Source organism: Caloenas nicobarica, chromosome 1, assembly GCF_036013445.1.
Source record: "Caloenas nicobarica isolate bCalNic1 chromosome 1, bCalNic1.hap1, whole genome shotgun sequence".
NCBI classification, from domain to species: Eukaryota; Metazoa; Chordata; class Aves; order Columbiformes; family Columbidae; genus Caloenas; species Caloenas nicobarica.
In genome coordinates, this window is record NC_088245.1 from 24,279,095 (window position 1) to 24,420,045 (window position 140,951).

The window sequence follows — 140,951 nt, forward strand, 5'->3', positions numbered from 1 at the left end:
GTGATATAAATTACAGGACTGTGGAAATTCACAGAAACATTTATCCCCAAAAACAGTGATAAATACCCACGTCACTCTAGCTCTTTCTTTGTCCTGCACTCATTACCATGTGCAATCTAAGTGCCTTTCTGTAACTCATTTACTAGGGGACGATCATCTGCCAAATGTAGTTCATTCTCTCTCTCCTGCTCTCGAGGACTGTAATCTTTAGTCAGAGTTTTCTTCTACGTTTGTGTGATCTTACATGTCACTATTTGCAGCCAGCACTCTCAGGAACAAATTGAATACAAATAGGCAAGAAGTCTTTCTCTTGTCATGTACATCCTATCACAGAAGTAGTGTGCACTTTTCACAGGAAAAATCTAGCAGAAGTAGGACTAGCTGGAGTCCATGGGTTATCAGATTGCCTTCAGGACAAACCTAGCACTTGTTGTACAACCACAACATAAATACATGGATAGATTTTCGCACCCTTCCAAAATTATCTGAACTTTTAGAAAGAGGAACTAATGTACTTCTAGGATGGCACCCGCATGGCAGAGTTTGAGATTAAAGCTTGGCAGATGGGAATTGAATAATTAAACTGCCTGGTCTGCATAAAAGCGTTTCAGCGCTGAAACTTCGGAAAGCAGAAACTGTGCTGGGAAAGAAAGTAATACACACATCTGGAAAACCTCCACTATTACCTTCTGTGGTGTAGTCAAAGGGAAAAGTGGAACTGAGAAACTTCTAGAAACTTCAAATTACATTTAAGATAGACTGGAGTGAACCATAACCACTGCAGTTACCATTAAGAAATAATGGAATTATATTTGTGTCTGTGGTTTCAAAGTTAACAATAACACAGCACTGCATGCAAACTGTTGACCTCTACCAAGAATAAAGGATGTATTTCCCTCATTAGCTGATGGCAAACATGGTAAACAAAATATACACTCTGACATAAGGGCTTATTTAAATACAACAAGCCAGTGTTAATGATATTATTCTCATCTGCAGTTTGTGAACTAGCTATGGACTTGCTTTACAAAATATTTCTAATATTCAGAATTAGGGCTTGTCTACCAGATGAAAATATGGAGAGAAAAAGGCAACAGAAAATAATATTAACTGAGGTGCCTCATGTAATCTCTTCACACTGAATAGTACACAGTAGCTTCATCCAAATAAACAGCTGGCTTTTACTGCAGTTCATAGCTTCTTCATTAGAAGAATTAATCAATAAGTTAGGATTTGGGGCAGATATCTCCATTCCTCTGGGTCTTATACATTCCAGAAGTGTTCCACTGTGAAATAGGGCACACATCCTACTTCAGAGGGTCCCCAAGCCTGATTATGGTTAGAGCAATATCTTCTGATGCTTATTTGGCTGGAAAAACGTTGCCACTTATTCAGAAACACGGACAAAGAAGTCCTGCCTTCCAATGTGAGAGCTTTCCTGGAGCATAATATGCACCTTAAATTGTGTTTTATACACACTCTACATTTGTTTTGCCATTAATGAATTACAGGCATATTTTAAGTTAAAACAGCTCTTTGCTACAAGGTAGTTTTATTACTAGGTTTGTACTGACAAAAGTGACTTGTTAGAGCTTTCATTGATACAAAAATGTGGTTTGCTGAGATCTTCACTGAAGGAAATTTTTAAAAATATTTTAAAAAAACTTCCTAAAATTTATCTGGACAATGCCTACTTTGCTGAAATTTGTTACTGTGGACAAATGCCTTACTAAAACTCATACTGACTAAAAATGACATGCATTGAAAAAGTGAATTATTTTTTTATATGATCAAAGCCATTGAATTCTCCACTGTCCATAAATTCAACTCCATTTTTTCAATTAGCCAGACAGAGAAAGAGTGCAATCACACAGCATGGGATTGGACAGGGCACAGACAACCAGTGTTAGGGTGGAACAGTCCAGCCAGCAAAGAAGTCGGCTATGACAGAATAATCATTTTGAGAACAGAGTTCCATTGCTTTGATATCTGATTTGCAAAAGTTTTGAAATGTGTTTGGAACGGTGATAATGCCTCTAGAGCTTTTCATGTCCTTTTACAACAGGAGACGGTATAAAACTACATGAACTGAGAAATCCTTAAATATTTTTGGAGTCCTCCACTACTCTGTTTTTTCTCCCAGTTTTTGGAAACCACCATCCCAGTGCTACAGCAGCATTGGTGAAAAGGTTGTGTTGGTGGAAAACACCGTGGTCTTGCATGTTCTGTTGAGTTTAACAAGGCATTTATGCTTCCTTTGCTGTAAATAAACCGCCCATGGTTACATTGGTGAACTCTTCTCTGAGAGGAGAGAATGACCGATTAAGTCAACATTTTATATTCTGTTAATAAAAATAAGATGAAAGGTGAAGAAGGTGCTGCTGAAGTTGTGAGAGTTTCTGTGTGGTTTATATTGGCACAAAATTCACTTCAAGCATGCAAAATGATGTTGTAGGTGCTCTGTACCCAGTAACCCACATGGCCCCATCAAACTTCTGGTCCTGTAGATGACAGACCTCTTAGACATCAGGGACCATCAATGAGCTGGTCGCCCACTTCATGCAGAGAAAGAAGCATTTTTAAAGTGAATCATTTGATCTAAGGAGGAGACCTACTTCTGAGATTAATTTCACCATAAAATGTGGAGAAAAGGTCTATATCGGAATTTTTTATAATTAGCTTAGTTATGGACAGATACGTTGTCTATATTTTGTTGAGATGAATCCCAAATTTTTGTCCAAGTGCATAAAAATAAGAACAGTAGAAGCTATTATACTTCTGCCCCCGTCCATGCCCATTTTTCCTGCTGAGCAACCTCTATTTCCCTTCAACACAGGGATGACCAGTATAAAAATAAGTAACAGAAGGATTTATTTCAAAAGCATCAGGTAATGCTTTCTTGCCTGTCTCTAAGACTTCCCAGAGTCAAAGGTGTTGACACCATCTACATTCATTTGATGTACACCAGAAGTTTTACTGACAAAAAATTCAGGGTCTTTTCCTTAAATCACTATTGCTTTATTACAAATTCACAGAGCAAAAACAGAATGAAGAATGTAGTAAAGGAGATGCACCGAACCTGTACATAAGAGAATAAGCACTCCCAACATAACTTTCCATATTCAAGCCAGCTTACTATGACTTCTTATCCTTATCTTTGCTACACAAGGACTCACCTTTTGTGCCACCATGTGTGTACTTTAGCAGTGCTGGAGCTTCTTTACAACACTGCCTCATCTTTAAAGATAACAGTAATGCAGAGACTGGATCTATCATACATGGTCTTTTTCTAGTGATTGTTTTTATTTTCTTCATCATACTCCTGTAGTACGGCAACAATTGTTTAAAGAAGAAAGGGATTTTTACTATTTTTGAAGACACATTACTGGTTTGTTTCCCTCTCCAAAATTATTCTGAAGGATTTGGGGAAAAATGGTCATTCCCTTGATGAAGCAATTAGTCATGAATAATCTGCCATTTTTAAATAATATCATCATTGCTTTACAATTATTATTATTATTTTTAGAGGAGGAAGAGGATCCTAGGTGTGGCGAAGTGAGAAATTCTTCAATGTATTACTCTAAAGCCATGCAAGTCCCCAAGGCTATAGACAAAGATAAAGACACAAGATAGGACACTGATTAAAGAATACGTGGTCCTGAGGCAATGCAGGGAAAATTACTTAGGTGTGCTGTAGAGAAATTGTCAATGCCTGTAATAGCATAAAGAAGGTCTTAGAGGAATTCGGGATAATACACATCCATGCCAACTGGTTAAAAGTTAGAGGCAGAAACTACCTTGCATGTTAAATGTTAAAATATAGTGAGTTCTGCCCATGGGTGGGAAAGGCCAGTGATGCTGAGCCTGTAGGAAGCTGTGGCCAAATGAAAGCATTAACTTTTGAAACTTTTCCAGAGCATAGTCTTGTTGCTGGCATTTGCTTTTGATGACAGGCTGGGAAGCACAAACAGCAGGGCCTCGTTAACATGCACGCACTGTAATTTAAAAAAAAATAAATATGAAAAATACAGGGAACATCTCTTCAGAGCAAGGATTTAACAGTAAAGCACTGCAGATTGAGATCCTACTTCATCTACCAGTACTTCCTGAGACAAAAATGGTATTGTACAGTTGCCAAGATAAACAACTAGGCATATAACATTCTTGACTTTTACTGTAAGGTCATATACCTGCTAATACAGCAAATTCAATTTCTCATTTAGGGTTCACGCAATTATAGCCGAGCAGTGAGGAATGTATACTGAGCACTGTTAACAACTTCAGAAAGCTCATGCATTCTGTTAACATACCAAATAAAAGACAACCTAGAGGGGTAACCTACTGTCATCCTCTTAATCAAATATGTATTTCTGTTTACTACTGTCTATAGTCAGTTTACAGTGTATCTGCAATGTGATTTTTGCATGCAGAGCTAACAGACGGAATACTCAGGAATTATGAATCTCATCATAACACTAGCAACTGCCTTCTGTAAACTCCTCTTGTGAATCATCCATCACACTGAATCCAAGGAGACTGCTCTCGTAAGAACTATTCTTACAATTATGTGGTTTCAGAATTTGTTGTTGTATGGGAACATAGCGGAAGATTTGGCGAGGAGGTTAGTTAAATGTAAATACGCTCAAAGTGACTTGCACCTGTCTGTAGAAAAAGCACATACACCACACTAATTGTTTCACTGGCCTTGTGTGCTTGATGAGTAGAACCTCTGTGTTAGATAACATAGGCCTGTGAGAAACTCTAGGCACCTTATCACTACGTCTGAGATTCCTGCTTTGTTGGGAGCAAGAGCGGGAGGCTGCGCCTGCCTGAAGACTTGAAATACAGGTGAGCTCAGCAGGCCCAGTGATCTTCCAGCAGGGCTGAACTCACCAGCGCCTGCGTCCCCGCTTGTGTCACCTCTGCCTGGGAGCTCAGGTGCGACTTCGGAGATCCCCCAGTAGAGAGGTAACTAAAATAAAACTTGCTCTTTGCAATGCATTCGTGGCCTCTGGCTCTTCTTGCGATGCGCCTGCGTATGTGTACACAGTTGTAACAGTTTTATAATCTACGCAGCAAATGCATTACTCAGTGTTTTATTTAATATCCATGTAGATTCTCTGTTTCTGTTTTAACATTTAGTGAAATGTTGATTTATTCAGAAGAACAGAAGTCATCTTGACTCAGTACAGGCTTTTAGAAATTGATGACTTCTCTGAAATGGACAATTCATACATTTCATTGATATGAGACATGCAGCCATGAGACATGCAGCCATAATTCATGCAGTATGCTAGTGTGCAAGTGGTCATGGGAGACTTCAAAGGAATGTGTGAAACTTCAAATTATAAAAATGTGAGCTCAGAAGATATTTGTTTTGGTATCAGGTCTGAAATCACAGCAGTCAGTTCAAGAGTGCTCTCGTATTTAGGAACTGTTATTGTTTTTAAAAATGCTGTTTTAAATGAGAAAAATCCTAGGGGGAAAGAGCACAGAGAGACAGAGGCAAAGAGAGCACACTTGTATTTTAACTAAATGTGACTTGTTAGGATTATAATCATGTATGCACTGCATTGGAGAAAACAATGTTATGAGAGTATTTTCACAGCTCAGAAGAGAAAAATAAAAGACTGGAAGGTCAATCTGAATTTACAATAGTTGAAAAAAGACAAACAAAATCTGTTGGTAGCTCACAGCACATCAAGAAGAGAAAGAAGTAGCTTTATGCGTTACTCTTTTCAAGACAATTCCATCTAGAAGTTCTTCACAGAAGAGGCCTCTGGGTTTCCATTTCTGCCTTTGACTTGTCAAAATTCACTTTTTATAATACAGGAAAAAATGCCCTCAAGTACTTTGATTTCAAAGAAACTTTGGATATTTCTGGTTTCTGCCTTAGTTAATGCTTTTTCTGTTTTCTTTCTGCAGCTCCACAGCAACTCAATAACGACCATCTCTTATCTTCCAAGTCAGAGAGAGACGAACGCAGGGCACAGCTAGGCAATATACCTTAAGCAGTCAAGCCCACAGCAAGCAAGAATGTTGTAAACAGCAGAGGGAAGTGCTTTCATGGAGTTTTCATTTAGTATGCAGGGATGTTTCAGATGTTTTTCATTTAGTATGCACAGGGATGTTTCAGAGCTGTGTGTTGTAAATGGGATATGTGCTTTGCAGCTCTACTTTTGAGCACGACTGATGGATAGTTAACCCTCAGCTAAACAGGAGAAGGGATGGCTTTGGCAAAGCCATTTCAAAAGCCTTTCATTATGGCCAAAAGCTTCCAATTCCCTTTCAAAAGCAACTTTTTCTGGGCTTGCATATGCTATATATCCCCAAAAGACTAGCAGATCAATGAGAGGCTTCTCTGTACATTCATATGTCATCTCCTTGTCCTTCAGACCATTCTGTCCATATTTGAACACAAAGCATGGCTAGACATTAATTGCTGCATCCTATCAGCAAGTAATCTTTAAATTCTTCCTGAGAAGAGTATTTCTGTACAGAGCAATTGTATATTCTGTGTTTTTCCTGTCGGTGTGCCATGGTGCATTCCAGAATATTCTTTGGTCTAGGAATCCACAGCAAGCAAAGCTCTATCAGAGCTTTTCTTCCTGAAAGCAATGCCACATGGTGTGTCCCATGCACAGAAATCAACATTTAAAAGCCCCTGCTTCATTATTTTGCTTTATTTCCTGTCCTGATTGAGTGAGAAGGGCAAAGGGCAGGGAGCCTGACAGTATGCGATTATGGGCAGACCCCAGACAGCAGCAATGAGGAAGCTGTTCAGAGGAGGTTGCTAAAGAATGAATATTTATGATTTCTTATCCTGTAACCTATTTCAAAGCATAAAACCCACAGCACAATAACGCTCAGGGCTTGGAAAAACCCATAAAGCAATGAAAAACATTTATTCTGTGAAGGGGGAGACTTCTGTGAAGGTAATTGAAGGGAGATTTTGACCATGTTTTTGATACTGACTCTGACTTAACTCTAAATCTGAAGGCTAAACTATGTCTGCAGCTATCCCTGTACTAAAGAACCAACAGACCTGGGTGGATGTAGATAAGAATAATATCTATCCCATGATGGGTAGTTTGGAAAGGAGATTCACTTCCTAGGAGAAAAACATATAGAAAATCACCTTTATGCTTTCATCAATGCCTTATTCAATTTTAGTTAAGAATATTTTAGTTCAGAATAAAACCTTTTAAAAATTTAAACTACCTTTATTTGAAATGTTTCCGTTTTTTATAAGTCCAAAGTACTTAGATTACAAGGATGCTTTTGTGGCAAAATATTCCATTTCATGCCCAGAGTAACTTGTCATTGAAATGAAGCAGATGAAAATGGGTCATGCATTTCTCCAAGCATATCCAGTCTCGGTTCTCAAGAACACCATCCAGAATTATGTTCAAGGAGTCCTATTCAGAAACAAATCAAAAATGCCTCACATGGGAATTTTGTATCTCAGACACAAGTGTCTAAAGGAGATGTTCAAAATAGTTTCAATGAGTTGCTGTCTGGAAATGACTGTTTCCTGGACCTCTGAAGGAAACCTATAGTGACTGAGACACTGATTTTAGCAGTGTTCACCTCTGCAGGTTTAGAAGTGTCTCAGTATGGGCACAGCTGGGCAGCTGAGCACCTGCCTCAGACTGGGAAGGCAAAATCCAAGTGTCTTTCCACCTGACTCCACTCCACGGTTTATTCCACTCCGATGTTTAAAGGATCTGCAGGGAGTCTTGGTCTCAGCACAGAGCCATGGCTACCATCTTCTTCACAGTCAAGCCAGAGGTGGAGATTCATCATGTGACATGATGACTTTGCAGTATAAAAAGGGAATAGGGAAAGCAACTTCCAGTGTCTTCCTCATTTTGGTGTCACTCCTGGAGCAGGCGATGTGGGCATTAGTCAGTAATTATTCCCAGCAGGCCCTGGCAAGGGGAGGTGTTAAGAATTTCATACCCTGGTTGGTAGCCACCTCCTTCAAGAACACACCCATTTACTTGTTGCTTACTCAGGAAGGTTTTTGTGGATCCTCCTCTGAAACATCAAGCTCTCTCCTTCAACTCTAGTTCAGGACCACAATACCTATGGCCTTTTTGGACTGGCTGCTTAAGTGCTTTACAGCATTCCTCTTTCCTAGGTATAAAAATTATGGGATTGCTCCTTGTCAGCCCAGTGGTAGCACCACAGCAAGGGTCAAAAAGCCAGTCAGGCTTTGTTCACACAGCTCACCTTTGCAGCTTTCTCTCTTTAAATTGCTAATCCATCTCAGGTCCCTTAGAGAGTTTTTAACATAAATCCTGCCCTTGGGGTTGGCTACTTTGTGCTTCTGGGTGCAACAAAAGAAATGGAATTGAGTTGAATTCTTGAAATTTAGCAGAGGAGACCTGGGGGACATGATTCCTCTGAGCAGTCAGAATGACACCTCACATTTGAGTCTTGGCAGCCTGGAGTTTTGCCCCTTGTGCCTGGAGGATACCTTTCACCTGACTTTCATCCAGAAAGGAGAGGAGGGAATGCAGTGACTGGCAAATTTAAGACTGCTAGCAGTTTGTTTTCTCCTCTTTTTCAGATGAATCAGCTTTTATCTCCGCAGTCTTGTGGTGTATGTGTGAGAGAGAGTGTGCATGATTGAAGACTGTGCTTCCAAAACACAGGCAAAATACAGAGCTACAGAGGGAAGAGGGCGACATGGAAACATGGTTTATAAAATTAATTTAACCTATTCAAACTGAATTTGTGCATTTGCATCTGGCAGATGGGGCATAATAACATAACCTATCCTGTCAGCCTGCCTCAACACTCACATGTAAACTCTGTTTAAAAAATGAAAAATAAAATTTAAAAAAGTAAGCAAGCCTATTTTCTGAAATAAAAACAGCTTGCAGATTAATATTCTTTCTCTTCTTCCTTCTCTTACCACAACGCATGACATCACATGCTGTCCTGGCTCTGTTCCTCACCACCCACGAACCAAGAGATTAAATTCATTGACTTCAGTCTCCCCATGAATCTGTATGAGTTATCAGGCAGCTCCAGCTACCCCTTCTGCATTATTTTTCACTGTAGCTTTGGCTTGCTAGAGCAACAGTAAATCTTTAGTTCATTTCTCTCCACATCTCCTCCTTGCTTGCAGGGTCAGACAGAGGGAACCTCCAGCCTCACCAAACAGGAACTGCTCTCAAGATGACAAATGCTCAAGGCATGAGCATCCCCTCCAACTTTCAGGTGTTATATTGTTGTGGTGACTGGATCAGCCAGGATGCCAATAAGACAGTGCAGACTTCTGGCTTGCTCATCCAGGTGAAAAAAAAATAGATGGTTCTAACAAAAAGCCTGCTTTATTGATCTGTGTACATTCCTTGAAGGTAATTAGCTGTGAAATGCCTCAGATTCCTATAATAAAGTCTGTTAATTCTCTTTCAGTAACAGGAAGGCACATCCCTCCCTACATTTCAAGCACCAGCAATTCCAGAACAACAAGGAGGTTTCTATGCAGGTATAAAAAAGCTGTCAATGTATTATTGGGAATGACATTTCAAACAGCAACCTGCTTATATCTAGAGTGAACTGAAAATGGCTCAAAATTAAAATGTCTTGCTCAGATTTTCCCCAGTTCTCAAAGCACTGAGTCCATCCCACCCAAAACCGGGCATCTCAGCTCAGTTTCATTTGTGTGCTGCACCATTCTGAGGCATTCATAAAAATAAGCTTTACTCACAGGTATACCCCTCTAAATGCGATTTCTATGATGCCTCCGTTCAACATCTCAGTCAAAATGAAACAATCTGTGCCAGCTACACTCACCTTAAGAACAACTTTCCATAACGTGCCAAGGCTAAACAACTGTGCGACTTGACAGAGACTTTGTAAAGCTTCTTAGGAAATGAAAATGCTTAACCAAGTCGCTAAATGGAAAGGATAGGCATAAAGTCATTCAGGCACGAATGCTGGTCATAAAAGATCTTTGCATATATATGCATTGCTAAATCTAATTCCTGGCAGCAGCAGGAAGGTCCTTGCATATGGGTGTCCTCATTTGTTCCCAGCAGTGGGTATGACCTCCTTCAGAGGTTACAAGAGCTTTCCCTTCAACACATGCTTACACAGAGAGCATTATTCTACCCCCAGTAGAATATAGCTGTGCTTCAAGGTAGCAGAACTACGGCTAGCAACAAACTATGCTAGGTGTGAAATATTTCACTATAAAGAAAAGTATATCACATACGATCTGTCCTTTATATTGCAATGCTTGGCTCCAATATTGCCTTCTCCCTTTAGAAAACTTTTCTAAACAAAACTAGTCAAGAAACAAAACTGTCCCTGTCTCTGGAGATGTTCTTCCTAGCATTTAATGGACAGAGAAAGCAACTGATATAAAAAAATACTGAAGAGTTCAAGGGGAAGAGCAACCTCTTGTAGCTGCCAATAGCAGTTCCAGAAACACATCCTAAATTTGCAAAGCTCTCTATAGAAACCAGAAAACAAATTTCTACCTGCAATGTCCTTCTTTGGCAACAAAGGTCAAAAGAAAGTCTTATCTAGTGCTGTCTGTATTTTTATTTGACTACTCTCCTGGTGCAGAGAGTGCATATCTTGCAGAATATGTATTTTAGCAGGAAGCAATGGTTATACACCTCAGATTGTTTTGGTTTATGAACCTGCAATAGGATGGCATAAGAGGGCATGAAGATAAAAGCGACTCAGAGTGTCCTTTATAAATTGTTCAATCATGGAGTTTTTGTGAAACAGATGCCTAACAGTATCTACATGCAACACAGATGTTGTAGTACGTAATCTGTGTGTTCACAAATTTGAGTGGTAGAGAATTTCCCTTTAACGCAGCACAATCACAGTTTGACAAATATAACCTTGCCACGTGCTATATTTGCACATGTTGACAGCACATTAAATTGGACCTCATAGCTAAGCATGGGACTATAGCAGAGGTAGAGATGTCCCACTTTCATGCAGCTCTTTTCTGAAGAGTCATTTGCAAGACCAGATGAAGCTAATCCACACCTTTTCCCAGGTGAAAGCTGAGAGTTTCTTGTTCTAGTATGCAAGTGGGTACAAGATGAACCCAGTCAGAAACCTGAGAATTAATCATAACTCATTAGAGTGAATGATGTTTCAGATGAATAAAGTCTACCCAAATTGCATGGGCACTAATGAGGTAAAACAACATGTGTTGGGTTTTAGCTGGTATGGAGAGGGGTCAGTCCTTTGGTAGTAGTGTGAACTTAGATCAACTTAAACTTCTGGTTAAACTTCACCGTGAAGAAAATTAATGGCAAAACTCCACTCCATAAGAGAGTAATTTGGTATAAAATGAATGTTTTCAGATGACTAAGAAAATGTAGGGTTTTTGTTTGATTCATATTTAATTAGTTGAGAGATAAATATGGGATTACATGCTGTTAGAGCTCAATTCCAGGCAATCAGCAATATAAAGTTCAATGTTATTTACATTTGTTTTCTCTTCCTCTCACTCTCAAATGCATTCTGGTCTTCCCACTCATTAAATAGTCATGTACAGAATTGTTCTCAGTTTACTAAAATACAAAGGAAATTTCTTCATCTATTGTTTACACAAACACCTACTAAAATCTTAAGATTTGCCCAACTCAGTATTACAGGATATCCCTCAATATTGTTGTTCATCATCACTGAAGCCTCAAGTTGGCATATCACACCAGTAGCATGAGAGAAAACAGGTAATCTGTCCATCATTATCTCTGAGATGCACAATGCAGCCTCTGCTCCCACTGTAGCAGCCTATTTCAGACGCAAAATACCTAGCATAGATCTAAAATTAATCATTTTGCCCTGGTATGCAGAGTCTAGAGTTAGTCAAAAATCCAAATAGCATTCCAAACCCAAATCATTAATTCCACTCAGGCAAAAGTTCCTTAAGTGGGAATAAAATGATTTCACATTTTATGCCTTCAGGTATATTTTTTACAAGGATATAAAAGAAAGATTGTAAAAACAGTTTCCCCTGGATGAATGCCAGCAGTCTGGCAGACAATCTCTGGGTGTGTTACAGATATGGATAGGAAATCTGTAATATTATTAGAGAAAGAATTATTACCTAGAATTGTTCCATATAGGTCGCTAGTAGAAAGAGCTTGGAAAACATTTTCCTGGGTGTGATAGTTGTCAGATTTCTTCATTACATAGTCACTGAAACAAGAAAAAGGATGCTGTTTAGACTTGATTTTATCAAGTAATAAGACAATTCAGAAGCTGTTGTACAAAATAATCTTGTATTGAGAAGCGATGAGTTATTTCTGTTCAAGTAAAATCAAACAATAAAAACATAGATCTACAGCTAAGACTGTTTTGAATAATCAGTTTGAATAACATTGAAAACAGACTTCATTTCAAAGGAGCTAACATAATGAGGAGCCTGAAATCCCCAATGAATGAAAACCTTGGGCAAAGAGCTATGTGATCCACTGGAAAACTTAGGGAGAAAGAAGTCTGATAATAAGAAGGATACTAAAAATAAGAACTTAATAGAAAAAAAATCTATTCTTTATGTTATAGTTTGTTAAAAGAGTGAATAGGTGAGGTGCAACTCTTAGAAAGAGTAGAGTCTCGTCCCTTCTTTTGGAGTCAAATAGACATGCCTGAAAGTCAGCAGCTTTTAGAGACTGCCAGGAATCACAGCCAAGGAAGGAGAGAGAGAATATACAAGGCTGGGAGCTGGAGCTCAAGCAAAGAAATTCAAATATTTCTGTAAGGATGGGAGAGGACAGGCAGGTCTCAGAGGGGACAGAAAGAGTTCTCAATCAGCCAGAGGTGACTGGGCAATTTGTTGTAACTCAGAAGTCATTGAGCTGAGGGTAAACACAGAAGAAAAGAGCTTTCCACAAGGGCCAAGTAGGCACGAGGAAAATATCAATTAGCCCCTTTTTACTACTCTGTTTTGCCTAGCTACATTGTGTTTTCTCTGTTTTGGAAGTTAATTATTCATATCCTAATTAAAGCTGATTTTTTTTAGTTCAAACTTTCATGACCTTCTTGGGGTAGCTTGCAACAACAAGATCTTGCCTACCTCATTTCAAAGCTGTAGCCGACTCAGGGTCCTGTCACTCCAGGGAAGAGATTGGCATAAATAGTAAAAGAAAACGGGTAGGGCTGAAGGGATGGATAGTTGGGGTGAAAGAGGTAACCAGTGAAGTTCATCAAGAGCCATTAATGACAGTAAAATACTGCAGTCCATGCTCATGAAACCCATCCCTGGCACAACATTGAAAGTAGCATCAAGGCAGAGAACGTTGAAGTATCATACAGAGAGAAATACATTATTAAAGGAGTAGAAAATGCAAAGTAATTAAATAGTGTAAAATTAACTAGCAATAACAACAGTAAGTTGGGAGCTCTTTGTGTAGGAGCAGCAGAGAAAGATGATGTAGTTTTGAACTCATGAGTAACTCTGTCGCCCATGTAATGCGGCCAGAGTTACATAAGTGACTCTACGATGTTTTAGAAGAGAGGTTTCTAGTAGGACAGTAAAACTGCTGATATTTGTCCCATTGTACAAGGCATTACTAAACCCCTGCCCACAATTTCTAGAACTTATCTGATCTCCTACCTTAAAGAAAGATGAGGTCAAACCAGAAGAGACACAGAGGAAGTATATAGGGCTGAGTTTCTCTACTTTGTGAGAAAAATCTAAGTAAGCATGGCAAATTGAAGCCTGAGAGGGTAATTTATTGCTTTCTATGAATATATGAAGCAAGCGAATGATAAGCATTAAAAAAAGCTAAGAAATAAGCACAAGTTAGAAGTAAAAGTTATGTCTAGTGTTCCCATTAACACACTTATGGAAATTAGAAAGTTTCTAACAGTCAGAGTGAAAAAAATGGAACTTGTCTTCTATTAAAATGTTTCAACATCTTCCCTGTCTGACTGTAGGAGATAACATGGAATTATGCAGCAGGTGCTAAATTATATCTACCTGAAAGTCTGAGGAGACCAAAAGTGGTTTGCTTTTTTTTTTACTTTCTTTCCAAAATATCAGCAGTACTGAAGAAAAATGCTGAATGAAAAGACTGCATAGTAACAATGAAAATGATGGTTTGGAAAAGAAATGTAATTAAATTTTCATACCTCACTTTTCTCAGGTGTTTTCCCAGATGTTTTTGCTTTAATGAGAAGCCTAACTTTTTTCAGGCCTAATAGCAAGTGCAGTTAAATTCTATTGTTTTCCACAGATTTCATCCTTGTGTTCTTGACCAGCAGAACTATCATCCTCATGTTCATGTCCTCCAAAGGCAAGGCACGTTCCTCAGCTGGGTTTTGACTGCCATAGACAGTTTGATGTATACTTAAAAAATAAGCTGCTATCAAAAATTGATGCTGATACTGTATGTGTGAAAGGATGAGGAAGAGAATTAACAACATGAAATAGATGGTTGTCATGTTGCTTAATCAATTACTAGAAAGTCCTGAGACACTATGAAGATGGAACTACAAAATAAACTATCCCAAATGGACAAGACTACTATTTAATGTTTAAATAAGAGATTAGTAACTATCTAGGGCACATCTGCGTTTCATCACACTTTAAAATGTCTTGTAAATTCAACTTAAGCATCATAGCCTAACAATATTTGATAAAAAATGGGGCTTTATCATCTTTGGACTGTCATATCTGAATCTGCAACATCAAACAGTACCACAAGCTTCACCTAAATTATGAATTGCAGAATGAACCATGAATGATTCCTTAATTTCCATTTTAATGGCACTACGAATGGCAATATTTACACCCTTTCTGGCATTGCACCTCATTTTGGCACCACAGAGACTGATAAATAGCATTTTATGTCCATTACCAGGAACACAGATTGTTTACAATTTACTTAATCTTGACAGTTTAGATTTACATGAGCTGGATAGAGAATAAATTTATCTAAAATCTAATATTTGTTTTCTTCAGTAGTTCCATCTCCAGAGTTGTACTTCAATCACAAAACTAAATAAAAAGAGGAGAAAAAGTAGATGAAATCTTTTGGGACCAATCCTACTGTTTGCTGCAGCAGAAACAGCACCAAATCCTTCATGAGGAGATAATTATGCAAAGTAGTAGAGTACAGCAATCTTTTATTGTTAATGTATAGTTCTGAATGTTTATTTTTACTACATTGTGGAGACTGAGGATCCAAAACTCTTATGAGGATACAAATAAAAGGACAACACTTCTGATTTTTTTATTAGTGATATTGACTTTGATCTAAGGTTTCAAGTCATCTCTTTTACAAAGTCAGTGAGTAAATGATGTAATACATAAGCCAAATGGATAAAGAGCTGATCAAAATGTGTTCGACTGTACTAATAAATAAAGAAGATTAAACCCATTCTGTTAATCTATTTTTCTTCTGAAGTATTTACTTTTCAAAACTTTCTAGAAGATTCCTCATTTTTGAGATGCCAAGCATACATCAGCATGCCTTTTCATTAATCTGGCCCTGCTGCAATCTATCTAGAATTTTTATGAATGTTTAAAGCTGAATTATTATTACAGAATCAGCCAATTCAAATAATCCCTTACATTACATTATCTTGCAAGTAGATGGCTGGTAAATAAACATTTACTCAGAGGAGTTAGGTTAATCTTATCAGGACTAAGTTAAAACAAGGTTTGTACAGTGTAGTCAGCGGCTGCAGACATGGACGTGTGGATTCAGCTGTGACCTATTAAAAAAAATTCTGACCATTGCCTTAGAAATGCCCTAAGCACAAGTCCTTGGTCCTTGGAGACTCTCTGGAAAAGTATTACTATATGCCTCTCCTGTTCTCTCATTCCTCTCTGGTCGTCTGTTAGCTGTCGTCAGAGGCAGGACACTAAGCAAGATGAACCTTTGCTTAGATTTATCACTGCCACTTTTCTGATATAGTCTTATATTAAAAGCCAAAAGATGCATCAGAGGTTGTTACTGGTGGAAAAGGGAGGATTCAATGGCAGGGACTCTTCCAAGGGTGTTCCTTATTAAACAGAGAACTGAACTTACAACAGCCACCTATGCAATTACAAGAGCTGCTTTAATGTCCCTCTGCTGTAGGCATTAAAGATTAGTAAGCAACTAAACACCGTGCTAAAGATCCCTATTGACATAACAGAAAAAAAAAAGAGATAAAGCCTCTATTTCCTTTTTCTAATCACTTCCATTACTACGAAGATTCAATAGCTTAAGGGCTAATCAAATGGAAATGAAACCTACTAGGTTTAATGTTCTTGCTTTTTTGTCCATTGTGCTTTTCTTAATTAGGTGCCCTAAATGCTGTCCTTAGACTGGTCATCTCTCACTGAAAGACATTTCTCTACGTGACATGAGCTTCACAGTTCATGCCTTTTTGGTTTCTTTATTTCCTTCTTAGAAAAGAAGATCACAAATAACAAACGCTGCTCAAGAGCAATCACTTCCCAGTATTTTCCATAGAAATTAAGAGTAATTTTATACTTTAAAATATCCTTAACTTAAAATCATAATGGAAGAAAGACATTCAAATATTTACTTCTTCATGTAAAGTTTTAATGGGACTCCCTGAAGCCATTAGGGACTTTATGTTTTCAAACAAGGCAGTTCTACTTATATTATGAAAAGCTGTTGCATATCTTTTACTACTGGCCAAATAAATACTTCAGGTTTATTGAATAGTCAGTAACACATAAGATTTTCTATGTTGCTGCATTATCCAGATTTCAGAACACATGGAAGGGAGATAATAAGTAAACAAAAATTAAAATATGCCTCTAACCTGGAACCAGTATACTATACATAAAGCATTCAAAATGGGCAACAGTAATAACTCTTAGCAGGCTTGTACATTGAAAGCACTGCACAGACATTTGTCAATCTTCATAACACCTAGCAGACAAGCGGGCATATACGCTTACTGTCATTTGACAGATAACATGAGAAAAATCAAGTCCCAGCTTGCTGAAGACTGTGCAATGAACAACAGAGAGAGTGAGCCTAGACTAAGGACCAGAAGACCTGTGTGCCTTATTGTGCCCCATAGCAAGCCCATAAAATAGATAATTAGCAATCAGGTTATAATAGCACTGATGGCGAGGGGTTCTACTTATGTTGTAACTGGACTTTCCCATGTTACTTAGCTTCCATAGCATCCTCTGTGGAGACTTTCAAAACAGGCCTTGCCTGGCAAAGTGTTTGGGAATGTCTGCAAGCGGATCTGAAATACTTGAGAGGACACACTGCCCGAAGCCTGCCTTCACCAGATCCATCAAGCCTGTTATTTTCTTGTGCAAAATAAACATGTGCTTTATCAGTAGGGTTGATCAATTCTAAGCAAGTGTGCCATAAAATTTTTACCCATCTACTCAAATCATGGTATGTTACCAAAACTGAGACGACTGGATTAGTGGGCTGCCGAAGGGTACAGCCTGCTAGCACTTGGGCACTGAACTCAACTGCATGTTTTCAGCTATTTGGCTCAATGAATATTGCTTTACCTCTCCTGGCTACTACAGAATTGAGACTTGTACAGCTTTGTATGGAAGAAGATATTGCTGTGCTATGCCTCATTATCACTACCAAGGCATGCCTTTAGAGATTTCTCCCCACTGAATGTTATGAAGTGTAAATTCTTTAAAAAAAAAAAAAAAACAAAACAAAAAGGAGCTTTTCCTCTGTAGAGGGAAAAATTACCAGCTCTCTCAAGTTCATCAATTCAGGAAATAAACAAGTGCGAATAAACAAGTGTGCAGATTTACATGATGCTTTCACAGCCCAGCTCAATTCCTTGTGAAGAACATTTTGCCTTCCTGCCCTGGCTGCCTTGCTGATAGTAAGGGAGAGAGGCAGAGCAAGAGAGAATAAAGCAATAACAACGAAGACAGAGGAATCACCTATTAATTTAGTAATCCTATAAAAGTTGTCACCTTTTCAGTCTCTGTGGACAGATAGGCCTTGGTTTATTATCTCATTTTTATGATTGTTTTTAAAGCTTCACTTGCATCCAGTGTAGGTTTCCCAAACACTTGTTTTGTCTTAATTCATTAAGACAGATAAGGTGCTGTTCTCTGTGTGTTGACATAAATGCACATAAAGTTTGAAGTATCAGTATGAAGCATTTGGCTTTATTGCTTCAGCTTTGCTCAATGTTATTTAAAGACTCTGGAGTGCTGGACCTCTCAGATTTGCCACAATTGTTTATCACTGAAGTACACAACGGTATTTTAAACTTCTTTTCTTTCAGCATATTCACGTTGATGGCATTTGTAAAATACCGTAATTCAACTGAAAATGAGACTTTATTGTTCACAAAAGACAGAATTTACCTCATATGAAGCACAATAATTTTTACAATTCTGTGTCTGATTTTTCTGTGATTTTCTTTTTCTTTTTTTTGATGATCCAAACATTGCTATTGTTAGTGACCAGAGTGAGGAAGTTGTGTGCTGTGCAACACACTTCTTACATGATATATTAGAAATTGTCATGTTTATGCTTCAAAACATTACATTAATCTGTCTTTTCCTGTCTTTAAAAACTAGTAGTGAGTATTAGCATCACGGACTGTCTGTTTCTTGTAATATATAACAGCATGTCATATGCAGAGAGAGCTGTATAACCAGACCTTGAAACCTGGCCGAGTTTCCATACGAAAATGTTGATAGCTGGTCATACTGCAGTCAATAGTTCTCACCCATGACAAATACTCGTCTCCCATTTTGTTCTCTTAAGAAATCCTGAATGAAAAATCAGTATATTATATAAACTGTATAAATATGTATAGTGGTCCAAGCTCTAAGTATTCATCCATTTAAAACTCATCAAAGAGATCAAATATGTTCTGCACTGAGGTGTGGTTGGTATGAAGGGGCAGAGCCCTGCACAGGGAAGATGTCGATGTGACCAACCAGTTTCTCATCCATGGTAGAACACAGAGAGTGAAGAGGGCAGCAGAAGAGAGCCAGACCGGGCTGGTTGGGGCTGAGTGTTTGTCAGTTACTTGGCCAGGCAGCATGTCGCATGGAGCACAGGTGAGGTAAGGCCAAGTGTTGATGGACCTGGGGACAAGCCATGGCCAGACACTTTCACCTCCCTGTCTTTGACCACCCAGCAGGCCAAATGCACACAAAGGTTAAATACTAAATCTATCATGTGCCTGATTTTCAGAAAGGTCTTTCTGGCTAAAGTCAGTGTCACTTTCCCTCTTGAGTCTTCTGACCTTTGTGGAGATCTGAAGTGCAGAAAGGACCCACTCCCTGTTCCTGTAGCCCCACAAGCAGGATCAGTATGTCACTTCACACAGCAACCCACAAGTGGGGTCCTTGCTCCTTTGATAAATATCATCAAGGGTCATATCTTTATTTGGCTCCAGAAGAGCTATTTTCCTTGTTCTTGTTGCGTGCAAACTCTGAGTTTCTACTGCACTGGTCTGCACTGGTGTGCAATTCATGTACAGTCCATTATCTCCACTAGTTTCCACTTAAGACAGTACCCTGAACTACTCAGTATACCTTTGCACCAAATAGTTTGTCTGATGTAAATTCCTTTGGGGACTAATTTTGGGGACTGGAGGCCTTCATATGTTTTCTTTCTGCTTGCAGCTCCCTCCTGAGGGCAGCAGTCCTGCCTGTTTGCTGTGCCGGTGGGACAGACAGATGGCCGACATCTGCAGGCAGTCAGCATGGGGTACAGTGAGAGGAGGGTGGTAGCATTCCTTTCTGCTGTCCTGTGGATCAGGTAGCTGCACAAAGTAACAGAAACAGGATGCAATCCAGATATAAAAAGGAGACAGTAGCATCCAGGATCTCTTACCTGCCAGTGTGAGACTGAAAAGTGTGAAGGAAGGATGTATTTCCCTGTGGATCTAATCAGTAAGGATGTACATGTCTGGTTAAAATCAGTATAAACACATTTTCCTTTTCAGTTTCTTATACTGGCGCTTGTTCCTTAAACAATGAAAATTGTCGTCTTCTACAATTTGAGGAAATACATTACAAAAAGTAACCTGCCTGTTGGAGAAACTATCTGCCATTAATATTTCTTTCTTTGACTGTTAGCAACTAAATCTCAACAAAAATATCAAAAATAAAAACTTCTCTTGATAACTTCAGCAAAAGCATATAGAACATGTACCACTGAACTTTGGACAGACACCCAACACATGCCCTGCTCATTCCATCATTGTCATTAAGTAAATGTGATATGGAAAGTCGGTGGAAATGAGCTTTTCCTGCTTCCAAAGTAATTCCTGTCTTGGTAGCTGGGTTCTCTGCTTCTTCATCAAATAGTGAAGCTCCTGAAGCAACCAGGTAACTCACTTTTTATCTCACATCAGAACAGAGTGAGAGTTCCCACCAGGCTTACCAAACTCTAATTTAAAATGGAAAAGCTCTCTCTTGTTTACCTATAATTTAAATTGTAACATGTGTGACAAAGCTAGAAAATTCCAGAGGGCAATGCCATCTCTCCTGTCAGTTTGGATACAATCTCACAGATCTCGTGAGTCTCTAGGATTTTACAATTATTCTGCATACCCCAAGGCAAACAAAAACAAAAAATAAAAACACAGAGAAATCTCATTGTATCTGTGACTTAAAAACAATCTTATCTCTTTTTTTGATTTTCAGTGACACTATGCAATACGTCAGACTTTGGATGAGCCCTCCTCTGCCCAGCACCAGAAAAGTCCCCTTACCGGAAAATGAGTGATGCTACAGGGGTTTGCATGTGTACCAGAACAAAGAATTAAAATAGTCTCTACTGTCTCCCTTCCACACTTTGGCAGATTAACGGCAATAGAACTAACTCATTAGAATAACAAGTGTGTGGAGTTTCAGATATTCATTTCCCCCCTTCCCTACATAATTTTATGATGAGTGAGACCAAAGTGACAATAATGCAGATAGAAGGGAAAAACTGTCACGGCATGGTTAACAGCAGCACAGTTTCTCTCCTACTGTTTCATCCATATGGTTCAGAGATGAAATGCAGGAACTACTTTCCTAACATAGCTGAGCGTATTCTGCTTTTTTCCTCTGTGTTCAGGTGTCTGGCAAGCCCTGCTGATCAGGTCCTGGTGACAAAGTTTGTCTTACAGGAATCCATCCCCTTGGAAGGAAGTTTGCAGGCCACCAGCAAGATTTAGGTAGCATTCAGGCACAGAAATCTAAAGGATGATGAGGTGAGAGGATCACAGAGCATTTTATCAGAGAAGTATATGTCCCAGGGGTTCTTCACAGGAGAGGAATTGATACTGCACCATTCAATATTTACATTACTGGTCTGAAGTCATACAGAAAATAGTTGCTGATGCAGTGTACTGATGCTGTACAACACTGGGGGAGGGATCTTTAACAGTGACGAAAGGAAGGCTCATATGGAATGATGTGAATCATTTGGCAAGATATGCTCCTGAAACTCAACATTTTTTGAGAAAGAAAATAAAAAATAGAGATACTGTATGCAACTTAGTGTTTCATGTTTGAATTTAAGTTTTATGTGACTAACTTTTGCATTGAAAAAATTCCTTATTTTGCCTAGAAATTCTTCATGAACTTGGTACAATTTCTCCAAATATTTGTAGCCATTTTTGTGTTCGAGGGAATGGCATTACTGCCATTCTTTTTTATCCACTAGCTTAGGCACTAATTCACCGCATGAGAGACCATGAGGGATCAAGCCTTTCTGCCTGAAGGGGTCTGAGCTCACATCTGCCACACACCAATAAAGTACTATCAGTCTGTTAGAGCTGCTGTGCTCAGCGCAAACCATTTAAAATTCATTGAACCATCATGTGAAGGAGTGAATTATTTCACTAGCTGGCTTGATCCACTGGGCACTCCCATAAAATGTGGGACATTTTCATTCCAGTCCCTGCTCCAATAAGTCTTTTAATATTAATATGAAACAGCATATGACCAACAAGACAGAGGAAGGACACCTCACTGTAGAATGATGGTATTTATACCAGCATGGTATGTATTTAGGAAAGCTTCCTGAGATGTATTGGTTCAAAACTGTTGAAGCAAAGTGCAGAAATTAATGTCAGACTTTGGCCTTCCTGAGGATTTTGCTAAACCATAGAAATTGGAGAAAAGAAGATCAATGACTAAACTGTCATTAATTCTAGGTCTTCATTTCATTGCCTGTCCCAAAGTGTGTGAATATCAAATATTCTGCTCATGTTTAATGTAATGCTTCAGTAGATACATGAATATTTTTCACTCTTTTTCTGGTTTGGCAAAGGCAAAACACACCAAAGTATAACATTTGTTTGAATTAAGTGAATTTTCACATATTATTTTATTCAGCTGGTGAAGAGAAAATAACTACTCAGAGATCTTTAATTGCATCCATTTTAAGGGGAAAAGATGCTTAGCACTGTATTCAATTGTCACCGAAAAACTTTATCAAGCCTTTAATGTGCACTAGCTGAAGTCTGAATAATTGCATTGGTGGTGACTGAAAGCTTATTATGTGATTTTAATTACTGAGAGGGCAATCAATCTCCATCCCCTGTAGCTATTACTGTGCAAAGTTCTACTTAGTGCCCATTTTCCCCATCCTCTTTTTTTGGGTAAAGGACAATTGACTGGATTAGGTTTTTCCTCTACTGGTAAAAATATATATATTTCATTTTAGGATTTGATTCTAGTTGCCTTACATAAGCAAGAGGAGCACCGAAGAGCAGTGCATTTCCCAGTATCAGTATAGGGAATAACATTTGTTAATAGCTCTGTATTTGCTTGTTCAAATCTTTGTTTTACACAAGCAGGTTTGCTGGCTGCGTGTCTTATTACACAGTTAATTTTTTTAACTAAGTAGTCTAATATCAAAAAGACATTGCCCAATGTGGCCTACATGGGCAGGGGAGATGGGGAGATAAAATGTTTTCCAGTTTTAGATTCTGGAGAGTTTATCCCCTTTACCATGTAGACCCCTGCAGCTGAAGATGTCAACATGAAAAGGATGGGAAGGCTGGAAGTCCTCAAAAACCTCTCTGGTGAAGTGAAGGCAATGAAGCTGGTGAAGTGTCGAGAGCACAAGTCTTATGAGGAGTGTCTGAGGGAGAAAAGGAGGCTGAGGGGAGACCTTCTCACTCTCCACAACTACCTGAAAGAAGATTGTAGCATGGAGGGTGTTGGTCTCTTTTCCCAGGTAACAAGTGATTGGATGAGAGGAAATGACCTCAAGTTACACCGGGGGAGATTTAGATTGGATATTAGGAAAAATTTCTTCCTGGAAAGGGTTGTCAGGCATTGGAACAGGCTGCCCAGGGAAGTGGTGGAGTCACCATCCCTGGAGGTGTTTAAAAGATGTGTAGATGAGGTTCTTAGGGACATGGTTTAGAGATGGACTTGGCAGTGTTAGGTTAACAGTTAGACTCAATGATCTTAAGGGTCTTTACCAACCAAATGATTCTATGATTCTATGTGTTGTCCAATTCTAAAGCAATTATATCTTGCAAAGTGAAAAAAGTCTTTGATTTTTCTTTCAGTCCTACTTCAAGTCATTCTACTATAAATTAGGCTTAAATGAGAGCCCAAAACTATTCAACCCATTCCCTACCCTATGACATTGTTGTCATTTATTCTGTCACACCCCTATCTGCAACCACTTTCATAAGTACCTAACTGAATTCAGTGTGATCATTCTTGCTTAAATTCCAAACTTCTGTAATCATCAGCTAAACATGGATCAGAGGATCATGCAACTTCTTTTTCAGTATTGTCACATTGTCTTGGAATAACATACACAACTCTTTTGTCTAAGCTGATTTCTGGTAGGCATTTGATATGTCCATTTTTCTTAAGATCATGTAGCATTTGGACCTACCAACTAATTCATTTAATCTGAGCAAGTTTCACTGTTCTCACTGCAGTTAATGAGGGAGAGTAGCAGTTAAAAAGAAAGTATTTCATTTGGACACTTTCTCTTGGCTATGATTATAAAGAGGATCAAGGTGATTTGCTTAGACCTTTAAATAACTAATACTACTTGAGCTGAATTCCATATGGCATTTAAATGAATTAAGCCTATCTCTAATCAGTATTAGGATTTGGAAGCCATTGCTGGTTTTCAGGCTTCATGATCTGGCCATTTTTATACTTCTATATGTTCAAGAAAATATTTCACTAGCACTCGGCATAGCTGCATTTAAATTAATGACATGCTGCATAAACATTTGATTATATGGAGAATAACAATTTAAACAATTCCAAATACCTTAACTTATTCTTTATATCCAGTGGATTACTTCTGCATTAATGAATGAATAAATGATCGAATGAACTCAAGGATGTTTAATTTTTCTGTACTGGGAAATCTCTACTCCCAAATTTATGTCAATGCACCTAAATCAGTTCTTTATAAAATAAACAAATAGAATCTGTTGAAAGATAAAAATAGATCAAAGGTCACTTTGGCTTAGGAGTCTCGGTGACATATAATCAGCTTTGCTTCATCTCACTATAAAGAATACTTCGACAAGCAGGAGACTGCAAAGACCTATTAAAAGTTCTGTGGAGCTTTGAAGTATTATGGTAGTCAGTCCTGGCGTGAACCACAATCACTAAGATTCATTTCTTGTCAGTACTATTTTCCCTTTGCAAGAAATGACTACTTAAAAACCCTTCCACAGCAAAAGTTGCAGTTACTGAGGTTCATTTCTTGTGAGCAGCAAAACAGAAAAAATTATAAAGAACTGAGATAAATGTGCAGAAAACTATTCTGCAGATGCTGATCTTTCTGTATTAATGGACAATCCTTTGAGGATATTATATATACTGTGCTGGTGTATAGTTTTTCGTTTGTACTTTTACCAGCTGTAACTTCACAGTTCTTCCAGTTTCATCTCACAGACTCTTCATTCTCAGCTCTTCCAACTGAGCTTATTTGAGAGCAAGAGAGCAGGAAAGAGAAAAGAAATCTCAGAAAGAAATCAGCCTGCGAGAAAGTGCAAGAACATAACCTGAAAATATTATTCAAACTGTTACCATGATTAATATTTTTGGCCTTCTCTCATCTACTCATCAAGACTCCTTTGGAACCAGCAACACCACTTACTCTTGATTCTACTTTACGTCCAGGTCTTTTATTCTTTTGCTCCATTTTTCTGAAGTTCTGCCTTGCTCTTTTTCACTCTTGTACTGTCTACCTCTCCATTTTCATCATCTGCAGGCCATCTGGGTGAGTTTGTTCACCACTCACCTAAGAGAGAAAGGTGGCTTGGCTTAGCCACTTGCTATCATCAACAACCCTCTGCTCAGCCTAGTGATTATTTCCCTGCTTAAGCACAAAAACTACTCCACCTTCCCCAGATCACATTTCTGCAGAAAGCTTATCCTGAAGGTTTCACCCAACCCTGCATAAATGTAGTCTCATCAACCAAAATGCACTCAAGACTAAACAAAAAGCTGAACAGAGGTTTGGGGGGTTTAAATCTAATATTTATCTAATTAATTCTACTTTGGTACATGAGGAAGATGATAAAGAAAAAAATATTTTGATCAAGTGTAAGTGATTTACAGATCTGGTTTGCACATACAGCACAAAACAGGTTTCAGAAAAATAAAAAAAAATGTTCAGGCCTTCTCTGAGAACAATACAAGAAGACAGAACAGCTTGACTGAAGGAATTTTTCCTAATGCAAATTTTTAATTTTGGTAGGCTGTAACATTTATATTAGAATGATATATCAGAGCTTAGACATCAAGGAATCAGAGATGATTATTGCATTTCAGGTAGGAGAGCGGAGAAATACCATCTTAAGGATTTACTTTTTAAATTTATTAGTTTTCATTATCTTAAGTTATTTCAACATTTAAAGCATGAAACTTATTAATTTGCCAGTCTGTCCTCCCTTTTTAAATGCATCAGCTCTTGTACCCTAATGTTATTTCTAATCAAGCATACTACAGTGCAGCTAAAAATGTGGACAATTAAACAATTTCATCTACTTGCATCCATAGTTATCCAGTTAGGAATTAATCTCATAAAATAATTCAGCCTATAGCTAGATAGAAACATACACCAGAATTCAGTATTACTATGAATGACTACAGTATTTATAAGGGGCTAGGAAAAAAATGGAACAATATACGTAATGGACAGAAATTATGATAAAAATAAACGCTCAGTGCTATGTGCTTCATACAATCAATTTTTGCTTTGTCTCTAAGGGATTTTCTTCTTGATGAATCTGAAGTCTAGCAAGTACTAAGGTTATGTTCGACAGCTAAATCAGCTGTGGCACCAGTTCATCACAACTGCACACATTTGGCAGACTGTTATACAGTTCATATAGTTTATTTGCTTGCTAAAGTAGCTAAAACCCAAGTTTTTTCTTGAAGGGATTATCTACAGATGTTTCCTCTGATAAAAAAAAACTGTATGTGTTTCCAGGAGCTATCTCGTTACTTTAGCAGGGCTGTATCAAAAGTGGTACATTGAAATCTGAGTGCTCAGCACTAGACAGTCAGGTTGCTCTGGTTGGAAAAATCGCTACCAGCTGTGCTGAATAAGGCTGCAACTGAATACTAGCTAGTGAAAGAAAGCAGGAATTGCTTTTTCCTTTTTTGTTTTGGGGTTTTTTTGGTTTGCTAGAAGTCCAGCCAAAATAAGTTTCTCAGCTCTCCCCATAATGTGCTATTTTCCTTATGTTGAGGAAGATATTCTGTTCTGTGAAATCATGACGCAGTTCCTACAATGTATCCGCCTCTCTCCATAATTCTGTGGCTGAGTCAGTACCTCAAACTTAGCATGAGCTGGCATACTCTTACAGGGTGGGACCCAGCAGAAGATGACCCTGTTTTCTGTAGTGCCATTTCTACCTTAGATTTTAAAGTCAGGAAGAAAAAAATAGGGGTAGGATTCCATTTGACTAGTTCATGTCTCAACTTTCAATATGGCTTCATGTTGGCCTGGATGAGGGGAATAAGAGGAGATGTTTTCCAAGTCTTCTCAAATAACTGTCCAAATTCTTGCTCAGTTAATGGAGAAAAACATTTAGCTGCAGAAGGTCCAGTCTACCTTGTAGCCATGCTGGTTAGGGACATGGTATAGTCATGGACTTGGCAGTGTTGTTTACAGTTGGACTCAATGACCTTAAAGGTCTTTTATAACCTAAATGATTCTTTGATTCTATGATTTTATGATTCAGTGGAAAGAACACTCTCCGGGGAGTTACGTACCAAAAAGGACAAGTCCTTTTGCTTAGTTTTGCAAACTACTACGCTCATTGAGAGTACAAGTGACTGCAATGGAAATATAACTTCATCCACCTAGCATCCCATTCGAAGGTCTCTCTTACGTAGAAAACTGGGAAAGAGCAAAGGGGTTGATGGTAGGGTTTGAAAGACACATTGCTTGAAATCTCCCCAGGGAAAGAGTCTCTTTTGGATAAAAAGAGGAAAATCCTCCCTTTGTCTTCCATGCTTATCCTAAATTGAGTATTAAACTCACATTGATTTACCTATTAGCTGACCTTTCTCTTGCCCTGACATTGCCATGGCTTTAGGCATACACAAAAAGATGAGAAAAAGACGTAAGGTGTAGGAGAAAGAAACTTCAGCTTTGCAAAACCTGCCTGGCGGAAACAGCTCTGAGAGAAGCTGAGGAAAAGTTGAAGAGCATCTGTGGCACACCAGGGCTAGGGCAGAGGAAAGCAGTTGTCAATGGTTTGCTCCACACCAGTGCTGGTACCTCTGGCCAACACAGATCTGAAGGGGACCTCTTCTATTTTAGTAGGTTCCCCATCTTTTCACTTTGTGTATGCAGCCGTATGTATTTTGGTTCTAAATGGATGCCCATGTTTTCATTCCTTTGCATTTTCCATTCTAGCCTTCTTGACCAGTTATTTGAGGCCAATATGTTCATGGCTGTAACTCCTGGCAGAAAATTTGCTCTGACACCTAAAATCTTTTAGAATTAGAAAGGGGGAAATGATAGCACTTTACACTTTCTGGCTGAACTACAATTCATGAACACTTTGAGTAGCAATCCTTTAGATATGTGCAAGTATTTAGTGCCCACAATACAGAAGCGAAAACTATTTACATTACAATGGTATTCAGTACTCTCTTTCATTTGGGCAGCTGAAATTATCACCCACTCAGCTTTACTGTTCAGATAAATAATAATCCTAGTATGTACCTTAGCTATTCACTACTAAAATATTAAGGGAGACCTGCAGGCAGATGAAAACTAGAGAAAAACTGTCTTTGTGGAAAGGGAAAAAAAAGAGGCCAAATGGCCTTCAAGAAAACTGAAAAGTATTTATTACACAAGAAGCTTTTGAGCTGCTTTTATTCACCATGACAGGGCAGTAGAGAACTGTAAGTTCCAGCTGCCCTTGAATTACAGACCTTGGCTCTGCTCTCGTGCAAGAAGATGAGGCTGCAACAGGTTGTCTTTTGGCAGTAGGGTTAAAAAAGTTGGTTCAGTCGCTTGTGCCTGAATGATTTCTGATGCACTATTCATAGGCCTAAAATCGTCCAATACTGAATGTTTATCCCCATACTCCTTTGCTTTCTCCTCAGAGGGTAGTTACTTGGAGGAGGGGTGGGGGAAGGAAATTATACAGATATGGTGGCAGCTGAAAAGAAGTACATTTGAGAGTTAGGAAAATAAATCACAGTGGTGTTGTGTCGACATGTCCATTTGTTTTCTAACAGAACCTTACATGATGTTTAAGTAGTAGAGTGAAGCGAATGAATTAAAATTGCACAGAATATGTTAATATTTCAGTCTGAAGATGGCAGAGGCACATGTGAATGCATACCAACTGCAGGTTAAATGACACAGAAAATCAAGTGAAAAGGATATCTCAAGAGCTTCAAAGTTTGAATGCTCACCCAAACTTCCCAAAACTCTTCAGTTCCATACATATTCACTATTGGATGTTGTGAAAAAACAGCCCCTTTGGTGAAGTGGTTTTTCTCTGAGAAGGCTTTGGGATCTGCTCTTCCTTCTCTCTTCATATCATGGAAACACTGGTCATTCCTACCCTGGCAAACCAAATCCAACAGAGTGCCATCACCCCTTCTTGCTTCTTTAATATGATGTTGAAGGGTCCTCATAAAGGTTTCTTCTGCCACTTAGCTTATAGCTTTACTACTATAAGCCAAATCCAGTGATTATGTTGCTATGGACTCATAAAAAAGAACTGTTCTCTAACATCATGCTTCCTTCATGCATCTTCCAATCTGCAAAAGTTTCAATACGCCATACCACTTTCTTAATATCATGCAATAAGTATTCTTAATAGATCTGAGCGACTATTCTTCACTGAATAATATTGAGCAGAAGAGATATTTGAGATAACAAGCTGCCTGTAGCTGCCGCATTCTAGAAGATGCACTTTCAAGTTCCTTCAGGTAAAGAGTTGAATTCCAGTTTGCTCATTGGAAACTACTGCTCCAACCAGTAGCTGAGTGAATCAGCAGCTGAGTAAAAGCAGTTTACCAGTAGCTGAGTAAAATACTAACATTCCCTTAGTAATGATGAATCCAGCTTTGTCTCTATTGCCTATGTGAGAAGTGCTTGGGAACAAAATGGGGCAGGGCGGGGGGTGGGTTGGGGACTGAACAGAGTATTTAACCCAATGTGAATTAGTGGATTACTGAATTTTTTACTACTTTTGCAAGGAAAAGAGAATAAATTCTCATTTACATTCAATTAGAGTTGAAGTCTTCCCTTTCTCTTCTCCATTTAAAAGCAAAAATATTCATACTGATAAGTATTATTGAATGGGATTATATCTTTAATGCAATAGGATTAAAATTAAATTACAGAGGGACCAGAAACACTGGTCAAGCATAGGTCTGGTGGAGTCCAGTACAAGCACATTTGGGGGAATATAGTCTGTGAGGATTTGAAGAAGCTATATGTGACACAGGACTGAGGTGAGGTATTGTAGGATTGTGTGAATTCCTCAGAAACAGCATGGGATCTGAAGCAGCAGCGCTTACCAAAAACAGTACAAATGCAAGGAAGAACTGAGATTAAGATATAAGTATTTTCAATGGACTGAGGACATAATTACATATGTTAATTTATGTTATGTTAGTATAACCTGGTTACCCATTTAATATTTTCAATGTGTATGAAGAAATAATCTTATAACATAAACTTATAGCACTTCAGCTATGACAATTGACTACTTCCCTCATGTTATGCATTGCTATTTGCTTATTTAACACAAAAGGAAGGTTCTTTAATTTTTTAAAACATATACCATTTAAATAATTTATGTTATCATCAATTACAAACTGTAAGTACCTTTTCTGAAGTACTGCGGTTTAATCAGGTACCGTATGTGCTATACTTGCCTATTGACTCTCATGGTACTCCCATGTGAAATTGAGATATTGCTATGAGGCAGATGGTCAAATAGATGACCAGAGTTAGAAAATAATTCTCAGTTCATATTTACCCTCTGAATGCAATTCCTCTTCCTAAGCCTCTTCTGATTTCCTTTCATTCTTCAGCTTTGTCTTTGTCTGACACTTGAGCACTATGATTATGTATATCAATGTACATATTTAAAGCTCAGTGAAGTCATGGGACTCTCTCCTCTAGCTGAAGTGGGCATTGGATCAGGATTCACATAGGTCAGCATAAAAACACCAAGGAATCATTTACTCACATGCAGACTCCTACCTCAGGACATGGCAACAGAGTGAAGAATAGCACTTATGGGGTCGAGCTCTCCCTTCAAAGAAGATTAAATACATCTATTTATTGTTAATGGGAAGGGTACATCTAATTCATCATAAATACCATGGATCAAACATCCTTACAACACCCTTAGTTGTCAATCTTGCCCCTGTTTCAAAGGTTTCTTGATTGTCCATATAACAAAGCAGAACTGGAAAATCACTGAAGTTCTTAATGCTGCTGGAAAGGCTCTGGACCTGACTGGTGGGCTGTCCACCACAATATCTGTGCGCCCAACAGGCCAACCTGCCATAGGCTGACAGCTACGTGAACTGCATCTGATAAGCCCTAAGTGTTTACTGTCTCTTGTTTTCACATGGTTCCTTATTCTCAAGTTTTTGCTTCTGGGAGCACACTGTCAACTATAACATCAGTCAGAACTGCTGCCCTGAAAGAATGGTCAGTCTAAACAAATAAAAGGGAGGTAAAGTGCCGGGACAGAAATCACCCAGAAGGCTGGTCACAGGATCCAGATTCCCTCAATCCTACACCACGGCCCGATACATTATACTATTTCGCCTTTCATCATTAGCGCTCCCAAATCCTCCTGGGTTTAAAAGGAAATGCCATTCATCCAGCAAGTTACCGAAGTGCAGGCTACACAGTCCTTAGTGTCTTTACATACACTTCCCTCTAGTGTTAAAAGGGAGCAACTCAACTGCTTCCTGGAGCAATGAGCTTGCCTTTGATTGTTACTTGTAGGGCGAACCCCAAATTTCTCTTTGCAGTGGAATAACATAAAAATAAATAGTGCCTTAAGTATCACACAGGAAATTAAAAAAAAAAAAAGAATCCTAGCATTTACTGACTTTCCAGAGATGTTGCAACTCATGAGAAGAAACACAAAGTCAAGCTAAAAGATTCAGAGCCATAACACTTTCACTAAATTCTGTCAGGCATTTGTGCACTACAGCTGTGCGTTAATATTGGACCTGACTTTCAATCATCACCTAAGACAGCACTGCTGATATTAGGAGTATTCCTAAAGTATAATAAGTTTGTGTCTTAAGATCAAGAAAGGATGTACTGGCAAGTAATGCCCTTCAACATAATAACCTTGGCAAGCCAAATTTAGAGGACACATTTTGTAAGTCTCTTATTCTCGCCATGGTCAAAGAAGCCACTGAGTTTGTTAAGACATATGCTGGCTTAAAATTTGAAATACTGTAGGATAGCCATTCTAACCTCTAAACATAAAGTGAAAGATTAACCAAAGACTAAACTTAAAGAAATTTAAATATTGTGAACTAAGCACTTGAGCTAAAAGAGCATATATCTGAAAACAGTCAAATCTTCTGGTGGGTTAGGAAAATTCATTCAATAACAAAACCAAAACTTTCTCAGTATTAAAAAAAAAAAAAATCTGTGTGCCTGAAGCAGTGGGTATATGGTTTGGCTGGTCCGTTCCTGAAGCCATTTCTACTTGGGAAACATATTTCCATTAACTAATGCGAATGTGACAAAGCTACTCTAAACACTATCACTATCACTAATACTATCACCTTTGCTACTCTAAACACTATCTTTATGCAGCCTGTTCTATCTTTTTATGCGTTAATTAAAAAGAGTTCTAGTTAAACCTTTAAAAAGTGTTCATGGATGTATTTTGAGCAATATGAAAAATCCTGAAATTTGCCACAGTAAGGTCAATATGAACTTTCCAGCATTCTCCTGCTCCTTTCTTATTAATCTTTTCAGCTCCTATTTGGATTCCCTATTGTTTTGCATCCCTGCAGACAAACATGCTGATGCAAATTAATGCAATCTATTACTCTTCTGATTAGCTAGTTCTTGCTCCACCTACTTCATGTGACAGTAAACATCCAAAGAAAACCAAAAGGACAAGAGATTTAGCTTTGCTGTTCACAGGGCTGTGTTATGATATATTCTGGAACCTGAACACAACATCTGAATAACACGATCACAGAAAAAGTCTTCCAGGATTAATTTAATCAACAAGGCTGTAGTCCTGAAATTCTCCCTGCATGGATGTGCTTGTTGCAGCTTTAAGACTTTGGGAAGCCATATGCATACCATTTATTTGGTTCACAGTTCAAACTAGACAATGAAACATACAGGATCAGGTCCTAAGTTTAGATGATTTACCTCATGTGAAAAGCTGAAATAGACAACTAAATCTAGATCTTGTGAAGAAAAGCTGGGCAACATTTCTTGGACTGATAATTTGTTGAAAAAGAAAAATCAGAGAACCTGAAGCTACTAGGACTGAATTAGCAAATAGCAACCTTCTTGTCTTCCTGTCACTTTTCTGAGCTTTTTTTGGATCACAAAGCCAAAATGTAATCCAGGTTTACAACTTTTTTTCTCTTATGTGGCCTAGACTTCCTCAGTAATTGTTACCTCCAATCAGATAAGCCTGCAGTTTTTCTTTGTGAGAAGAATAAAATACAAAATTATCTTGAATTCTGCAATTATAGAAAGCCGCTTAGAAAAAGAAAGCAGAACTAGAAAGACTTATAAGATATATTTATACTTTTATATGCATATTTATACATGAATGTGGAAGGGAACTATTTGAGTAAGGGACGCAGTGGTATCAGCTGGAGGTAAATGGAGATGTGCCCTTATCAGCCACTTTTATGAATGCTGCCTAAAAATGGTGCCATCATTTCATACTTTTCTCTCCTTATGCAAATTGTGTGGCATTTTACTCCTAGAGTAATTATCTTCAGAGGGGCATCACTTAGAGTAAAGCACTCGGCACTATAACCCAAAGCAAAACTTAGTGACCCACTGCGCATACATATTAACAGTCTGCCAAGAAAACTCCTGATTTCTCCTGCAGAGTCGAAGTCTCTAATTTAAAGTTTAGTAGTTAAGCAAAAAAAAATTGGGTGGGATTCATCCATTCTAACTGAAGTCATTTAGCAGTTACATGTCCAAGCCTTGCTAATCACCCTTGGCTCTGTGTAGTCAATAGAGTGAAAGAGCTTCCAGCAGATGATTCATGTGTCCTCTCTTCCTTATGAGGGCTGGACAAAATGACCTCTGGAGGTTAATATTTCTCTCCACTGAATGTAAAAGGGCCCAAGGGTAAAAAACTCAGATATGCAAGTCTAACCGTTTGGTGCAGATGAATCTTTCTTCTTCTCATCAATGACAGTGAATGTTCTGGCCAGATGAGAGACTTCTCAGAAAGGTAGCATCTCTTCTTTGTGATGCACCACAAGTTGGTGCTATAGTGGTTAGTCTAGCTGGGGAGTTACGTCAAACAGACCTCATAAATCCCAAATAAATTAATAAATAATTAATACAGTCAACTGACAAGGCATTTTTTACTGCTAGAGTTAACTTCTGGAGAAAACTTGCTGGTTTTTACAGCTGGGTTTTAGGGGAAGGGGCTAAACTATTGGGTTTTTAATTATCTAAAAAAAGTTTTAATAGAAACAAAGATAGCAAAGAACTTTCCACAATACTCTGCTTGTGATTTTAATTGGAAAACTTACAATTCAGATTTTTTCTTCTGTTCATGTAAATTGAGGAGCACAGAGCATTGCCCCATTAATGCAATTATTATTCAGATTCATTGCACATCTTCTTTTGCAGTTAATCATAAAAGTTTTGGCCTTCACTGCAAGTACCTGAGTTTTATGTGATGTACTCTGAGTTTATAATTTGTGAACTGTTGCACATAATTGGGATCAACAAAACTCCAAAATATGTTTGATGTATCTCAGAAAAGCTGATTTTTTTATCTTTTATTTTTTTTTAATTGCATTCAGGAGAGGTTCAGAGAAGCTAGATGTCAGTCTGTTTTTTATCAAACTTGTTCAGATCATGTCTGCAGCTGCATTTTGCTTAAGACATTAGTATGCTAAAAGTAAGGGATGCTTCTGGGTAACAGAGTATAAAAGTAGGTCAATATACAAAGACATTCTCTCAGTGACAGTTTTATGACTTAAAGCAATAGAGCACCCCAGGCTACCTGTGTTTTGAATTCTAATATTGAATTTTCAAGTAAAGATATGACATTAATACATGATCCTTCAGCATTTGGAAGTAGTAAGTTCTCTTAATTTAAATCTGTCAGTGGAAATTTCAGTTCTAGGTACTATCTTTCCTAAAAGTTCAAAGTGAGTGGAATCACTGAATTGTCTTATTCCTTCTTTCCTCCTAAGGGAAGTTCTCACACCTTAGCATTTATCTGAATGGTGCTATCTTTAAAATATCAAAGGATTGATAATCATAAGTTTAACTATCTCTGCAAAAATTATCGGAAGTACAATTGCTGGGCAAATGTAAGTTGATATTCATTAACATAAGTTGATATTCATTAATGTGGACTCATATGGGTGCTATAAAAGGAAATATAGTGTCCCTAGTTGTTGAATCTTTTCCTAAAGTCTGCAACAGCTTCAGTATTAAAAATGCTTAAAAACTGGGAACAATGGAGAACCAAATGGTTAACTTACATACTTATTAAAGAATGTTGAGTTTTATTTCACCTTCTATTTTCTGTTTGCTAAAAATTTGCAATGCCATCTCTTCTCAGCACTGATGGCTTATTTGGAAGCATTACTAAGGGACCAGTTTTTGAATTTGTTGTTGAAATTATTCATTTTAATTATGCATTATGCTACCCAAGCCTGTTGGCATTGTTCTTGTTTTCTGCCTGTGACCAAACTTTTTTTCATGTTGAATAATGAATAATGAATGACAGGCACAAGTCCAAGATTTTAATCACTAGCAGAAAAATAACACTGAAATGTTTGAGGGATTCACAGGCATTTGCATACAATAGACTCCAATCACAGTGACATTTATGCACATGACCCCACAAGAAGCCACAAACTTAGGGCAGCACCAGGTATTAAACGAAAACTACAATCTCAGCTACTTCTTAGGGAAAACGTATTTCTTGACATTTATAGGGAGTGTTGCTCTGGTCTTTTTAGATTAGTGAATACTATGAATGAAAATATCAGTAGTAGAATACCATTCTTCCTCCTTCAGAGCTCTCATTTAAGAGGTTTTCTCATACAATAGGAGAAAAATAAGACCTCAAGAAGGAGTTGTTGTCACTTCCATGGTTATTTTTTACGTTGCATCTGGGTCATGCAAATAGCATGATCTATTTTCATTCATTATCTGTAGTACAGTAAGTTTTCAAGGCTTGAAATGGAGCATAATCCCCCTGTGCTAGGCATAGCACAGACACAGAAGACGATTTTTTTCGCTGTAGAACTTACAATATAAAGAGGAATGTAACTGTAAAGAAAAAACACACCAAAGTATGATACAATCAGGCTTGGCAAAATGAAGTAACAAAGACTTTTAGGAGCTCAGGCAGCATAAAGTCGCAGAGACATCAACTTTTGAGTTCTTCTGTGATCTATTGAACAGCAACAGTTTTGATTTTGATTGCCTACTTCAGAAATAAAAAGTCAGTAGTCAGAAATTTCTTCATTAAGAACCTTAAGACCTGACTGCCTGAAACTTTGTTTTTGAAAACAAAACAAAACAAAACCACCAACAACAAACCCCCCACACACACACACTATAGTACATAATGTAGTCCTTAAAAAAAAAAAGCTAAGGTCTCACCTGGAGAACTCTGTTGAGTGTGGGCTGCACCATTCCCGGGCACTAGAAAGCCATAGACCATATAAAGAAAGTCCAGTGATGAGCAGTCAGAGTGAAAAGATGTCTAGAAAATATTTTTGGTAATAGCTGATTGTTTAAATTGACATTGATAATCATTTGTACCATCAAGACATGAGCAACTCCTTTCTGAATTACACACTAGCTAACATATCGTTGCCTCACATAATGACCTCCCCAGACAAAGTACAACAACAAAATGAATGCACAGAAAAGGAGCAAGGAAGGCAGGAAGACAGCTAGGTGTTTCTTTCCAGAAGAGAAGAAATAGGCAAAACATTAGGTCGTGAAATCCTAGTGGCTCAGCTCGCCTGCCTGAGGAATGCAGGAACAGGCTTTGGAGACAAGAAGCCAGAATAAACTTTTATTTAAAATGCATTGAACAGTAATACCTCGAGAGGTGAAAGTGGAAAAAGAGTAAAAATCAAAGGCTAACAGAAAAGAGGTTTTCTTCCATGCTGTCCATTGATGAGAACATACTCTGGTAAACTGAAAGTCTGTGAACTCCAAATGTATTTTTCCTGTAGAATTGTATATGTCATGCTGAATCAGTCAGCAACAACTGATAAATAGTATAATTACAGTAATAAAGCAATTATGTTATTAGCAAAGTCGAGTTTCTTTTGAAAATGGAAGAAGGCATTCAATATGAGCGTATTCTGAACAGTTGAGCATTTGGGCAGTATCATCTGAGGCTGAAAGTCTTCTTACCTGACGTTTTTGCTGAGAATGCTCTTGGGTGAAGAATTACAGAGAACAACACTGGAAGGGACCTTGGGTGGTCCCTTAATTTTCTCTCTCTCATACCCAATAGCAGGGTTCACACGTCTCATTCCTGGTTTAATCTGTTCTTTAAACCCCTCAATAAACCGTGATTTCACAGCACCCTTATACAGTCTATTGAGTTCTTAACTCTCCTCCCTGTTAGAAGATTTTACCCAGTATTGACCCTAAATTTTCTTTGCTCCAGTTTAAGCTTCTCAGACCTTGCCCTGTCTCCAGTGTGTATGATAACAGTTTTTCTTGCCCTTTGAAAAAACATTTTAATATTTTTAGACTATAGTTATGCCTCCAGAGTTAGTCCCTTCTCCATATTAAACAAATCTACTTCTTTCATTCTGTACTCACAAGTTTTGTTTTCCTGATTTTTCTGATGATTTCCTCTGAAATTTGATCTACCTTTTCCATGTCTGTCTTGACCTGCAATACCTCACAAAGATTCAATATTTCAGTTGAGGTGTTATTTAATGCTGACTGTAATGAAAGAAATATTAAATGGGATCTACACTACTTCCTATTTATATATCTTGCCTTTTTTGGTTTTGGTTTTTGGTTTTGGTTTTGGTTTTTTGTCTGGAGGACTGTGATTCTTTTCCTATCTTGATTTTGTGCCATTGCTTATTCCTACATATATGTAATATTTTCCACTTTTCCCTGATGAATATCCTCCTACATTTGAAGACCTTTTTAAGAACACTTTTTGAATTTGTTGAGATAATTTTGAATTCTAGACCTCTCCTCCAAAGTGCCTGTCACCCCTGCCAGTCTGAAGTTATCTGCAGATTTAGCAGCAAACTCTCAATGCCTACATCCAAGACTTTAATGAAAATACTGAATGGACTCAGTTGGACTCAATGATCTTGAGGATTTCTTCAAACTGAAATAATTCTATGATTCTGTGACTCAGGACAAAGATCCATGGAACACTATTCAATATAAAAACTTTCCAGTCTGACAGTTAACTAGTGATAGCTGTTTTCTGATGACCTAAGTAAGTTTATTTTAGACAAATTATTAGAGTCTGACCAGTGTAGGAAGAATTATTGAGTAGATGCTGTGAGGAAGACACCAGCCCAAAATTTTAGAGATATGGGAAGAAAGTTTCGGCAAGGAACAGGAGTTTGTTACTTATAATGTCCTGTAATTCTCATTTTACATCTTTAAGGTGTCTTGTTTGCATTACAGTTAGTAAATAACATTCTGAAACGCAATGTCTGAAATGCCATTTAACCACTTTATTTTTATGCATTTGTACTCTGTATATACGATAGCCAGACCTTTTTGATTAATGACTCTTTCTTTGGTGGGTGCAGCGCTGCTGAGAACAATTGCCGATGTCTCTCCTGTTATTGTCCTCTCTATCAGACTGGTCTCACGTGCCACGGGGTGCAACTCCCACAGGTGATTTAGAAGATTGCAATAAGATTATGCACTAGGAACTGCACTTTTTGGAGGGAGTCATCTGTATGTAGTAACAGTCCTCAGCTGGCTCTCTGACTCATAAGAGAATCTCTCTGCCTCATTATAGTTTGACAAACTGGAAGAAACAAGATGAATGGACACAAAAAATGGTGGACACAAAAAAACTTGACTTCAAGTCATTCAGTATTAGTAGATAACACTCAGCCCCAGAAGGCAAATACTTAGTCTCTAAGTCCCAAAGCTGAGTGCTGGTAGGTATCCCTGTCCTCTCCAATCTAACAGCCTGCTCGGAGTGTCAGAGCTTTGAACTCCAAAGCTTTTATCAAGATGCACAGAAAAGGCCACAGGGAAATGCAAGTCAGACAAGCGATTTTTTTTTTTTTTAGCATGTATTTTTCTTCTGTGAGGTTTTTGTTCCCTCTATGAGAGAGTATGGCTGAACAAATTTGATCAGGACTTGGGCTAATCGAATTACAAGTCCTACTCAGATGTTCCTCCTTTTCATTCATATGGCTTCCTTCGCTACAACATCTGACAAACAGATATCCTTTTTTACCCATCTGACACTCCTCCTCTAAGATAAGACAGTACTGTTGTTCCCACTAACAGATGGGAACTGAGACAGCTATCTGGAGTGGGCTTAGGTGTTGAAATGCTGAAAGCTGCAAGGTTCTTGCAAGGTGCCTGGATCCCGGATGGGAATTTGCTACTCAGAAGTGCCTGAGCAGTGTGTGGGGAAAGTCAAGCATCTCCAAATAGGGTTGACAAGACCCATTATACTGTAATGTATCTTTAGAGCTGCCTAAGGTAGCCGTTAGAAAATGCTAAAGAGAAAGGTTTACCTAAATTCCAACTCTGTCCAACTTTCTCCAGGCTCAGGGCACAGACTCAAAGTCCCTCCAAGCTAAAGTATCTATGTCAGAACAGCATTTTGGATGTGGATCTCTCTTTCAAGAGATGATCTCCTGCAGATAAGAACAGGGAGACATGGATTTGTTGCCCTCCTCAACCAAGGGACCTCAGTGGTTTGGGATAGGCATCTGCCAGAGCAGGACTGTGGGGGCTTGGGAAGCTTAGTACCTGAAATCTGCGCTTCTGAGGGTTTAACTAAAAATTTTGTGGCTCACAGTTTAAAACTAATATTTGGGATTAAAGAACCTTAAATTAGTGCCAGTGGCGTTGATGTAACAGTGTTTCTGGGCATATGTAACTAGCCCAAAGCCGCACAACACAACCTAGAAAGTGTTGAAGTGTTATAAGACAAGAAACAGTCCACCATCCTGATTGACATTACTTAATATCAGATAGGTCCTTCTGGGAACATTGTAAGAGCCGTCAGGCACACAGTGCCTCTCAGGTCAGCAGTGTAGATGCAAGGGACTGACTACAGCCAGACAGGGTCCCGGTCTGTATGGCACCAAGCTTTCCTTCGGAGGTGGAGACAACCGGAGGAATTTCACAGGTCTCGTTTCATACAATCGCTCTCTGTTAACGGTGTTGGTTTGCTTCCAGATGCTTTCCAGTATAAGACTTACTGACTAAATAACAAAATGTACATACATGAAATGATGGTGAATAATATCGGCACAGTTCATGCAGCACCAATTAATGTGAACACAGCATTGGCAACGCATGGATTAATGTTAGCTGCAGATAGGTGCACCTCTGGAAGCTCATACTGGTGATTTATCTTCAGGTAATTCCCCTCCTTAATTACTAATATAAAGTACAGTAAGACATGTATGAAAGTACTTCCCATGTCCAAATACACTCCTGGTGGCTAGATGAAGGTTAAAACTTTTGTTGGCTAATTGCCTCAATTTAATACTGTTAGCAGATGCATTTGCAGCTTTAAAACCCTTTTTATGATGTCTAAGTAATTGCATCAATTTGGCAACCATCTACTTAATTTTAAACAGCTTTAACACAATGCCTACAGTTGAAAACAATTCTTGTAAATGCCACATAAATTGGCTCATTTTAGCTGGGTTTTTTTGTGTGTGAAAGGGGGCAATTTGAACAATTACTCTGCACTGACAACAGCTTTTGTCAGTGCTAAATTGAGTCACTTGAACTGTTATTTACATGTCCTATAAAATTTTATTTACTGTCAAAGGACTTTTCTTACAACTGAATTTTCATTGTGACTCTTAGATTTTGTTTAGAGTGAAATGGTTAATTTATTGCCTTCTATTATACACTCTCAGCTGGCAGCAAAGTGATTAGGAACACTTTTTTTTGATAAAATGAATCTCCACCCAGCACTACTCAGGTAAAAATCATTACCATTATTCACTTCCAGTAGTAAAAGGACATTTCTTGAAAGGTGGGAGAGTCACTGATTGAGTTTTCATCATCTTCCATCTCAAAGTCCAGCTTCCCTCAGCACTTTGTAGCCTTTTCCATTAAACGGCCCTTATATACCAGGGTAACTGTAGACGCAGCTACTAATGCCAGATAAGATGCAAAATATCCACTGCTTATTAGTGACTAGCTAGTCCATGAGAAAAGACAGCCCAGCAGTGCCGACAACAGTTGTGTCACTTATGTCTTACATTTTCACAGATGAATGCAACTGGTTGTCAGAAGTGCCAGCTTGCCAGCTTTGGTGAATAAAGTCTTATTTAACCAGAAAAAGACATGACACAGACTGTTTGCCCTGCTTTGCCTTTTCAGTCTGCACCGTGGATCGATGGAGAGCTTGCATGAGACAATCGGTTTGTCCTCTGACCACTTGCAAGATCCTCTGACAGAAGGAATTGTCTCATGTCAGCCCTGGTTGGGCTGTGCATGTGGGCTTGCCCCCGTTAGGAATGGACATCTGTCTGATGAATAGTTATTTTGCCTGACCTCGGTGCTGGAGTTGCATTGATAATTCACAACATGAGAAGTCTTAATAAAGAGAGGGAGTGCAGTAGCTATTTGACGTTTTAAAACACCAACTAGCCTCCACAGTGATGCAAAACAATCATATCTGGTTGAGTGAAGGAGCAGGGATTTCATGTGGACTTCAGCATCCTTGCACCCACTACAATGAGGACTTTGCTTGTTCTGGAAGACGACAGGAGGAAAGCTTGGTTGTGCCTTGGGCCATTGGGTGGATTTAGTGACCTCTCTAGATCTCCTGCAATCTGATTTTCTCTGATAATTCTTCAGGTTATTCTACCCCCATCCTCTGTAGCATACCCTCTCTCCTGCAACTTTTCCTCACTCCTGGGAGTGTGTTACCTCCTTCACGCAGAACGTGCTGTGAGTCTACCCAGCACACACGTGCTTTGCTTCCTCTGCTTCTGGCTGGCAGTTTCTTGGTTTGTTTCTTGCAGATCCGCATGCTGTTTCATTGATTTTCTGATCACACACACATTCTTTTCAATCATATTATAGGTGCAGCTTGTGGAGGGTATTGGCAAGGTCCTTTGTCCTCATCTTCTTGAGGTTGCTGTCTCAGGGTTTCACTGCAAATTAAGTACAGATCTCTGTTTGTTTTCTTCGATGCTGCAGTATGAATGATTCTCTTGTGCTAATGGCAGAACTGTCACAGGCAGAAGAATCTGTTGTGTTTACTCAACAGCAGCAGTAGCAAATTGCTATTATTCCAGACAGTTTTACATTTCTTTAATGCCATTATCTGTTTTGTTACCAGAATACCAAATGTTTTTCGTCTTGGTTCCAAGACTTCTTTGACCTTCTTTGACTTTTTTTTTTTTTCTGTGTTTTTGCAACTGTGGCAGCAGAAGAGCCAGATGCTGTCTCATCATTTCAGTTTAAATAACTACAATTTTTTCTTCTGCACCTACCCATGCATGCTCACTGTGTGGGAATTCAGAGATAGGTATGCTTGATTTTAAGAAAATAATTACTTACTCTGCACATTTGGGCAATTTCCAGTGAGTCAGGCTGATATAAGGTGGGTTGTTTTTGTTCGTTGGTTTGGTTTTTAATCTCTGTTTACTACCATATCAGAACTCAGTATTAAGCTGCATTATACATTAAAAAAACGTTCACCTCATAGCCACCCACTGAAGCCATGCTACACCAAACAGTGAAGCTAGTTGGCATGGTAAACCAGTACATTAATTCTGACTCCTTAAAATGCTTTGCAGTTCTAGACTTCTTCCTAATTCGCTGAAAACCTGGTACACATTTGGGGAGCCTTCCCATACAACACAAATATGCTGTCTGTTACAGGGCACCAAGTATTCCATCTGCATGTCTGCAGTATACAGACTCACATCATGTACTGTTCAACATGTACTGGTCTCAATCAGAGGCTGATTAACCCCACATCTGGTGTTACAAAGAGGGCCCTCAGCAGAGGTCTCTGGGGGATCATAATCCAGTTTTTAGCTTCTAAAATGTGAAAGGTGGTTTTATTTAATACAAGAATAAAAGAAAATCTTTCAAATATTTTGCTAAAAAGGAAATTGTATTGGTCTATCCCTTGAGATGGAATATGCCAGGCATAGTCATATAGTCATAGCATTGATTCAAAGCTATTTTTGTTTTACCACCTTGATCACTTTCAACCAGGGAGGCCAGGAAATTAAAAGAATTCTCCCATCTCTTCCCCTAATGCCCAAATCACCAAGCGCAGAGTCTCTAAGGAAATTTTTAAATGCACTTCTACACTTCTATGAAACATTTTAGCTTAAATGAAACATACTTTGGATATACTCTAGCAAAAAATGTTCTGGACTGCTCTGCTCACCTGGTACCCCCACGACTAGAGCTCATTCAAGTGGAGAAGCTTACCTTCCTCTTCCAAATGAGCAATATTATCTCTGAAACTCAAGAAACTACCCTAGCTATCCTGGTGTTAGTCATCAGCTCCTCTGTGTCACACTCTCCATTCCTAACCATGCACTCCTAAAAGGTACCAATGCTCCTCTACTCATATCTAATAAATTGCATTTATGTTTGGCCCTATCTGGATGCAGGCAGGGTGAGACACTGAAACAGCTTTGGTAGCATGGGAAGATAATCTGCAGCTGTCTGCAGATATTGTGCAGACATCCCTGTACATCCCCCTGGCCTTCTGCACCATTAATACTATCAGCATGAGGATATCTCTGCCTGGCATGAGAAAGATTAACAGATCCAGGCACCACAGGCCTTTCCAGTGCAGTACATAAAGGTCCTCTAAAAACAGTATATGTTCCCGTGAGCAAAGCCTGAACCACAACATCCCTGAACATCTGGGGGTGTGTAGGTATCCTTGACATGAGCCACTCTGGAGTGCTTGTTTCATACCTTAACACTATGAGAGTATTGTTTTGTCTTGTATGATTAGATCTAATTTGGGTGAAACCCTTGAGGGGTTTTTTTTGTGAGATGCTGTGGTTATTTAAATATCTTTAGTGAAGTGGTGTTTTAGTTTTTGCAGCAGGTACATCAATTTTAATCTTGGCAATTAAGCATGGAGCCCTTGTCAGACTTATGAGGCTGCATTTCAAAAACAGCAGATAGCTGAGAGATGGGAAATGAAAGATTTTGATTATGGAATGGTTTCTCTGTGAGCATTTCCCTTTGTAGCATCTATATTTGAAAGCCACTTTAGTCAAACAGGTAATCTAAGAATATCCTGGAAAATTCAGATAGATGCTGAAAAGCCCAAAGTAAAGGGCAAAGAAGTTACAGGAATAGAAGTCCTCTCTAAGTCCTTGTCACAGCCTCCTTAAATGGTAAATGCTTTTACATCTGCATGAATGGATTTTAATTAAATGTATTCATAAATAGAATATTGAGATGACACATCTTGTTGCAAATACAATCTGTCAGCAAACAGCATCTGGAAGAGATGGTGCTCTGTCAGCTAAAGCAGATAGAGGAAGCCTGAGCCCGTTCCCCTCTGAAGACAAGTGCTATCTCTGTCAACTGAAGATGATCCACGCGGTCTCTTATTTCTCTTAGTTACACCGAAGGACCAAATCTCTGAACTTAGAGCCAGGCTGACTAGATTTCAGTAACAAATTTCTGATATCCCATGTTTGAAAACTACTCCGAGCTACTGTCCATGTATCAGCATCCATCAGCTGAGGTAGGAAGCCTATCTTTCCATCATTGTTTGCCGGAAATATCTTCATGGCAAATAAAAGAAGATGCAGATATATGCCAACAAAAAAATAACATGGACGTCTGTGGTGGGTCTACTTGCATTTTAACGTCATGGGCACCTGTTAAAGAATAGGATCATTCTGAATAATAAATTTGAACAAACGAAAGATGGCACACAAGAAGGATGGGCTGTGTGCCAGTACCATCACTGACTGCCACACTGTGCATGCACAGCCACCTGCCATGTACCATGGGGGTGTTATAAGCTGTGCCAAAAGCATGGCTATTTTCAATATATATTTTTTTTTTACATTCTTTCATACAATAATACTTCTTTGACTGGCTACTTTAAATCATGTCCCATTTAAATCATGTCAGATGTAACACTAACCACTGCAGGTCATTCACTCTTGAGCACAAATACTTCATTGAGATTTTCCCCCTGTTTACATAACTGAGACAAAGTCTGTTCAGATGTTAGCAGGCTATAGGTGTTCACCTTACTACCTGGTGTGGTCTACAGCGCACATTATCACAGCAGGGCTTGCAGGCTGAGGCCTCTGAGCTCTGCTGTCCCATAATAATAGCACTCATCACATCTGCATGGGTATGAGAGAGTGGAAGAAAAGCATAAATCTGGGCCCAGCAGGGATCTGGCATTTTTTTGTGTAAGATACTAAGCAATGAATACACAAGGGTTTTGAAGATTATTTTGGTGATAACACAACAGCAGCTTTTGGTAGGTGCATTTAATTAGCACAAAGTGACACGGGCCGTAGTACATTTTCCAGAAGAGAGCTATTTACTAGGCACATCAACTTTTTCACGTTATACTAAATCTGAGGGGAAGTTGCCTAGACTCAGCATTGCATTCCTGCATTCATTAAGACAAAGCAAGGCCCTTCCTGAAGTCTGATTATCTTTCAGCAGTTCCTTTCTTCCTAAGACAATGAGTTTACTTATCAGCAGTGCTTTCACCTCTTCTTAAAAATAGTCACTCTCTCCTAAACCTTTTTGGACTTTACTCAACTGCCCAGCTTTTTTGAATGTCTTTCTTATTAAAAAAATAATAATAATTTTTGCAAACTCAAATACACCATACGTCCAGAACTTGAAAATCTTACCATGTGATTCAGAAAGCATACACAGATGAAAGCCAAAGCCAAATACATAAGGAAAGGATGGGAGATCCCATTCTGTCATCCGTGTTGGGAGAGAGATAAAACGCAATCCCAGAGACTGTGATGTATTTTAACGAAGAGTGTTTCTTAACAGTTATAATGTTTCATCCTTAGCCGTTTATTAGTCTTTTATTATCCATCTGGAGTGCTGCTAATTACCTGTAACATTACCTTGAGTTTTAAATACTTCCAGCTGATTTGTCTCTGTCTCAGTGCATATTCTTAAACAAAAAGAAGTAGAAAAAAGGCAAAACCAGGAACTCTGAGCATTATTACATGAGTGGGGTTATGTGTGGTTATGTTGTGTTCATCTTTGCAGTGTGGTACAGTGCAACTTAGTGCTGGAATGAAATGCAAGAGCATATGCTGTAACTTTGACAGATGTTACTGCTTGAGCCCTGCATTGCAGAGCTACTGACCACATGAAACTGTTGAATTCAACTATAAATTCATTATTTAAGAAAACTGAGTCACGAAATGTATATTCTTATTCCCAGATATCTAGGCATATCCCTGGAGAACTGGTATCACTTTGTATTCTTTGTTCATCTGGTGAGCTGCCAATTAGGCTTCTGGTTCCTATTAACAATTGCTAAATGGCATATGTGATGTTTCTCGCAGAAGAGATTGCAGCAAATACAGCCTTAATAGAGCAGTTCCTTTCCACAAATTCTACATTTTACATGTAGCCATAGATTTGCATCATATTCCTGTTATGTTTCATTAAAGGCAGGAAAATATGTAGCTGGACAAAAGTACTTTGGACATTAGGATTAACAGAAAGATACAGCTCAGATGAAGTGGGAGTGTGAAGAGGTTCAGCCTCTCAGCCGTAGGCATCAGCATAATCAGAGGCCCATCATTTTCCCTATGTATACAAAAATACACAAATTCCATGCAAGGTGCTGTCAGTTCCATTTCACAGATGGAGAACACAGTGAACATTAACTGGATTGCACCCCACCCCAAGCTTATGTCCAAATCAAGTTCATCTTAAAATCAAGCAACTGTCCTTTTAAATGTAACGCAAGCTGCACAGAAAACATGCCCAACTGCTTTAAATACACAGCAGAGGGAACGAGACAGCTCTGAACACCTCCAGAGAGCAATTTAGACAACCTAAATTAGGAGTTTACATCTCTCAGCTTCTCAGTGTACGAAAGACTCGAAGTGCCACGTGTCCCTGCCCAGCCAAGCAGGCAGGCAGCTAGAGGCCATCAATAGCAAACACTAAGCACAGGCTCTCAGCCCTTCTCTTGCCTTGTTTTTATTGCAGAAGGCAGCAGTGTCCCCGCCTGTGCTCCTGCACGGCAGCCTGCTGTCCAGGGACCCTTGCCAAGCAAAGGCAAGCCCTGAAACCGGGCTGTCCAGAGCCTGGAGGAGTCTCTGCCAGAGCTGCCTAGTCTGGAGAAGGTACCCACGCATTGGAAGATGAAGCATCCATGGTGGGAACACCGATCCATCTCGCCACTCAGTCCAGACCACTATAAAGCTCAGGAACATCAGACTTGGCCTGTGAGAACAACAGCTTGAGAGAGTATGATTTTTACCTAGAGCATTACGCTCTTATTAGAAGACAGCAAAGTCACATGATACTTTGCACTCTTTGAGTTATTTCTGCCTTTGTCCTACAGATGTCAGATGCAGGGCAGGTGTGACTGACCTGCAAGGGAATGCCCGAAGTAACCTTAGGTATCCAATTGCTTCTGCCTGATCACTGGATAACAGGACTTTACTCAACACAAAACATTACTTTGTTGGTTGTATTTCTGCAGTATCCAGGTCTGCGTGTCTAAATAAGATCTTTGATTGTGGTGGTGTAGCAATACCAGTAAGGGCATAATGCCACTATAGAAACTTTGGCTTTGCAAACAACACTAGATGAAGTAAAGGCCGCCTCTTGCATGTCTCTAAATTTTACTATATTAGCAGCTACTATACAACCAGTGGGTGGAGATGCTGTTTTTCCTCTTTCAAATTTTTGGTTCTCCTGCTGAAGGGATTACCCTGATAAAAAGGCACATCAAGGAAACCAACACTTCATTCCTTTTTTCCAGACTACTGTAGCATTGTTTTCTTCCCTTTACCACACAGCAGAGAGCAATTCATCTCATTCAGAGGCTGTATTGGTTTTGTTTTCTTTTTGACACACTGTAGTGCCACAGAAGGACTCCTGTTTTGGCAGAGGATGCTCTCTGTTTCACCTGTAGCTATAATGACTCTTTGCAAATACTTTCTTCATGCAACAGAGTGTTTGACTTGGCTTTGTAGAAGCTCTACTGAAGAGGGAATTGAAGAGAAAGCCACTTAGATAAAGCAAACAGTTACTTTCTTATGATCACTGCTATTAAACAGAATTTTTTATAAAGCGCTGTGATTATTGCTGAGGAGCACAGATGGATAACCAGACATTGCTTAAAAAGTAAAGATGCAAACAAAAACTTCCTGGGTAAACCTTGAACATGAGTTGAAAAGGAATCTGGTTGCTTTTCACAGCAAAGTCAGTATATTTTAACTTAGGAGTTAATATAAATATATATATAAAAAAATATTCTGAAGTCTACAGAATCGCAAAAACTTACCAGAGAGCCTGCCTATCTTCTCTTTTTGTATAAAAAGGTATTGATAACTTAATACTACGTTATTAATGTAATAAGAGTGGAGAAATTATTTTATCCTACGTTATTAATGTAATAAGAGTGGAGAACTTATTTTATCCTTGTAATTCTTTGATGACATTCGTTTACATAATTAATGGCAAAACTGTGAACTTCGGTGCATACATTTTTGAAATGAGATTTGTACTCTCTTGCAACATTAACTTAGTGTTGCTGACTTCTCAGAGAAGGCAGAAAAGTTAATTCCTCACTCACAGGACTTTAAAATAAACACATTCTGTATGTCGGTTCTTCACCGTCAGTTAATCTGGGTGAAAAATAACAATGGTATATACTGTATTTTCTGGTTTGGATCTCTAGCTATTGGAAACCGAGGAAGACTCAAGTCCTATCTGCTAACCTTAATTATTCTATAAAATATTTTGCCACACCATTACATTATAGGAATTAATTCCAAATAGCAGTTTAGATTTTGCTTCAATGCACACAGCTTGATGTACAGATTAATGAAGAAGATGGTTGATGATACTTCCATACAACTCAAAATTTCAGCAGTGTTGCTGGAACTGATAGACTAGCTGATTTTATCTCATAGAGTGATCACTGGATATATCCACCAGAAGAATATTTTTTCCCAGTTAATTAGCTGTAGAAAACAGGAAACATATTTAAAATATATGTGAAAGACTAACTAAAGATGTTTCCCAGATGGAAGCTTCTCAAATTCTCTGATGTCTCTTCGTTATTGGCAACTTGTCCTTTTTCCATTTTAGAACAATTTCACATCTCCCCACCCACAGCAAAGAATTGATCTCATTTTGACACAGATTATTAAATATGTTGTGGATGAAAACCTGGCCTTATTGAAGTCAGCAGGCATTTTGCCAGTGATTTAAGCAGAGTCAGGATATTACCTGGCTGTCTATAATGCCTGGAGCCTTATAGTAAAACTAAAGTTGTTCATTTTTCCCATCAGAGATAAATCTGCTCCCTTACTCAACAGTCCAGGTCTTTGAACCATGCAGTATCTTTTGAGATAAAGCTCTCCATGACAGGAGAGAGGTGTACAGGTTTTTAAGAGCTTTCCCGCAACACACCATTAGTTTATGGAACTCAACCTTACAAGGCTTTGCTGAACTTAAGGAAATTACTGAATAGTTAGAAAGTTGATATGAATAACCGTAATAATTTTAGTTTAATATAAAAGTTTGTGAGAATCTAAGCTTCCAGGCTGTGGATTACAAAGAATGCTGGCAAGGGTTATTTAATCACAGTATAATGCTGCATTTCATCACATCTTCTTGAGAATCTGCACAACCGGGATGATTGTAAGTAATTTGAAAAAGTATTAGAATTTAAATCTGCAATAATTATTCAACTATATCCCTACTGATATTACTTACCCCTTTGAGGTTTAATATCCTTCACTGGTTTCTTGAAACAACACATTGAAAACACACAGATTTGAAAAAAGTACTGATCTCCTGAAACCTGATAATGACACAGTTGCCATTATTATTCCTAATAAAATATTTTTTACTTCTGTTCTGATAAAAACATAAGGAGATGCAAAAGCTCTTGGCTTGTAGGGGAGATCACCAAGTGGAGGCAGTTAGAGAATGGTTAACTAAAGCAACAAAAGAAAATACTCCTAAAACAGCTGACTTCCCTCCCTTTTTCAGTGTCTTAATAATGATCCCCACAAGAAGACTTATAGAAAGAGACACTGAGACCAGGCTCCTATGACCAAGTAATTTTCAAGGCTGTCTGAATATAAGTTAATATTTCCCTCTATACTGTTAATATCTGTGAACTTGGCCCAGGGTCCCTGTTGTGGTAGGCATCATATATGTAGATAACAGAGTGCTGATGTTATCCATCAGTATAGGGCTGAATGCCTGTTCAGGATGGTCACCAGGACAATCAATCAACGTCAGAACAGCTGTTCATCCCACCTAGTATCTTACATGTCTTTCTATGGCCATACTGACTGTGGTGTGTCTCAGAAGCGGCTACTGCACATGAACAGATAAATCACCTCATTTGCTCCATCTGTGCAGGCAGACAATTTTTGCTATGCCATATGTTCAAAGGCTCTGACTGGATTTTACTGAGCATGTCATATAACCATCCTGTGCACATACAGGTTGTCTGTCTGGGATGATGGAGACCCCTCCAGAAGTATTGTGCTCATGGCCTTCAAAATCCTGAATGCAGTATTTACAGCTCTCTGTGGGTAGTAAAAAAAAAACCAAAAAACAAAACCAAACCAAACCAAACTAAACCAAACCAAACAGATGAGACGTTAGGGTAGGAATCTGAAATTTTTAAAAAGCAATGGAATTTAACAGAAAAATTAATCTTTGCCCAACTTGTTTCTGACTTAAGGATGTCAATTTTATCGTGATAAAACAGGCAGAAGGAAGGTTGTTAGCAGGAATGCATTGGTATACAGGTATTCTAAATAAATGATTAACTGCTTTGTCTGAAACAACATGAGCAGAGACAGTATTGATCCATTCCAATTCTGGGGGCTCATTCATCCCATTATGCCTGAAGCACCAACAGGATCTGCCTGGCACCCGCTCTATAACGTCTGTCTCACGATCAATTACATCCCACACCAAACTTGTGTGCCACTGTCACACTGCAAAGTCACCTCTATTGAAAGCTATTCTCTTTCCCTTTCTCTGAGTATTGCATTATCCTAGCTAGTGTTGCAGGACAGGACAACTTGCATTTTATAAAGGTATTTGCTAAAAACCACCATACTAAGATTATGTATATAAAAAGAAATCTAATATTTTCAAGGAACTGTGAAGAACTAACAAAGTCCCTGCTTTCACTGCTTTTATCCAATTCAGTTAAGACAGAATTGACTTTCCATATAGTGCAAAGAGTTAAACCTTTTCCCTGCTTCTCCCATATTTTAAACACCAGACTACGGAGTGCTGATTCCTGTTCTTTTCACTGAAGAAGCAGCCTTTCAGCAAACTTTACTGGTCTGTCCAATAATGGACATAGCATAGAGCCCCAAACCTTACCAGAGATTTATGTTGTTTTAAATAGATTTGTCTTGTTGCAATACCTGAAATTCAGCTCAGGGTCTCTCACAAACACAAAGGCAATGACAAATCTCACTATTAGTCTCAGGGGAGAATGATGAAGGTACATCAGCTGGTGGCAAACAGAGCAAGTGGATGATTCTGGATAGCTTATTTATCTTTCTGCCACTCAACCCTCCTAGGTTGCAAATATATAGTTGTAGTATCCATCCTTAATGCTGACTGCATTATCAAGAGCAGGATGAAGTTTGTTTTGACACCTATATATATCTCTCTCGAAACACCTTAGTATATTTCTCTCCTCCTGAAAGGAAAACAGGGCACACATTGCATTGCTTACTGGTTTTGGTATAGTGCATTTATCAAGACAATCTCTCCAGATTAAATTTTTCATTTTTCAAATATTCAGCTTCTAATAGAAAGAAAAATGGAAAAGAAAAAACAAGTAATAAAGCTAGCAGGCCATTTACTTACAAAGCAAATTTCATTTCTCTGTGACTGCAAAATAATTTCTACTGAATTTTCTTTGATCTGGTGTCTCTATGTGTAACTCCAGTTAGAGCAAATGAGTGGTAAAAAATAACTTGAGTACATAAACCCTTGTTACACCAAGCTATCTATTTCAGCATTATCTAGGCCAGCAGTTTAATAAACACAGCAGGACGCTAATGTGTCTAGGTGCCAATGAAAAGATTCTTCTCCAACTGACAGAAAAGAGTTCTTGGCTATATCAACTCCATGTTATATGTATGTTAAAAGGATCATGACTTGTTGAAAAAGAGACTGAATCAAGGAGATAATACCCGTGGGACTGTCATAACAACCCCAAAGGTACAAATAACAGCTTATGCTGAGTTGCTCAAGCTTCCAAAACCAAATGATTGTTTGATTATAAAAAGCATGTGTATTTTGTGCACGTTTTGATTTTGTAATCTGCAGATTCTGAAGACATAGTAAGATTAATGAATAGGACCTTTTTTTTTTCTGTGGACTGGTAAGTTGGGCTTTTTTGCATCCATTCAGTGTTTAACATAAATCTTTGCAAAGAGAGTGGATGCAAGTCCATGGAATAGTTTGGAGGTCTTTAGTGTAAACCATGGTGACATTTGCTTAAAATATTTTTCATATTCCCAAATCTTTCGTGAACATGGATGAACCCTTGAAGTTTATTCAACAGCACATTTCACAGCCCTTCTCAAACATCTAATAGTGTGATTGCCATAACACCTTGAAAACTCTTGCTCTTTACATGCGTGCCTCACACCCTGCTATAGGTCAGCCAGCTTCCCTGCACTCTGCCGGTCACAGAAGACACATCTACTTCTTGACTCCCACACCAGTAATCTTCAACCTGACCAGCTAATATGAAAACATGTCTATCACTTTAAACACTCTCCAACCTGGAGCAATGCTGGGAGGAATCAAGGAGTTGTTAGGTTTCCCAGTCTCCTACTTCAAAAAGTGGTAATATATGCAGGGAAGGGATGGCTTGACATTTGCAAGTGACCTTAAAAATAGCTTTATCTCATGGCAAGCTAAGGTGAAAGCAAATGAAAACGCTTATTTGCTAAACAGAAAGCAGAAAACACCATTTGCAAAACATAAAGCTACAAATGTGCAGAAATGAAAATACATGAGCGTTTATTTGTTAAGTTATCCCACACTTGAGTAAGGAATTTAGCAAGTTTTCTGATGCTGATGTTTTTCACTACAACAGCTCTTCACACTGCCCTGGGAAAAGCTCAGACTTCAGGCTGAAGCTCATTAATACATTATATCTTATATTTAAATAGAAAGTGCCCTAACTATCATACTATGTATATGTGTGTACGTGTGTGTGTGCACCTGCACATGTATTTTTTACCTGTGTTCTGCTGCTTTAGATTGAGAGCAGATAGGACACTAACCAACCTTTTGGAACAATGTTTGGGGTGAGTTTTTCCTGAACCCTGCCTTTGAGGGAAGAGGGGGCTGTTTTTCCTCAGTTCTTCTCCCTTTCCCTCCCTTCTGCTGTGTTCTTTTCCCAAGCAGACCCAGCTCAATATCATTATTTTCAGAGAAAGCCACCATCCATCTCACTTCATCAAGTAGGCTGCCTGCTGCCAATTGCCTCTCATCCTCAGGAAATAGCTGCTAGTACCATTTCCAGAAGGAAGGAAAAATTTCTAGGACTAATTACTCTCCAGTTACGTGCAGAAAACACAACCCCTGTGATATATTTATAATCTCACAGCATTCAAAAAGGCTAACATCTTGCTGTCTAAATGGAAAGCCAGGGACTCTGTTCTAAGAAGTCTGAATCTCATTTCAGATGGAGCAGAGAGGGAAGGACTATAAGAAGGAAGGTGGAAGTAGAGAAAGGTGATCACACTCCTCAGCAGAGATTTGTGCGCAATGTGGCAGGACAGAAATGAGGTGTGACTCATGTTCTGCTCAAGTGGATCTCTATTCTTTGTAATTATCACAGCAGAATAGAGTCTTGTGGATAATCTAAAGCCAATGTCCTGTTTTCATTAAAAGCAGCAGGAATCCTCCCACTGATATCCACAGACTCTGGCTGAAGCCTCATCAGCCCGGCCCTGCCTCACTCTTTCTGTGGGGTTTAAGGCTGGCAGGCGGAGGCCAGCCAAGTAAAACAGTTCACCCATGGCTCAGACACCTCACAGCCTGGTACATTAACTTAAATTGCCTCCCGTTTCTGTTGAACGCAATACTGAGACTGTGATCTGCAGCAGCTGTAGTGCAGGGCCATCCTATCATCTCTCCTGTGAGGTCAGCTCTGGCACAGGATTAGCATGAAGAAATCGGCAAAAGAGCTTCCTCAGCTGCAACAGCTCAACCACCATCAAAAAAAATCAGTGGGAATCAAGAATGAGAGGCCAGGAAGGTGCAGCCCCGTGTGAGCCTGGCACACAGGAGTGGCATCGGAGGAAGGGCAAGCAGCAGTAAGTGAAGCAGACAAATGAGCATCATTAGGGAACAGCACAAAAAAAGGAAGTCAGATGAAAGGAATGAGGGAAACGGTCACATAAATCTTCAGTCCCTTTGTGTATCATATTAATTTGCATGGTTGTTATTTTTGTGGGGAGACATTTTTTTCCTGAGGAGTAATCTGTCAGTTTTCATTAGCCCCTGGACCAGCAAGCCTCAGCCTTCAATGATGACCTCCAATTCTCCTCCCCGAAAGGTGCCATTCCCGCACTTCAGGTTTTGCACAGCATGTCTCACTGTTTACACTGTCTAATAGACCAGATTGGCTGCACTTAGCACAAAATAAGGGACTTGAGCCTCAAACAGTGTATCTGTGCCTCCAGTGACTTCAGTGGCATTTCACTGATTCATAACAGCTCAGCATCAGGCATTTAATTTTATCGCATTAAAAACTAATGGCAAAGATTTTACCGTGCCCATTAAAAATCTCCTGTTAAAGGCTTAAAAGTACAACAATTAAATGTAATTAAAACTATCCACTACAAATATCAATACATTTTGTTCTGTACAGTGTGAAAATATTTCTTGCTGTTCCCTCATCTTTCATCTCTTGTTTTAAAGACATTGATTTATTAGTTTACAGCTTCAGTAAATCGAGAAAGCCTGATGCTCAGACTTCTTACACGTGACTTCTGAGCCTCATTTCTCAAATGTATGGCACGGTTATTTTGACAGTTATGCTAGATTTCTTTAAGAATCAGCTTTCCATCAGTTCAAATGCTAGAGCAATATTTTGCCAGTGTTTCCTTCTTTTATGCTTAGTTTAACATAGACTGAACTACAACTTTGAACTTTGTTTTGGTACATGTAAGGAAGTGTGACGGTTTTGACTTTATTCTCAATTAAGACCAATTAACACACACCAGGAAGAAAATTCTTAGAAAAACCAAGCCCTTTTGAATGATAATTCCTCTTCTCAGTAAAGTCTTCCTTGTTCCCCAGTTCCTTTAATTTGCCTTTTTCACAGCCACTTTTAAAATATTTCATGACGATCATATAAACATAAAGGCAAAAAGGACTTTAATGACCTTACTATAATTCGACTTTGAAAAAATACTCTAAAGGAAGATTTTAAGCCATGAAGCTGCAAGCATGTATAGGATTAATTGCTAATCTCTTTAAAATATAAAAGTCATAAATGTATTCCATGTTCTCTCTCCGTCCCTGCATTTCTAAAACAAAGTGTTTTCGGAAAGAATGGTTTATTCTAGCACTATAGATCTTTCTGAGTAGTCTTTATTAAATATTGCTTTCTTGAAGCATTAAAGGTACCATTCTACCTCCACTTACAGGCCATTCAGCTCTGAGTTTTGTGTAATTGATGCAAACAAAGCATGTAATAATGTTTTGTCAAATGCATGAAGAACAGCTTTAGGACTTTTTAGTCATAAGAGAAAAGAGAATGAAGAAAATTTAAGAAGTTAAAGAAGGTTAAGAACATCTTAGGTGATTTTCATTCTTCCAATGCACAAAAATACTTACGCCTTGTCTACCTCCAAGCTTGAATTGATATGCTAACCTTAACCTTTCGCAGATAAAATAGCTTAACTTCCTAGATTACCAAACAAACTGAGTATATTAGCAGCTATGTGGATGATATCTATAATAGGTCATGTGAATTTGTTGATGGTTGTGGGTAAAACACGAAGTACGTCTGGGTGTCAGGCACATATTTAAGCATCACTGTATTAACTAAACAGTGTCCGCAAACAGAGATTTTATGTTATACCCATTTGCTTTTCATTTAGCCTTTTTACAAAAGAGGCAGCTGCTAAGCCCTAAGGTTGAAATTCATAATTTGTAATGTTTCAGAAGCTCAGTACTGGTTGGGCCATAAACACTGAGAAAATCTCAGAGTGTAGGAAAAACTCAAAAAAGTCAAATAGGTAGGACCTGAGGTAATAAATAGGTTAAATAAAAAGGCTAAAAAGCTCACTGCCTGGAATATCTGACTTCCTCAAAGCAAAACTAACAAAATCAAGCTCTCAGGTCCCAGAAGACAGCCCTTCTAAGTAGTTCATAATAAAAACATACTTTTTTCCATTTCATTTCATGGCAGACTTGCTTTACAGTGCCAGTAACTCATCGTTCTCACAGATTATGCAGTTTTATATGGCAAGTAAAACTTACTGTTTGACTAAGCCATTTCTCCACTCCTCAGGAGGTCCTCCAGCAAACTAGTGGAGTTTTCTGTACAGCACAAGAGAATAAACTGTCTGATAAACAGATGCACGATAAAACTGTTTTCCTTCAGCCAGTATGGAAGCTGAGGTTGTAGAAACATGAAAGGTATCTTAATATGACAGTCTTCAGATTAACATTCAGGCCCAGGATGCTCAAGGCACCTTCCATCTGCTGCATACCAAGCACCAAGGAAATGGGCAGAGCGATGGTTTGGGAACTGAGCTTTGAAGTGCCGAGGAATGGGACTTTGATCCAGGATGGCACGTACTGAAGGCTATCAGATGTGGAGTGGTATCACAGGCTCTTAATTAATCTGATCTGGAAGCGGAATTTTATGGCACAGTATATAATAAATATTGAAATACACTTGGACCATCTTGACAGGTTCCTTGTGGAGCACTTGCAGACCTCCACACAGCATGAATGCAGCAAAAATACTTACAGTTAATCTGCATTAATCTCTACAAAAGAGAGGGCATGTTGGGCTCTTTCTTCCTTGTGACTGATGACCTCTCCTGACTATTTTTGACCTTATTCAAATAAGCAGGTAGCCAACTAGCCATCTGCATGTACAACTATATGTAAAGTACATAGATGTACAGGTGTACATCCAATCAAAGTAGATGTTTGTGTGTTTGGGGCTGCGTGTGGATCAAGACCTAGTGTGTGGATTTGAGTTAAAGGTTTAAAAATAAAGGTAACGCATAAATTTTAAAAACAAAGTATACACCTCTCTAGGTATTGAAAATGAATGACTGTTCTCCTGAAGGTCTCATTTTAGCTATTTTTTTTAAAAATACACTTTCATATGGTCCAACAGATGTCAAGAAATCATTTTTGTCTATAAGCAATATACATTTTGCCACTTCATGCACTAACATATACCTTCCTATGCTGTCTTCTGAACTGCAGAAGCGCCAGGTCACCTCTTCATTAGTCAGAAAGTCGGCTCTTTATTCATGCCTGGGATTTCTGTGTCCATATGAGAATAGAAAGGTGAAGAAAAGCTGACACAAAGTGACCGTCCGCTAGGCTTTACTACATCTGCTAAAACTAAAGCATAGCTATTTGACTGTTTTAAAACACTCCATTCAAGTCCTACTGCCATAAACTTGGGGGATAAGACAGATGAAGACAGGTACAAGATGCTGCATAAATGGTCTTGGGATCTACTCCAGTCTCTTTTTCAGATTGGAGGACAACCTCTCCACAGCATGCAAGGGGAAGAACCTTGCTCAGGGACTGCTCTCAGCAGTTGCTATCAGCATTAAGGGGGACAGTTTGATTCAAAACATAAAAGCTCTTTTATTCTTTAATCTCTGTAACAAGGTTCTTGGTCCAATATGGCTGTACCATGCAGCCTCCAAATCAAGTGGCACGCTGCAAATTTGCATTCCTTGTCCTTTAATTGGTAAATAACTTTAAACACCAGCAGTGCATGTGCCTGCTTTCACATTGAAGGATGGATTAGGGAAATGTATTAACTTGTTTTCCAATTCAGTGAAAACACTATAGCTGACAATGAGCAAAGAGTCAGGCAATGCTGCTTAACAAACCCACTTACTTTAAGTGCACTTATCTGTAAATACCTTATTCCTGAAAAAGTATACTGCCTACATAGATGTATCATTGTGCTTCAATTTTTGAAACTGGAAGGCAGATGAGATACTCTCCTCGGGGACTATTTCACAAAATTGCGCACACTAGGTGCAATCTGGTCCACTCAGTCAAAAAACAAAAGCATTTTCTAAATGCCTGTCTGTGAGCCCCAGGGATGAGCTGTCTCTGGCAGCAAGGATTAGGTATTCAGAGATGACAGAGGAATTGCCTCCCTTTTTCTTCAACTCATGAGTGTGGAACTTTGACTCCACCATGGGATGTGCTGGACACTGCAGCACAGCCCATGAAAACAGAATCATGAGGGCAGCAGTTCTCAAAGGAGGTCTTAGGTGCCCAAAGAAACATTTGAATTGCTACAAGGCCCCATAACTTGTCCACGCTATCGTGGCCTTGGAGAGACATTGGCAAAGTCAGTATAGAGGTGGCTAACCCTTACGAGTGGTTTTGTTCAACGCAAATTAAAATGCTTCTGCTGACACAGGCCCCTCCATAAGGCCCAAGGCAACAGTCCCACCCAACAGCAGCCGAGCAGAGCCTGTACCACTGGATGCCACAGCGCTGTCCACCCTCCTGAAAGTCAAGCTTCTGCAAAGTCTCTTAGACACAAACAGTGATCCCAGCCCCTTCCCTCACCAGCCTGAGCATGCTCCCGTGCCAGCAACAGGTGTGTGCAAGGAGAATTACCAAACCATGCAACAAAGAGCCTGGTGCCCTGTTCACCCTGGGAGATACTATACAGCAGGGCAATATCCTTCCTCATTCTGCTCCCTCTCTCCCTCTGAAGTGAAGAGCAGAGACCCACAGATGGCTGCTGTGAACTGCACATCTCCTGTCCCTTTGCCCTTCCAAGCCAGAAGGCCTGCAAGGCTCAGCAACCATTGAGCCTTGAAGGGCCAGCTGGCCCCAGTCCTCTTAGCTGCCCTGTGGCTGTGGTGACATCAGCCTTTGTCCCTTTCCACTGACCAGCAGAGAGCTGCTCAGCAGCCATACCTGGACAGGCAAGAGAGGCAGCATTTGCCAGAGTCAAGTGGCACAGAAGACACAATCACACAGGTAGAGAAAAGTCTGAAGAAAAGTGGGAGGTTTGGACACTATGCAGCTCACAGCTGCTGCCGTTGCCTGCTGCTTGGCTTGGCCTGGCTTTCAGTTTGCTCTCCCCACGCTGCTCCCACTATTCTCCTTCAGGCCAAAGTTGCTGACATGCTGGGCACTGGCTACAGAGACCATGACCACGAACAACGCCCACAGAAGTGCTCCATTTCCAGTCCAAGTGCTGACTGCTTCAGACCACATCAGAAACAGAGGGCAGAACAGTTTGGGTTGTCAGGGGTTGGCTTCATGGCCCTTTTAGAGCAACTCAGGAGATAGGAACCAGCATAAGGCACCTCTTCACCTCAAACATTCTGCCTGCTGCCTCACACCTATCTCCCACCCAGCTTATCCATATCCCAAGGCTGATTTATGAGAGTCTTTCCCCATGGAAAGTCTACTTTCCAAGAAACATTTGGCTACTGAGCTTGCAAATGCTCATATTGCATAGATAGCTCTTGGGATATATCTTCTTGCTCAACTGACCATGCTGACCAAGACAAAGGAGACAAAGAAGTGCTCTATATTCAGGCTGAGAACATCCATAATCATCAGTTCATGGGTCAGCTGTGTTCCCCCTGTTTATCCGTTTTGAGATTGCTGTGACAGAACAGTGCTACTAATCCAGTAGTGCTACCTACCCAGCCTTGCAATTCTTCCATGGTAGATGTATCTGCAAAATGCTCATGTCAACAACCTTTCCAGCATAATGCACACGTTCTGGAGGGAGCAAAAATGCTGCAGGCCATGCCATGAGGCACATCAATAGCCTTGGGAGAACTGTGGCTGGTGAAGGGATTATCTCAGATGGTATACCACAAGTTCATTTTTTCTCACATACCCATCCCACAGGGACTGCTTTCCTATTCAGTATCACTTCTTAGTCCAGTTCCAAACTCCTTTTTCTTCTTGGGATCCTGTTTGTGATGCTGTAATGAAGACGGACTGTCCTCAAGAAGTGGGACATGATGTTTTCTTTCAAGGTGACTTTAGCACCTAGAAGACTGTGGACTAAACCCATTTTGCCAGGAAACAGTTGAGTGCAGAGAGAATGGAAACAACATAATAGACTGTTCATTTTGTGCAAAACCCACACAAGAATGAGTACAAGGCCTTTCCAGACCTACCTTGGAACTGACCAAGTCTGAATTTGGCTCTCATACGAGCTGAGCCTTGTGAAACATGCTAGATTCTGATAGTGCTGCAAATAGCTCCTGAACAAGGCTTAAAGCCAGGACAGACATGTATGAGTCACTTGCCTGAGTTGCAAGAGAAGATGGAAGTCTTGGCAGGGAGCCAAATGAGAAAGGCAGAGCTCAGTATTTTTGAGGGCAACACCATTGCTAGTAGGTCACAAGAAATCTGGAAAGGCTTCAATCGAAAGCTGAAAGCAGGAGAGCTTCCAGTCTGTCTAGACTTGAGGGACTGCAGTCTATCGTGGAGTCCATGAGAGACTCAAACTCTCATGAAGACCTTGTGTCTGTGCTGACAGAGCAGTGTGTGACTCCTCACAGATGTCCCATTTCAGTGTCTTCTGCAGTGGAGGAAGAAAGTCGTCCCACTCTGTCCCATACCCTGGTGGCTTTTACATGACTAGGGCTTCTGATAATCTGGAATACTCTTTTATTTTTGTTTATCAGTGTTGGCTGGTCTGTGCCTCTAGCCTGACTGCATGATGACATGAATCATTAGATTTGGACCATAATGCAATACCATCTCTTGCCAGGGATAAAATTTGATCGTATCACATTTGAGGACACATTATGTTGTTCTCATTCATTGCCCCACAGATCTGAAAACCATCCTTCCCCCTAAGTAAGGAGGACGCATCTCTCCTCACACTTCGCTTTCAGTGTCCTGTCCTGCATCACTCTGTGCTCATGACCTCTGGCTCCAGACCAGGTTTGCAGGCACTCCCCGGAAGAGAGAGTGTCAGTGCATTAGGTCCCAAGCACAAAAATGTAACGGAGCAACACCATGGCTCCTGTCAGTGTACCCCAGGATCTTTGAAGGGAAAAGTATAAATGTGTCCTGCTCTTTGAAGGCATTGGAGTAAGACAAATCCTTAGGAAGAAGTGCAGCGCAGACATACTGTATAGAATGCCACATACTGGCTCTAAGGCATGGCTTGGCCTGGAAACCACGGTGCAGAAAACTAATAACCAACAGCCAGTCCTTCACCCATGTCCCATTTCCCTCACGTGCTTTTGAGCCATGACCACATGACCTGAGCCAGGCAGAGTTTGCTTTGCAGGCGCTTGCAGGATCACAGCGTGTTACAGACCAGACTGGGCCACAGCAAGAGGCAGAAGAGCCTTGTCGGAGAGGCTGGCCAAGGGTACAGTCTATTCTGTTTCACACGCTTTAAAATTTTGGGGTCACTATACAACATTATTGTACACGTTCCATTGGCCTGCTCAAAAGTCTTGTGACAGCCGATATGTACACCCTGTCCAAAAGTGCAGAACGGAGGCATTCCATTCAGCATGCTGCTCAGGTGACCAAAGCAGCAGCGTTTTCCGAAATGGCTTATTCAGGAACAAATTATGTATGTGTCACTGCTCTCTGCAATAAATGTAGGAAGTTTTATAGTGCATTTGATAAAAAACTTGACTCCGATTTGGGTTTTTTTATATCATTTAACTAAAATTTTATGTTCATGATTACTTTCTACAATACACAATGCAAATCGAAAAGAAATATGGGGAAAGTTACATCGCTAGCAGGAAAAAATAAAAGTGCTGGAAGTAAAACAGATGGTTGGCACCTGCTGGTTCTGTATCGCCCTGAGTAACAGTTAAGCTGTTCCTAAGCTTGGAGAAGGAAAAAAGGGTAGGGAAACATGTCTGTATTGCTGTTACACTTGTGCTATTTTAGGGCTCTTGACATTGTGGAGTCTGGGGTTACGAGCTGTGCCTAAACTGAAGGTTAGTCCCAAGTTCCTCAACTGTCCACATTCCCCAAGGCTGCTCTTCTCCCAGCCTGGAGGATGCTGTACACATAGGCCAGACTACCACCCTCACACACGCCTGGGGATGAGGCATCACCACCTCGCAGGCAAAGCCAGAGCACGACAGCAGCTCCTGCTGCTCTGTCCTGCAGTCGGCTTCTCAGGAGTGCTGAGAAGCAGACAACAATCACGGAGTGGTCACTCCATGCATCTCCACACCTTCCCTGCTTCTGACACACACCTAATGTGGACCTGTGCAAGGCACTGCACCACATATTGCTGTCTCAGCAATGCGACACTTCCTGCACAGAGGCCACTTTGCAAAGAAAGTTTGTGACCTTTCCAGATAACGTTGCTGCAATACTGTCTTCAGTGGTCCAGACCTCTGCAACACTTCCTGGCCATATGCAGTGTCAGAAACAGGACGTCAGAGTTGTCAGTCAGCTACGATTCATCTTTCCCACAAAGCTATTGAGTATGACAGTAAACACTCATCTTCATCTAAACCCGTTTTGAAAAATTACTTGAAGGCAAGTTGTTGAAAATCAGGCTGTTTGAAATGGGAACAGCAAGGCCAGTGTCTGTGCTGATTTGCCTTAGGTTCTGATACAAGGTCACATAGTAGGAGAAATGAGAAAAAAAATCAACATATGTTGTATAACGGGATAATTTTAATAACAAAATTGCTCATTCTCATCTCTTATTCACAGAGATTCATTCAGCCAACCTGGAACCTAACCTCCTCCTTCCACAGGTTGTCTTTAGGTTGCATTGGTACTTGGTGACATGTACATCACATAGAGGGAGATGATAACTTCTCATCTAGTCATCTCCCAAGGAAATACTGCATTGAACAAAGCAAGGGAAGGACAGGAGTCAGCACTGCTTTTTTCACCAGTGCTGTCTTGGAAAACTGGCTGGTTCCAATCAACCTGCTAAGAGGTTTCTTCCATCCCCACAAACCCCCTGCAGCAACGGGGCAAGAGAGGTCCAGACTAAGAAGTGATGCAGTAAGATTTGATATGGAGCTCCTATGCCAGAAGTAAAACCTTGCATGCCATGATAGTGGGTTGGAAGGATGAGGCACTACCATCAAAAAGCACAACTACCAGAAGGATATTGAGACCACTGGTACAGAAGTGGCTCTTCTCTCACATTCTATGCATGATGACTGCAATTCCAGTGCCTTTTGCAACAGCTCTACTACTTTAGAAGTCCATGAGCAACAACAGTGTTCAAAATTCATCAATTTAGCCATCTAATGCTGTTTTTTCAGCATACAAAATGTCACTGGATGGATTATATTTCAGATTTTGGAAGGTCATTTCCAACATCCCATTTCAGGAACATCCATCATTTACTTATTTACTGAGAACTCAGCACTTAACACATAGTTAAATTATTTTCATCTAACTGTAGAAAAATTAGCCCCCTGGCCAGGCTTCTGCAGGTAATACTGCAAGTATTTATGAACAAGGGCAATAACCCATCATGTTTGTAGTAGCATTCCTGTGACACTCGAGAAAGATTTTATGAAGTCTGTGCAGTATGTTTTATGCAGCTTATCAGAGCCACTAGCCTAAAAGCATCCTCAAACAGTCATGATGCTATTTTTATAGTTCACGTACCTAATTGCAAGAACTGTATAAATGACTTACGACTTTTTTAATACTATAGCAATCAGTCCACTTATCACATCATTAGACCAGCATCCCAGAACTTCTCCCTCCTAGATCTGCAAGGGTCCTTCAAACATTTGGCCACTGAGCACCTACCTTGCAAAAGTTTTAAGTCTATTATTTCTTGACATGGAGTTTCCATATTTCATAGAATTTCCAAACTCACAGAAGAATTCCCATCAGAGTGCTTCTAAGTGTAGCGCTTAGAAGCAGCAGGTGTCTGTAAGATGTTAGCAAAGCATCAAAATTTTAAGAAGTTAATTGCTCTTTTAATCTCTTTCAAGAGAACTAATCCTTCTTCAGAGCCCAGCTATACTAGGCTGCATCCTTGAAAATACTGCAAGGTTCAGGAATGGGAAGAGTAGTCCAGAAGCACTGTGAAAGTTATTTCATTTACAATAAAAATGCTTAGGAAATCCAGGAATTTGGAGGGTAATAATGTCAGAAAAGATGCACATCATCTCACCTGCTCTCCCTCTGTATTTTGCCCTCTGTTTAAGAGAGGAAAACAGGCACTGCAATTCTACACTTTAGATTCCAATCCCAATCAAGGATGACATGACTGTCTAGAATTTGTTTTATTTTTCAGTTCCCAAAGAATATTAATAATTTACATCAGTGACTGGAAAATCTAGATAACTACAAATACACGACCTTGGAAATAAATTCTCACCAGCCAGAGTATCTGAAAGTGTTCTGATTAACAGCATTTTGTTCAAATAAGATGCTTTTAATTATGGTTTTAATTGGTTATTGATACTTAACCACAGGTGCTTGTAGAGAAAACATTCTGTATGAATGATTACATGGTACATTCAAAAAAAAAACACAGTCATATCTGTTTCCACTGTGCAGTTTATTCAGTTTCAAATTAGAAAAAAATTACTAAGGATTTGACAATTCACATGCATGAACTCAAACATTTCTGCCCAAAAAAGTATTGGTTTCTGTCATACTTGTATTAAGGCGTTCAGGAATCTTACCTAGGCAGATAAATATCTGGATTTTTTTAAAAAAGAACAAAAATAGAGAGACAAGCTATAACTCAGTTTTACTTCTGTTAACAAATACGACCAAAGTGAGTCCTGGTAGTACACAGTTGCATTCTTTATCTTTTCAGTTGTGTAAAGCTGATACAAGTCAAAGTGATTGGGAAAGAGTTATCTTCAGCAAAAGTTTTCTTCAACAGTGCCTTGACTTGGAGTGTTGAATAAGCCATTGTAATGTTATGTCTGCCAAGACAGATAAAAGAAAATTAAAATCTCAACAGCCTGCTTGCAGAGTGTAAAAGGACTACAGAACACCAGCAGGCTAACACAAATTAAAAAAAAAAAACAAAATCAAAAAACAAACAAACAAACAAAACCACCCACAAAACCCCACACAAACAAAATCCAAAAAACACAGGCTCTCCTTTACACTTAATTAAAAATTCAGTACTTAAAACTCCTGGTAGGGTTTTTTTCTGTTGTTTTTGTTAGTTTTAAAATTATGTGTATTTTGTGTTCTTGAAAGATGATGACTGACATCAAGTTCTCTAAGCCACAGATGAAGAACTGTTGGAAAAAGCAAAGATTGAAGATGTCCATAAAATGGACTGTAAAATCCAGTAAGAGAACAGAAAAGCAGAAAGGCAGAAATACTCAGCCAGAAGGAAAGAGAAGGGCAAACATCAGACAAGCCATTAAGAAACCATTTAGGTAGGTTGCAAGAGTCCAAGGTCTCTGAAAGACATGCAACACTGGACTAAAATTTGATAGCTGAAATTGGTACCCCTCCTGACACAACCTAATGCATTGGGCTGAAAACTGCAGCAGTTCACAAACTGATTCATGAGCAGATTAGATGTGCTTGCCTCAAGGCAGTAACATCTGTCAGGGAGGTAGGAAGGATGTCAGGGGGCAGCAACAGCTCTAGCCCTCAAATTTAGATTTGTTGCCACATCTGTCCTAAGTTCAAGACAGCACTCCATGAATATCCTGGCAGACCAGCTCAGGCACTGACACCACAGACAAAAGCATTGTGTGGCATCTAAAACAAAGCTAATAACTATATACTTATCTTCTACAGTCTCTCAGAACACAGAAACTGTCAGCCTTACACCTACACCTCCTGATGGGACCAGTTAGCCAGGCTGCAGTTTGCACTGAAAAATGACTCATCTCATTCAACTGCGTTGACATAAATCAAAAATGCAGAGGAAGAAGACAGCTCCCAGTCTGCTCCTTAACAGTCTAGTAGTTTCAGCACTTTAATAAGCTAAATAGATTTTCATTATAGTTTTTCATTATAGTTTTCAGTCCTTTGATCTCCCTAGGTTCTTGCCCAACCTCTTTTCAGTTTCTCAAGGTCTTCCTCAAACATGGCACACACTGCTCCAGTAATGCCTGCACAGTTCTAAACGCACGTGATTTATGCAGTCTGCTCCCAGTCTGCTCCTGTTATTTCTTTGGGCAAATATTCAGGAACCAGTTCAGCCTTTCTAGGCACAATGTTATACTAGAAGATACTTGCCTGATTCTCAGTCAGGATTTGAGTCTTTTTCATCAATACTCCCAGGACTTCCACAAGTAAGTGATTTACATGGTTCCACAGTAGTGATTGTTCTTTTCATGATTTTCCCATTTGCAAACGTTAGTAAGCGTTTTTTGCATACTTTTCTCCTCCAAGCCACTCATATAAGTGAGCCAGGATCAAAATCTATTTTCTCCAGGATCCTTTCAGAAATTAAACTATTTTTATCAGTTTCTAGTCACAATACCACTTTTGAGGTCCTCTGCTGCAGCCTTGCCAATCTGATGAGAATCAAGCACTGCATTTCTAAAACCTCAGCTAGCTTCACTGCCCTTCACCTATGCAGATAATCCTGTTGTCTTCCTCAGTCCTTATACGCCAAAGTCTAATCTTCTCTACTGTAACAGTACATTCTGTGTATTTCCCTTACTCAGAGATAACTGGTGCACGCCAAGCTGCAGCAAACCTGGGTGTGGTCTCCTTCAAACCAATGTCCTCAAATGGTGTACACCATTTCCAAGAGAAGTCCTCACTGCCCAAAGTGTCCCCGCACACACCTGAAATCTCCCGCGGTTTTCTGAAGCCTGGGTGTCACAGTATAGCCTCCTCATGACCTCTACCACCTGGTCCTCTGTGCCTAGGATGGAGATTTCCCCTGCTGCTGAGAGAAACTGGCTTTCCTCCCATTCCCGCTCTCACGGTCTCTCATTCAGCTGAGCCCTGCAGAGCTGCCCAGCTCTTCTAACGAGTCTGGCTTCCTCAAGAAGCAGCTATAAATATCCACCCAGGCTGTATCCTCCCATCCAGCACCACTTAGCAGCGTGCAGGGAAGGGCAGCACAGAGGCAGCATGTCCCCAGGCAACTGCTGCTGCTGGCTCGGCCTGTCCTTCACCCCTTTCTCCTGCCCTGTGGAGCGAAGGGGAGAGCATGACAGAGGAGAGGGACAGGCAAGTGGAAGAAAGTGGGGAGAGGAAAGGTCAAAAAGCAAAGGCAGATGGAAGACAACTTCATGGAGCTTTTACAGGTCCTCACTGACTTCAGGATACGGTCTTGGTGTCTCCAGAAGAACAAAAGCACCAGTCCCTCAGTTTGAGGAACACCACCACTCAGCCACACGTGTAAGGCCTGCTTATAAAGTAAAATCATGGATGGAATAAAACACCAAAATTTTTTAAGAACCACCTAATAATTGGAAGGCCTTCGTATCCAGTTACTATTTTTTCAAAAGTAACAGAGTTTTTGTGAGAGATTCAATTACTTTGGACTTTAAATATGCTTTTCCAAGGCCCCCGTCAAATTCATTTCTTCGTTTCTCATGGAACTAAATAATTCTACAAGTGACTTTTAAATTATGCATAATTCTATGTTAAAACAAATACAATCGTATGCAATATTTGCAACAAAATATTTCCAAGGAAATTGAGATTTTCAGTTATATATTTGAGTTAGGTATTAAAATAGCATTAACATTTTTAACATCTGATCCAAAGTATACACTGATGATGCTGTAAGAAAAAGCAGCTTACCGATGTTATCCTTCTCTTTACAGGAAATAGAATAGCAACAGATTTCTCTGTCTTGAATAGCTGAAAGGTTTCTACAGAAACAAAAATAATAAAATAAGTAGTTTTATCATGCCATTAAAACTGACAACAGAAATCTCCATTAAATTATATGTTTTCTGCTTTTTACTCAGTGGGTTCAATTCTATCCTCAGATATCAAATTTTAAAAATATGCTACTGCACAAAAACCCCCCACATTTCTTAAACTATGAAGATTAAAAGGTTATAAAGTCATTTCACAAAAATTCAAATTTGTCATTAAGTCAGTATAATAGTGAATAATAAAAACACAGAAACCCATGAGCTGAAAATAACACTTTGTAGTGGCAACCAAGTAACATTACCATGTCTTAGCATTCACCTTTCACTCTTTTTCACTTAGAATTCAGAGTTTTTACCTCTAATAACTCTTACATCAAATAACAGTACTCAAATGATCATACCATTAATCTTCTGGATGTTTATTATATCATACTTAATTATATCAGATCTGATTCCTAGTGAAAGGATTCCTCTACATTTAGGAAGAAACTAATTCCTGATTAACTTCTGTTTCTTCCTGCAAATTTCCCTATTGCCCTCAGACTTTCTGAGCACTTTGTTATTTTTTCGTTTATTTATCCTCACACAAGTGACACAGACATGCGGGAAACAGATTATGTTCCTGGAGCAGACATGGAATGGAGGCACCAAGAAGGAAAGAGTCTTGAGATCACACAAGAGACTCTAATAAACAAGAGAACTAAATAGTGACCTCCTTGGACTTCAAGAGAGCAGATTTGGCCTCTTCAGGGATCTGCTTGGAAGAGTCTCACGAGATAAGGTCCCGTAGCAAAGAAGAGCAAAGAAAGCTGGTTAATATTCAAGTATCATCTCCAAGCTCAAGAGCAGTCCATCCTAATAAGCCTGGATAAAAAGCCAGGAAGCATAACTGGGGCAAAACCCAATCACAAAACCAAGTGTACAGTCAGTGGAAGCAGGGACAGGTAACCTGGAGGAATACAGAAACATTGTCCAGGCATGCACAAGACAGCCAAAGCCCAAATGAGGTTTGATTTCCTGAGGAATGTCAAAAGCAACAAGAAAGGCTTCTACAAGTACATAAGTGACAAATGGAAGTCAAGAGAAAATGTGGGCCCACTGCTCAACGAGATTGGGGACCTGGTTATACAGGATATGGAAAAGGCAGAAGTACTGAAGGCCACCTTAGCTGGCAAGATTAGCCCTCAGGAATCCCAGGTGCCAGAGACCAGCAGGAAAGTCTGGAGCAAGGAAGTTGTACCTGTGATGGAAGAGGATCAGGCCAACACAAACTGGACATAGAGATGCCCATGAGCCCTGGTGGGATGCACCTACAAGTCCTGAGGAAACTGGCTGATGTCTTTGTGAAGCCACTCTTGATAACCTTTGAACAATAATGGCAACTAGGAGAGATGCCTGAAGAGTGGAGGAAAGCAAATTTCACTCAGAACTTCAGAAAAAGCAGGAAGGAGGACCCAGGGTACTACATGACAATCAGACTCACCTTGATACCTGAAGGTGATGAAGCAACTAATCCTGCAAACCACTTCCAGGCACATGACAGACAAGAAACTAATCAGGAGCAGTCAGCATGGATTCACAAAGGGGAAATCATGCTTGAACAACTCAATAACCTTCTACAATGAAATCTATAGCTTAGCAGATGAGGAGAGAGCAGTGGATATTGTATACCTTGACTTCAGTAAGGCTTTTGACACTGTCTATTGTAATATCCCCATAGATGAGCTGTAGAAGTATGGGCTGGATGAGCAGACACTGAGGTGGACTGAAAACTCATTGACTAGTCAGGCCCAGAGGGTGGCAATCAGTGGCACCAAGGCTGGTTGGAGGCCAGTAACTAGCAGGTGTACCCCAGGGATCAACACTGGGCCCAATCCTCTTCAACATCTTCATCAGTCATCTGGATCATGGGGCAGAGTACAACCTCGGCAACTTTATTGAAGACACAAAACTGGGCGGAGTGGCCGATACATGTGCTGCCATCCAAAGGGACCTCCACAGGCTGAAGAACTGGGCTGACAGGAACCTCATGCAGATCAACAAGGGGAAGTACAAAGTCCTGCTCTTGGGGGGCAATAACCCCAGGCACGAGTACATGCCAGGGGCCAAATGTCTGTTCTCAGACACATGGTGTGACCTGTGGAATTGTCATATGCAGGGATTGGAGTTGGACTCGATGATACTTGTGGGCCCCTTCCAACTCAGGTCATTCTATGATCCTATAAAAGCGGTTTTGCAGAAAAGGACTTGGGAGTTCTGGTGGACACCGAGTTGAACAAGACCTAGCAATGTGGCAAAAAAAGCTAATTGTATCCTGGGCTGCATTAGGAGAAGTGTTGTCAGGAGGTCAAGGGAGGTGATCCTTCCCCTCTACTCAGCACTGGTAAGGCCATACCTGGAGTTCTAGTCCAGTTCTTGGCTCTCCAGTCCAAGAGGGACATGAAACTCTTGGAGAGAGTCCAGTGAAGTCCCACTAAAATCACTAAGGGACTTGAACATCTCGTATATGGAGAAAGGCTGAGAGAGCTGGGACTGTTTACCCTAGAGAAGAAAAGGCTCAGGGGAGATCTTATTAAGGTGAACAAAGATCTGAAGGCAGGCTGCACAGAAGATGGAGCCCAGTGACAAGAAAAAAGGCAATAAGCACAAACTGAAACAAAGGAAGCCCCCTCTGAACATAAAGAAACGCTTTTTACCTCTGAAGGTGACTGAGCGCTAGCAAGGGTTACCCAGAGAGGTTGCAGAGTCTCCATCTTTGGAGATATTCAAAAGTCGTCTGGTCCAGGGCAATCAGCTCTAGGTGGCTCTGCTTGAGCAAGTGGTGGACAAGATGAGCTCCAGATGTTCCTTCCAACCTCAGCCATCGTGTTTTTCCTAAGTTACAGTTTATTTGCTTATCTTTGGATCATGACTCTATACTGCAACTTCACTTGACTTCCCATTGATTAAAATTATGTGATTTGAGACATAGAATCCTCTTCTGCAAAATTAGTGCTAAACTGGCCATTTTTACAAAATTGTACATTTCCTTTACAATTACCCTTACAATGCACCAATTTAAGTCAGTTTCAGTAATTCATAAGTATATGCTTTGGATACATGCCAAAAATCTCTGAATTGTTTGAGTTTACAGACAGTAGTTTGGAACAGTTCTGTGCTATTGCCATTCAAGCATTAAATTGCCACTACAATGTATTCTGAAAAGTGTGAGCTTATTACTATCTATAGTGGTTGTATCTTCAGTGATGGAAAAACAGGATTATCTGAAACAACCTTATACAACTGAAACAAAAATCAAGAGAGGTTCAAATCTACTGCAGTTATCAGCCTAGATTGCTATTTCAACTGCCAGCAGAGCTCAGAGTATCTGAGAATGTAAAATGGAATCTGTTATAGCTGGTTGTTGCCATAGACTACCAACGATTTTCTCTCACATATCAAATTTCACAGTGTCTCAGCTTTTTACACAGGCCAGCTACTTACAGTTTCTCAATTAACTGCTTTTCATCCAGTGCACCTGGGAGGTCTCTTTTATTTCCAAGGACTAAGACCTGAAATAAATATTCATGATAAATTCAGGAGCAATAAAAGTTTGGTTTTGTCTCTAACCATTTCTTGGCGTTACTTTGAATCTTGCAACTAAGTACTCAGAACACAATAGCAGACATATTCAAAATGACCAATGACTGTGGGAGCGTCATGAAAATCCTGCTCCTAGTCAGGGTCAGATATTGGATGCGCACACTCTGAAAACTGGATCCAACTATTTCTGAGTGTATCAGTATCAGAAGTCTCCTCTGGAAGTGAATCTCTCCATTCTGGATGGCACTATGGGATGGTGTCAGATCGCACGCAAATAAATCTGGAGGAGAACACGTGCCAGGTGCACTCAAGCCACCAATGGACACTCAATTCACAGGTCCAGAATAATGTTAATCAAAAACAGCGCCCCAGCAGTAGAGGCTGAGTCCTCAAGCCTCAGACATGATTCTCTCTATGGTTTTGCTCCCCTGCTTCTTAACACTGACATACTAAACAGCCAGGCATCCAAACCACATGTGACCCAAGGACCAGCCAAATGACTGATTCCTCTCCCTCCATGTTGAGCATCCATTGTAGAAATCAGAAAGGCAGCCATTAGGAATTAAGTCTGAGAAACAGAGAAAATTTACTGACCAGATGCTGGAACTTAAAGAGTTTCTACACAACACTTTAAGCTTCAAGTATAAATTAAGGTCAGATAAATGGGTTGAGCACATTCTAAGATAAAGTAAGCAATGGAAGGTTTTTCTAATTATGGTTGCATTATTGTTTTCCAGATGTGTTACCATTCTGAGTCAAGACTGCCCCATTATTTCCCATGAACCTCGACCACATTAAAACCCATTACTTGCAGTCTCAGATTAATAAAGCTACCTTAAAATCTATAATGCCAAAGCCTGAGTACAATAAATTGAAGGAAGTTCAATACTAGTTAGAACTTATGAAGAAAAAAGTAAGTAAAAAGTACATTACTGCACCTTGGAAATTACTGTGCTGGTCAGGCTGGGCAATTGGAATGTGATATTAAAACATATAAAAGGAAAGCAATTTAATTAAATAATTCTGAAGATATGAGAGATCTGTCATTTCAGGAAGGAAAAGTGAGAAGTAAAACAGGACGTGAAGACAGTACAAAGGGCAGACAATGTCCCTTGACATGAATAGCATGACTAGATTTCTGTGGGATTTGTTCAATAGGTATGGAACATAAAAGAACACAACAATAACAGCAAACCTTATAAAAAAAGATGGAAAGTCACTTGAAAAATTCTCCTTCAAGAATGGATGTGTAAGAACTTTATTCTCACAATGATTTTGTGTTGGCTGACTGTCTACTCATCCTCAGATGACTTTGATCACTTGCACTGCCCAAGTGCCCAAATATTTGCTTACACAAAAGGCACCAAGCAAGAGCCATCAAGTTGTAACTTCTTCCTGATTTGTATGAACACCTGCTTGGTGATGTCAGCATCAAAGATCAGTGCCAACCTGATGGATTACTACTAGGTCTGACTTGGCAGATAACATTTAATTAAATAACATTAGTCTGTACCTCCATAATTCCTCACTAGAATTTCAGCAGAATATACTATTCTTTGACACTTCCTACTGGAGAACAGATGCATATTTGCATTTTTTCCACATAGCTTAGTTTGAAAAACTAAAAAGTCAAGAAAAAGTCAGGACACTTAAATGTCAAGTTCATCCACAATCTCTGGAAGCAGAAGACACTATTTGATGTTGGCATCTGCCAGTCTTCAGAAAGACACATCTTGCATGCCTTAAGATACTGCCAGAAACATATCTGGGTCACTGGTTCAAACCCAGCCAACAAGGGGACTGACTGGAAGTAATGACTGTCTGATAATGCCACACGTGAAAATTAATTTTTTCCAAATGTATTCTGACCTTTAGATGAGAAAACGTGCAAACACACTGCAGCACTGATAAGATGCTGAGTCCTCTGAAAAAATGTCACAACAATTTTTGTAAGAGCACTCAATGTATCAGGGCTGCATCATGTTTAAACCAGTATTTTCAAGAGTCCAGAGGAACCAATTCATGAGGATTTAGGCTACACTGTCTACATTCAGGTAAGAATAATAATCAGAATACTTACTGGAATTCCATGCAATTGTGGCTTATCTATCAAACTGTGTAGCTCATTCCTTGAAGCTTCTACTTTTTCTAAGTCCGCTGCATCCACCATGTAACTGCAATGGGAATATAGTTACTTATGTTATTGTCCATTACTTGCAGCAAGTTGCACTAAAACATCTGAAATGTGAAAAATGTGTTCACATTGACAACAGCATTAGAATGGTCCCAGAGTTGTGTAAGTCCTGCATTTATTAATGCAGGAAGATAAAGAATTAAATACAGCCTGTGGGGGGAAAATGGCCTAGAACATGAAATTACTTATATATCAGGGTTGCTGCTTGTATAAAACACAGTACTTTTATCGTGTTATTGTGTTGGGTCTTCTTATCTGATGGAGGTGGACAAGAAGAAAGGCATATCTATATTAATAATATATATTTTAAAATACATTTTGTATGGGCATACACAAGAAAACTTACACAACGGCATTGACTCCTCTGCAATAACGCTCCCACATACTGCGAAATCTTGGCTGCCCTCCAATGTCCCATACCTGGAAAAGGTAAGAACACCCCAATTCCAAAATGTTTTTGAATCACACAGTACTAACAGAACAGAAGAACACTTACATGCAGCATGCTGGTTGTATTGACAATGCCTAAATGTAGGCAGGTTTTTTTTTTAAGTGACTGTCCTCAAGAGACTGGAGGTCTCAGCCCCTTCCAGTCAATAAAGGGCAACAAGCGTATTCAGGGCAGGTCAGTCCTGTGACATTAACAGCTACAAATATCCATTTGGACAACACTACCCTTTCCCACTCACTGCAAGACAAGTCTTACCCAGACATGAAAGCGAACTCTTGCAAATACACAATCTGAAGTCTAGAAAGAATAGCATCATTGTATGAAAACAGTTACAAAGTCATATTTTTTATGGGGCTAGGGAGACCCGAGTTAAGAACACATCACGCCTTCCACAGGATAAAGGCAGATGTTAAGGAAATAAAGAATTGGCCGGAGAGCAGCCTGATTGCACGTAAAGGCTGATATACGCTAGGGAGCTCCAGTAACTCCCCAGCTCTCCCATTTGTCCATCAAATGTGCTTTAGAAGACACAGGGATTAACTGATAAAAACCAGAATGGACACAGTAGTGTAGGTAGGGTAGGCCTGAAGTGATTAATCAGTGAATCTTAAGGAAACTCAGATTCTGCTTGGGATTTTATAAAGCTCCAATCCTGCAAATACTTATGCATGCTATTACTGTCTGGCAATCCCATTGAATTCCTTATTGTTACATGGCTAGCACAGTATTTTTCTGTACGGGAGTTACTTATTCTGCTTTCCTTGTACCAATTCAGTCTTTTTGGTGGATGACAATAATCTTGTTTCAAAATTTCTTCCAAGATCAAAATACCAGGGAAAGGACCTAAATCATGCAGGCAAGGGCTGTGTGATGACGCAGCTCTTGCAGCTACATCCAAAGACAGCTGTGAGTGATACACCGATTAAAAGTGATGAACACCAAAAAATAAAAGGAATTGATCTGTTCCTATGTCAAAGAGAAGTAATTACTTCTTACTTTAATCAGATTTAACTATCAAATGTATGTACAGTATACCGGACCTAGGAAGCATATCCATTACACCACAAACTAAACTTGGAAGTAACATACACAGAAGCAAAATTTTCTTAAGAGTTGTCTTCATATTTATACTTTATAAATCCAAACATATTAAACCTGCTGGGGCAACACAGACTTGCACAAAACAGTGAGACCTAACAGACCCTTGGGATACAGCCTTTTTCAGCTCATGTGGACTATGTTTTTAATTCCACAATCCATAAATCATATTTATGTATCAATTTCTCTGTCATTTCCCACACCTTATGTTCATATTTTAGAAAGAATTATTTCCCAATTCACCATTAAAATCATTCCCTGATTGATACCTTACCGTTCCTTCTGGCATAAAATTAGTATAGCACCTAAATGTAGACTGCCTTTGATCCCTTTTATAAGATCCATAATTTTACATATGAAAGAGAGTTGAGTGAACTTCTGACCATGAATTTGGTATCAATTACTATCTGCACTGACATTCGACACACTGTTTCAGAAGTCTGAATAAAATAAACTTTTTATTTTAAAAGCTTGAAAGAGATAACTACACAGTTCAGTATTACAGTTAGATGACAAACCTCACACCAACACTAATTATTCCAATAACTCATCAGACCTTGAAACTATCAGTAACCATCTGGCGCACATCTGTGTGTGTGTGTCTGGAAAAAGAAACTAAATTATTTTCTTGGTAGATCCCAGAATAAAGAAGGGGAAAGAGGACAGGGAAGGCCAGTAGTAAGATTAGATTTTTGGAGACTGACAGTGATTATTCCTGGTAGCCACAGAAAATCTACAAGATGATATAGCCTGGACTAATCATAAAATAAATAATACAAGATAAAACAATACTGGTTTTGTGCTTGTTAAATGATATACTATATACTACATTAAATTGCACTGCAGAACAAGCACTATTATCATTAGGAGAAAAAGTCACCTTGAAACAATGGAAAGATAAGTCATTTCCAGTCAGTTTCCCTAATAAGGCTGATAGCTATTCATTAAAGTACATTACATGAGGGATGCAAGACAGAATAAGTGTTTTTAATAGTGTTTGGGAATCAAGTTTGTCAGTATACTAAGTTATAATTATCTGAAATAGGGAAAGAAAGAAAATAAATAAATAAAAATCTTCACCTCTTTGCCTGTGATACTTAACCGGTGCTAGCAGTAACTTTCTTATAGTCTTTACTATTTTGAATAGCCAATGACAGAGTTAACTACTTTATTCAAAACAGAAATCTCTGCCCCAAACCATTCCCACTGTACATGACTGAACAGGCAAAACTGTGAGAATATAAGATGCACCCAGGAAAGAAAGCGGAGAGTTCTTAGTGTTAAAGAAGTTGTCTTGCATGGGTCTTGCATGTTTTGTACATCACTTATTTTTGTATCCCAGTATTTAATGTACAGACAAAAAGTATATTCTGTGTGTGAACTGGGAGAGGCAGAAGACTACAGCTTAACCACAGAATATACAGCTAGCTATAAAAAGATGTTTATTTTGTCTGGGTGTTTTTAAAAAAGACTGGACTTCAAATTGCTCCCATGGCTTTCATTGGTCCTTCAGGAATAAAATTTTAATAATATTTAAGAGATAATTTCATCCCACGCTTGTAGGTATGCACTCTTATAAAATAATGCAATATTTTAATTTGTAAACTAGATGAATCACCATACTTTGGGATCATCATTTACCATAGTGGTTATACTTACCTGTTAAATCAAAGCTTTCTAAAACAGGAACATCTCTGGATATGTGTCGTGTTCAATTTCTCCATGTGGATCTAAGGCTCCTTCTTAAGACTGTAGCTATCAGCTGTGTTTAAGGAGCAAATCCTTTTATCTTGCACAGAGGGTGTATCATGACAGCTGACCAAAAATGCAGCTGGTGAACAGGTTCAGAGGTTTTTGAAAGCTTCCAGTTACAGGAAGGCTCATTAACACTCTTGTTGTGTTTCTTTTAATTAGCTTATATTGTGGCAAGGCTTGAGCGTTAATGAGAAAGTTGCAGGAAGGGCATTTTCTACATGTCACTTTTACATGGCTTTTTTCAGACATGCTGGGTACGATTTTTTTGTGGAGAGAGATGTGTACAATGACACAAGTAACAAGCAATAGGACGACAAGTGGAAACAGCCTCAAGTTGCATCAGGTGAGGCTGACTGGATATTACGAAAAACTTTTCCACTGAAGGGATTGTCAGGCATTGGAAAAGGCTGCTCAGGGAATTAGTTGAGTCGCCATCCCTGGAGGTGTTTAAAAGTCATGTAGATGAGGTTTTTAGGAACATGGTTTAGAGGTGGACTTGGCAGCGTTAGGTTAACAGTTGGACTTGAGGATCTTAACGGTCTTTTCCAACCAAAATGATTCTATGATCTTTATCTCAATGTCAATGCATTGGTTCAGTACCTACAATCTTGAGGTAGTCAGTGAAGCCTAAATATTTATTCAGCTGACCAGATGTAACATCTTCTTTAGGATGACAGAATTACACTCTAGGCTAGATAATACTGGCTAGAGCTCCTCTGGATATTATTAAAGGAGCTTAACCCTCATTGAAGACATAGCTGTTTACATTCAGGCATCCTAATTTGCAAGCTAAATCCAACACTACAAATATTTGAACTGAGAAATATGTTTCTGCTTGGAAGTATTCAGAAAATATCAGCCATAAAACCTAACCTGAACTAACAGATGAGGAAATTCTAAACACAGAAGAGTATTTGGGCAGAATACAGTAGCACCAGCAACATGCAACACCATGTTGTACACAGGCAAGTCCACATATACTGAGATGTGACTAATGAGCTTATGCATACACAGCAAGCAGTCACAGCACTCACAGCCAACTCAATGTGTAATGACAGGGAGTAACTGAAAAGCATGAGATTCATTCCCCTCAACTTCAGCCACCTAAAATGCAGGCATCTAATTCAAGTGACTAAAATTTCTCTGTGGCTACTGAAGAGCTCAGAGGGCACCCCCAGAAGGAGACGTCTGCATCTCTCTTACCCACCTTGCCCACCAGGTGAACCAGCCTTGCAAAGCACCCACTGGTTGCCACCAAGTTTAGACAACTGGCTCAGGCTGGTGTCCTCCCTTTCTCCTGGCTGAGGTCCAGAGAGACAAATCCTAACTAGTCACCTATCCTAGACTGGAATCTTCAACCAGGAATGTTCGGCTTCCCCATCCAATAAACAGGAAGAATAAAAAGAGCTTAATTAAATCACCTTAAAATTTTTAATAAATTGCCCTGTGGATACAAAACTAAAGAGCCTTACTTGTACTACCGGCCATGTAAACTATTATGGAAGTTAGAACACATTATTGTCTTAGAATACTTACTACCCATCTATTATCCTATATTTTGGAAATGCCTTTACAGTTGCTTTTAAAGCTGGTTATGCCACATGGCCACATTTTCTGCAGGCAATACTTCCCAGAACACTATGCTCTTCAAAATCAGTCTTGGTCCTGTAAAGAATGCTGTTGTCACTCCTCACTGGAGATAAAGTCCAACTTTTAAACATTTTCTGCAACTATGTATTTTATTTTAGTTACAAAAAAAAATGCTATATGCAAACTTCACAGTTTATAATTATTTAATTTAATCATAGCACTCACTGAAGAACTGGAAATGGACTTAAGATTTGCAACACAAAACTGCTGAGTACCTTCATCTCCTGAAAACAAGCACAGTCATTTTAATGGGAGGGGGTATTTCTCAATGACTGGGGTATACTCGCCATTTTATCGGAGACACAAGGTACAATGCTGGAAGGATCAACAGGTGTAAACAGGACACAAAAGCTAAGTGTGTTCTCAGAAACTGTTTTCTGAACCTCATGCTGCTTACCTCCACATTGCGTTCTAAGGCAGGAGAGCACCAGGGGACCCAGCTTTAGAGGTAAGACTGTAATCCCCTCCATCAAGACATAACACACCTCTAAATATAAGGCACCAATCCGTCCTAGCCTCAATATTGTGTCCTCCCCAAGTAGAAAGCCCCGGTTCTGCGTGACCACGTTCAGTCCCTTATACCTTATTTTCACATGATCATGAATCAGTCTCTAGACATCAAAATCCAAGAGATTCTGGTGAAAGTAAGCACATTGAAGTTGTAAGTTGTAGGCAGAAATTGCATTAGAAAGACCGAGAGCAAGGAGACCAGAGGCAAGGACACTGCTAGCTCAAAATGGCCAATCGATAACTACTGTAGTGATTATTAATTTTGCTTGTCCTTGAAGAACACATAACCATGAAAGCAAAAATGAGCGTTTGCTCAATAGCGGAGAAAAGCCAGGAGGATGTGCAACAGTGTGTATGCTGGGAAAAGGTAATCTAATATTGGTAGATCAGACAAGAAAAGGACACTCTCCCATGACAGATTTAACCCCACAGAACAGTTCCCTGGCACTCTCCTCATGTGTCCCCCTTGCTCTTTAGCTCTCAAGTCTGAGCAATCCTGAGGTTCCCAGCATTTACCAATGAGGCAAAGCTGCTGAGGACAGAGCTAACCAGGGGCTTGCATTTATGGTTCGCTGGTGCCCCAACAGGATGTTGAAATAGAACACGTTTATGTAAACTACAGATACGGTCAAACTGGCAGTGGATAAAAGGAAAATATCAGAATCCTAAAGTATGTGGACTAACTAGAGGGATGGTCTGAAATAAAGCAGCTGAAATTTAACATACACAAGTTCAAAACGCTACATTTGAGCAGAGGGAACCAAATGCACTAGCACAAAATGGATAATAATGAGGTAGAGGTGCAGGACAAAAAGCTTGAGCATTTCACAAACTACACTTTCAACAGTGTTGCAGATCTTAAATCAGCAGGTACTAGCAGAAGCATCTTACATAAAATTTTGGACGTATGCACTGCCCTGTCCTCGGTACCAGGGAAGCTCTGGTTTTGAGCACCAGTCAAATTTGAAAAAGTCCAGGTGAGAAAAGAAGGAATGAGAAGAGATTTTGAAAATATGAACTATCAAGAGGGGAGGGGGGAGCAAAACCATAATGTTTCCCAGGAAATGGCTGCCAAATACAAAAGAGAAGAAAAAAGCAGGTCATTTTGTGATGATGGCAACTCATGTTAGATATTAGGAAATAAGCTTTCTAACACTTAGAGTGAAAGAACATTGTACAAAACAAGGGATACTGTAGAACCTTCTTCATGGAAGAACAAATTTTAAGAAACAATCACCTAAGATATTTGGGTAAATACCTGATTCATCTCAGAGCACGAGTTTGGTTTAAATGATTCCTTGAAATCAACGCACGGTCCTCATTTTCAGGAGTCCTAACAGTTACTCGGAATGACCGCTGAGACATTCAGCACTGCCTGTCCTGACTCTGGACACTGGCTTCTGGCACCACGTGTTTGTCCAGACCACTGTAGACATTCCTGTCTAACATATGATCCTCCTCACAATCTGCAGTGCATAACTCCCAGCACAGGTACAGTCTCCAACGCTTCTCTTCCCAAACTGTCAGATGGGAAATTGCTTTTATACTTTTCCTTCTTAGTTGATCATTGACTAATTGTAAGTATGCTCCATACTTATTCTCTGAGACACTCTCCAACCTTCATTTATTTCTTTTTCACAGAACCACTGAGGCTAGCAGGGGCCTTTGGAAATTGTACAGTTCATCTCGTCCTGGCCAAAGCAGGGTCAGCTAGAGCAGACTGCTTCAAGGATGGGCACCGCTGAGAAAGGTTTGGCTACATCTTCTGGCTGCATTGATGAGATCTCCCTGAGCCTTCTCTTCTCTAGCTGAACAGTCTCAGATATCTCAGCATCTCCTCATATGATAAATGCTCCAGTCCTTTTATCATTTTCATGGCCCCTCTCTGAACTCTCTCCAGTAGTTCCACAACCCTCTTACACTGGTGAGCCCAGAACTGGACACAGTATTCCAGGTATGGCCTTATTAGGGCTGAGTAAAAGGGAGAAATCACCTCCCTTGACCTGCTGTCAAAGCTCTTCCTAATGCAGTCCAGGATGCTGCTGGTCTCTGCTGCAAAGATACACGGCTCGCCAATCACAGAATACTTTGGGTTGGAAGAGGCCTTTAAACGTCATCAGTGGTCAGCTTGGTGTTCGCTAGGACTCCCAGGTCCCTTTCTGCAAAGCTGCTTTCCAGCCAGTCAGCCTGTAGTGGTGTCTGGGGTGGAAGCTTCTCAGGTGCAGGACTTTGTCCTTCCCTTTCTTTAACTTCATAAGGGTCCTGTCAATCCATTTCTCCAGCCCATCAAGGTCTCTCTGGATGGCAGTGCAACCCTCTGCTGTGTCAGCCACTCCTCTCCGTTTTATATTTTGGCGAACTTGTTGAGGGTGCACTCTGTTCCATCATCCATGTCACTAATGAAGATGCAAAACAATCCTGAGAGCAGATCACTAGATAACTGGATTTCCTGCTGTGGATCACAGCCCTTTTGAATCCAGCAGTGCAGCTTTTCCTTCCGCAGAACTCTCGTAAATGATCGAGATACCCCACAAAAAATTCTTCTTTATAGAAATCATCACTTTGACTTGAAATCAGCTCAGATACAGCACGGCCATTTCAGAGTGACTCAAGCCATACGGAATAGCCAGTACTTGCTGAAACACTGCTGGAGCTATACAGGCAGTACACACAGAGCCTCGTACCACTGTACGACACATGAGACAGTGACAAGACAAGTAAGATGTTTCTTAATTGTTGCTGAACAGCAGGATGAAGCATTACAAAGCAAGAGGACTCTATTCCTTTGAGGATGTTTGGAGACTTGGAAACACTACTATCCAGAGGAAGGAGGAGTGCTGCAACGAAGGGAGCTGCAGGAAGAACACACACAGCCGGGATACTCCTCCTCCTCCTCCCTCTCTGCCACATGAGAGCAAACAGCAAGTAGCAAGGAGCTTGGTTCCCCACTCCAGCAGATCAGCCTGCGCTGGCCCAGACTGCCGCTCCATGGCCGGACACTGGCCTCTAGCGATGACAGCCGGGTGGCCACAGCCCTGTCCCTGCAGACCCTGTCCCCCAGCAGCTGCTCACGGCTCCCTCCCGACCTCCACATCCAGGGTCAGGCAGAAACTGCCAAGTGGTGCTATTTTAAGAAAACAAAGTGCAAGAGCATGGCAAATGAAGCTGCTGGATTCATCGCCTGTGTGTATGCACTTCTCGTATTGTTCTACATCTTGTTTATACACAAGACTATTCTAAGATCATCACTGTAAGAATCAAAGGTTAATTAGTTGGAGCTCCACAAGCATTTAAAATGTTTGTTACATGTGTCTTCTGAGGCTCTTGAAATTTGGTTTAAAGAATTTTCTTAGCTACTGTCTAGCTTGTTAAACAGTAAACCTCACCAAAGCAAAAAGATTACTAATACTAAGGTAATCCAAAAATAGAGAAATTCCATCAAAACCAAATCACTCAGCAAACAACAAAACTTGCTGGGAATTAAAACCCCAAAATTAATTCAGTCATAGGGTTTTTTTATTAGAAAAAAGTGCTACCCGTCAGTTTTGTTATGAATTTCATCCAAAAAGTTTTAACAGATCCCTCAATTGTAGTACATTAAGTATTTTGATGCTGGAAAGCATCCTGTAATTTAACACCTCAACCACGACCTCAAAATCCATAAAGCTTCCTGCTTAGATTTCAAATATTGCCTGGTAAAATCCCTCCTCTTTGTTTCCTCTTCTTTTAGAAATCATAGATGACAGGGTTTATTAAACACATTGACAAGACAAAATTAGACAACTCATGATTAAAGCTGACATATTTCCATTTCTGATCATGCTCAACCTCAATTAAAGACTATACGAAATTGGCATCTTCCTATGAAATGTTGTGGCTTGCATAAATCAGTGTTTTTCTTTCAGTATGGTTCAGATCAATACTCACACACAGAGGCACACCAGTGACCGTACTTTTATACTCTAGGATCAGGGACTAAATACGAGAATAAATCTGTTGGCTTCTGGAAACAACTGCCAAAATCAAAGAAAGAGCACCATGGGCTCCTTAGCTCTTCTTGCCCTCTGGAAATTGTATGGAATCTAGAGATAGAGCTGTAATCAAGAAACCAGGTAGTGACACTGCACTGGGACAGCACATCTTTCACAGTGGCCTACCCCAAAATATGGCAAAAACCACATAAAGGATTAGTTTCACCTACTACTTGGTGTTGCAGCTCTCTTCCAGGGCGATCAGTCTTAGTCTCCTGGAATGCTATTTTTTCATTGGATGACTTCTTGACCCAGATGGTTTCTCGGACTCACTCTTAGAATAAGTTTAATTCATTCTGTATTGCAGTGTCTCCTGAGACCTTTGAAAAAGGTCAGATGCAAGACCTATCTGCTTACCATGTTTGAAGGACTTAACAGGTTTAGTAAAATAGCACTTTACCCAGGAATTTCAATAATAGCTGACAGTTAGATATTATAACGTTCCTATGAGAATGGTAAGCTGTTTTGTTGGGATAAACAGGTTAAAGAAAATTTCACTCTGAATCCTTCTTAACTAGGCTGCAAATAGATCATCAAAGGATTCCAACAAGTGGCATTCCTCTCACCATCCCTCAGTCATCAACTTACCAACAAATGATGTCATCTTTCTCACAGTACAATTATTTTGGAAACTTTATCTAGCAACTAGGCTGTAAGATTTTAACAGCTTACCTAGATAGGGGAATAGTGATGTACAAGTACTTCATCTTGACAGGCTTTTAAGGAAATAAGCTTCTATACCTAAGAGCCATGCTCCCCTACACCTCCTACTTTCATTGTATGCTGTTGTAGCAGAGAGACCATGAAGACTGGTTAATTTTCCAAACCAAGTATCATTTTTGAAACTAATAAACATATTAATAATGTTAGCATTATCCCCTTATTCTTAACAACTCTATTATAACAACTATATCTAACATGACTTTTGAGATCAAAGTGTAAAAAAGGCACAATTCCACAGAAATTCACACACCTCCTCCCTGCATGAACTTGACCTTGCAATATCACCTGTGCAGACTACTCCAGTACAAACTTATTAGTCACTTCCTTCATCTACTTTTAACTATCCTGGCTCAAAAAATACTTTATTTTGAAGACTCCACTTGTATATGACTTTTGTTTCTCTAGTTGAATGAACCATCAACAGTTTTCTCATCTTTTTCCATGTCTGACAATTCTGTAGCAGCATCAGTATAGGACTCTATCTATCCTTATGCTTTCTCTACATAAACTTTAAATCATGGCCTTATTGTTTCTATGAAGAAGACAGAAAACTAAGGAACTGAAATGACATTCCTATTCCTGTGGATTATTTATGAACTATGGTAGAATGCGGTAACTTTTACTGACTGTGGCATTTGTGGACTCCTTCGATCAGTGGCATATCAAGGCAGATGTGATGAAAAGTGTACGAAACTGACATTTAGGAATGAACAGAAAGGGAAGTGGCTGGATGGTCACACTCAAAGAGTTGCAGTCTATGGCTCAATGTCCAAGTGGAGACCAGTGACAAGTGGCAGTTCCTTAGGGGTTGGTATTGGGACCAGTGCTGTTTAACATCTTTATCAGTGCCTTGGATAGTGGGACCGAGTACACCTTCAGCAAGTTTGCCAACTACACCAAGCTGTGTGGTGCAGTCGACACACTGGAGAGAAGGGATGCCATCCAGATGGGACCTTGACAGGTTCGAGAGGTGGGACCATGCGAACCTCATGAAGTTCAACAAGTCCGCACCTGGAGCAGGGCAGTCCCAAACACAAACACATGCTGGGTGAAGAATGGACTGAGAGCAGCCCTGAGGAGAAGGATTTGGGGGTGTAGATTGATGAGAAGCTCGACACAAGCTGGCAATGTGCGCTTGCAGCCCAGAAAGCCAACTGCATCCTGGGCTGCATCAAAATAAGTGTGACCAGCAGGCTGAAGGAGGTTATTGTCCCCCTCTGCTCCACTCTCACAAGACCTCAGCTGCAGTACTGCATCCAGCTCTGGGGCCTCCAACATAAAAAGGGCATGGACCTGTTGAAGCAAGTCCAGAGGAGAGCTGGAGCACCTCTGCTATGAAGAGATGCTGAGGGAGTTGGGGTTGTCCAGCCTGGAGAAGAGAAGGCTCCAGGGAGACCTTAAAGCAGCCTTCCAGTACATAAAGCGGACCTACAAGAAACCTGGAGAGGCACTTTTTACCAGGTTCTGTGGCAAAAGGACAAGAGGTAATGGCTTTAAACTGAAAGAGGGTAGATTTAGATTGGATAGAAGGAAGAAATTATTCACCATGAGGGTGATAAGGCACCAGAAGAGGCTGCCCAGAGACGCTGTGGATGCCTGGAAGTGTTCAAGGCCAGGTTGGACAGGGCTGTGAGCAACCTGGTCTAGTGGAAGGTGTCCCTGACCATGACAGGGGGGTTGGAACTAGATGATCTTTAAGGTCTCTTCCAACCCAAACCATTCTGTGACTCTATGATTCTAATGAAAACAGAATCCTCGGCTGGATGAATTGGGAAGCATTGCTAAAGCTCAAGTGAAAGGTCCTCCTTCAGTACAAGGGTAATCTTATGAAAGAGACGGAAGGCTCAGGCGGGAGGACAAAAAACACCTGTATACCTGAAAAAACAGTGCAAAAAAAAAATCTCCTTGAATAGGTGAAAACTTAAGGCAGTTTGGCCACTTAAACTGAAACAAACAGCTTTTCCTTGTGAGTCTGCATTTTCTGCTTCATATCACAATGTTAATCATAATTTTGCTGCAGGTCCCATTCTCCTACACATCTGCCATTGATGTGTAAGAGCTCAAGAAGACATGGGATAGCCATAGGGTGTATTTGCACTTGTAAGGCAGTACCTCTGATGTTCCTGTTGTAAATACACTATTTGATCTGCTATCATAGCTAGTGTACATGTTGACTTGTGCATAATAAAGCAGAATCTTGGGAAAGAAAATCTATACAATTAGCACATCAGACTGTTCTTCTGATATCAATTCCCATTGACTTATCTGTAATTTTGCTTTCATAACTAATATGAATCATGAATTAATCAGAAGGACTAGAAATCACCATCCAACATTCGTAAGTCCTAACGATATAGCATTAAACATTTATTTTTTGAAAAATTGTCACTGATCCATCTGAATCCACAATCAGTCTATGTATGCATACTGAACACACCATTCTGGCAGCTCTCTAGCAACAGGCTGCCTTAGTTGTACTTAGAAATTTGTATCTACCAGAGTAGAAGGATGAGGGAAAACTTCATTCTTCCTCACCAAATGGAGAGACTGCTATCCTCCTGTTCAGATTCCATGTTCTAAACATGAGGTTTTGCAGCTATCTAAGTCAACCTATTCAGGCTGCCCCCAAAATGCATCATTTTACCTGTTTCTGTATCCTGCTTTCCCACACTGCAGTGGCACCAACAATGACAGGGCTGTTTGGGGAGCATGCTGCTTAGGTAATCTGACTGGGGAGAAACTTGCCTGGGGAGAAACTTGCCTGGGGGCAGGTTTGGTTTGGTTGTTTTTTTTCAGAGGTTGCTTTCATCTAGATAAGCTGACTGATCTGACTTCTGCTTTGCATGTGATGACTGGTGCTGATGGAAAAGGGGTGCAATGGTGCACAGCCAGGCTTAAAGTAGAATATAAAATTTCACATTATGATTTACTTAAGCTGATTGTACAAGCTGACCTTTGATCTCTGCCACCCGCACTAGGCTGGACTGATTCCCTCTTAGGTTTTCCAAAAGGCAGATTCAGTTTGTCCCTAGCATGAGGAACATCATACTGAGGTTTAGAAGTGCTACCATGGGCAGGAAAGTGAGTGTATTTAAAAGGTTATTTCTGAGGTTTTTTTAAAGAAGGGCTGGTTTTATTTCCCTTTACAAAAAAGTTTCTGTTTGAAAAGCAGAATTTGGACCCCAAAGGAAAAAATATTCAGAAGTTCTGATTTTGGTTAAAAAGGCACTCTTTGGAGAGAATATAAATAGGAATGTACCAAACTACCATTAGGCCGAAGTATGTTCTTTATATAGCAGAGCTCAGCTCTTTGCTCAGGAACACATGGATGGTTGTTGAGACACATTCAACAGACAGACTCATGACTAGAACTTCTTTTTCACTGAAAAAATCAGTCCTGGACTAAGTGAGGCCATTGGTTGCTTCGTCTTTAAGGAACAGGAGCAGTATTTTGAGAAATGAGTGGTTTAGGGTTTGGCCTTTGTGTGCATGTACTTATGCAACGGGATGAGGCACAAAGAAACCAGGCCGTGGAAGAGAAGAACACGTTCGATGAAGAGAGGCTAAGAGGCATGAGGAGAGGTGGAGGTAAAATCCATTGCAAGGAGAGGAAACAGCTCTCTGCCCATCAGAATACTTCGTTGTTTTGCAGCATGAATACTGCCCTACTGCAATTAAAGCAGATGTTCCCGTAAATTTAAATTCACCCTTACCAGCCTTACCTTAAATGTAGAGAATGCACTACCATGAGCAGAACTGGCCACAGAGAAATGAACCAGCAGAGGTGAGGGAGAGATTGGATCATTTTGTATATAATGACAACAGAGGTGAAGAAGGGCCAAGACCAGAAGTTAAATCTCATTGTCGATGAAATACTGTGGGTTTTTTGCCAGTTTCAAACACAGTGTTCATAAGAACTAACAGAAAGCATCATGAAATAACAGCCTTCATTTACAAGAAAAAGCTGCATAACTATTACTCAGCAGAATGTGCACCTTGTGTGCTACTTCTGTCTCCTGAAAGACCAGTTCAGTTACTTTTTACTGTTCTGATTCCTGCGTCTCCAAAAGAAACTGAGCATAGAGGGCTGGCTGCAAGATCTGAGAGGCTTTTGATTCTGGTCACCTATATTTTTTCCCAGATAAAATCCAACTGACACAGGCTTACTCATATTGCCATATAAATTCCTCTGTTTTGAGAGAGCTACCCACTGTGTAAAGTAATGCTAATCTTGACTACCTATTCCAGTAGACAAGCTACTAGTAGCAGCTTGAAAGTAGTAGCATCTCCCATGAAAACAATGCTGAAAATTTTGATCTTTGGGAATAAAATGTAAAATGAGAGCCATTGCACACTCACATTTGTAGGTGTTAGTGGTTCAAGCAGCTCTCATCTCACCCCAGAAGAATTCATAAAAAGAAAGAAATCAAGACAAAATTTCTTTCATTGTCTGTGCAGAGGGAGGGTGTTCTCTCAAAATCTTGGAAGTTTCTGCCCTGTAACTCCTGCAGTAAGTGCTTTTCTTGCTACAATATATTTTAATAAAAAATATAATAATAGTATAATAATTTGTATTTATTAAATCATTAAATTGGACATTTTCCCCTACTACCACACAAAAGCTGGTTGTTCAAGGCTACAGAAAGGCATTCCTTACTGAAAAAATTCTGTATTGAAATTTTTGTATTGTGGGAGGACACAATTTTTACTTAAAAGAAGACTTGGCTGTGTTGCATTGAGTATTGCACTGCTCATCATGTGACAGTTTGGGGTTTTTTAAACTCACCACACACATGATCTACACTGAAAAAAAAAGTTTAGGCTATCAGTCATTTTCCTTTCAGGAAATGTGTGAATTAAAAATGCTTATACGGTGCTACTTCGTCTTCTTGCACACTTGCTCTGTGACAAGAGTAAAGGCAGATTCTCTCCCAAAGTGCGCTCTAATAACGTACTTATCATAATGATAAAACACAAACTCACAAAGTTGAGGTTACCATGACAATAATGACTCTCCTCCGCTTTAGTTCTACTCCATTTTACATGTTACTCTATCTTCCTTTTAAGTCTTTTACTATCTTTACTGTGGAGCTAGTTTTAAGATACTCATCATCATTTATTTTCGGCAATCTGCTAAAATTTCCTCGGAAACTAAAATCAGACCAAATCATGGGTAATGTTAAGAGTTTTTATTTCAGCCAAACCTGACATGAATTTCAAGAGGGTATATGGGAAGGAAAGTTGAGGTGATGAGAGGAAATAGGTAACATTAGACTTTCCGTTTCAAAAAGACTGGCTTATTAAGCACCCTAACATACAAGCAGTTTTACAGGAACCTACTGATTATTTTGCAAGATTGTAACACAGAAGTAGATACACAAGTGAAATGTACAGTCCAAGGCCCTACCTCATATGAACTTTCAAAGAAGTATAGCAAGATACTAAGACCAGAAACAGACAGGCAGTAACAGTATCTATACCCCTACGGTCATCTTAGGTTTAGGGTTATTTAGTTCAGCTTTAGCATCTCCCAATCAACAGAAGTAAATTATCCCTTTTATCACGCTTTACCTGCTCACTGTTTAGAAAGAGTGGTTAGACAGTTAGCAACTGCTTATATTCACAATATAGATTGTTTCAGAAAATCCTCCCTAGATTTAGGAGTCATACCAAATCAGAGGCAAAAGAATATCTTTAGAACTGAGGGAGAAAGGAGAGAAAATGAAGGAAAAGGAGGGAAAAGTCAAGGCAAAGGCAAAAGCAAAAGCCTACATTTCCTTCACCTAATTTTAGATAGAAGTTACGAATTTGATCTAGTCTCATTAACCAGGCCCTCTTTATAATCAAATAACACAGTGCACCTTAATGCTACCAGAGCAATTCATCTCTATTTTGAAGCCTATGGCATGAACCACAATCAAACTAGAATAATCTCTACATTTCTCTATAGGCCTAAGAGATGGTTCCCTGACAACTGACTTACATTAGATGTTCTATTTCCACATAGCTGACATTACGTGTGCTAAACTGCACTCTCCACTGGTAAATCAGGAATGAAGTTGCTTCAGATTTCACTTAGAGTTGTGAGGAGGAGGAGAGAGAGAGAAGGGAAGAGGGAGGCACATCTGGGAGTCAACACAGCTCCCTTAGTATCTCAGAATTTATGACCTTTTTAATCCAAAAGAGTGCAGCAAAGCTTCTGCCTGGCATGGGTATCATGAAATCGAACAGATTAATGTAACAAAGAAATATATGACTATATGCTTTTAAAACAGTTATTTTTGAGCTAGAAAAACAGATAAATGATCCTATCATCTTAAAAGGAATTTCCTACACTCTCACATTCCAAGTTCAAATCACTTTGTCTATTATTTATTCACTTTGTATTAATTCAAACATGCACACCTACCTTTATGGTAACGTTTCCTTTTGTTATTTTTCTCATATTGAAGCCTACTGTAGGAATCATATCTTCTGTGAATTGCCCTGACTAGAACACACAAAAAAAAGAAAAAAAAGTACTTATTATAAAATAGTTGATCATTAACAGAGAAGTTTCTCGTTTGCAATCTAAAGTTTTTATTTTACAACACAGTAAAATATCACATTAATTTTCTACAAAAGCACTGGCCAGCACATCAATTAATGCATTGTCACGCCAAGGAAGACTGCTCATTTCAGTCCCTTTAAATGATCTTTTATTCTCCCCAGTGACAAAGATCACCCCAGAAACCACGAGACTTCAAATAATTCCTCATCTGATCCTCGAGCAAACCAGAAAGCAGCACAGTCAAAATACTGAATCATAGAATGGTTTGGCTTGGAAGGAACCTTCAGAGGTCATCTAGTCCAACCCCCAATATGATAAAACTGACTGCACCAGGATTTTTCCCTGTAGTTTCTCACTACCATTGCCAATGGTTTAACTCCAAATGTAATAACGGTGAAAGAGTGCTCACAGAGTACTACATGCAGACTTTTTCCTTCTGAGCAGGTGACAGCAGAGGAGTACCCCCTTGGAAGCTAAGAGAATGCCATTAAGATGGAAAAATACAAGGTACTAAGCACGCCATAAACCCAAAACATAAAAGCAAACTTCTGTCTCCTTCCCCAGTTCAGACAAATATTTTTATAAGACAGACACTTGTCATCATGCCCATGTGAACCTTACACAAATCTATCCCCTACGGCAGACAGCTTTTGAGGAGAAAGGTGAAATCCGCTCTAAGTACATTACTCATTATTCATTCTTCCTTTTCAAAATGTATCATTAATACGGTATTGTGTCTCCCAGGAGAAGCGCATTAAGACATGCAGACGGTTAACAGCCATGCTTACATGAAGGCTCATACACTCTGCAACATACACAGTAGTCCTGGTTTTGTAGTCACCCAGAAAGGAGAGCAGGACTTCCTGGACATGCCACTGCGCTTCCCTATCTATCTGTCCATATTCCTTTCACCTAACTCATCATCCCACGTGCACTGCGGTATTTTTGGGAGAATAAAATATGGTTACGTGAAAAAGGAGAGAAGCAGTCATGCTCCAGCATGGCCCTCCCGAGAGCTGATGATCAGAGCTTCAGAGTGCACTGGAGCAGCTACGTGCCTCACAGTGCACACTTTGCCGCCAGCTACCCCGGGTCTCTGCTTTCTGCAACTTCGCATTGTTTGAGGCAGAGAAAGAATACAGTAGTCCTCCAGTTCGCGTTCACAAATTAAAACTATTTTTAACCTGGGTCTTTGAAAGCTGTATAACCTTTGGCAATTACTTGATCCTCTCACAAGATTTTGGGGTTTGGAATTAAGACTCTTCAGGCAAGAAACAATACTTGTCCAACCTTACCTGTGAGAACCTTCTTGTTAAATTCTGTATTATACCTCGTCCCCATCTTTTATTTTTGAAAGTCTCTTTTTTCCCCCTCTTTCCTTGCTTCAACAACTTGTCAAGAAGCAGAAGGAAAAAACAATGAAGACAAATGCACCCACAGTTTTGTACAGATACACATACCCAGCAGTGACAGAGGTTTTTAATTGGACAAAGTAAGACAAAGCCAAGCAGTAAGTATCTCCTGTAGCAGGTACTGGCCAAATTTGTTAAAATATATAGTACATTTATTTGAGGAGGACAGACATATAACACATACGAACACAGAAACCCTGTGCACTGGAATGCCTGGAAGACCAGCCAACCAACTCAGGAGGCTATTGTTTAAATAAACTCATAGAAACTCAGGATTCCACTTTTGTAAGCAAACTATACACCATGTGTAATATGCTAAACTGGAACACAAAAATAAAAAAAATTTTAAAATCATAAATGCTCTGGTATTAGGGACAGAATGCAAAGAATTAGTGTCCCCATTATTCATCTTTAGTCTTTTCCTCTAAAAATTGTCCATTCTGGTTGAGCGGAATCAGCTAGTATTATGTTTAAGGTTCTTCATTTTCCCATACAACGAAGCAAAGAAAGCTGAATCTTTTCCCCACATTAGTCCAAAAACTCTGATTACTGTGTTTTATTTCAGGTGCTGTAAGCATCATGAAGTAAAAAATCCTTTCCATTTTCTTGCTAAGGAAGTTTTTTACATGTGAATACTCAAGATGTGCAAACAAGTGTACTGTCATATCTCAGTCAAAAAAAGATCACATCCTGACACAGATGAAAAAAACATGCTGAGAAGTTTGCAATGTCCTCTTTAAATGATGCTGACTATTGAACTGACAATGAATACTGCCATTACCCCCACCATATCGACAACCATGGGCCAGATTCTATTTCATTACATCAGTGAACATCCATAATAAAAGGCAACGACGTTATCCAAGGTTTCCGCTGGAAACGGAACTAAATATGGCTCAAGCTCTTCAGTGAGGAGATTGTCTCAAAAGGTGTTTATTTGGTGTTAGCATGGTAGGATCTCTGAATACTATTGCAAAGTGGAAAAAATGGTAATTTCCTACCATTTGTTTTTGTGATCCATTGCAGTTTGCATTTTAAGGAGCCACTAGTTTGTGATGCTTATTTTCATCTCATCACACTCTAGCCACATACACACAAACGCACAGAATTTCCAATCTATTTGCCACCCCCATATCAACTGTATTCAAAAGTAAGCTATTATCCATCGCCTTACTCCTAAATTGTTCAGCCACCCTTCGTCAGTGATTATCATGGCATGTCATCTCCAGATTGGAAGATTCAAAAGCTACAAAACCTGCAATCTCTGACATTCCGCAAGTCAGAAAACATGGATGCCTCATAGAATATTCTTAAGTTACAAGTTTGCTGGCAAAATTAGACCTGCAGTAACAGCAGTGCTCTGAAATTAAAGATATTAGCATAAGAGGAATAAACACATAAAATGCCATTCCACAGGTGGTGTAGTATAAATGCGCGAACAAACATTTACACACACAAAGTCTAATACCACACACTAGTGTTAGAGGTCTCTGAACTGCTGTGCTCTTCTTTGCTCCGTTTATTAAATCAATCGAAGAAACAATATACTTTGTCGTGTCTTTTCCCTCTTCCTCAGCAAAGCCTGCCTTGGGAGATGAACACTTCCAATAGGCATGAGCCAAGCTGGGACCTGTGTTACCAAGACTTCCAGAGTGCCTAACAAACCAACTAAAATACCAGTTCTGTTTATTGATTGCTGATGTCCTCCAATGCATACATTCATTGCTTTTTGTACTTTCCTTTCCCCATTCTTCTTTTCCCTTTTCTCTCCATTTCTTCACTCACACTAATCTCCTAATTTTGCCTGAATCCATAATTGTATATGAAAGCAAACAACAAATACTGTATGCTCATATTCATCATTGCCTCAGTCTCTTTGACTTTAGCCATACGCCTCCCAGTCTGGTTTTGATTCTTGATCCAGTAACTTTTCAGAATAAGGACCAAAGTACCTCTGGAAGCCCGTATCTCATGGCAGGTGATGTTGCAAAACATCTAATAGCAGTAATCACCTTGCAGAAAAGGCTATGCATTGAGAAGTTTCATGGTCAGTATTAGCCATATTTAACATATACATTTGTCTCCATCTTCCAATGGAAAGTAAATCTCTTGGATGGGCCCAAATGCAGAAGGGTGGAGGGCACACCAAATAAAGATGAGGAACATATTTCAGCACAGCAAAATGAATAATGTCATGGCAGGTGTCAATGTCAGAGAGGAACAAGGATGCAAGGCCATCGTCTGTCACTGTGGGAAGGGAATGCCAAATCAGGCTTGAATCCTGGGAAAGAGCTATCAAGGAATTGTGGGAGGCATTAGTATTGATACAACTGATAGAATTCGGTGACAGGGGAGTTGCCGCCTTGCAGGATGCACAATATATTCCGAGTTATTCTGAGATACACCGGCCGCGAAAAGCCACCTCTGAATCACGGGCAAGAGCCCGTGCCCAGGAACCTGCTTTGAGAGGGGCGCGCTTTGCAGTCAGGCACAGGAGACATTTTCTTCTCCCTCTTAAAACGATTTCACGCCCACCTGAGCCGACCGTCAAATTCTCGAGGCTGCAGAGGATGCAAGGGCTGCCTCCCGCCCGCCGCCCCGCTCCCTCCGCCGGATCTCCGGGCCGGAGGCGGCCCCGCCGCAGGCCCTGGACGCCAAGCCCGCACTTGTTGCCGGGGGAAGCGACGCGGAGCGGCCGGCTCGGGGCGGGCGGGCCCGGGGCCCCTCCAGCCCCGCCGGGCCCCTCCAGCCCCGCCGGGGCCCGGGCCGCCGCCCCCCGCCTCAGCGCCCGCGGCGACCCCCCTCCCGCGGGCCGCCGCCCTGAGCGCCCCCCGCTCCGCTCCGCCCCGCCCCTGCGCCGGGCCGGCGGGCGGCCGGGCCGCGGCAGCGTACCGCCAGCACGGTGAGCAGCGTGGTCTTGCCCGAGTACTGCAGCCCCACCAGGGTCAGCTCCATCTCCTCCTTCCAGAACAGCGAGCGCAGCCACTCCAGCAGCCGCGCCACCAGCGCCAGCATTCCGGTCAGCGCCCCCGACCTGCGGCAGGCGCCCAGTCCCAGCGGCACCGCCTCGCTGCTGGGCATGGCAGCGCGGGGCGAGGCGGCGGCGGGGCAGGGGACGCGCCCGGGGGGCGGCGGCGGCGGCGGCGAGGCGGCGCGGGGAGCCGAGCGCCGGGCAGAGCCTCACGGGATGGCGCCGCCGCCCTTCTGCCGCTGCCACTTGCTGCAGACAGGGGAGGGGTTTGGGGCGGCTTGGCTCGGCCAGGGGCGGGGAAGCGGCGGGGGCGCCCTGCGAGGGGCCCGGGCGGCCGAGCGAGCGTGAGTCAGGGCTGGGCGCTGGCCGGGGTGGGCAGGGAGGTGCCCGTCGTGTGAGGTGACGGAGCCGCGTCCGCGGCGGGGGCGGGCGGGGCGGCTCCCACACGACATGGCGGGCGGGGCCGGGCCCGCGGCGGGGGCGGCAGGCGGAGGAGCGTCCCACCGCCCCGAGGAGGCCGCCGGCCCGGGCACCGCGACGGGCACTGGGGGTCCGCGGGGATGGCGTGAGGTGAACAGCTGGTCCCGCCGGGAGTGTGGCGGGACGGGGCCCGGCGCAGACCTGCCGCCATGGGCTGGCTGCCCAGCACCCCCACCCAACAACGGATGCACGGGGCCCGCGTGTGCACCACTGGCTTTTGAGATTTGGAGGGCTTGGTGGGCTTGGTCTCCTTGACACGACGGATTTTAGAGGTCCTTCACCACTAGTGATGGCAGTTCTCACATCCCCAGGGCTTCCACTCTTCCCATGAAACTTTTCTCAAATTGTTCATCATGTAGGCACAGACTTTCAGGTCCAGAGCTTATCATGGCTTTATTTTGGGTCTTCACTGACCCTGGTTTTTGGGGAGTTGCCCTTAGCGCACCTCTTCCCCCAATAAGAGACACTTGTGATGGTGGTTTTCACAGAATCACAGGAAGTTAGGGATTGGAAGGGACCTCAAAAGATCATCTAGTCCAATCCCCCTGCCGGAGCAGGAACACCTAGATGAGGTTACACAGGAAGGCGTCCAGGCAGGTTTTGAATGTCTCCAGAGGAGAATCCACAACCTCCCTGGGCAGCCTGTTCCAGTGTTCTGTCACCCTCAGTGAGAAGAAGTTTCTTCTCAAATTTAAGTGGAACCTCTTGTGTTCCAGCTTGAACCCATTACCCCTTGTCTTACTGTTGGTTGTCACCGAGAAGAGCCTGGCTCCATCCTCCTGACACCCACCCTTTACATATTCATAAACATTAATGAGGTCACCCCTCAGTCTCCTCTTCTCCAAGCTCAAGAGACCCAGCTCCCTCAGGGAGATGCTTTGTATAGTGGGCAATGATGGGACAGGCGGCTTCACCAGGAATCTTCTGCCTGCACTGGCTAAGTGATAATTAATGTATTGTCTTGCTGCACAGCATTAGAGAAAGGCTTGTTCCCCCCTAAATACAGACCTGACATTTAGCCTGGGTCCATCTGCCAGCCTCTGAAGTTGTCACACAGCGTGCTCAAGAAGGTTGCAATGCTGGTGGTGTTGGTTTATGAAGGATTTTCACACAGGTGTAAACAAGGCACTTAAAAAATTGAGTATGGGTGCTTCTACTATTGAAACGTAGCACATTCGTCAAAACGTTTAGAAATTTGTTTTTCATGCCATTTTTACAGACATTATTCAGCATTTTAGAGAATGCAATTTGTGACAAACCTCACTGGTTACGTCAGTCAGACCGCAAAAACTGGAAGCTCTTGTGACATTCATGTCATGAGCAATTGGTTCTGGGCTAGCTGTAAAGATGAAAAAATTTTATGCTTTTTCATGCCCTGCTTGTAGATACAGTAAAAATGACTCATCGTGTAATTTTTTTTTACGGATACTCATTTATTTACCCTTGTAAATTTAATTGAACATTTTCAGAAGGAAATTGGACACTGGAACTGGCCCTGCCACCCAGTGGTAATGTTAGGGAATTATTTTTCATCGCAATATAAAATCTGGCGGAAAGCAGACAGGTTTCAGTGGCAAGTCCCAAACACACAAAAAGAAGTAGGTTTTTCCCCAGTAACATGACGTGCTGCCCTCGATACAGGCAGTCCTTTTGTCCTAACGCTATTCCCTAGCCTTGGTGTTTTGAGTTGAAGTCAGAATTTTGAATGCCACTCTTAAAACTGAAGCATCGGTGGTGCCTTCAGCAGTTTCAGAGCACGGTACCGCTCTCAAAGTTTCTTGAAAATTGGTGGCACAGTGAAAGAGACTTGATCGGGTCCTGCATTGAAGGATCTATAACAGAACTCTGCTGTTTTACTTGCCTCTTGGTAGCAGCCAGATGGCCGTTCAGTACATACTTACATCCTCACCTCAGCCAGTGGTCACAAATTTACTGTTCAGTTACCATTTACTCTAAAAGTAACTGCAGAGATCACTGCAGACAGAGGTGGAAAATTTGACGTTGTAGAAATGGGTTATTCTGGTTAGATGGGTAAAAGGACCTCAGGAAATCATTTATAGGCAAAACACTATTATTTTATTTTTCTGCTATGGATCTTGATATTTTTAAAAACTTGTTTCAGCCAAAGCAATTATCGTATTTTGAGTGAGTAGGTGAAATATTTCTGGCTGCCTTAAAACTGAAATATATAATAATTTCTCCTGTCTCCACATATCACCCAGCTGGCAATGTGTGGTATAAAGACAGCCCATTTGTGAGAGTGGTTTCTGGGAATGAAGTGGTCCTGATTACTCCATGGGGGAAAACTCAAAATTGAGCAGTCACTATTTTTGCAAGGATCTTAAAATTCTGCCATAGTGCTTAAGGTTCATACTGATGGAAGCTTAAAGAAACTATATATTGAAGATACAGTAACATGAAAAAAATACATTTCAGTCATATCCTCATAAAAGGCCAGCAGAACATGGGCAAGTAAATTCTAAAACATAATTCAGCTGTACACTGCCTGGAATCTTCTACAGTATCTAGGGGCTCAAAATATCATATAAGAAAAAGTCTTGGACCATTTGTCCAAGTTCAAAGTTCTGTTATATTGTTCTAAAATCTGTTGTATCTTTTGAGAAACTATGATTATGAAAGGCAATTCTTTATTTTGCAGACTGTTTGGTAATAGAATATTGTATGTAAAAATATTGCTACCTTCCTACAATTAGCAGCTCAGAGGACATTTGTTCTTGCAGCTAAAAGCCAGAGCTGTGGCACAGGAGGCCACAGTTCATTATCCTGTTTGACTGTAGGAAAGCTACTTAATCTTTCTGGGTAACATTTAATGACTGATAAAATATTTCACTTCTGTCTTGCCTATTGAGATTTACGCACTTGAGAACCAGTTCAGCAGCATTATGGAGCTGTGCAGCACCTACCATATTGAGTCTTCCAAGTGTCTGATATGATAGTAAAGCAGCTTACTCCATCACAGAAACTTACTTGTGCTATAAAATTTATAACAGTGGATCTTACGATTCAAATGACGGTGGTGGTGATGCTATAAATATATAGTGAGCAAAACTTGACCTGAACCAACACTGCATATCCAGATATTTCCACATTTGGGTAGAGGCAAGATGTTTGGGACCCACATCTCTAGTTCAGAGTTCTACCAAAGAGATCAGATCACATTATCTGCAGTTTTAGCACAGATTTTAGTGGCAGCTGAAGATCTTAATGAGAAGAAGCTTTCAGCTGAATGAAATAATCATGGAGGAGAGCATGAAAAGAGTCTTACTCAGGTATTTTCAGGTTTGCCCTGATATACCAGATGGAAAAAAAACCCCTGTAGAATAAGCCATACATCTTTTCTGCTAATGAGGCACTGCGTTTGTGAAAGACGAATCGTCTTCTCCATTTGTAAGCCAGAGTCAAGCAGCTGCTTTGCTAAAGAGAACAGAAAGACTGTGTCGACCTTTTCAATGAAAGTATCGTAACGTAACCACCAGTGTCTATGTGCGTCATCCGTGCCCTCTGCTGAATCTTAATAATTTTTCTCATGCTCCAGTAAAGGAAGGAGTGAAAACAGGTTTCTGTAAGGATTGTTACATTGACAGAGTGGGACAGATAAAGGCTTTTAACTCAAGAACTCTCCATTTTGGATACCTAAGTTTGGTATATGCAGCGCAAAAACTGAAGCGTGCGTAGGACTTAAAGACAGTCTAAGTCTGTGTATTATTGGTCCAAGCATTAAGGTACTTCCAGCTTTGTTGTGACATTAACTATATTATTGTAATGGGACTACAGGGTGCCCTTAGCCTGCTTTTGAATGGGAGATCCCTGCCTCAGGAAATCATTACTTGACACTGGGAAGCTATTGTCTTGTCTTGACCTGCAAGTAGCCTGAGGGAGCAGTGTGCTCCAGAAGGCGACTGCCAACATATGGTGTATTTCTTCTGCAGGATCTTAAAGTTCTGTTGAACAAATGTATTTTCGGAGATGAAAACAAAGGCAGAGAAGGGTGACCGCATGTTGTCTGATGTTCACATATATATGCCACTGAACACCATGCTCTGGAATTACATGTACAGAAACAAAATATTGGCTTGAATATATAAAGCAGTGAGTCACATTAATTTTCATACTATCTGGTTTTGTCTGATCACTAATCAATAAATGTCTTAACAGTTATAAACTAAGGGGTATACAAGCATACACTGAAAAATGTCATCTAATTACTGCTGGCCAAGGAGAACGGTGATCAATATGCCATGATGGTGGTAACACATTAGTGAACATAATGAAATCCAGAGTTATTCTCTTGAGGATGTTAATATTGATAGGTGCTCTTTACCTCCTTGTCCTTTATTATACTTTCTCATATGTAGTAAGGAGACAGCAAATGCTGGAAGATTTTGCAGTCCTGAGTACTATTGACAGTGAAAAGTACTCATGGAAGGTTCAGAACACCTACAAAAAATGAACTGTTCTCTGAAGACATCAGTCATTGACTGGTATACACAAAAACTTAGGATGAAAAATTCCATGGTGTGGGGTTAAATTTCAGTGTAGCCTTTCCAGAAAAATAGACTGAAGGGTCTGGGATAGCCATATATTAGGAAACATTTAGAAGGATTAAGGGATGAAGTTAGACCAATAAGCTTTTTGAACCTGTTTCCAGCCACCTATACAATGGTTTCCAGTAGGAGAGGAAAAACTGCCAAGAAGAAACGACAAAAAAGAAATTTCTCTTAGAAAGGTGAAATCATGTTTAGTAAAGCAGGGTGGGGTTTTTGTTGGTTTTTTTGGTTGGTTCATTAGTTTTTGGTTTTGTTTTTGTTGTGTGGTTTTTTTTTTTTAAAGGCATGCAATAAACAGTGTTTTGTATCAATGTTATTCTTTGGAATTAAACTCATGACTCTGTCTTGAAATCTCAGAACCTAATTGTGAATACTGTTTTGCTTGGGCAGCACAGGTATCTGCCGGTGACGGGCTTGCACAAGCACACTGTGAAAAACCTTTCAAGTAAGTTATAAGTGTGTATGCTTGAAGGGGTGGAATTTAGTTGTCTTTTTAAAAAGGTCATCACTGTGCCATAACTGAGTATGTTTCAAAAGTATGTAACTGTCTTTGCTGTCTTGTTGTTTGTATTGAAACGTGATGGATAGGTACATGTACAAATCTAATCTGTGTCTAGGAGTTGTCTGATGCATATTGCACAGGTCTGAAATCTTCCACACAATTCTTTGCTGATATATGTACAAGGTGTCCCAGTGTGATGCAGGGATTAAAGCAAATTTTGCTGGACTCCTTGAGATGCTAGTCACATCCTAGGCTGTCTGCAAAGTGGTCTTTTGCCTGTATCTCAGAATCTCTCTCCATGTTCTTATTGTTAATACAGAGAAGCAAGAAACTGTAGTGCAGGGATTAAACTATGACTTCACTTCTGTTCAGAATCTGCAAGTGCCAATAGGCATCTCTCTTAAAAGTGCTGATATTTTTGGGTTTCCCAGAATAAGCAACACACATTCCAAATTCTTCAGGTAGAGAAGCAGCATTTCTAGACAGTGAAGCACAAACAGCTTTCATTTAGACCGCTTCATCAAGCCCATTTTAGCTTCTCCCTGAGTACGGCCAGCCTGAATTCTGCCTGGATGGCAGAAATATAAAATAATGAATGGCAAAGTGAAATGAATGTTCCACTAGTATTTAATCTTAAGAACATAAAAAAATGAAACTATAAGGTTACAGAGACTACGATTCCAGGAAATACAATGAATGGAAGGTGAATGGGGGGGGCATGCTTTAGGAGAATAAAAGTTTGGCTTTGAATATACAATAATCACCAGCAACGGATGGCATAGCACCCCTTTTCTTTTTTTCCTCCTTCCTTACTCCATGGAGACTTGCTGACTCCATGGTGACTTTTTAGCATAGAATGTAGGCAAGATAAATATAATACAGAGCAAAATAATATATTTGGAATATACTGTAATTTCACACAGAAGGTAGCCTGAATCTCACTGTGACAAGTCTGTAGGAGTTAAAGCATGAATTGCAGATACATGTAGGTAACATAAATATCCCAAATGAACAGTCGAAAGGTGGTTGGTAAAGCACTGTGCATCTGAGCACAAGACATTTATGGATGACGCTTACGAAGACACGTTTCTGTGGGCAGTTTATTGCAATATTCTGCTTTCCTCTCACCTTACTTGTACTTTTCTGGTCCTGACGGCTCTCACCAAAAAAAGAGATGGGATCAGATGCTAACCTATCAGTTATTGTGTTACTTTATCTTTACAATGGGCCTCAGGGAAAGGTTGTTGGTACTAAATAGCAGGTAGATAAAAACTGTTGAGTGGGAAGGGACTGGTCTGTCCACATTCCCTACTGCTTCCCTCTTCACCTACCAGTTCACTTCCTCTGCATCCACTGGGAGGTCCCGGATGCTCTGTCTCAACTCTTCTGTGATTTTAACTTCTCGTTCCTCTTTTTCTGGTGATTTCACATTTTCCTCATCCCAAATGCTCTGCATGCTATTGCTTGGCTGATAGTCAAAATTATTTGTGGCAAGACTTGCAGATTTTGTGAAGCTGCAAGCTCCCTTATCACAAAGTGCTACAGATCCAGTGTCTTTCAGAGCACTAGATACAAACAAGCCTAACCTCAGGAAACTTTCCCAATTTGTGATTTAACAAAGCAGTGCAGTGTTTGAACTCGAATAATGTGTGCCAACATAAAATTTTAACCATGTTAAAGCATTCTGCTGAAAAAAAACACTTCGTATGAGTTATACAAAATACACTGAGACATTACCAGTGACATTTCCAGTTCTTAGAAACGTTCTGATGGTTATCACAAATCCAGTATGAAAGGGCGGGACCTCAGATACAAGTATTATATAGAAGACATAATCATGGCTTTTGTTCACCCAAAATCAAATAACTAAAATCAAAGCTGCATTGAAGAAACAACATATTTAAAAAGGTGATGAAAACCAGCTAGCTTCTTTTGTGCTAGATGGTCTGCTACATATGTACTTTTTATTTATCATTCTACTTGGAACACTGGTGGCAGAAATAGCTTTGACTTGTGGACTCAACACCGTATCTGCGATGAGAAAATTGTCACTTCCTCTTGATAACTTGTTAGCCAAAAATCCATAAAACATTCTTTTTCCTTGTTGAATCTAAAGCCTTTAGCTATTTTTGCGCACATCTGTTATTACTATAAATTCAAAGGCAATGGATATAATATGTGTTTTCTGCTAAATTAAGGTATTAAGTTTTCATAAACAAGTGCTACTATATTGAAATCCCAGGTATTTTCATTATTGAGGCAGGTTATATCTGTAGGAGGTAGTGATTTATTTATGCAGATCATGCCTAGCTCTAGGGAAACTTTTTTAATCTATCCATGCCAGCAGCCACTATTCACCCATCAGAAGTCCAGCCATCTATTAAGCATCTGACATAATAATCTGGAAAGGATATTTTATCAAAGGAATTACAATTAATTTCTTCTAAATGATTAAACTAACTATATATAAATCATAATGAGACTCTTGATATGAATCTGGGATTGGTTTTCTTCTGAGGTATCTCTGCTACTTTTACGTTGCTTTTGGCAATGAAATAATATTAAGCAAATAGTCCTAGTTCTGTTAGCAGACTGGATCAAAAAGGTGGCCCTGAGATTGGGGATCATGGGCACTGAATGGGAAGAAAGGGAGCCCTGGGTTCCCAGCATCACTGCATCTTGCAGCTTCCAATGCCGAGTCTTCGTAAGGAACAAACTGGTTTTCACCAAACACTCAGGCACAGAGAAAGTCCCACACTCACAGGCTTTTGTCCAAATGGCACAGACAGTCCTAACCAGTTGCTAGGGCTGACTGGATGGAGAAACTAGGAGTCGTGAGCAGTGCCGGCCGGGAGTGCAGTGGGAGATCAGAGGAGTTGTGAGTATTGGCCACACAAACGACTGAAAGCCAAGGAGGGGACATCTGCCATAAGGGGGAAGGCTTGGGAAAAGAAGGATAAACCACTACAGCTCAAATTTTAAATAATGAAGCTGTAATATTTGAAGTCAACATTAACGGTAGAACCTTTTGGAGAGTTATGAACATATTTAATTAAAAGAAAAAATCACAGTGTGCCTGTAGATACTGTGAAAAGTGGAGAAACATTACATTAATCAGATAAAATTTATGCTGAAAAGTCCCACAGATCTAAAGCTAAGACAAATATTTTTAAGAGCTAATTATCATATGGAATGGAATTAATTCCTGCATAGAGTGTCAAACCTGTTGACTGCTGAGACTCAATGAAATCCAGGTTGAGATGTATTTAACTAGCTTAACTTGACGTATACAAAACAGCATTATCAAGAAATACAATTTTTTTTCAAATATAACTGTTAAAAATGTAAACTATAAAAAATGTCCCTTATTCTGGATTATCCTGTCATATGATATAATCAGTATCTTTGCAACAAATAATAGTTCATAGAACTAAACTGAAGAAATATACTCAAGCTGAAGTGTGACCTATGGTATAGAAAACGCTACCTGATACAGATAATACCATATGCCTTTCAGGAATGGTTATTTTGTAAATAAAACCTTCAGAATTTAAAACACAGGGAGAAGAATATTCTCACTTTCATGGGTTATTTATGTTAAATTTCTCAAAATTAGAATTAAACAAAACAGATTAAACATCCTTATGTTATAGGATGAAGAACTACTAAAAGTACGAGTATCATTTGCTCCTAAATCATATCTAGTGGCAGCTGCAACACTGTTATTTCTTGCAGCTGTTATATTGAGTAAATTATTTCCAAAGGTATATTGGAAATCTTCTATTTCAGAATGCTTAGATAATGTCACCTTACTCTGAGAGGTAGATGAAAATACAGTTCTGTTAGACAGGATCTTTTCTTCAGAGGCTTCTATATTAGAAACTGAATTTGAAGATATCTGAATGCAAATATCTTCTGAAATGCAAGCATGGAGATAGTGGATGTCATTTATATCAGCTCTAGGTTCACAGCTGTGCCCTGCATAACAGTGGCAATCAAATTTTTCTACGAAAGTTTGCAGATCCTGAAATGTTGGTTGCCCTTGTAGAGTGTATTTTCCATCCTTTGTCATTTGGATGACAATATTCTCAGGGTTCAAGTGAAGATAGTCACTGGAATTCCATTTTTTCCGTGCGCAAGCGCCAGAGTCTTGGCATAACACTTGGCTACAGATTCTGGCTGCCATGGTGACATTGATGAGGTATGGGATCAAAGTCCTCCTAAGGTAGTTGTCCAGAGTTCTACAGGTGTTCTGTGAAAAGTGCATCATATCTGCTTAGTTTAGTACAGAAACCATTAAAATGCTGTCATTCTGATAACAGTACTATAGTGGATATCTATGAATGTTTCTCCTGAGGCTTTGATAATAGTTATAACTGGTTGTTGGAAGCAAGTTTATCTGAGAAGTTGCTGTATAGTTCAAGGATCACAGCAAATTAATGTTGGGTTGTTGCTGGAGATGCTACAAAAAGCACTTATATCAGAAAGCAGACAACTTTAAGCTTTCTTTTTATCCGTATATTTCCTGTAGCATTTTGAATCAGATGCATTTAAAGAAGTTACATGAAGGATCAAAGTTCCTTTTTATGTCTTGAATTGTTTGAAGTGATCTTGGAAAAAACCTCACGTCTTCAACCTGTACAAATAGTTTTTCTATCAAATCATCTCTGTGGGACTCTTCAATTTTCCCCTAACCTGAATAAGTAGGCTGCAAGAGTAGGGAGCCTTCATGGCATTTTTGAAGAGAAAGCATTTTAGAAGGATGGTCAAATTGAAAGTATGCTAAGAGAACTGATTATTCTAATCGATCATGAAGATGGCATATATTCTGTATCTGCTTGTCACAGTTTAATAACCAGAGGCTTTGGGAACTCTTTCTTTATTTCTGACACCATGTCTCCTTAGGGCATTTGCATAGTACCGCATATAGATACAGCTAATATTTACACCTATGGAGGTCACTTTGGTGAATCTGAGGTCTATGAGGTTTTGTAGTTTTCTTTTAGATATATATAAAACCCTGCCTAGAAATTTTGGTTAATGCAATTCTCGCAAAAGTAAGGCTCATAGTAATGTTTCATTGCTGAAAGGCTACTGACTTGTGATAGCTTTGAAAAAAAAAGGTGTGATTAGTGCACAAATACATAGTCTGACTAGGCTGTGGAAAGTTGTATTTGTTCACATGAATCTCAAAATTCAAGCAATACAAGTTGTTCATCTGTGTTCTGGCATTGGGGGAATGGGCAAAAAAGTTTCAGGTGCAATTGATACGCTTTCTCAAAGGCAGGCACATACAAAAAAAGAGTCAAAGTGGGATGCTTGTGGGTCTTTGACCCTTATAGAGCTGTGGAGGTTTATTTGGCCATTCTTTCTGTCACAGGAAGCCCAGCAGTGCTGAAGAGTTTCAGTTTTTTGCTCTTAGAAGACTTCAGAAGAGTCTTCCCATACAGTAGTTTATTGTATCTAGCTTCCCTGGGTATGAATGAGCTAGTTTGAAAGATTTATTTGAACATCCTTATAATGATGTTTCTCAAACTATGTATTTGACCTTCCTAAAACAAATTGGATTTTTTTTTTTGTCTTCTGACTCAGGTCTTCCTTACAATGAAATTAATCAAAGTGCTGCTTACAACATACAGAACAGACTAGAGCTGGAATTTTGCAGACTGACTCTTCCTAGTACTTCAAATATTAAATGCACCACTTTAAAAAGCAGAAGGGTCTTTTAAAAATTGTTCTGGGAAAGCACAAGTAATTTTTCATTTATCTCATGACTGGATTGTAATGAAGATACAGGAATTCTTTCCTTAAATTAACTGTTGATAAACAAATGCTAACTTGCCTACAGTTATTATGGCAGCTTGTCCAGTTACTCAGAGCCAACACTGGTATTCTAAAGATTGAGCTCTTATTCTGTGTAGTCAATGAAAATCTTCATAAGCCTCAAATGTGCTTGTTTTTTAACTAGATAAGACTGCTGGCAATATGGAATCATCATTTTAAAAGTAGAAGATATGATGTAAGTAACCATAATGCTTTATATCCTTCTCACTTTATCACTTTTAAAAAATGTCATATAGTAATTAATCTAGCATACCTTATTTTGTGTTAAATTCATATCACCCCAGATCACAATTCCAGAAGCGCCCAGTGCAGCAGATTCTCCGATGGTATTTACTAGGTCATCCTGAGAGGAAATGTGCAAAAAATCATGCTAGTGTATGTAAGCTATAACATAAGGCCACAGGTATAATGCATAGAGTAAACTACAAATCCAAAATAATTACTTTGAAGACAGCAAAAAATTATACACGATGCAAACATTCTGCTCTCAATTATACTGTTTTATTCTGAGATTCGGTTGCACAGGTGATGCCAGAAAATGTTGCCAACTATATCCACTTTATATATGTCATCTGGTTAGAAAAACAAGCCTGTAAAACTGAGCCAGTGGTTAGGCATGTGACATACAGCAAAATATAAAATTAAAAGGTTGGAGGAGTGTATTGCCTCCTGGCTGTTCAGCGTTAGTAGCAACTGGTTTCAGTAATACTGCCTGTACTGCCTGTAGGTTTTGGGGGGTTTTTGTGGGTTTTTTTTTTTGGTGGCTTTTTTGTTTTGTTTTGTTTTTGTTTGTTTGTGGGTTTGTTTGTTTGTTTTTTGGTGATTTTGGTTTGGTTTTGTTCTTTAGGGGTTTTTTTGGTTTTTGTTGTTGTTGTTGTTTTCTTGTTTTGTTTTGGTTTTTAATTTCATTACAGTTTTTCAGTACTTTCAGTCAGAAAGTACTAAAGCAGAAAAGTAGCAAGAGAAAGAGTTTTCCCCAACAGGAATCTCTTTTCTCCAGAGAATAGTTCTGGCCTTATACAGAGATTGATCTGGGAAATTTGTTTCTGTTCAGTTCTCACTTCAGGATCAGCTATTAGCCCAGCCCTGACAAAATCTTAAAGCCCATCTGGGATGGGAGAGGACTGTGGGCAGAAAAAGAACAAGGCAAAACCAACTTACAACACATGAAAAAGAAGAATGTAAGGATTATAGGATTTAAATTATTAACTAGGGGCCCAGCAGGACCCTGGCAGCACCCCTTGCTCCCTGAAGGTATCCATGGTCTGAGGGCACTGCCTGGTGACACTGTGTCCAGGATGTTCGAGGATACCAGACACCACACAGTCACCAGGACCACAACCTCTAAACTGCCTCATTGCCTGGATGACCAGGAAGAGATTCCCCAGATTGATGGTATCTCTGATGGGGTGGATATATATAAAAATTATGAAGGGAAGAGTGTAACCGGAACGGCAGTAAGATGATTAGATCTCAATCAGAGCCTGACCTTGACTAAACCCATGAGATACCATGTGGAAAGCTACTCAAGTACAACTAAGGACAGAATTTTCTCACTGGCATTTGAACTCTTTTTAAGGAAAAGGAAGACCCCCTTTCATTGCTTTTTCTTGTAACCTAAAAAGCAGACATTAGGCTAGCCCAGTTGTATTAATTCTCTTTGGAAGAGGTTACTCTTTTTTTTCTGACTTAATGTACTAAATATGCTTTCTAGCTTTGTAATATTTTGCTACTTGTGAGAACTACTCAGAGAATAAAACAGTATTTGATGAATATCATGAGGAAGGCTTAAAAACAGACCTTTTACTGTTCCATTTGATCACATTTCTTTGGTAGGTTATTGTTTTTATACAAAATATACCTTTTTTCTGATATAAGTTCGCATATTTGCTAAATAAGTGTAATTTCTTTCCACTTAAATTTAAAATACTGAAGTTCTAGCTCCACTCACCTGGGAGAGGTATTCCTCATAGACATCTGTGAATACTGGACGTGTATATACAATAACTGGAAGGGGATGAGTAGAATTAGAGACATACGAAATTCTAATGGCTTCTTGAACTCTGTTGCGAACAAAGAGTTGGGCATTTCTGGAAGATCTTAATGCTGTCTCTAGATAGACAGATGGATAAAGTGCTGTGCTTTCCTCCCACAACCATTTAAGCTCATTATTTCTTTCTATTTCAATATCTAAACAGGTTCCCGTATAATTATGTGGGTTTTGGTTGTAATCATAATTATAACAATCTGGATAAAGGTAATATCCCCATAGACGATTTGGCCTCATTTCTATGCCCAGCTTTAAAGATTCCAACATTATTGATTTTGCTGCAGCTTCAAATTCCGTTTTAGCTATAGCCCTGGCTTCGGCTTCTGATAGACTGAGGTCTCTCTGCTGAACCAGTTCAATGGATTCCTGTCTATAAATGTCTTTTGATCCCCAGTTCCTTATCCACACAGGTCTCCAGTTTTCCCAGTCAATGACAGCCAATCCAAACTGTTCATCTGAAGGAATATAGAATTGGATGTCCTCTTTGGCTTTTTTTAAATGATTCTCCAGCAGTGAGAGTTGGGGGAGTCCTCCATTGAATGCCTCTCCTGTGACTTCATTTTTGTAAGGATAATATCCAAGCCTGTCTGGGTAGAAGAGAGTGATGTTTTGCCCAATAGATGTCTTCAGCGTGCTTCCAGTGAGAGAAAAAAAAGTCATGTCCAGCTGCACTCCAGCCCTTTCAGTACAGAGTTCTGTAGGAGCATTCCAGATCGAAAGGAAAGGTAAATTAGAAAAAAGTGGACGAGCTCTTATGTTCAGGGATGAGCAGCAAGAAACTAGAAGAGTGGCAAATACCATACTGGATGCTATAGGATACGTACGGGTAACAGGGATATCAAAGCTTTGTCTTGGAGTTTCCATTGCAGCATGTACAGTCACGTTAGGTGCTTCTGATCAGACAAAAATTAAATGCTCTCTGGGTGTTCATAAAATTGGTAGGCTGTCAAAGGCTTTACCTTACAGTATATTTTTTCCAGTTAATACCTATTAAGCAATATTCCTTAGGTGTAAAATAGAGGTGTGCTTTGTACAAGGCTCTCTGTTGTTTCAATCTGCAGGAAACCTTTCAACAACTTCTGAGGCCTAATGCAGAAAAAAGAAACAAATGTAGATAAAGAGATGATAAATATTTCTAACCATTAAACAAATACCATTTGTGATTTTCAATGTATCGTAATCTTTGAATAAACTTCCCCTCTGAAGGAAAAGCACAATGTACAATCATAGAGGAAATAAACTGTATGTATATAAAATTGTATATATATAAAAGGTAGATATAAAACTGACAGTTTAATGGTATCCAGTGAGTAATGGATCAGAATGACTATGCTCAATAGTAATCCTGATTGTGCCAGTGACTGATGTCTGTAAACATGAGCAATCTCACAATGTATTCTCTTAACAGTAATCTATATGTAATAACTCTCACCTATCTCAAAGTAAAGTTCTAGGTCTTAATTCGTTAATTTTACTAGCACTTACAATACAAGGTAACACAAAACTGGAACTTGGATTGTTGTACACATGCAACAAAGCAATCCATGTACACTCATTTAACTCAGTGAGATATCTGAAATATTACAGGCACTCTATCTTCTGCCCAGACCTTTTTTAAACAAGTTCAAAAGCTGTGTATCATCTCGGTATATGGCCATCTATATGTTGCTTGAGGCCATTTGAGATCTACAGATTAAGTGACCCAAAGTCCAAGTCTGCCCAGGAATGTAATTCATTGGGAAAACTGAGATTGTCCGTACACCCACAGTGAGCTGTCGCACTTCATTTTATTCAGTAATTTTATGGTAGTGGTGGTAGTCATCAGCTTTTACTGAGTACCCAGTAGCTAAAACATTCCTCTATGCAGTAACTCACCTGAATCCAATTTCCTTCTGATTTTGAAATGGTTCAAACGTGGATCTGTCACTTTCTACGGAAACCTCATGATGAGGCCATGGAGTAGCTAAGGAGTATACAAGAGTGTGCATAAAAATATAGGAGGCACTGTGAAGTCAGCCACATGGTGCTTGGAAATGTAAAATCTCTGAGGACATTTTTAAAAAAAAAAAAAAAAAGGCAAGCAAGATTTTGGTTTGCATGCACTGAATTCAGCTGGGGCCGAAAACTGCAGATCTCTGGTCCCTACACCTTGAATTATTTTTCTCCCTCTGTTTGTCCTATGACTACTTTGCATAAAATTTATAAGCTGTATGGGCAAAGAATCATACATCTCTCTTCTCTCAACACTGCATACAGACAACAGGTTGCAGTTATTATCCACTTGCATTTTGTTCATCATCCCTCTGGCTACGAGATTATTTTTTAATTTGTTACAATAAAATGGCACCTCCATCCATCAAATTGTTGCATACCCAGAAAAGCTTGACAGTATAAAGAGAGGTGCCTCAAGCCAGATTCACAGCAGAGATTGTCATAGTAATAGTCGTGTGAGATTCCTTGTCTGTTCACTGAGTTTGATCACACCTGAATATACTGAAAACTCCAAATTTTATTTGATTGTGGGAGAAAAGCACATGTGCAGGGAACTATCATTGCAGGGGTGAGGTGGGAAGACAGAGCAGTGTGACTGATAGCACAACAATATAACTTTGCCAGAATGGTGAAATCTAGATATTTGGGGGAAGGTTGTTTGAAGGAACCTATGTCAACAAATGGACTAGGTCCTGCCCCTGGTCACAGACTTCACACTCCCTAGAGATTTTTCTGGGATTCTTCTTCATTTGAGGATAATTTGCCTCTTCTCAGGACTAGGAGAAAATGAAGGACAAATGAAATAGTTGTACTGAAGGCGGAGATCTCTGGGAGTTGAGTTTCCCAGAGGAGGAGTTTTGCATTACAGGGATCTTCAAAAATATAGCAGAACCCAGACACTTGGGTTCCCAGATTAGCAAGTCTGCTTTGCAGACCCCACTTCAGTTCTTCCTCATCCATCACCTCTGATGCCAGCAGGCAGTAGGAATATTTTCTCTTTTATTCTTTTTCTTCCTGGGCATGCTGCCAACTCTCGGTCATCATGTCAGTGGAGAAGCACAGAGCTGCTAGCCATTCCTTTTGCCAAGTCCCCAACCTAGCTGAGGAGGAAACAACAGCCAGTTCCATTTTCTTGGCTTAGAGGTGCCAACACATGTGAATGAAACAAGCTGCCCAAAGACACAAGCACGCACAGCTGAAAGACTGGCAAACAAGCACCAATAGCAAGGATTCTTGGAAGAGTGTTTGGCAGCAAAGGAGGAATTTTTTTTCAAAACAGGAGCTTATAGTCCTGGAGTAGGAAATGCAAGTAGAAGTAGCAGAAAGTACACCCGTGCAGTATCAGACATTCCTTCAGAACTCATCTGCAGGTATATGAAATACAGGTAAGGAAGGGAAGTAAAATGTAGTAGAGGTGGTGAGGTGCAACATAAGTAGAGCTCGAACTGCAACAGCTTCCTCCTGCCAGCCATGACAGCATTTCTGTCTCCTCAGTGGCACTGCCCCTCAGCCTCTAGAGCCCAGTTTCTGACCAAAAGTCAAGGAACTTAAACACACGCGACACTCTCTACCAGGAATGCCATCAGCACCTCTATTCTACAGACTAGCACAAACTTTCCACTAGGATTTTGGCCCTGTCATCCTCATTCCCTCAACATATTACTACAAGTTGCTTTTGCACCACACTTGAGTGTCCACAGTGTTACGCATGTATCTGCAAAGAGTCCTCCGTAGCCTTTCACAAATAGCTGAGTTCTGGTCAAATATAGTTATCCACTTTTTTGGTTGGTTTACTTCCCACCCCTGCCCTTTACAGTGAAGATCTTCACTCTTTCTTCAATGGACAAGTTTTCATCAGCATTTTGGAAGAAATGGAAACCAAGGGTCTGAAGTCTAAATTACCAGTCAGAAAGGCCAAGAGCTGTAAAGTGAAACTGCAGATACCGGAGACCCTAGGATCAAGAGATGTATATGATGACTGCCCACTGCTTTCATATTAATTAAAAAAAAAAGTTGGTTCCTTTTTCATGATCAAGCTCTTTGTCTCTCTTGGGATGATGAGCAAGTAGCAGTAGGCAGGAGTTCTCACAGTTCTGGTTTGGATTCCCTCACCTAGCCTTTGATTGCCTGTTTTACTTCTATCTTATAAAAGCCTTATCAACCACAGGAGGCAAACAAGTTCTCACTAAAAAAGCAGCAGTTGGACTGAAGTCTAAACATCCATACAGTTATTTCACCATTCCAAAGCTGCTGATGTGATAACTAAAGAATCCCTGCCAAGAAGCAGTTTCATAGGCTAGACTTAGATGACAGATCTGATCACCATGAAAGAAGGTATGGCTCTGTTGATTTGAATTGCAACAGGAACAATACCTCATTTGCGTGGCATTTGCTTGATGAGACTTGTAGAGAACAGGGCTTCATGCACTTCCCCCAACTACCCAGAGATGACTAGGAAAAAGCCATCTCTTCTATGAGGTAATCAATCTCAGTTCTCTCAGCCTCTCCTCGTATGACAAATGCTCCAATCCCTTATTTAATTTGCTGGACTTGCTCCAGCATGTCCATTTCTTTCTTGTATTCGGGAGACCGGGGTAGACACAGCACTTCAGGTGTGGTGTGACTAGTGCTAAATAGAGGGGAATAAACACATTCCTTGACCTGTTGGTGACAGGTACTCCTGTTAATCCTATGCAGGAGGCTGTTGGTCTTTGCTGCTGCTAAGACACATCGCTTACTCTAGTCAACTTGATGTCCAACATGACCTCCTAGAGACTTTCTGCAACTGCTTTCCAGCCAGCTGGCCCACAAACCTGTACTGGTGCATGGGGTTATTACTTTTCAGGTGCAGGACTTTGCATTTGCTTTTGTTGAACTTCATAAGGTTCCTGTCAGCCTGTTTCTTCACCCTGTGGAGGTCCCTCTAAATGGCCATGTGATCCTTTGGCATATCAGCCACTCCTCTTGAGCTTGCATGTTTTGCAAGCTTACCAAGGGAGTACTCTATCCCATTGTTCAGATAATTAATCAAGATGTTAAAGAGTATTGAGCCCAGTACGAACCCTTAGCATACATCACTTGGAACAGGCTTCCAGCTGGACTTTGATGGGTCTCCAGCTGGACTTCCTGGCACTGATCACAACCCTTTGAGCCTGACAGCTCAGCTGGTTTTCAGTTTCACTGTCCAGTTATCTAGCTTGTACTTGATCGGTGAGAGTGTTGTGGGAGACAGTGTTGATAGCCTTGCTAAAAATCAAGATCAACAATATCCACTGCACTCCTGTTGTCCATCAGGCCAGTCATCTCATCGCAGAAGGCTGTCAGTTTGGGCAGGCATGATTTCCTCTTTGTAAATCCATGCCGACTACTTCAAATCACATTCTTGTCCTTTATGTTTGGAAGTGTTTTCCAGGAGTATTTTCTCTGTCAGCCTCCCAGGGATGGAGGTGAGACTGGACTAACCAGTGTGTAGTTCTTGAAAAAAAATCCTTTTTTAAGATAGGAATGACATTTGCTTTATTCCAGTCCTCAGAACTTTTCCCCAAATACCATGATCTTTCAAAGATTATCAAGAGTGGCCTTACAATGACATCAGCCAGCTTCTTCAGCTGGCTAGTGGACACACACCATCATGTCCCATAGACTTGTGTATGTCTAGTTTGTTTAAATGTTCCCTAACCTGATCCTCTTCCACTGAGGGCAAGTCTTCCTTCTTCCAGTCTTTCCCATGGGTCTAAGGAGCCTGGGATCCCCAAAGACCAGTCTTTCTGGTAAAGTCAACGGTGGAAAAGCCATTGAGTACCTCTGCCTCTTTGCCACTGGATCTCCTGCCTCATTCAGCACTGGGCCCACACTTTCCTTGGACTTCTGCTGTTGATAGGCCTGTAGAAGCCCTTCATGTTGCTCTTCACATCTTTTGCCAGATTCAGCTCCTGGCAGACTTTGGCTTTCTTAACTCCATCCTTACACTTCAGACAGTGTCTCTGTATTCCCCCCAGTTCACTGATCCCTGCTTCCACCTCACATTTGCTTCTTTTTTATGTCTGAGTTTTGTCAGGAGCTCCTCCTGTCTTTGCTCGATTTCCTGCATGTGGAGATGGACTGGTTTTGAGCTTGGAAAAGGCGATTCTTGAAAATGAACCAGCTCCTGGATGCCTCTTCTCTCCAAGGTTGTCTCCCGTGGGATTTTTCCAAGCTGGTGCCTGAATATGCCAAAGTGTGCACTCCTGAATCAGTGGTTGTGATCCTGCCATTTGCCTTGTTCCCTCTTTTCATGATCCTGAACTCCACCATCTCATAGTCACTGGAGCCAAGACTGCCCCCAGCCTTCAAGCTTCCCTGTTTGTAACTATGAGGTCCAACGGAGCATCTCCCCTTGCTGGCTCCTCCATTATCCAAAGTGACATTTCCTAGGGTGGTACAGACTGAGACTTCAAGGGCAAACTAAAATAATTCTGTACAGGAATTCTGGGGGAAAAATATTTCCCATTTATGCAAATACAGCTTATTAAAATGAAATAAAGTTATCACACATAAAGAGCTGGCACTTGCCAGGACAGTCATCCTTCATGTCATTGGTTTTGTCATAACAAAATATGATCATCTCAGAAAGAAGTTGTGGGAGTAATCCAGCTTTTACTATGCCTCTGTCTCTGGTTATGAAAGATTTCTTGCTCCCAAAGTCAGAAAACTACAAGACACAAATTTTAATCTTTGTTCCTGTAAGCTTTTTTCGTAAGCAGATTTTAGTAATTGACTGATTTGACACAGAGGAAAAGAGGAAAGCATTGTTTTGGATACTATATTTACTTGTTTACCTAGAACTCATTTATTATTGGCTAATCTTGCAAAGTTTGGTTTAGCTGATTGTTGGGAAATGGTTCTCCTCCACATCTTGCTGCTGGGCATAAGTTAATAGATTATTTTATGTGATAGTTTCCAGTTAAAAGGATTGCCTTTGCCCCAGCGTAACAATGACAGCTGTGATGAATGTCACTCTTTTCAGTTTCCTTGAATGTCGGTCTAAGTGAGCTGAGTCATAAAGCTGCCCTTGTCAAAAAGTCAATATCTTTACAATATATTAACACTAATTGCTCTGGGACTACCTGATTAAAAGTACATACTGATAGATCTAAATGCTCTTAGTCAAGGGAAATAGTTACTGCTTTAGATTTTCCCAAATTTGGCATTTGTAAAGGTTAAGTATTAGAGGCAATCATATGAATTTTCTTGGTTTATTAATTTCATTGTTTTTCCACAGCATCAACTGGACTACAGAAACACACACAAACGAAAATGCAAGTGTGCTTCCATATTTTGGTAGCTACACATCTGGGCTGTGCCACATGACTCAGAAAAAACCCTCCCCATTTGGCCAAAGAGAGTTAGAAAATAAAAGGGAGAGGAGTACTGTACATACCTTTGAATTTCACACAATTGTCATGCACCACACAACATTGATTGTATTGTTTAGCTTGTATTCAAGAAGTACCACTAAATGTTAGAAGAATTCATCTTTGAGGTTTTCATGAAAATTAGACATGAGAGTCTACATTTAGCCTTGAAATAAGTAGACATAGCTTAGTCAAGTCAGAGCCAGTAACATTAAAAATAAACATAAGTCAGTATGCACAACCAGTATCTGACATTCTTATATTAATGGTCTTAATCACGCTTTTCAAATTTCATGCAAAGTCCATAAAATCTCACACATTCGCTGTTCTAGCTTGAACAGGGAGAAAGCAGGGGTGGCCTTTATGACTTCCAAGGGAGAAGATGAGTGTTGCTGAGCTGTGATATCTGACTGAACAACAGCATATAAGAACAGTTCTAAGCCCAAGATCATAAATATAATTATTATTTTAGATTATAGAAAGCATAGTTTAAGTGTTTATTAGTTTTTTCTTGCATTGCAAAATAGGTGTGTGTTATTACATATTAAACAGTAATGGAAAATACTGATGAGAAAATCGGTTGGTCTTTTCCCTGTGCTGAGAAAAAGACAGATACAGAAGTTTGACCATGGAACTGTTTGGTTTTTAAGTGGGTTTTTTTGGGGTGGTTTTTGGTTTTTGTTTGTTTGGTTTTGTTGGTTTTTTGTTTGTTTTATGGGGTAGGGGAATGCTTGTCTTTAAATCCCTGTAAAGTTGTGGTGTAAGAAAGATACATGGTCAGATATGCAGATGGGACCAACATATTAAGAATTCAGTCCCCATTCTTTCATTTTCACATAAACAGTGGCTACATTAGTGTCAAAGTAACTCCCAACATTATAGACAAAATATTATGCTAGACATTAGAACTTTAGAAGTGCTTTGGACAGGTTGCTTTGTATCTTCCTTTATCTGAAGGCTATGAAAATATGAAGTTGCAAAAGATGTCTAAAGACTCAACTCCAGCTTCTGTGAAGAGATCAGCACTGATTAAACCCCAAGAAGAAACAGCCATGACTCCTAAGGAGCAGAGGAACAGACTAAGTATAAGTTCAGTTAAGTGTTAACATCCTTAAGTTTGGAACCTGAAGCAGAGTCCAAAACTGCCTTTTTTTTTTTTTAATTTTTTTTAAAACAAAGGTGCACCAGCAATACTGATACAGTCCACAGACTTAAGGTTCTTAGCACAGGATCAAAGCAGCCCGCACTGTTAGCAAAGAGCTGTCCGAGGTCAACATCTGTATTTTTCATGGATCTGTGGAAAATACTTAATGTGTCTGACATGCCTCCCGCTCTGTCCTTGGGTGCCCCAGGTGGTGCAGTTGTGAGAAACGGCCCCATTCTCTTACTGTCCATTCGGGAGGGGTCCTTCTTCAGGATGAGGGGAACAGTATCGCTGCTGGAACTTCAACCTAGGGAGGATTTAAACCCTCCTGCTCCTTTTAGTGCTGCATGTCCTGGGCAAGAGGCTTTTTGTTCATTACAAACAGATGTCAGAGTCAAGAAACAGCCAGAGAAGAAAGGGAAGAATAACCTTGTAGTTACATTGCATTCCCCATGACCGCCTGGATCATTTTGGCATTTTTTAAAGAGATATTCAATTAACACAAACACATACAGGTGTTGGGAGGATAACATTAACACTTGTGAGGAATCGGAGTCTCCTCAGAAAGCAGCTCCACCTCTGGAAGTGTGAACCATCTGTGCTGCACAGCTGATGGCAAGTTTAACCTGATCAAACATTAAGTGTGAGGGATGGTCTTAGCATGATAGGATTTAGCCTCATTGTTATGAATGCATTAAGCTGCACTTGTTTTTAAAGTCAGAATTTGGTAAGCACTTATTTTGACAATGGTTTCTAAAACTCCACCTTCACTTCAGTATAATCTTCTCAGCTGAGCTAGGGCAACTGTTTCTGGGGCCACATAATGAATCATCCAGGTTAAAAATACCTTAGCCAAAAGAAATGAGAGGAAGGTTTTTCTTATAATTAATTACACAAACCAGCAAAACTGGCTAGTTTAGCCAGCACACCTGACCTAAGACATGCTTGTCAAACTACATCCCAGTGCTGTGCCTGTCCTTATTATCAAGAACTGCCAAACCAGCTCTTTCACAATTGCTTACTCCCATTCTCGAGTTCTGTTTCTGAGTGCAGGGCAATGGGTGCATGAGGACCCAAATCCGGGGAAAACCTCCAAACAAATTTCTGTGCTGACATTCCTGACTGAGAGAATTGCTGCCTGTGGAAGAAATCAAATTACAACAATGCCATAAAGGTCAGGCGCTGAGCATCTTAATTGTAGACAGCCTCCCTTGGAAAGGTGTATGCAAATGATTTAGTCAAACTACTGTTCAATTATATTTAAATATGAGTCCATTATCTGTTTTTGCTAATATGTCAAATTATTTTTTATGGTCTTACCATAACTACTGTAGTTTTCCATAACTAATTTCAAATGTTAGGAAAAACTCTTCTTCATTCTCAGTTTTTTCTCTTGCAAGTTCTAATTCTCAAGTTCATAAAAATTCTTAATGTCCTAACAGCCTGTTTATTGATGTTCTAACTTGTTTTTTAGCAAGGTAACCAAATAAACTGTCTGGACATGTTTCCAAGAGTATTTGGAAAATTTCATTTGCTGTATTGTGTGTAATTAGACTTGGCAGAACTCAGATTCTGTAATGACAGTTTCCATTGCAGAAGAATCCAGCACAAGATGAAGAGTCCATCACTTTGCAGAGTATTCCATCTCGCTAAGGTTAGACAACATTTTGCAGAATGTCTGCTGAATCTCTAGTACTTTATGGCAAAATGAGTCCAAACATATTCTTTATAGCAAGATTTGAAAATCATTAAAAATATGCACTACTAGCCAATATCATATAAAAATATAATCAGATATCTACCACTAATATCAATTGGTGTACAGTTGACTAAAGCACAGATCAACCTGGGAGTATATTTCTGTACTACACTATTACTACCCTCATGTAGAGTATTGGGCAAATCACAGCCCAGTTTTTAAAAGCAACTAGTAATTTTGTTTAGCTTGGCTTTAGTCAAATATTTTTTCACTGAATCACACTGATCCCTCTTTAATAATTCTAATTAAAAGCCTTCAAAAAAAAAAAAACCAAACCCAACACAACCACTAACTACTATTTTCTCTGGTTTAGCCTATATGTTCAACTGTTACTTCTTCCAACTACCTGACAAAGTTGTAGGCAAAATTTTCATTGATTATTCTGTGAGGACACAAACTGAGTAAATGAAATAATCTTTGAATGGTTTCATCAAGATAATTCTTTGAAATTCCACCTAAGGTGCCCTGTGGTGGGTTTTTTTGTTGTTTGTTTGCAACAGTGTCTTGTAGTCCAGTACCATTTTAAGCTCTGTGGACCATTTCTACAAAGAGCTGGAGTTGCAGTACAAGAACAGGCTTCATAAGCAGTTTACTAGATCTTCTCAGTGAGCTCTTCCAAACAAGACGATGTTATACCTGCAAGTGTATAGAGAGTATCACAAGGAGCCAATAATGTGATACTATATTCTTTCCTTCTAAGCCTTCACAGAGCACAGAAATAACTGCAATACATTTTTGATCAAAGCAGATGGCATTTCACATCTGTGTTAAAAATGTGGGTTTTTTCCCCTCAGCAAATCATTACGTTGTTCTAGGAATTAACACGATCAAAGTAATCTATACCATACAAAAGTATGTGCTGTGCCTTTGAAAGGAGACTGTTCTAGAGAACGTCTAGGGAAGAGACACAACTGGTTTTTGCTTAATCCTTAGAAGTAAGGCAGTATTAAAATTAACACAACTGTTTCAGTCACAAAATTTTGTTCTCTTATTTTGAAAAAGAGGATCTCTCAAGCAAGATGATGGCAGAATTCCCTTTTAAAAGCAGGGAAGCAGATGTACCCCTGGAGTAACCCAAACTGCACAGATGAAATTGTTCCTGGATTTTCAGTAGCACCACTTCATAGCTAGAGCAACAGCAGGCAGAGGTAGGGATAGTTCCTCAGAGGGAATTATCCTTGGAAATAAATATGTATTATGAACTTCTTCAGTACAAGTTTATATATTAGCATCTATCTTCACAGTATGTGGTTTCAAGTTCTCTTGTGCTATATCTGAATGCTCTCTCTTTTTAAACTTCCTCTCCTGGGACTGTAATTCATTCCATACTTCTTTCTCTGACATGAGCATATACGAATAAATAGAATCTGAGGAAAATATGAAACTGCAGTAAAGAAACGAACCTTCCCTCAAGAATAACTTCTCTTTTCTACTGTTTCCTACTGTGTCCCTGTTCACCTCCTGTTTCTTCAGGATCCACATAGCCTTTTGTTATTTTGATAAACCCACTAATACCGAGGAGCCAGTGTAATTGCCACCCATCCCTGGAGATAAGTGGGAGAGATGGATAAGCAGATGTCAAACTCTCAAAACAAAGGTGAGTACAAAGCTATGCAGAACACTGGTGATTTATAAAGGAGACATTAGTGTTATCAAGCACTGTTTTGGGAAATGGTTATGCAAAGAATTAAGTTTCAGCTGAAGAGAAGAAAGGAGCGCAGTTGGACCCGCCTGAGCAAGCACATTAGCATAACCCTTGGAGAAAGCCTAAGGAAAAGGATTTGCAGAGAGGGAGCTGAAAGCAGAGGCCGGCAGCTCTGAGCAAAGAGCTCGCTCTGGTTGTTTGGACCTGCCACTGCCAGGGAGGCAAAGCTGGTGCGGTCCGCACAAACAGCCAAGATACCTGACATCACCCTGTCTTCTAGCTGAAATAACCTGCACACCCTCACAAATTTTTACTAAACAGTGAAGTTGAGAGACACAATGGAGTCTACTATTTTTAAGGATAAGAGACCTTAACATCTGGCACATTGAGAGGGTGAGTTTGGCCCACTTGCCGTGGGAGCTGGGACTCTATGTGTGCCATTCAGGCCCGGCTCTCATTGCTCACATCCTCACCACCTCAGATTTCTCCTCCTTGGAGGCTGCAGCAGAGACCCAGGACAACCCACCCCTGCACAGGAGCTGCCCAGCGTGCGCTTGGTTCTTCACAGGCAACTCTGACCCAAACCTCTTGCCTGGGATGTATAGTGGGTCATCTGGCCATCTGTGGCTTCATATAAAAAATAACTACTACACAGCAACATACCGTTTACCGGAGTTGAAAGGCTGAAAACATTCACATGTCTTTCATCCCTGGTTAAAAGCATTCGCTAAGGATAAACAACTTCTTATTAAACCTCCCTAAGTCTATGCTTACTCCAGTAAACTCCTAAAGAAACAAAAAAAAAAATCAATATTAGTCTACTCTTATATATGCCCACTCCCTGAGAAAATTTGAACTAAGATTGCTGTAGCAATTTGATTGGTGTGGTGGCATAGGTTTTACTCAATACTTACGACAGCTGTATAGGAAGTGATCTTTTGTGTGTGTAATAGTTCAATGAATCACTTAGAATGAAAAAAAGTTAAAGCATGCTAAGAGAAAAATAGGTAACAGTATTACACATGGTTCATGATAGCGGTTGCTACACCTCGTGATTCCTGACAATCTCTCTGGAAAGTCCTACTGCAATTTGCCTTCCCTCTCTAAGATTTAAATTTCAAAATAGTAAAAATCTAACCAACATCAAAATAAGCAGTAAATACTCACCTACCTGATTCCACAGGCCATGGCTTCCTGGACTGAATGAGCAGGTGAGTGGACAAAATAATTAGTCGTGTCTGGGAGGGCAGGGCTCTGTCCCAGCCAATTGGGATTTGTCATTTGATGGAAACCTTAGCATAATTACAGGGTAGTTGATTAAAGGTATCTCCTGTCACTGCTGATTGCAGTAAGTAGTATAACATGTTGACCTGTCAGAGGTCTTACAGCATATTTTATAGTCAACTGAACATATGCATTGAAAGAGGTTTTTTTTCCTAAAGTAAGAAATATGGTGGTTTTTTAAAAATTTACTTCTTGATGCAGCAGTGGTTTGACCAATTGAGGTAATTTTTTTTCATGGCTATGCAGAAATGGAGTAGGAGGGAGCAAAATTGCATCCTGTTTTGCCAGAGCATGGAGTACCCCTGGGCACTGCATCCCACGCTGGGTGGGAAGGAGGAGATCCTCCATGGTGAGCAGACACTGAGGTTGCTGAGGTTGGAGGTCACTGAACTGAGCACCACGTTTGCCCTTTGCACTGACAGAGACTGGGCAGGACCACTGGAGCATCCCTGGTGGATGCTGATGTAGGGTCTGTTAACACCCACATAAAGGTAATTAAACAACTTTCCACTGTCTGTTGTTAAACGCCCAGCTCTGATGATGCTCGCACAGCCGCTGGGTTGAGAGATTCCCACCGCAATGGGGTGGCAGGTGGTGCCACAGCTTACAGCCTTTTTGAGCTGCGGACCCTCTGTTATACTTGCGACATGGTAATTTAAAAAATGTGGGTTTTTGCTCTCTCAGCATAAAAACAATTTTGTCTTTGAAACTGATTTCAGTCTCAACACTTCCATTTCAATATTGAGACGTTTTCGTGATTTTATATGCCATACATTCTGTTTTCTTTGTGTAATATTTTTACTGGTTTTGTTACTCCATGACATATTCTTCTTAAATGTATGTAATGATGAAACCCCAAAATGATAAAATATTCAAAATATCCAGTTATCCTATTTTTTAAGGTCAGGTGTAGGACAATGATTTTAAATAACTATTTAGAACAAAAATATAGAAAAAAATGGTTTAAAAATAATAGTATACAAAACTAGTCTAAAATTATGAAAAAATACTCTAAAGCAGTTTGCTATGACAAAGAAAGATGATGGAATAGAATTTTTCAAAATATATATCTTCACATCATCATTCCTCAGTAATATGCTACTGTATGTTACTCTTATTTTACATAAGAATTTAAAGCAATATTGATTGGTAAAAGTCTAGAAAAAGTGAAAATAAAGCTTTGTGATTTTAAATATTAATGCTAAAAATTGGCTTTGGCTGAGTTGAATTCTTCTACCTGCTATTTTTGTAAAAGAAAATACTATCCTTCTTCATGGAAAGTATGGAGCCAGCTGTACATGTCAGAAGAACAAGGAAAATAAGATAAACAAAAATGAGGATATGTGGGTCAAATTACTGCTGAGAAACTGATGGTAGTTACCAAAAGCCATTGCCGAAGCAATAGACTACCAGGCTTTTCCACTTCACCTGTAGCAGTGGTTTTCTCTCCTGTAACATTTCATCTTTATGGCACAGGATCCGCTCCACAGGAGTCCAACAGCTGGAATCCCATCCAGCGTCTTTACCACTCACTTCGTGGTTTAGCATCCACTTCCCTAGTCTTATAGGAATTTCCTCTCAGAGTATGCCAGCTCTTGCTGGCTGTAGTATTAAATAAATAAGTGAAATAATTCTCCATGTTTGAAGGGAGCACTACTGTGCATGGTGGAAGTGATTGCGTGGAATAGAATAAAGTCAAGGAGCCCGAGGAGATATGGAAATGGGTCTGCAGAGGTATGGGAAACGAAAAAGAAGAGGTGCAGAAAACTTTGACCATTCTTCACACCTCATTAACCTACTAGTTTGTCTCAGACATCCAGCAATATCCCCTCTGGCTTCTATCATCACACTATTTATTCAAAACAAGACTTGCGGTCGCCGGTACAGAAGGTTCTCATTCCCAGAAGAAGCCGAACGGGGAGATGGTCTGTAAATTATTCACTCCAGTACTCTTGGGCTTCTCTGTGGGCATTGCTCCATGGTAAAAACAGCCTCACTGCCCACTGAATGTGTCCCCTGCTGAGGCTGCCAGCAAAAATGTTAATTTTTTTTTTTCTTATGATGGGGACATCTGTCCATTAGCAACTGGAGAAGAGCCACCAGTGTCCCACCCCACAGCTGCCAGCCCATCAGCAGACACTCAAAATTTCTGGTTGCTACTGAATGAGCTGGAATCAACTCAATAACCTGTTGCTAAATGTTTCTGTGCTTCTCCAGATCATAAGAGTATGGCTGTTAGGCGTCTTGCTTTCACGTTGGTATAATACAAATTAGAAGGTGTTCCTGCTGGCTGCAGGGCAATAGGAGAAGGTGATGAAATAGCAAAGCCACAGCTGGCAGCTAATAAGAGATGTCTGAAGCCAGACGGGAAGAGAAGCTGGTAAAGATATGCAAATATCACACAGTTTATAAATAAAAAAAAAAAAGGGTGTGTGATGTACAAAGGCGGAGGTGGCCCAAAGCTTCTAAGCAGCGTAGGCAAAATTGAACTCTGCTGCCCCAGGAAGAAAGCACAGGGGAATTGCCTTTTATCCCATTATTAATCAGTAGTAAAATTCCACATTGTGATTTCAGCAGAGCAGGTTGCGAGGCTAAAGGCACTCAGCGGAGTGAAGGGAGGCAGGGGCCTGAGCTGGGGATGTGGTGTCTCCACATCTCCCCTGCCCTCCAGCCTGTCTGACCCCACTGAGATGAACCCTGTCTCCCTGGTGTGTGTTTATCTCTTGTCAGAGCAAGGCCTTAAGGCACCGGTAGCCTGTTTCTCAGCAGCTGTCCTCTGACCCTCAGTCACAAGTGTCAGATCCTCCACACACCACGCATATGCTCTTCTGCTAAGCACACTGAGGTCCCCTTCTCTTGCTGTATTCCAGCACAATTTGGGATGCCTCCCCACTTCCAACTTTCATTCCTCCAGAGTGCCCATCTTAACCCCTACATCCCCCAGGCAGAAGGTTCTACTCTATAACATGCTCACCCACCACATCTGTGGTGCCTGTCCTCCAGTTTACGTCCCTCAGGATGCTTTTTCCCTTCATCTGTTCCTGATACGGGGCTGACTCCCCTAACTCACTCCCAGGATTCTTGATGTCAGTGTTCATTGCCCTCACCCCTAGTCAGACGTGGGCAGTGTCGTGTCCCTTGCAGGTAAGCTACAGAAGCTCAGGTCACCCTGGTAGTTTTGGTTAGTACCATGTATGTTTGGTATCTGCTGTGCACATCTGGGATTTGCTTTTCCCATTTACTGTAGACATGACTTTGTTACATGCCTTTGTCATGATTTACCACCTCTTTCTCTTTTGTCAAGATTTTCTAGATATTTTCCATAGTACTTTGTCAGCTCCAGCCTAAAGAATTCAAACTGCTTTTTGGAGAACTATGGCTTAACTTCATCCAGATTCCCCTTCTGGTACAGGGTTCAGCTAACCACAGAGGTGGGTCATCATAAGCAACTATCATCTGCGTTCTCTTTTGCTTGAAGGAGCTGCTTTAGCAGCTAGTGAAGCTGTAAGTCTGCATGAGATGTGATCAACAAGCATGTACTATGGACATCCTCAAATCTTACCGTCTGAACGTCTATTTCAGTGGATCTGCCCTGAATTCACACAGTCTCATTCTGCTCTTTGCCATCAGATTTCCCTACTGTAGGCCAGGGCACTGGGGAAGAGACATGGAAATCTGTGCACTCCCACGCCTTGCCCCGGGATGTAGGTTAAGCATATAACAAAATCAGGGAGCTTGGGCGCATACTGTTGTTTAACCTGAGAGAATATTTTCCTTCCTATATGTGCATAAACTTTCCAGGTGGAAGTGTCTCCTGAATCCTGGCAAGACAGGTGGTCTAAGCACCAGAGCCGTCTCTTGTATTACAACAGTTAAAGTCACTCTGAAAACTTCCTTTTTCCACTATGGCACTTGACTACTCTGCAAGTATGTCTGTATCACATAATGGAGTCCGAATAAGAGTTTCTTCTTATTTCCAAATAAAGCAGTTTACCTGTGCAGTACAAGGCCATGCAGAGACACCAGCCTGGGTCTCGAGAGTAGTAAAGCATGAAAAACTGCAGTGTATTTGTTCAGCACAGAACATTTTTAGTTTGCCTGGACTACTTTTAGGACTGGAGCTGATCAATTTGTGGGATAGTTCTGTACTCTACCTTCTAAGCCTAAAAGCCCCTGTGGACCAAACTGGCAGGTGTCAGTCCCATGCTGGGTTCTGCAGAGCAGCTGCTATTGCAGTCTCTGCAGAGCTTTTAGTCTGCACACAGCACCACACTCCTGCAGTTCTGATTTTTCCTGTTCTGGCACATTTGCATATGCAAGGCTACCTCTGACTTGTGTTGCTCTGGGCAGGCTAAAGAAATCCTATGATGAGCAGCACAGCTCTCCCTGGGGAGGCCTCCTGCAATGTGGCTGGCACTCAGCGCCTTCTGGGACTCAGATCTAAGCTTTAAAGGCAGTGTAGAAGGCTCTTTTGCCTTTTATTTTTTCCATCTTTTTTTCCTTTCAATTTTGAATAACTAACTCAGTTTAGTCTTGAGAATGACATATCTAATTTACATCTAAATTTTTCTAATCCCTTGCCAAGCTGCCATTACAATAGGCACTGTAAAAATTAGTAAATAATTTTCTTATTTACCTGATTGCCTTTCATGTCTCATTGTCTTTTATGTCAATCTATGCCACGGCACTTTCAAGTTATATCTTCAGATGCGAAAGCTAAAAGCAATCTGAGCAAAGAAGTTTTATGTCAAGAAAGATACATTCCTGTGTGTCACGTGTACATATTGAAAGCAGCAGCATTAAAAAAGGGGTAAAGAAGCAGACACCCTTCCCTCACCCACACCAACTGCAATAAGATTTGCAAACTAATCTCCAGCTTGAACCAACAGCAATAGCACAGGATGTGTCTGAAGCTTATCTAGTCCCAAATTCTCATTGATTAAAATCCATGCAGTGCAGGTAGCTCTGGTGCACCTATGTGAATTTATACCAATGAGCCCATATTCATTAATATAATGGACATTTGGTATCGTGCCTCTAGCAAGAGTAAGCCCACTGGCCTAATTGTGTGCACTGATGTGGATGTCAAGAAAAGGATCCTTTCCACATGGAGAGGTTCAAAGCACACAAGGAGAGAAGAGAGAGAAGCACACATCCTAGTCACAATGGCATAGAAAAAGAGCTAAAGCACTCTGCATCCCTGCCGTTGTAAACATCAGAGAGTACAAGGAGCACTTTACAGTCTTCCCTGTACCCCTAACTTCTTGCCACTTAGGATAGCAGGACCACTGGATCCCAGGAAATCCTGCTTCTGTCTCAGCTGCCAGACTTTTTTTTTTTTTTTTCGGTGACAGAATGTGACTAATGAGCCAGAACCTTTCTCCTGTTACAGAAATACAACCCACGTGGAAGTCATTCATGGGGTAGACATGCGAAATCCATGTTAATGTTCTCCACCCACATTTTCTAAAATACTAATGTTTGTAGTAAAAATGCTGTAGTCACAGAGAGCAATAAGGTGTAGAAAATATCACATATGATACTGACCAGGAAAAAACTCTCCTTGGTAGATAATTCTGATCTTCACTATGTGTCCCTGCCTCACTAGTCAGTGTGGACTTGCATTAATTTCTTTGAGAACCCTATATTCCCTGCTAGTTTCTGTTTGGTCCTCTGGTTTGTTTTTTAAACAGATTGACATTTTCTATCAAAAACAAAAAAAAAGTTTCCTCAGTGTGCTTGATTGATAGGTTTTTGTTTTCTTCACCTTTGCATGTATTGAGTTTAATTTGGACTTTGATCTCAAGGCTTTTCTTCTGAGACCTTCTTGCAGTTAAATTAGATTTTTTTTTTCCCGAGCATTCAAACTTCCTGCTGAGTCTGCTTTTTTTCTTTTTCTCCCATCCTGCTTGTGAAATCATGGAGAGCAAGAACTCATTACAGCTTTGTCGTAACTGTTCATGCACTAGAAGGAAGTTCTGAAATGTAGGTATTAAAAGGTTATGATCAATCTCTGCCCTGTTTTACAAGAAGCTCAAGGGCTCCAGAGGCCTCTCTCAATTTTTTTTTTTGTTTTATTTACCTTTTGCTGGCTTACATATCATTTGTGCAGAAATTAGAAATAGATTAATACCTATTTCTAACCAGAGAAAATAATCTGTCCATCTTGCACAGACTACCAAAGGGTATTCCTTATTTGTTTCTGCCAGATTGACAGAGGAGTCAGACCCATGGAATTTTACTTATGATTTCTATATTAAGAACAATAATACAAGTAATTGTAAATCCAGTCTAGCAAAGTTGTTATGCACGTCTAAAATAACATTGAAAAAATGAATTATTTAAATAAATAACAATCTCAGTTTATTAGAATGCTTGAAGAAACCGATCCCACTGCCTGTTGCCTTCAAGAAATAAGAGTCCAATTTACTAAGCCTTCTGAGGAAAGTGCTAATTAAAGTAGGTCATAAATGTTCTGTGTGAAGATGACTATCTGAATTTGAATTAAAACAAAAAAAGTCGAGGCTTTTCACAGGAACTGGCATAGGTTTCTTACCAGCTAGCTCCCATACCAATGAATTTCCACACCTAACACAGCTGGAATGTGGCCTTAAAGCAAATCTGCATTATAAACTGCCTCTAAACTGCTTCACCTGCTTGTGAAATGAACTTGGATGACTTCTGGAAACTGCAGAGGTAGCAGTTCATTTGGATTGCAAAGCAGTATAGGAAAGGTAAGTGTCTTCTCAGGCTAGCAATCTACATATTAAAGACATAAAAAGAACTACTTGGAGTCATAAAGACCAGTGCCAAAACAAATTCAGGAAGACCCATAGCAAGTGAAATGATGATTCTGGGCAGCAATGTGAGTGCTCATGAGTTATTTATCTTATGTAGTCTTAAAATGTTGTTTTACATTATAAAAATTATACTACAGTTCCACATGGCACTACCTAATATCTTTAGACCCTACAGGAATAGCTTTAGGAAATGGCAGTTTCCATGAGAATTTCATGTCTAGACTATATTTGATTTTCAATAGTTCAATTCTTTGCAATATAGAAATAGAATTTCTGGAGGGTATTTTTTTATACCCTTCAACTAGTCATCTGAGAACCATTACAGTTCCTTCTATGCTTGACTCTACATGGAAACTGTCTATATAAAGATGATATATGAACTTCCAGAACACCTGTATAAAACAGAGTTAATTATTTATTTCCAGATCAGTCTTTCAGACCCCAACTGCAGGTATTTGAACTTGCTAACAAAACCACCTGTAATCAGATCATTATGAAATGACACAAGAGTGAGATAGAGATTACAAAGTTCCAAAGTTTTATGTCGGATTGTTTTAACTGGTGGAGGGGTGGTTTTTTTCTTTCTTTTTCTCTTTTCTTGCTTCTTTGTTGAGCAAACTGAGAGCAAATCATCTAGGACAGGTGTTTCTCTGAACATAAAAGAAATGATCAGTTTACTGAAAAAGGGAAAGATCTTGCAGGCTGGGGAAATCCTACAAATGTAGAAACTCCGCTCTGAGTATTATATCAGCAACACAAAACTTTTAGGAAGCATTCGTTTCTCTCCTGTCATATTACTTCTGAATTTGTATGCTCCCAGATAAAAGGAGAACTTAATAATGGATTAGATAATAGTTAGAATCTCCTATTTCTTAAGCTAAGATTTTATAATACTATTTTTTCAAGAAAATATTAGGGAAATAATAATTCATTTTCAAAATTAGTTTTCAAAGTCCATCACTTCCAATTTTCAGAGGATACACAACCATTTTGCTACCATATTTAGTAAATCACCGTTTATTTGCTACTTCAAACAGCCTTATAGTGCATAATTATCTATAACCCAATGCTGGATATCTCAGGGATAGATTTAGAGTCAGTTAATATGTATCTTGCTCTGATCCTGCCTTAAATACCTGCTGCAGCTTTGCACAGGAGCAAGTGTTTACATGATTAATGCTAAAGCATGTAGCACCTACAAGAGGCCTACCTGTATCTTCAGAAAAGTGTTCATTTTTTACTTAACATGACCTACAACACAGATGGCCTACAAGTCTGCCAGAGGTCTGGCCTGGGATGAAAAAAAAAAAAAAAAATCTCAAATGGAAGGAGTGACCAGGAAAACATTGGATTCAGCTCAGTAGAGACATATGCAAAAATGTGTACTTAGGTAAAATATATCAACTGAGTAGAATACTTAAGATGCAGCAGAACACGGAAAACAATAGAGGTCTAGCAAATACAGCATAGTAAGACTGAAGGGATAAAGGACAGTTCTTTAGTCTTTAGAGGACATTATTAGGAAAACACAGTAATAGTTTCAATGGGCATGAAAGGGGAAAGGATTAAAAATGATTAAAAGGGATGAAACAACACTCACATTCTCCATGTCCACTAGGGGTTAGACAAGGATTAAAGAATCTCAAACATTTTAACAAAGACTTGAATATTAGAAAAAATTGTGGTAGTAAGAGCGAATAAACAGTAGAATACTTTGTCTAGAAGAGTTGGGAAATCTTTCAAGAAAGTTGTAGGTATAAATAATTCTAACTTTGGAAAGCAAGAGATAATCAGGTATCTCCAGAGGACCCTTTCAGGATGTTATTCTTTGAATTCTGCAATATTCAAACATCTCCTTGACTTAGATTCATTTTCTTTAGTTTGGTTGATACATAATACATAATGCCTTTTGGCTGCAGGTATGTCAGACAACATTATAATTTAAGAGATGAGACACATTGCAGGATTGTTTGCTAGATAAAGCCTTTAAAGGCTGCTCACATTTTCATTACAAACTAGTGTAGAAATACAAGAACCAAAGTAATTTTGAAAACTCATTCCAGTTTCTGATGCCACACATTTGTCTCCAGAAGCATTGAAAGCTTCCTACGCTGCCTTAGCCAGTGTAAGGCTAATTCGGAAATTTTAACTAGTACTAGACATTTCACCACCCAGAATTAATGACTATGTTTAAAAACATAGGCTCATATTTTTTTTTCCAATTTCCCAGATGAAAACATCAGGTTTTGGCTCATTTATTTCCTTCTTGAGCAAAACCAAACTTTGAATTTCTGCAGATTGCAGCCAGTAACACTAGAATGAGTTAAACTTTAAACTCACACTTGATCTTGCTTCTGCCCTGCAGAATTCATCCTAGACCCTACAAGCCAATACTAAGCAACTTGTCCAAGGCTGGTCTTTGTAACCTTGTGAGGAATTCATCACTGTAGCAGCCAGTTGTTCATTCTTGTATGCAATATGATTACAAAATTATTAGGACCTTTAAATGACTTAAACAAACAAACAGCCACCAAAACCACACTAAAAATTCATTTCAGGCATTGTTATAAAAAATAGATGATCAAGACTTGAGAACACTAAAAACCTCCTGAAACCTGTAATCTTTATCCCATATGTAAACAGTACTTGTCCTTTCTCCATCCCTTCTCTTAACAGATTCAAAGTATCTACAGTTAAATCTATTTTTTCTCTATCATGGCATCACAACTAAGTTGCAAGTTCAGTTTCAGTTCCAGTCTATCCAGTTAGTATCTTAGCTACCTGCTGCATCATATAAAATTGGTATAGTGACTATTCAGCTCTCTGTCATAAAATTTGCAGTACAGCTGAAAGTAATTGAGTTAATGGCAATGAAGACTGAGCTATTTTCCCACTCTTCAGGCAAATCAGAGCCTAATAACCTTGAATGATACTCACAGAATGTTAAAGGGAAGTTTACATCCTGCTGCCTATTTTATCCTCCTGGATAAGCTAAAAGATGACTATGGCCCATTGAGCTGCCAAACTGATACTTTATCATTTACAATGGGATTTCTCTCAGCCATCTAAAAATTAGGTCCCTGCTCCAAGGTAGTTATTCCATACACTCTTGATCATTGACAGAAAAAGACAGAAGCCCCTAGAGCATGACTCATTCCATCTATGTACCACATTTGTCTAGTAGATTTAGCCTTGTCAGGAGATGCCTTCCCCCTCTAATGACATGGAAGAATGCCACGGTGTGCTTTGCCCAGGTAACTTCAGGCATTTAGCTGAGGTGCCTACTTGAGGAATGCAGTTGTCATAGAATCCCTCTGTAGGATTCTCAGGTTCATCGCAAATCCTGAATGCTGCGTGAAGGGGGAGGACTCGCCCTGCAGAAGTGCCTGTCTCTCTGCAGTGCCTGCAGATGGTACGTAAGGAGAGCAGGCCTCTAATTAGCGCATGAAAGGTAGGGTATGTAGATGAATTCAAGACCTAAACAGTCAGTTATTCACACAGAAAATGAAAAGTAATGTCTCTCCCTAGGAGACTGAAGCACTTTCTGCACTATATTGCACTACTCAGGATGTGATAAAGGACAATGTGAATATCATCATACAAAATTACTCAATTTGAGAGTCAGTGCACAGTCTGAAGACATGCTAGGGACCTGCTGGGCCAGCAACTGTCTGGTTTAGAGGCACATCTGAATTTTCCCCAAGATACTGCATAACTGAATCCTTGATGTTTAGCCTAATTTTCAATAAAATTATATAAATTGTAATAATCACATACATGAAAAAAATATACAAAAAGTAAAATGCAAACTTGGATATTGATAATTTTTCCAAAGAGCATACAGCATTAGGCAGTTTAATAAAATCATTGCCTGTACCAAGTTAACTCTAAAGAGTTAACTCTAAAGAACATAAACAATTATTATTGAATTGCTGCAGTAATAACTGGATAAGTTATTTTTATGAAGAACAAATACAGGAGATCAGCATGGTCAACAATAGGGTCTGGGCATCAACTGGGGCAGATTCAGTAATGGTGACTCAAAGAAAATGAATACAGATGCCAGTAGCTTAATGAGTTCGTACATACAAGCACACAGACATTCAAACCATTTGGCTTTACGAGTTACAGTAGTCTGGCTTGAAGTCTAGCTTTAGAAAATCAGGAATGCTAACAGATCCCGAGTGCTTCATGAGTGCCATTGTTCATCTCCCCACAACGTAAAATAAAGAAACGGCATAAAATTAGTTTGTGTTACGGCTTGATAACCCAAAGATTGGCCTAAAATACTTTGGAAGCAAAGGAACAACCCTCTTAAATTGATTTAGTTTCAAAAACAGATGCCAAAGCGAAGCAAAGGAACTGCCCCATAGAAACCCAGTAACAGACACCATCCTGTTGTACATGGTGTGGCTGTCCTTCCACATGACGCAAATTTACACGTGTTGTATCAGCCAGCCATAAAGCAGGAGGGGGAAGGAAAGAGCTGGCACTTCTTCAGTCTCTTCTCTGCACCACCATAGGTAAAAGTGTGGTGTGGAAAAATCACCCTAGGGTACTGCCCGTGCTTTTTCAGCAGCACTTGAAAACACATTTGCTCTGATATACATTGTGTGTCACAATGAAAGAATATATCTGCAAAACAGGGAGAAAACCTTTTTTTTTTTTTTTTAATTCGGCTAAGCTATAAATTGCCATCTGGAAGCAGGAGTCACCAAAGGTAGCCAAATAGGTAACAACAACAGACAAGCTCAGGGAGAAAAATTGCTTGTGGCATCCTCACTGTTGCTCCCAGGCTGGGTTCCACATCCCAGCAAGGTGCAATCCATCTGGGAGCTGTGGGAGCATGCACGACTCTCTTGCGGCAAATTCTTCCTTTAAAAATTAACTCACTGCCCTGGTTAACAGCTGGCACTTAGCAAATATTGTCTATGCTCTACTGATTTTACCTCATTTATAGCTTTCTCTGTGACTGCTCTTGAGTTAATGGTTACATCATGCATTAGTAGGGTAGTGCTCATCATTCATTTCCCAACATGGTGAGCATTGTCACGTGCTGGATCCGAAGCAGGTCCAAGCCAGACTGAGTCCCATGTAATTAACTTTGGTCCGGCATGTGGAACTGGGTTTGACAATTAATATTATCCTCCTCATCAGTTCTGCAAAGGGAGGGTGGGAGAATTCAGATGGATGATATGAAACCACCTGGCAGCTTTTTGTAGATCATAGCGCTGTGGTTGCAAGTGGATGTCTCTGCATCGCACTGCAGGGATTAGAAAGCTGCAGAATGAGTTGTGCTGGTCAAAAATGCTGCAGTTCTTTTAGTTCTCTTCCAAAATAATTCAGACAATGACAATTTGAATGTTAATTAAAATATTTTCTGTTTTTCTTATACAGGAACAAGGTGCCAGATTAACTTGTTTTACCAAAAGTATCAATGATATTGAAGTTAATGACATTTCATTCTCTGAATGTAGCTATAAGAATCTTACAAGTGAGATAAAGTTTAGTAGGTCACCTGATCTGTTCTTTAACGATTCACATATTCTTTTCACATACTTTACATAGGACAAAATAATCTTACAGCTTTCATTTTACCCTAATATTCACCAGACTTTTCCTCCTTCCCTAGGTTTAGTCCATTGTTTTTATTTCTAACCTTTGACATCACACAAGATAGGTTGCCCCCTTTTATCTGCAGCAATTTTTATTAAAGCCCATGATTTTGTCCTCTTTTACCATGAACCTTTTGTGTAATCAGTCATTTTTATATATTTTTTAACATATATGGTCGTCTCTTCAATTCCCATTCACGTTATCTTTCCCTAAATTGCTTATAAACACTTAGCCTAGTTTTGAGACAGAGTCCTGCTCAGATCAGTGTGCAATATTGCAAATTCAGGGATGGTGCTTCCTGATTTCCCACAGCTACCTAAAATTTAATTGGTGTTTATTTGCAGTTAGATGAAGCCACGAGTTTGTCAGCCACTGATGGCTGTTATTCTCTGTTAGAATTTATTTTCCTAGATACAACTCTTTGACTGAGCAAATGTTTTATATTATTTTTATCCAACTATCTTTCCTTGAGGGAGAAAGATTTTTCCTTCCTTGATTGCTACCACTGTTTACCCTGTGCCCACTGGCCTGTGAAACTTGAGCACTTTACTACAATTAGTTCCCTGAGAACTGCTACTAACTCAGAAAATGTACTCCCGTTCCCAGCGAATGCAATTTACTTATTCAGTGGCTCTTGTCTCTGAGGGAAAATCAAGCAGAGATCTTTTCTTGCTTTTATTTGTGAATAGCTCTGAGTTTGTTCACACAAAGTAAAACCACGATACTGCAGAGTGGAAATATAGGTTGAAAAGAATCATCACCCTCTTACACCACAAATTTTCTTCGTAAAGAGAATAAAGGAAGAGAACTTGGCCTTACAGGGAGAATTAAGGTGCAGTTCAGAAATGGATGGAAGGGTAAAAAAGGCAACTAAATGGCAAGAAATCATAGGTTGCTAATGCAAAGGAACAAAAGAAAGAGAATATAAGTATAGTGACTGAGGAGGTCAAGTAAATATATTTATTTACTCTGATTATTACCAGTTATAAAAAAAAAACCAAAAAAACAAAACAAAACCAAAAAACCAGCAAAATGCCTTGCCTTAGGATCTGATCCTGTGCCATCAAAATTAACATACTTCTTTTCATTGACTGTACTAAGAGTAGGACCAGGCTCTAGAGTTACATGGAGATCCAGAATGTAAAGAATTTAGTGGAATATGGCTGTTAAATTGCCATGAGCTGAGGGAGGAGATTACTCTGTAAATGGATCCTGGGAGCAACTGCTCTGCAGTGCTGCATTTTCATGGTGAAACTTGGAGTGAAAATCTTTCTAGGAGCCACAGGAAGGCAGTGTGTAACAACTTCATTGTAGCTTTGAAAGCTTCGTGTCTGATATCTGAGGAAAGGACATGTGATATCTGTCAGTCATTCTACCTGAGCTCAGCTTAGAGTTGGTCGAATATTAATATTTTTCAGTGGCACTTTATTTTCAGGTAGAAAATGCTGACTTTTGACCTTATGCTGAATTCTGACCTTATTGTTTTGATTGCTGTAATGTAAATGATACAATGTAAATTTGCATGTAAATAATCACAGGGGTGTTTAACATTTTTAACACCCTCATCTTCAAAGTGGAGGCAGCAGATGTGAATGCCCTGAAGCAACTGCAAAATCGTGAATTTAGGTCAGTAAAAGACGAGATGTGTCAGGCAGCAAGATGCCTAAAGCCACAAACATTCCGGTGTCTTTCACAGCCCACGTTGTCTGGCTGCCCCTGGGTGGGGGACAGGGTGCTCTTTGAAGTTTCTTTAGCACAAGGAGGAGACTATCCAGGACCCACGGCTATCAGACAAAATCCCTGCTCTTTCCTGCCCTTTCATGTCCAAAGTGTAAGACGTTTTGAAGGGAACCGCTCCAAACCTGCTTAAACTCCTCCTTTCTGGTTCCACACCTCCTCTAATTTAATTTTGTCTTTATCCCATGTTGGGCCTCGTGGACAACTCCAAGACTAATAGCAACAATCATTCCACTCGTGAACAGTGTGTGATTTACATTGATGGAGGGAAGTGATGCGGCACTGGTGTGTAAAATCTCTCAAATATGTAGGTACTGAGTGGCCAGCATGTGTCCTGGTGCAAGGGGTTAATCTAGTTGTCCTGTCCCCAGTGCCCGCTGCCGTGCTGGGTAAGCTGAATTCCCTGCACAGTTGATAACCATACCTCTGACGTGTCTGTGCAGAAATTAAAAGTTTGAAGATTTCTGCACAAAGAATTCACAGCATTACTGAATCCATTTTCAAAGTTTCCTAGTGTTTGATCTACATTTTTCTTTTGGATCCTCATATTTCATAATAAAATGATATCAATTTCCCCCCCACCTGTAGCCTGATACTCAGCCTTTTTGGCAATAAAGTGTTCATATGAACTTTCCACAAATTTTACTATTTTCCAAATGGAAGAATATGCTTTCTTTCAAACATCATTGTTCCACGTTAATTAGTTAACATTAATATGGATTTTTCATTATGCAAATCATCTTACAGGCCCATTAGCTATTGCAGCTGTTGTTAGTATTCTTAACTAGCTTAGTCCTGTAGGACAGTGTGGAACAGACTCGCACAAAGGTTTAGCTACATGAAAGAAAAACTTATTATCCCACACACCTCACAGGGATATATTTCAGCTAAGCGGAATTTCAGAAGCAGCTGTGTTTGCCGCTGGGTGAATGTCTATCATTGAACTCGACTGGATATAACCTCTTGATAGGGGATATAGAGAATTCCTGCAGAAGAAGAAAATTGAGAGGGAAGAATAGTTTTGCTGAAGCAATAGCAAATGCAACAGTAGCAAGGGATAGCAATGTTTTGTTGAATTTTGCGGCTTACATGTGGTAGAAAGGAACAGCTGGCTTGTGACCCTTAGAGGAGAAGTTTTTCGAGGTATTTGCTCTTTGCAGTGTGGAAACCTAACGGCATTCAAGCCCCAAAGGGAAGAACCTTCAATTCTGCCCAAAGCCAGTAAACTTGGTGTCTTTTTTTGTGACCTTTTTACATGCTAGTCTTTCGATGTTGCCTAAATTGTTGGTTAAAGTATAAAATCTGGTGTTGATATACCTAAGTATAAATATTAAAAAGAATGTTTTCATAAATAAGAGGAAAATCAGAGGTGTGAATATTCAGAAGCTTTGTTCGGCTTGCGAGAAGCTGTCCAGCTGTAACTGAAATGCCTCTAAGTTTCCTGAACCAGGCAACTTTCCTAGGTGAGGCTTTATAACGCAATTTCCAGTAATTTCTCTGTTCTTGATTTTGGTAGGACGATCTGAGTAGGATATCTTGTGACATTTTTGCTATTTCTATTTCCAGTTAAAAAAAAAAATAAAATTATTGCAAGGAGCATGGACTATGACAGGCTGAAAGAAAACTCTCCTTTTTTTTTTTTCTAAGAGTTCAGACTTCATTTTTCTTTAGACTTTGGGCAAGGATCACTGAAAGGTGCAGCTGACTGTAACTGAACACTCTTCTCTAGCCCCAGTTCTCACTTGAATTTGGGTGGTATTTCTTTTTCTTATTTTCAGTGCTGCTGTAATCCCTGGATTACCAATATCAATATAAATTAAACCAGAGGGAGCATGCCTTCAGCACGTAGAACCACTTGAGCATTTAAAAGATTTGAAAGCCTGAATTCTATTTAAATTGGTTGGAGCTGGTTGGTAATTACATTCTTAAACAAAGATCATAGTGTCCGCAGTATAAACATTAGAAAAAAGATCGCCATGTGTGTCTATTTGCATTCCAGCCATCTCTGGCTTTGAGATGTTAAAGACCCTCTGCACAGGTGGAAATGGCCAAATGATCTGTAGCATTCTGCAGAATGAGTGGAGCAAATGTTTTAAAGAGTAGTTTGACTTTAGTGTTTAAAGTGCAGAAGGTAGAGCTGCCAGGAAAGCTGTTTTGCATTAAAAAGGGCACCGCTCTTAATTATATGTATTTCTAAGATATATTAAATTGTTTACTTTTTTCCCAACATAAAATCTCAGTAAAAATGGGATAGAAAGTTGCAACAATATAAAAATATTGTGGAAAAAAAGTTTGCCATTTTGAATTACTTTTCATTTTGATCTTATATTTACTTATAAGTTACAAAGCTCAAGGCAAAACCATTTGTTGAAATGAAACAGCTATAAAAGGATTTTTTCATTTCCTGACTGAAGAGAACTTTGGAGTCTTTAAAATGATAGCCAGATAAGCATCTGGATTGCATTACCTGAATCCCTTGGAAATAAGAGAACGTAACTGTTGGAAAATGCAGTTGAAAATTAAGTTCTCTCACAGTTGTTCCAAATCTTCTCTTTTTTTTTTTTTTCCCCCCAAGCCCTCCCTTTTGCCTGTGGGTTTCTTTCAGAAGCTCTGGCCGCTGCCCTGGCTCTGAGGGTCAAACCTGGCCCAGGGCATCGCCACCTCACCCTTGCAGGAGCAGGATTTGCTCGTCCTCTGGGTTGCTCCTCTGCAGCCGGTGGGTGCTTTGAGGTGGGGTCCTGCCGTGGCCAGAGCCTTTCCCATCAGGGCATTAATCCTAGGGAAAAGCAACCAAATTCCTAACCCATTGCCTGCAATTCTACCCTACCTGTTGCACTTTTCTCTTCTTTTTACTCTTCTCCCTAGGAAAAGGAGCAGGTATATTTTGACAGGTGATATTTTACTTGTGATTTCATAGTAATAAAAAAAATCCCTTGCATTCTCACTTCATAAATCCTGTTTTGTTGATTTCTTTTATGGGCTGCTTTATGCTGCTTACAAGTTGAAAAACTGGTAAAAACAGATTTATCATAACCTATGCCCCCCACAATGTATTGATAAACAGGGATCCAGCAGCCTCTGCTCAGGCTGTTTTCTTATGTCAAATATAGGTGGTGTTACAACAGCTGAAAACCTCTTATATTTCATACATTGCTTAACTGCATGAAAGATGATTGTAGTACCTCGAAATAAATATTTCCAAGTGACAGCACTTTCTTTCTTGCCATTAGCATGTGCAAACACAATGAGCTGGCAAAGATTAACAGGCTCTACCATTTTGTACCAACAGAGTTTGTCTACCTGCCAGTATCACATTCTTTCCCTAACTGCGTCTCTCTAAGAGAAAAACGAGACTTTCTGAAATCTCGCTACCTTCATTATTGTCATTAATTTGGTAGGAAGACAACATCTTGAGTATGTGTCAATTCTGAGAGTTATCTTGAGATTGTATCCCCTAGTTATGGTCTGTTAAATAGATATTTTAATGTATACAATGCCAGGCCAGTGGGAATTAATGTACACAATAAAACTTAAACACACAGTCTTGTTATCAACACTAACAGTAACCAATGCTGTAATGTTTATAGCAGACCTGTCCGTTTACATGTAAATAAATTTGAAAGATTGAGCAATATATTTGTGAAACAATGCTCGGTATCCTCCGGAACATCTTTTAGTAGATACTTCTCACATAGTCCATCTATTTTTTTCCTAGAGGAAGCGATGTGTATTTTAAATTGCTTGCTATGTCTGTGCATAAAGCTCTTGATTTTTTTTCCCGGCTATTTAGAATATTAGAAGCGTTGTGCTAAGATGTGCTAAAAATGAGTGGACTGTGCATAAACAAATGGAATTTCATGGCTTTTAGATGCTAAATGGTTTAGAGGGGTTTCCAAGCTTGTCAGCTGAGAATCTGTGTGGTAGAGCTACTCCTTCACTTAATCTAGCTTGTTACTAAAGGAGGTTACCTCAAATCTGTTTTTGTTTTCCTTTCTCTACATTCCTGACCTCTCTCTATTCAATCCTAACGTTAAATGAGGCATACAATACTTTAATAAATATCTAAATTACAGTCAGAAAAAGAAATTGTATTAGGAGTAATTTGTGCCAGCATTTCCACAGCAGATCTCATGACGATGGTGAATTAATATATTTTTTGAATGTGAAAAACAAACATAGACTGCAAAAAAACATGTTAAGGACCAAAGCCAGAGCAGTTCCAAGAGGTCTTAATCCAGCACTTCACCCATGGCCTGCAGAGCCCTCACCTTACAGGGAGGGATCTGTTTTTAAAGGTAGTATTTGTAGGTTTCAAAATATTCTCTTGTCCTGGCTTTCTCAAAATAAACACCAAGCTAGGGCACATTGCTGGGAATTTAGGAAACTTGGGACTTTTTCCTGATGCACCGTGATGTTTGGAGAGTTACCTATGTCACAGCATCCAAAGCTTCTCCTGGATATGGCTCATCTCATGCCTGGAGCCTTGGTCTTCCATGTCTGGGTGACTGTTCGACCAAAGGAGTTCAAACACTTCTGTCACAGCCTTGAAGGCACTGGTGGCCTTTCTGTCCCTGCCCAGCCTCCTCTGGAGCCTTGTTCCACCCCAGCCCATGGCCCAGGAGCCCCATTTCAGCTCAGCCTGGGGCTCTTGGTCCTTACCCCACAGATGCTGCAGGGGTGTCCATCGCCAGCCCTGTCTCTGGCCCTGTCTGCTGGGTGGATCCCTCAAGCCCACACTGGAATCTTGTCTCCCGCCTCATGTCCTGCTGCTCCTGAATGGGCTCTCTGGACAGCACTTGGACCTGGCTCCTCACTTGCCTCATCTGGGGCGGTCAATGGGCCATGTCACCAGCAGCTGGCTCTGCCTGCCGTGTCCAGCCCTCATGGGACTGCGCCTTTGGTGAGGGCATGGCCCATCCTGGGGTCACCCCCAGTTCCCAGCTGCCCATCCCTCCTGCGGCAGCCAGCCTTTGCAGCCCCAACACCCTTGTCTTTGGCTTCCTGCTCTAAGAAAATAATTATATTACACGTAAAAAGAACAAAAGCTTGCTGTTTTTCCCACCACTGTGATGTTTCAGCAAAAGTACTTCTTATTTTTTGCATCACTATCTGAAGATTCGT

The 140,951-nt window shown here is 40.0% G+C and overlaps 2 protein-coding genes across 3 annotated transcripts; both read right to left on the reverse strand.

Annotated features, from left to right (window-relative positions):
• Nucleotides 1–64,860: 64,860 nt before the first annotated feature.
• Nucleotides 64,861–95,132, reverse strand: LOC136000974 (ADP-ribosylation factor-like protein 8B). 2 transcript variants are annotated; one of them, XM_065655017.1, is made up of 7 exons: nucleotides 94,938–95,132; nucleotides 90,493–90,573; nucleotides 74,212–74,285; nucleotides 73,752–73,845; nucleotides 71,573–71,640; nucleotides 68,010–68,080; nucleotides 64,861–65,200 (listed from the first exon to the last, which is right to left on the reverse strand). In XM_065655017.1, exons 1-7 carry the CDS (start codon nucleotides 95,124–95,126, stop codon nucleotides 65,151–65,153), a joined length of 627 nt encoding a protein of 208 aa, XP_065511089.1. In that variant the 5' UTR covers nucleotides 95,127–95,132; the 3' UTR covers nucleotides 64,861–65,150. The 2 variants fall into 2 exon arrangements, with proteins under 2 accessions (XP_065511089.1, XP_065511097.1); XM_065655025.1 differs by lacking the exon at nucleotides 68,010–68,080.
• Nucleotides 95,133–104,158: 9,026 nt separating this feature from the next.
• On the reverse strand, nucleotides 104,159–109,324 carry SPAM1 (sperm adhesion molecule 1). The gene is made up of 3 exons (XM_065655188.1): nucleotides 108,362–109,324; nucleotides 106,664–106,753; nucleotides 104,159–104,818 (listed from the first exon to the last, which is right to left on the reverse strand). Exons 1-3 carry the CDS (start codon nucleotides 109,322–109,324, stop codon nucleotides 104,159–104,161), a joined length of 1,713 nt encoding a protein of 570 aa, XP_065511260.1.
• Between the last annotated feature and the right edge of the window lie 31,627 nt (nucleotides 109,325–140,951).

Bases quoted from the DNA above. Each gene is read 5' to 3' on its own strand.
- SPAM1 (XM_065655188.1), bottom strand. From the start codon at position 109,324: ATGGAAACTCCAAGACAAAGCTTTGATATCCCTGTTACCCGTACGTAT. The intron at 106,754-108,361 runs GTGAGTGGAGCT...ATTTCCTCTCAG, and splicing joins ATGAGGAATACCTCTCCCAG to GATGACCTAGTAAATACCAT. The intron at 104,819-106,663 runs GTATGCTAGATT...CACTTTTCACAG, and splicing joins TGAATTTAACACAAAATAAG to AACACCTGTAGAACTCTGGA.
- LOC136000974 (XM_065655025.1), bottom strand. From the start codon at position 95,126: ATGCCCAGCAGCGAGGCGGTGCCGCTGGGACTGGGCGCCTGCCGCAGG. The intron at 74,286-90,492 runs GTAGGTGTGCAT...TACCTTTTCCAG, and splicing joins AAGGAAACGTTACCATAAAG to GTATGGGACATTGGAGGGCA. The intron at 65,201-71,572 runs GTAAGTAGCTGG...CTGTCTTGGCAG, and splicing joins AAGCAGTTAATTGAGAAACT to ACATAACATTACAATGGCTT.